Below are 135,092 nucleotides of genomic sequence, written 5' to 3' on the forward strand. Positions count from 1 at the left end.
TCTAAGGGAAACTTTTGGCCCTTCTAAGCAGCCTAACCCCGCCACAGGGCAGCGGGGAGCGGAAAGGGGTGTCTGAGGCCTCCGCAGCCCATGTCCTGGGGAGGCTGTGCATGGCGAGGGCCGGCAGTGACCCAGCCCGACTTCCAGCGAGAGCCCATAGCGCCCCCAGCGATATTTTTCCTTTGTGGAAAGGGAAAAAATAATAATAATTAAAAAAAATTTAAAGGAGGGGGGAAAAAAAGCCCCAAACCTCGCCCGCCCGTCTCCATGGTAACGGGGGCGCCGCAGCGCCTCGCTGTTGCCGCGGCAACGGTCCAGGCCTTCCGGCGGCGGCCGGAAGCGGGGCGGCGCGCGGCAGCATGGCGGCGGGGTGGGGGCGGCCGCCGGCCGCCGCCGCCCTCACGCTGCTGCTGTCGCTCGGCGCCTCCGCGCCGGGGCTGCTGCGGGGAGCGCCCGCCGCCCGCTCCGCCGCCTCGCTGCGGCCCGCCGCCCTGCGTGGGGGGGAAGGTGAGCGGGGGCCGCCGGGCGGAGCAGCCGCTGCCTCCTCGGGCCTCCCTGGCCCCGCTGCGGTGCCCCGTTGCAGGCCTTCCCCAACCCCTCCTTTGCTTCCCTCCTCTCCGAGCCTTCCCCGTGCCCTGCCCTGAACCTCTTGGTTCCCCCCTCCTCAGCCTCCGTTTCTGGGCACTTACTCAGGCCCCTCACCGAGCCTGCTGCTCCCTGCGTGACCTCCTCTCTGGGCCTTCCCCCGGGCCCGCACTGCGGCCCTTGCTCCCCCTTCCAGGCACTTCCCCTGACGCGCACCGAGCCCGCTGGACATCCATCTCAGCCTCGCTATATCAGACTACTTCCCCCCTCGGCCCCCATCTCTGGCCCTTGATGCTGTGCAGAGCAGCGGCACACTGCTAGGAGCTTGAGGGATTTGCTTTCCTCATCCCTGTGGCTTTCCCAGGACGATTTTGATCACACTTTTAATTCCCCAGTCCCTGTTCGCCCCCTGGCAGTGATTTCTTTTAGCAGCCCAGTGCTCTGAGCTGATGGGTGAATTCTGCCATCTCCTTGCGTCTCTCCAGGGGGGCAGTCAGGCTGTACCAGGTTATGCTCCCAACTGCTGTTTTTGTGGCTATGGGACTGAGGTTGATGGGAGGTAGGTGGAGAACTCTGCCTCAGTCCTCTCTGAGTGCCCAGGAGAACAGCTAACCCAGGGGCCTGGAGCACTTCTGAGGTCTCCAGGCATTTCTTGTGAGAAAAATCAACTGTTTAAGAAGTGTTCATCTTTTGAGCAAAAAATGTAGTTACCTTAATAGTTATTTTTATGTCTTCTCTTTTAATGAGACTGAATTTACTACAGATACTGTTGCTTTTTTCCAGGCAGCTTCCCAGGAAGCAGCGAGTCAGTCCATATGTCTGCAATACCCAAGATAGCACTTGTTTTAATTCCTATTTGGTTATTTACACCCAGTTTTAAAGGCCTCAAGCTCCTTCTGTTCTACCCTGGGATAGAAATGAAAGCTATTAATTAATCCTGTAGGCCCACAGTCCCTTTGCTCAAGCCTGTCATCGTAGTGGTTTAAAACCAACTGCCTGTGCCTTTTTAATGTGCTGGTGTGTCCAGTTCACAGGTTAATTACCTACATCTTTGTCTACGAAGACCTGCTGTCCTTGGCCTGCGGTGCCGTTATCATCTGGTATTTTGCCGGCAGCTTTGAGAAGAACGTTGGCACCGTGAAGCACTGCTTCCTCACCCTCGCCTTCGCCGTTCTCACCGCCCTCCTGTACCTCTTCCTTGAGACCGTTGTCTCGAGGGTGTCAGCGGTGGAAGATGCCAAAGGATTCATGCCGGTAGCTTTCGCTATGCTGGGGGTGTCCGCCACCCGCTCGCGGATGAAGAGGACTCTGGTTTTCGGGGTTAGAGTTCCAGTGGTGCTGGTGCCGTGGTTTATGCTCTGCATAGCGTGGTTTATCCCCTGCTCTTCCCTCTTGTGCAACGTCTGTGGGCTCCTCGCTGGGGAAGCCTGTATCCTTCCCAAGTGCAAAGCCCTGACCCGGAGTGGGACCGCTGGCTCCCGAGGGGAGGACGTGCTGCGGTTCTCGTTGCTGCGACGTTGCTGCGGGCTTTGTGGTGGTTCCTGGGCTCTTGCTCCGTGTGAAACTCTCGCTGGCTTTGCCACTCCTCTGCGTTTGGTTTTCACCGTGTGCTTCCACTGCCCCTGTGGCCTTGGTGCACGCTGAGAAGGGTGACGGATGGTCTGTGAGGGTGGCACTGGGTAGAACTGGGAGAAGTCTCCAGGGAAAGCGGTTTGTGGCCAGAGGGGGATTGTGTGTGGCTGCGTTAGAAATGAGTGTGTTTTGCCTGCAGTCCTCCTTAACGTGCTGCTGACTTCAGATGGCCTCGGCTACTGTTTCTGCTTGGATTTTCCAGAGTCAGTGGGCTCTAAGCTGGACCGGATGTTCCCTTTCAGCCTGCTCAAGAGGATACCGGGGCTGAAATACATCCCAGGGTCCTTAGCGGAGAGAAGAGCCTTCGAAAGCAGCAAGTAAGTACAGCAGTTCCTGTGAAAGATCTTATGATACAGGGGAATTCTGAGGCATAAGTGGAGGAATTAAATTGCCTTTGAAAGCTGTATTGGTCTTGTCGTGTTCATAGCCTGGATGTTAGGAACACACTGACCCATCACTGGTGACATCACTGACTAATGTGTTATCACACCTTAACTCAACCAGTTCTTTCAGTGAAAGCTAAGTGGAGGTGAAAGACCTCTCATTTGCTGCAGGGGCAGTGCACACCCACCGAAGGTGTTGCAGCTCCCCTGACTTGACAGTTAAGCTGCGTCGTTCTGCCCTAACTTTAGGATTTAACTGCATTTGGGCATTTGTTCCTGGCTGTGTGGCTCCTTGGGGCGTGGTCTTTATCTTTCTGTGCCCCCCTCACCTCCCAGGAATGCTGTGAAGTGAGTTGTGTCTGAATTTGTGTCGGAGCAGAGCATTATAAATCAAAGATGTCACTTACAAAGTTCGATGCATGTTTTCAGCGTCAAGGCAAGTTTGCTTTACCGAAAAGAAACCTCGGGGCCTGATGTTCAGGAACGGTTTTAAGTTTGTGTATATCACAAGCCATGACAATTCACTTGTATTCGAAAAAGCTTGGAAATGTCAGTCAAATTTTTCCCTACTCTAAGGTGTCTTTTCAGCTTCACGGAGGAAGGACAGTTTTCTGTTAAGGGTTAAATTTCTATGTATTGTTTAACCCACCGGCTCACTGTAAAGCATTCTTTGAAGTGGAAGCATTCCCAAGTGTTTGCATCTGCCCTGGCCCCTGGGGAAACCATAAAGCAACCCTGGCCTGCAGCAGAGGACCCCAGATCAGTCAGGGCACTCGAGGTGTGACGGGGAAGGCCAGGCAGACCCAGCAGCCTGGGGGTTTTTACCCTCCCAAGTGCTGCTTTTGGGAGGAGGGACTGTCGCTGCGTGCCGAGCCTGTGCATCAGTCTAATGCTTCTGCTAATAACTCTGCTCAGCACCTCAGCTCTGTGTCTGAACCTGCTTGCTGTAGGGGAGATGACATACATAGACGGTTCTGGCTCAAAGGTATTTACATAAACATTTGACTAGCAAGCAGGGCATGGGAAGGTGTTCTAGGATGTTTCCATTTCTGCAGCTAAATTTGCATGTCTCTGTGTCTTAGGCACAAGTTCTGTATGTGCTTCTGGGGCTTAATTTTTATTATTTGGATTCTTATTCCCAAGCAAGAGCTCTTGATGGTTTGGGTTTTGGTTTTTAAAAATTTGTCATAAGACTTCAGGCATCAACTTGCCACTGGACAGGAGACATTTCTAGGAAGTCCAGGCTTTGCCATCATGTTTGTATCCATAAGTTAAAAAAAACCCCAAAAACCAAACAAAAAAACACAAACAAAAACCCAAAAACCAACCAAACAAAAACCAAACCCACACCCCCCCCAAAAAAAAAAAAATCCAAGCTCCAAATCCCAGCATGAACCAGTCTCTTATTCTGGCTGGGAATCTGGCAGTCATGGTCCTCCTGAATATTGCCTCCTTGTGCGTGGGCTGAGCACTACTCCTGAAGTCCCAGAGGCTTTGGCTTGGAGGCAGATTGCTTCTCTCTTGATGGTTTCAGTGGGATGAGTCATGCCTTCTGTTGGCAAAGGCTGTTCCTAGACCTTGCTTCTGAATGATTCATTTTATTTGTAACTCTCGCCTTCCCTTTTCGCTCTGTACCCTGGGCTCTTCCTCGCACCCAGAAGGCCTTTATGGCTCCTTGACAAACCACAGTTGGCAGCTGTGACTTCTCCTGCTGAGTAACTCAGCAGATGTGCCGCGCGGCGGCGGCGGCGGCAGGGCGGGTGCGCGCGGACATCGTGAAGCACATCCAGTTTGGCGTGCGTGGTCCTTGCCCAAAGAGGCTCGGGGCCAAAAACCGCGCTCGTTCAGTGGGCGTGGAACTGGTGTGGGTTGGGAGTGGGAACATCTGGCCTGGGAGGCCGGTAAACCTACTTTTACTCAAGTGCTGCTTATAATGAGAGCTTCCCTCGTAGTGATCTCTGAGGGATTGCAGGGAGCTCTCCGAGCGCTGGTCAGGAGGAAACCTACCCCCAGGGCACTCTGAGCGCTAATTAGGCAATGCGGGTTCTGAGCACAGTGTCACTTTCTGTTTTCTTCCTGCCCAGGATTAACCCTGTGCCAGGCGTCTACCCCACCCAAAGCTACTCCTGCTCTTCTCCTCCGGCTCTCCCTGCTCTCCAGATGCAGCACCCCAGTGCCCAGAGCCGGGGGTTTGGACACGGCCACGCTCCGGGACACGAGGGATCCCTGCACAGCCACGCTGCAGGACTCGGCCTTACTTCTCCCCCCGCCCCCGCCAGCGGTGCCTTCGGAGGGTGTTACGGAGGGTGTTACGTGCAGGCCCCCGCTGGAGCCTCGCCTGGACAGTGCTGCCAGCTGGGCAGGTTCTCTCCCCCGCAGTGTACGTGCCCGACCGATCCACGCGCACCTGCGGGCGTGGGCGCCCTGGCTGGGCTTCAGCAAGCGTCAGGGTATCCAGCAGCCCCGGGGGCTTCTGTCTCAGCTGAATTTTCCAGAGTCCAGGTGTACTGATCCTCCAGAAAGCAGCAGGACTCTCGCGCTGTGGCAGGACCGTTGTGCGATTGCTCACAGCTTTGCCGTAGCTGGGGTGACTCGTGGAAGGGGTTGTTAGCTCCAGTGTACGCCATCCCCCTGCTCCTTGGCACTGGCTACTTTAATTAGTTTCTTTATAATTTTTTGTTTACTTTTTGATATTGCTGGGAGGTAGGGACTGTATCGCCTCTGTGGGCTTCTCATCCTTTTGGAGTCTTTTTTTCGTTACTGTATGTAGCAGCTGCCTTTTTCCACACTGCCGCTGGAGTCACAGTGCATCAGCTCCCCACCTCAAGCTAGGAACTTAATTGTCAAAACCCTGGACTAATCTGGGGTTTAACTAGACTGGAGGAATAAGGCCATGCCCCATCTATGCTGAGGCTCTTAGCCTCCTGTCTTCTTTACGGGTCTGATGTAGCAGGGACCCAAAAGAGGCTGAAATCATGCAAGCCTTAGTTTATAACTTCCTACTTGAGTAGAGGAGGATGGATGTCTGTAGTAGTGACTTCTCCAAGTGTGCCTTGAAGGGGACTTGTTGAACCAGGGGTGGGGCAAGAGGACAGAATACAGAAGACTCTTTTCTGCCTCCAAAAACACAGGTCTAAAATGCCGAAGGTCCTTCTTAGCTGCCGTCTGTGCATGCAGCAACATGTTGCCTTCATTTTCGGGTAGCACTGCACTAGCTCAGCCTGTGTTGCCAGCGCCTGTCGATAAGGCAGCCTCAGATGCATGCAAAGGAGTGAAAGACTCTTCGATTTTGGCCATTTGTGGAGCAAATGTGTATAAATCCAAGGAGCTGGGAGGGACCTTAACAGTGGGTTGGAAGAATTAACTGGAATGTGGCAATGCCACGGGGAGTGTTCGCACTGCTTCGCTTTAGATGTCTTGCCCACCGATATTAGCACAATCTCTCTCTGTTTTCTTCAGAGCTGGTGGAAAGCTGTGTGGGAGAGCGGAGTTTTCAGCAAGGGATTCAGAGCAGGGTGCACTGTTTGGTGCCTGTGGCAGTAACAAAGGGGTTTGGTCGCGTTGGTGGGACTTGAGCTTTGTTTCCAGCTGTGTAGCTGCTTTACTGTGCCATGCCCAGGAGGAATCTGCTCGCTCTGTGTCTGTAAATCAGCCAGGATCTCAACTATTGCCCTTGACTCTCTGTTCGGAGTTTTGTTGTGCTCCAAAGAGTGGTACATGAAGCACAAAGTGCCATTACTGCTCTTGGAGGTGTTTTTGCAGGGCCTAACCTGGCCCCCAGAAGCTGCAGTGGCCTCGGGGCTCTTCCAGGCGGGCAGTGAGGCAGGGTCACAGGCAGCACTGACCGCTGCGTGCTCCAGAGCACACGCGTGCCTCTCTCCCTCCCCCTCCCCTCTGCAGCATCCAAAGGAGCCCCGTCTTGCCGTGCAGCCGCTCCCTTCTCCAGCAGCCCTTCTGGGATGGCTGCCGTGCTTCCCTCGCTTTGGGGGAAGACCGAGGTGAACGCTGAGGCCTCAGACCTCGGATGCACATTAGTAAGAAGCTCACAGAGCTGGGCAGGGACTTTCTGCAGGAGGGTGCAGCAATTCGGGAACCAGCCTGGAGCTGGTGGGAGGGCTGGAGTTGGTGGCCTGTTCCATCTCATCCCTGACTGTTTCACTCCTCCATGGGATCACAAATGGACACGGCTTCACGATCCTGTTTTTCCTGAACTGACATTGCTGACAGCAATTGCATTGTTATGTGTTTAGTGTAGAGCAAGAACAGGATAAGGTGCTTGTTTGGAACTTAAAACCATGTTTCTAATAGCAGGAAAGAAATGCTAGAGATAACATTGAAATGTTGATCCTCCACTCTCATTAGTGCCTTGATCTTCCTCCTTGTGAGATCCTCATCTGTAAACTTAGGAACTTGATCACTGTTTTTTCCAGAAACGTGCAGCAGGGTGATGAGGTCTGGTAGCAAGCACAAATGGGTACCTCCAAACTGTAAGCTTGAAACACAACCTGCAAGACAAACTACCACGTCTCCTGGTTTGCTTTGAAGTGGGGAGCTGGAGCGTGCCCCTCCGGGTGGTGGCTGGGTGCGATGGGGGCTGCGGGTGCCTGAGGGGGCCGGCTGCCCGCCAGGCTGGTGACAAAGGACGCGTGCTGGGGATGAGTGGTGCATTGGAAATTGGGCTCGTGGGGCTGGGAACTGGTTCTTTTTCCTTTCTGACTCTTGGGTGAGAGACTGACTGTCCCTGCAGAGCTGTCAAAGGGATGGCGTGTTTCCAGTGGGTGGCTGTACAGCGGTGAAGGAAGCCCTGGCCTGTACGCGTCACCGTGGTGTCACTGCCAGCGGTGAGAACAGCCCCAAGCCTGGCTGGTGTGGGGAACAGGCAGCAAACCTCCTTCCAGGAGGTCAGGTGGGCGCCTTGGCCCTGGCAGGGGGACGTGCCCGTGTGCGAGGCAGCGGGTACCAGCCATGGACCTCTCCGTGCTGGGACGAGGCAACTGCCACAGCCTCGCGGGTGAGCCCTGGGGATGGGACGTGGCAGGATGGCACAAAACCACAGTTTGGGATTTTTTCCTTCTGCTCCCAGCTCTGTCGTGAGCTTCTTGGTGACCTTGGCAGATTACTTGGTCTCTGTGATCTCTACGATTTCCACCATGTCCCTGGGGCTGTCCAGCTGCATGACTGCCCCAGTGACACTTGTCACTTGGAATGCATTGTTCCTGTGTTCAGTGGCCTTCGGGTGGATGTTTGCCAAGATAAAGATGATTTCTAGCAAGGTCTGTTCCCTGCCTTTCCTGAGGCAGCCGTTTCGCAGTGAAGTGCTGTCGTATAAATCAGCCAAGGACCTTCTGCTTCTCCAGCAGTGGGGTCCTACCAAGTCCCAGATCACCAGGGCTGGTGGCAAACTCAGAACTCCTCGCCCAGGGAAGGGAAGTTGCTGGGAGGGAGCAATGTAGGGTTGAGACATTTGGCAACATGTCTAAGGCTGAAAAGAGGAATTAAATTTGTAAGAGAGGGAGCTAAAAATCATCATCTCGTCGGGCTTTGGCATTTGCCTAAGCTGACGGCAATGTTACTGATCGCACATTGTAATACCGGGTCATTTCCTTGGAGGGGAGACAGAGAATTAAAGTTTCTAAACCCATCAATAAACCCCCAGTTCAGCCTGAGATGGCTGCCCCGGCAAACATGCTGTCCCTGAGGGTTTGTTACTTTGCACTTCTGGTGCGTTCCCAGTAAAGCTGCTGCTTCTTTGAAGGCCAGGATTGGTTCTGCCCTGCAGGCAGGGTGCACAGTGACTCCAGAAAGACCCTTGGGTTGTCCCTTTTTTTCCTGGAGGATGTCACTGCAGAATGACGAGATTCTGGGGACAAGCACTGGGAGCTGAGCTGGCCGTTCCCCTGCACTCAGGGCAGTGGTCCTGCAGCCCGGTCCTGCTGCGGTGTGGACGGTCCAGGAGAGCCCAGCTCCTTCCCCTCCCCTCTTCCACATCCACCATGGTGTGAGATAAAAGGAGTTGGGGGTATGTGGGGGAGCAGAACCAACTCTGAGCTACATCACCACCCCAGCTGGGAGCAAGGGGGGTCCCACAGCATGGAGAGGCCCAGCAGCAGGCACTGATGTCAGAAGAAAAAGGAGTCTGTGTGCACGTTCCTGTTATTCCTTTGCGGCAAAGCACACGTGGGCAGGCGGTTATCCTGCACCGGGGACAGCTTAGTTGTGCCAGGGCCAGGACGCTGCCAAGCGCCACCTCCATGGCTTGTTTGCTGGCACCGTGGAGGCTCCGTGGCCAAAAGTTCAGCCCCAGCCTGGGCTGGAGGAAAGCTGGAGAGGTGGGAGCTCGCACATGCCCTGCGGCAGGTGGAAGAAATGCGTGTGGAGACAAAGCACTGCCCGAGCAGGTCCCCGTGGGCTGGCGAGGCCGGGATTCCTTGTCCTCTTGAGGGTTTGGGGCTGGGTGCGGTGGAGCCCAGCCCCTTCCCTGCCCCAAACTGAAAGGGACAGCCTGTGCCGTAGTGCCTGTCCCCGCTCCAGGCACACGATGGCCCTGATGACCGCAGACCATGAACCAGCTCTGTCCTGCCGTCCCCTCGGGCCAGGGAAGGTGTGTCCCGGCCACCATCATCTTTGACCCTTGGCCGTTCACCCCATGGGGAATGGTCACGGACTGGAGTCACGCCAGGGAGCTTCCACAGGGTCGATTCCAGAGCCCATGTGGGTGGCAGCAGGGCACAGGGTGGCCTCACGCCCCGGAGCCCTCTGCTCGGATGCTGTCATGAAAGGGGGTGTCCCTGCAGCCCCGGGCATCGCTGCCCCAGCGCTGCTGCTTTCCGGGTCGGTCACCTCTCCTTGCGTCCCTCCTGGCCCCTTGGTGCCTGCTGGCCTGGCTTGGCCTGTGCAGACTTTGCACCTTCCCCAAGGGTTTTATTGACTCTGGAGTGAGCGTCACACAGCGATAGTGGCAGGACCATGACCTCAGACGTGCCAGGGCATGCCTGGCCAAGGGAGGGGAACCAGCCCCAGGGTGAACCTGCGCGCGGTGCCAGGGGCCGGGGCCTGGCTGTGGGGCTGCTCGGTGGCAGTGGGGCCAAGCCGTGTTCCTGGCGTCGGCCAGGCTGGGCTTGACAGCTTTCTGACCCCAGCTTCACAAAAAAAAGGAGAGAGGAGAGCACCGGTCTGTCCGTGCCCAGGGGAGCTGGGGTCTGGGGGGCCAGGTTGCAAAACCTCTCCTGCTGGGACTGCTGGTAATGTTTCCAGAGCTGCTTGAGCAACTCACGGATGGCGGCAGCGCGAGCGTTATGGGAAAGGCCTCCCCAATACACCTGAATCATCTGGTTTGTGGTTCAATGAGGAGCGTTAGTGTTCTCTGGCTGTGAGCTGGCAGGTAGAGCAGCCCATTGTTTCCCAGGGAGGTGGGGTAGTGACCCGCCACTGGGTGCCAGGCTCCATCCCGGGGCCCCCTGGCCCCCCGTGGGCCCTGCTCTGGGCAGCAGCCTGGGGGAGGCTGGGGGGTCCCACACCACCACCACCATGCGCACCCAGGCACTGCGCACAGCCACGGCTGGGGGTCCTGGGCCTGCGGGTCCTGGCTCAGAGGGGGCCTGTGTCCAAAGCTGCTCCGCACCCAGCCCTGACCCCAAACCTGACCCCACTGTGACTCCAGCCCTGACCCCAAACCTTGACCCCACTGTGACCAACCCTCACCCCAAACCCTGACCCCACCTTGACTCCAGTGCTTGTCCCAATCCTTACTGCCCCCAGCTACAATGTTGGCCCCGACCCTGACGCCCCCCTTGATCCAACCCGGGCCCCCAGTTTGATCTCTGACCCCCCCCTTACACCCCACTGTGACCTCTGACCCCTAGCCCTCTGCACCCTGACCCCCACCCTTCACCACTCCACACCCTCATCCTAACCCCTCTCCTGCACCCCCACCCTCCCCTGACCTCTGACCCCTGGCACCCCCCCACCGCTCCTTGAGCCGCACCCCTGACCCTTACCTTGACCTCTGACCCTAGCGCCCCGCCCTGCCCCAATCCCGACGCCGCACCCTCCCCAGCGCTCCCTGTCCCTTTAAGACCCCCCCTAAGCCGGGCGCGGTGGGGCCGTACCAACCGCGTCGCCTCAGAGGGGGGAATAATCTCCACAGGCGGGCGCGTTCGCAGCCCATTGGCGGGTGGCGGGGGGCGGAGCGTGTCGCGTGTCCCCCCTCGCGTGTGTGCCCGAGTGGTGCGATCCGCCCTACGTGCCGGCCGCGCCGGAGCTGCGGGGCGCCGCCGCCAGCGTTGGACGGGCCGGGCCGGGCCGGGGCGGTGGGTGCCGCGGGCGGCGCCGGGGGAGCCGGGGCCTTGGGGCGGTCGCCTGTGGCTGGGGGGAGGCCGGGCCCGGGGATCCCGTGTGACTGGGGGCGGGGGCCGGGCCCGGGGGTCCCGTGTGACAGGGGTCGTCGGGCTTGGCCGCCTGGATGCTCTGTGATGGAGGGGGGAGGGCTGGCATCCCCTGATGGGGCGGGGGGCTGTGATGAGTGGGCCCCCTGTTGTATGGGGGGGACTGGTGGGACTGGCCCCTTGTTATTGGGAGGACTGGGGTGACTAGGTTCCCCTGTATGGGGAGACTGACATGAGTGGCCCCCTGTTATGTGGGGGTACGTTGATGTGAGTGGACCCCCTGTTATTTGGGGGGATGTTGAGGTGACTAGAGCCCCCTGTTATGTGGGGGTACGTTGATGTGAGTGGACCCCTGTTATTTGGGGGGATGTTGAGGTGACTAGAGCCCCCTGTTATGTGGGGGTACGTTGATGTGAGTGGACCCCTGTTATTTGGGGAGATGTTGAGGTGACTAGAGCCCCCTGTTATGTGGGGGTACGTTGATGTGAGTGGACCCCTGTTATTTGGGGGGATGTTGAGGTGACTAGAGCCCCCTGTTATGTGGGGGTATGTTGATGTGAGTGGCCCCCTGTTATTTGGGGGGATGTTGAGGTGACTAGAGCCCCTTGTTATTTGGGGGACACTGAGGTGACGAGAGCCCCCTGTTATTTGGGGGGTCTGGTGTGACTGGGCCCCTGGTACTGGGGGGACTGGCGTGGCTGGGGTCCCCTGTATGGGGAGACTGACATGAGTGGCCCCCTATTTTTGGGGGGGGGTGGTGGGTGGGTGGGATGCTCGTATCATGACTGGCTCCCCAGGTGCTGTGGGGCAGGGGGCTAGCCAGCACCCCACCATGGGGCTGAGGAGGGGGTGCAAGGGAAGGTGGGCAGCCTGGAAGGGGGGTGCTCCAGGGTGATGCCTGCCCTGACTCGCTTCCACAGCGCTGAAGGATTGATTATACTTACCCCATCCCACGCTGTTACTGGTTAAAAGCCTTCAATGAACTTATTTTTCTGGCACTTCTCTGCAGAATGTTGTTCCTGGCATCTGACTGACACCTTTGCTGCATGCTGGGCTGGTTTGCTGCTTTTCCACCTATTTCTCTTTATAAACTTCTGGGGTGTTGGAAGACTGTCTCTTTTCCTGAAGGAACCGCTTTGGAGCGTAAAGTTATTCCCTTAGGGAATGTGCTTGTTGAAGGAAATAATGGAAATCCCCCTGTCTGGGAATATGAAAGCTGGCAGGGGTGGAGACACCAGGATCACAGTGTTGGGAGTTAGTCATCAGTGTGCAATTGATTCTTTGGACGTCGTCTTACTCGCAGGAGTAACCACAGCTGGTGTAGCTTGGAGTGTGCTTTGGTTTGCCGGTGTTTAGACCATGGGTTAGCTTTCAGAGTGTGAAAAGGAATAGTACTGCTGAGTGGGATGCATATAGAGAAAAGGGATCACTGAGGTTTTCTGCCTGCTCTGAGTGAGTCTGGGAGACTGAAAGGGGTTTGTACTTTTGCAGCTCTTTTTAAAAAGCAGAAGCTGGAAAAGCACAAGGAAGGATCAGGTCTCTGTTTCTAAATTCTGAAAGTGAAACAGTGCTAGAGTTGGTGGGGGCATCCCTTCTTCCATAGCGCTTTATGCTTGGTGTGGACTGTAGCGAGGAGCTGCGCGATTTGATGTGGGGTTTTTTGTTAGCCAGCAGAGCTGTGCATCTTCTGCTGGATAGAAGGGAATGTGCTTTCTTCCAGAACGTCTGTAGTTCGCTGAGAAATCCTCATGAGCTGTTGTGCACATGCGAAGCGAACTTGTAGATTAATCTGCTGCAGATGAGGAAACGGGTGTTTTGTCGGGGAAGGGCTGGTGAGCTGGACCCCCTCCTGGGCAACCTGACGTCGTCCCAGTACAGCTCTCGGTTTTCCTTCAGATGCATCTTTTGCTGGTTGATTGCACTGAAACAGGGTGTGCACAGCACAAGAGTGTCTGCATTTGGAGAGTCCTCTGTGTTGCACGTGGATGTGATGGTGCATGAGAACTATACCTGCAGAACTCTTTTTTTATAAAGCAGGGAAGAAACGGAGGATACTGGTGCTACAGGGAAAAAAACCTGACACAACTGAGCACTTTTTTTGAATCTTGGTGTGTGAATGTCTTGGAGAGTAAGGTGAGGTGGGCAGGAAGGAGAACACAGTGGGCTTAACACTGTTAATTAGTTGTGCTCTAATTGTGAGAGTAAAACCTCTTGCTTTGTCATCACTTTGCAGTTGCCTCCTGTTCCATCTCTGGGGTGGTGCCTTCTGGGTAGCCAGGGTTGAGCAAGTAAGTGCCTCTGCAACTTTTATTTTGTTTATTCCAAAGCAGCTGGAGGAGCTCGGCGGGGCCGTACGACCGAAACTCCTTGTCTTGTCTCAAGGGAGGCTTTCCCCGCTGCACGCCGCCCTTCGTGTGGGAGCTCACCGGCCCCATCAGCGCCTGCTTGCTGAACCGTAGGTGCAAGGTAACCCCTTTCTTTTGGGCGCTGCAGGTTGTGGAGCATCTGTGGGCACAGTTGGGTTTGGGGAGGGCGGCTGGCAGCAAGAGCTGACAGGGTGGGAGCTGGGAGCAATGGTTTCTGTACCTAGTTCACCCAAAGCAAAAGTGGTCTGTGAAACTGCGTATGGACTGAAATCTCCTTTGATCTTTACTCTCTCCTTTGGCTGTTTCGACATAACCAAGATAACGTGTTTGCTTAGTCCTGAAGGACTAGGGAACAGGCTTCCCTGCTCAGCGCTGCTCCTGCCATCTCTCCATCCCTTTCCTCTGCTACAAAAGAAAGCCACCTGGCAGTTTCCTGTGCTGACACTGGACTTTGTTCTGTTGCCTGACGTGGGCTCTCCTACCTCTAAAAACACAGTTCGTAGAACTTGCATAGGTTGTTTTCCCAATGTGATCGTTTGATCTGAGTGGTGGGGTTACTTTATACACGCTGTTGTAGAGAGGGGGTCATGAGCCCTGCAGTGACAGGTGCACCTCTGCCAAGACTGGTTTTTTTATAGAGTTTGAAGTTTCATGTATCAGAACAAATAATTACAGGCTGCTACGATCTCTTGCTGCTTCTCCCCAAGTAAATGTGCAAGTCAATTCTGTGCTGCTGATCGCTCACGGGATCCAGAAAGAGGGGAAGAGGAGCGCTTGTATCTCTGGTGGCTTCTCTAGGGCCATGAGTCCAAAGAGTGGCTGAGTTTGACCTATGGTGGCAGATTATTGCGTAGTTATCAGCCACTTCTGGGCCTCCAGTTATTCCTTCACAAGAAATAATGTAGAATTATTGACTAATTTTCCTCTTCATTCTCACTGTAAGGAGTAGGAGCTGGGCAGGTTTGGAGTTAAAGATGGGGTTGGATTTTTCTCCTTGGAAAATGTTGGCTCTGGCAGTGCACGTGCAAGTCTACTGGAAGGTTTAGTAACCAGCTTAGGGAGCTGGTAAGTCTGTCTGTGTGGCGCTGGCAAGTACACTGGATCTTGCTGCATGGTTGCTTGTGAAATGCATCTATTGACTTGCTTTCACGGGTCATTGCTGGTGTGTCTTGGTTCTAGCTAACTCCAGGCTTCAGAGGAGCAAGCAGATAAAATGCTGGCAAGGATTGTGCAAGACCCGGTTGTATAACAGGGACGTGTGCGTAACCGCTGGAGGTAAGAGGAGCAGCTCGTGTTAGGAAGGGGAAAAAAAATCCTGTGCCAAGTGTCTTTTGTTTATGTTGACCATACTGGAGCGTGGGGTTGGAGAGCCACAGTTTTTGCAGCTCAGGATCAGCCTTTCAGCCTGTGACTCTGCTTATTCCCTGCCTGACTTGTCTGTTGTGCTGTGGCCTCGTGTCCCTTTTCGGCATAGGGATATCTGCTTTGGGTACTGGATTGGTGTTCTAGGGTCTGCTGGTGCACATGGTTGTGGGGGACTGGGCTGGGGAGTTGTCTGTATTTCATGAGTGTTCAAAAAGTAAAGTACAGCTCGGCCTGCCGTCCCCAGAGCAGGCGGAGAGGTTCATAGGGTGACTGTGCACGTCTAATAGGGCAGCCAGGTGTGATGCCTGGGTCTGGGACCAGGAGGACAGCTCTCTGGCTGAGTTGCCATGTGACGGGAGGATTGTGCAGTGACACCTCCTTCCCTTACAGCAACGTAGGAGGCGGGCACGGAATGTCTGAAAAGCTCTTGCCTCCTCAGCGGAGAGCTACCTTATAAATACAAAACGTCCCAGTTCCGTACAAACAGTGCTTGGTTTTCTTTAAATGAATCCCCAAAACACACTGTTCGCTTGGAGGTCTTTACAGTTCTTAAACCTTTGCAGGATCTGTTTTAACCATGTGCCTCTGGTGCTCTTCCAGCTGTGAGTTTCAAAGGAAACTTCCCAAAGAAGACCAGCATTAGAAAGTTTTGCTGTCCAGTCTTGCCAGTGGAAGAGGTCAAAGCCTGTAGCTACCAACCCTGTCTGTAGTACTCCCCTCCCTGTAGTGGCTGTGGGCAAAATCACAGCTTGTCACAGGAACCCTCAACAAAGGCAGGCAGGGGGTAAGCAAACGGTGTCTTTGGAGGAGGGTGATTTTCACTGAACTTCCACTGATGACGGCATTGGGTACAAGACTTGCAGAAGAGGCTGCTGAAAAAAATACCGTATTCCCCTCTTGATCTTAAAAAAACATCTCCAGCAGGACCTGAACCGTGCAAAGTACAGGCCTGAATGGGTTGTTCCTGAGGTTTTGCTGCATGGCCCTCTCAGCAGTTGGTTTGACTGGGTGGTGCCCACAGTAGTTAGCAAATGGGTGGTCTCAAACTCCTGCAGTCTTGTCCCAGCTCCCCAGTGTAGGTGGTGTGGAGACCCCTACTCCACTTTCAAATGATGCCTGAAGCACAATGCACTGATTTTGTCCTTCCCTGGGCGGGGAGGCTGGGGAACAGTATTAGTTAGCAGGGGGTTCAGTTTACCTGCTGTTCTCAGGATTTGTTTATCCCGTAATCCCAAACACTTGTTTTTCTGCACTGGCTCGTGATAATCTGCATGAAGGAAGGTGTTCAGGTGCCTAAGCTGGTGAGATGCCCCCCAGCCTTGTTTAAAGGTTGAGAGACGGGCTTTTGTCTGGTGAAAGGAAGTGTGCAAATTCAGTAATTCTGGGTTGCTTGCTTTTAAAGCAGCTTGGCAAGTTTGAATTAATTTTTGTGTTAGATAATGCTTTAAGTCCTTTGGTTCAGTGTACTGGGCTTACTGCAGAGCCCCACCTTTGTATACTCATAGGGTAGAATTGCTTTGTGCCTCAGTAAAACCATTCCTCTTGTTCTTGTTCTCTTCCTTGCTTTTATAGCTGCTCTGCTGTCCTTGAATAAGACCTGTTGGACAGAAAAAAAATCCAGGTGTGACAGTGAAAGCTCAAATATGCAGTATTTCAAGCCCCAGACTGACTGATGCGTGTTCCACATCTGTTTCGTGCCTAAAATAGAAGTTCTGCCGACGTCTGAGCCGGTGTGTCAAGGTCTGGCTAGAACAGACCTTGCACAGCAAGACTCATTTGTTCTGTTTCACCAGAGAAACAGTTCCAAGTTGGGTGTGTGTGTTTCTTGCCCCTGCTCGAGGTGCTCCCGCAGCCAAGTTCTCTGTTTAGGTTGGGGTTTCCGAGCTGCTGGAAGTGCCAAGGGGCCCATCGGGAGTCAGTTTCCCATAATTGTGTGAAAAAGAGACTCTGCTGCTTTCCCTCCTTCGTTATTGAGCTGCTGCTGGTTAATGGGAAGTTGTGGGATGTGCTGGGGTTTTTTTTAAATACATGGGAAGAAAGTGATACAGAAGTGCTAGGCGCCGGGAGCCTTCGTGTGCAGTGGAAGCCAAACCTCATTGTTGCAGGCAGTGGTGGAAGTCGGCCCTGGATGACCGCTCGTTACCGCTGGGGTGAGGGGAGCACGCCTTTGGCTCGCCGCGGGCAGCAGCCACCCTGTTCCACAGTGAGCACCAGCGCGGGTGCTCCACCTGAGGCTGAGGGAGCGAGGGAGCTGTGAGGTTTCCCACTATCCCTTCTTTCCCCAGTGTAGCCTCCTGGAGCCCAGGGACTTGCCTGTAGGGTGAGCCCCCGCAAAGCAGGGAGCCTGTGCAGACCAGACCAAGCACGGCTGCTCATCTGGCCAGGCCAAAGGGCTCTTATTCAGGGGAAACGCGATCTCCGCGTGGCAGAGCGACAGAGAAAAGGCTAATCCAAGGGCTCCTGAAGGCAATGTTAAGGAACCTGGATCTGAGCACCAGCTTCAGTGGTCTGCTTTTGTTGTGGAAAGGAGCACTCTTCTTGCCAAGTCTTCTTTTACTAAAAAGGAAGGGGAAAAGAGCTAATTTGAGACTTGCCGAGGCCAGTAACTGGTACAGGCTGATGTAAACAGACTTTCTGGTTCTAATCGGTTGCGTTTGTACCTGAAGAGGAAAGAGACAAGATCTGGTTTTGCCCCAAGGGTCTCCTGGCCTAATACCACACACTAGCAAGCCTCTTCCTTCTCCACTGCTGCGTGGAGTGGCAGGGGCTCACTGCAGCTCCCTTCTGGTGCTGCTGCCTGCGTGAGCTCTCGACGGGCTTTGCAGATGCTGTGGGACTAGGGACCTGTGAGGAGGCTGCCGAGTGGTTTTCTTTTTTTCCTCCCAGGTGTTTTAGTTGGTTTATAAATTAGTTTTGATTTATTTTGCTGCTGTTTCTAAAGCTTGGGCTGCAGGTCAGTGCTGTACAAAGAGAAGGAGTTTCCATTTGCTTTGGCTGCTCGTTTCCTCGGTGTGTCTTCCTTCTGTCCTGAAGCTGTCTTTCAGGGCTGTCCCACGATGCCAGTGGAAATAACTGATCTCTGGTTTGAAACTCTGCGGGATTTTTTTAAAGCTTCTTCTCGAGGCTGATAAAGTCCCTGGTCTGTGGCTGTGACATGGTCCCGTGCAAGGATGGTCAGTGCTAGAGAAAGGGTCAGCAGGCCAGGCACGTGGTGGGCAGGAGGGTCTGATCCTGGACACTCACCTGCACTTAGGGAATTCAGGTTGGTCCCTCTCGATCGGAGAGGGCTGTGGCAGATCTTGTGGTCACGCTGACTTCCCCAGCCGTGCGGAGCCTCCAGCGCCAGGAATCGTGACAGCTGCGTTTCCGCTCTGTTTGCTATCACAGTGCATGTGCTGAGTCAGTGACACAAGGGCCATCGTCATGTGGCTGCAGAGAGCAAGAAGAGCGCTCTGCCAGGGTGGCCCTGCCAGCAGTGCCCCTTTGTCCCCTTCCCTGGTGCGGCTGTGCAGGGCTTTTACTGGGAGTCTGAACTGGAGAAAGCCGGTCGGAAAGAACCCACGGCTCTTTTGAGTGTGTGCTGCTGTTAGACGTGGCGGTGACTCGCATGGATTCCTGTTTACAAGAAACCAGAAAGCAGTCCTTGGTGAGTGTCCTTGCTGGATGTGAACGGGGCGGCTAGTGTGGAGGAACTGGGGCCTCCAGGGCTCGTGTCGGCGGGGCGATGGTATCACCGAGAGATGTGCGGCGAGCTCGTTCCTGCAGGCGTGCTTGGACTTCAGCCCGGCTACCTGGCGTCCCTGCGAGCGTTTACCTGAGACAGCCCGGACCTTGCTGCGGGCTGGGGAAGGCCTGTGCCCTGCTGAGCTCCCTCTGAGCGGTGCCTGGCGCTGGCGCGAGAGCCGGGTGGGCAGTGACTGATGGCGTTGTGTGCATTTATGTCCCTCGATTCCTCCTTTGACTCGGTCATCGTGGATTTTTGCGTGCACGTCTTGCAAAATCGAGCTGCTGCCTGCAGCTCCCCTGTTTGTCTGCAGCTGTCCAAAGGGCGCTGCTGCCGCTTGGTTCCCGTTGGCAAAACTGGCTGTTTGGATGAGCTCAGGGGCACGGGAGGTGGGGGTGCAGCCTCTGCGCTGCCCCGTGCCAGGGCAGGCAGAGTCCGTAGGGTGCAGCGGGACTCGTGCCTGTCGCTGTGTGGGTGTGCAGGGATCGTGGGGAGCCCTCTGGGCTGTGCTGAGCTGAGCTCGGCAGCTGTGATCAGCTGGAGCCCGGGGGTGGTTATCAAAGTGGGAGCAGCGAGCAGCCCGGGGCTGTGCATGGTCAGCAATCTTCCTTCTCCTTTCCCCCTCATGTGAGCGGGGCTGGTGCCACAGGTCACGGTGTGCTTCTGGTGACGCAGGGCTTGGTGACACATTTTTGGAGCAAGAGTCGCAGGCTGCAGCCCTCAGCTGGGACCAGGAAGCCAAATTGTCCTGAGATACTTGAAATTCACCACAAGCGTTATAAAAATAAAAGGTTACTTCAACTCAAAAAGCCAAATTCCTTCCCAAATAGCCAACGTTGCTTCAGAGACAAGGCTTTTTGGTCACTAGAAGACACTACAGTGTGACTTGCGGAAACATCCTTGTATTTGGCGGACAAGGAGACCTCCCAGCCATGTTTCACGAGCATGATGCTGTGCCTGCCAGGCGCAGCTAAGGGCTCCAGCATGCTTTTGGGGGTATTTGCTGCACCATCTCCGGCTGTGTGCAAGAGAGGGGAAAGAATAGATCTCTTTGGGTTGCTGACACGTGGCTTTTAGGGCACTCCCCATCCCGTCTTGTTTGTTGTAGTGCTATTTTTATTTATATTAATGTTTTTGATGCTGTGATGTGATAGCACCTTTAGTCCACGTGGAAATCGTGGGGAATTTGAGGATGACTGGCACTGACAGTGCTTCCAGGCCTTTGCTTGAGATGTGCATGAGAAGCAGGAATACGATTTTTAATGTGAGAACTAAGTGCCTCTGGCAGCATGGAGATGTGCAGAGAGGGTCCCCGCTGATTTGAATGGTTGCAAGCTGCTGTGTATCCAGTAAATTCTCAGGTTTAGAAACTGCATTCAGAGGCTGTGCTAAAATACAGCATCACTTGATTGCAGTCTTTCAAAATGTGACTTTTCTGTGTGGTGTAGATGCCTCACATCTCGACTGAGACTGATTGCTTTACAGCAGCTACTGTGAGTGTAAATAAGGATCCAGGAACTGGAGCTACAATTCAAAAAAAAAAAAAAAAAAAAGGAGAGAGAGAAAAAAGGGGAAATGGAAGTTTGTCTTATCTTGATTGAAGAGATAATACTTGATTGAAGATATAATAAACACTGGGGATAAAATAACTACCTCTGAAACTGGTGTCAGGGGAACTTTTACTTCTGCATCATAGACTACTTTTCTGTACCCCTTTAAAAACCTGATCTGATTCTATCACGGTCCTTCCAGAGACTGCAGGATTTCCAGGATAGCTAAATTCCAAGTAAGAGTCAGGTTTCTTTTCACTAGAATTTAGAAAAGGACATGTGTTTGAAAATGAGTTGCTGTGAACTTCTGCAAAACATTTGTTACAGCCAACTAGGTAAGACTGAGATAAATTGAGGAATAATCTTCCTGTGCTAGGTGAAGGGAGTTAAATAAATAGTTCCTGAGTTATGACAACCCTTTAAAAAAAAAAAAAAGTGTGAGGTCTAATTCCACATTCCCTGCCTTTCTCTCGACACATCTAAGGAAACCTTTTCCTAAGGATGGGGAGCAAAAAGGAAAACCCGTAGCTAAGATATAGGACTTGAATAACTGAATGTCCAGGACCAGATGGAGCCCGTCATCAAAATTAAAGTGGTTCTTGTGTCTGTGGTTCCATCACTGGAGAATGACTGCGTCTCTTTCCAGCGTTAGAGGTTGGTATGTAACCCTTATGCTATGGAGGCTTGTGAATGAAGAGAGGAGACTGAACCTAGACTCTGATCCAGGCGCCAGACCCGTAAGCCTCCAGAAATGGTGCTCTTCCCTCTGGCATTGGTGTGGGGAGCGAGCGGGTGGTCTGGCTGCTGCTGCAGCTGTAGGGTTTCCCTTTGAAGCGCTGGAGAGCTGCAGCGTGGTGAAGGCCAGGAGATAGTGCAGCTTCCTCCCCCGTGTCGTCCATGCTGCATTCCTGGGAGCTTCTGTCCTGAGGCTGCCTCTTTCCAAGGCATTGCTGCCTGGGAGAGCAGGCCACCTCCAGAGGCTTGAAAAGGCAAAACCCCTCACGGCTGCTGCTTGTCCCCTCGGCTCTGGGAGGCCAGAAGCTCTGCTGTTCTGGGCACAGCGATGAAGTGCTGCTGGAGACGCAGCTCTTGCCTTGCTCGTGAACCCACGAACTCACTCTCTTGCCCTATATGAGGAGAGCTGGCGAATGTCCATGGCTGGAAGTCTGGAGCTGGGAGGGGAATCGCTGCGGGGCCAGGCGTATGCAGCCTGTAATTGTTCCGCCCTGGGCTGGCTGCTGCTCACCGAAGACGTGTCTAGCTTGAAACTCTCCTTCACGTGCAGTCCGTTACAAGGGATGCTGCAGCTCTCTGAAGAAGGCTTTCCTAGGGCTCGGCTGCTGTGAGTGCTGGATTCAGTGCTCGGAAAGGAAGGGGCGCAGCTCCTGCCCAAAACCAGCTTAGCGTGGTCTCCATCAACCTTATTTTGTTGGGTTTTTTCACGGCTGCCTCTGAGCAAAGGTTTGTCGTTGTCTGATGTGCCATGGGAAAGGGCTTGTCAAGGAAAGTGGGTGAAAGACAGACCATTGCTGAGGATAAACTTACCGAGATGGTCATTGCTGCCCTGTGTGAGTGGAACTGGCCACCCTCCTGTAATCTGGCACTGAAAAAAATGCACCTTGCAGTGTTGGAGATGTTTATCCAGGCAGCCTCCTGTGTTTGGGCACTGCTTATGTTTGGGCACTGCTTCCTCCGTCTCTTTACAGAAGAGTTGGGGCTACGCTGAGTGTGAGCAGCAGCTGAGGCTCCCCAGGGAAGCATTGACCAGCAGCTCTCAGGCGCTCTTTGCCCTGAGACATAACGAGTAATTCAAGTGATGAGCGAGATGGCAAGAACCAAAGCCACGTGTGAGAGGATGACTTGCCTGGCAGTTTTTGGCCGAGATCTTCCTACAGAGGAGGTGGGGTGGCAGTGAGGAGGAGGAGAAGAGCTTGCAATTAAAACTTCTGGGGTTTCATCAGGGGAAGGCAATAAACCAGCAACATTTTTTCCCCCCACCAGTGCATTCCTTTGGTGTCAGTTGCCAGATCGACTCCTCAGTGATTTACTGGAACTGAATAAGGAGGAGGAGAGGGACCCTGCTGGGAGCTGTGCCTTGTTGGCAGCTAAGCTCCAGTTGTGGAGGCTTTAACTAACAGTTTAGTCTACAGTTGTGCAGAAATAACTCCCAGCTCTTGCTTGGCTCTGAGATCCAGCAATGGAAAGCCTGTCTGCAAGGAGGGAGGACAGGGTGACCTGCCTGATGGAGAGGAATGGGCAGTTTGCTTGTTTGCGGTCAGATCACTTGCATTTCTCTTCCATTCCCCATCATCTCTGGGAACCTGATGGGAAGCTTTGCAGTGGTGTTTTAGTGCCCTTGATAGTACAGTCATTTGCCGAGTTCTCCACGGAATTAAACTTATGGTGGGGTTGAGAACTAGTGGGGTTGCAAAAGTACCCGGGAGTCCACCCATGGTCACTGCCAGGTGGCTCTGGACATCTCCCTACACTCCACAGAGCTGCCTTTTATAGCTGGTGACTTGTGGTGGGGTACTCCATGTTCTCCAGGGCTGGCCTTTTTCTTTGTAGGGGTAACAATAAGGGGTTCTTCTTTGCTGAAGACCTTACCCAGTCTCCCTCTTTAGTCCTCTTAAGCCTCACCTTCCCTTTTCTTCCCAGCTCCTGAATGCATTGGCATAACCTTAAACTTCAGTCAGTTTTATTTCTCAGCCTGGGCATAGCTTGGAGTTTGCTGCTTCTCTTTCAAGCCCCCCAGGAAAGCTGTCTGGGAGCGTTCCCTGGCAGGCACAGGTTTGCTGAACAGGTTGACTCAGCCGTGGGACGTGCCCTTTCTCTCTGGTGGCACTCCCACAGCTCTGAGTCACTTTTCTGTGTGCAAGTTCAAATGTCCATGGTGTCCTGGGTTGGCAGGCTGCCCAGGTACTAGAAGAGAGTCACTTTGTCCTTACAAATCAAGTTTTGAGTTAATTATCTGTTTCTTGGACAGAGTGCATCCTTGTGCATTGGGAAAATAATCTGGTGACCCTGACTAGGGTCAGAGGAGTTCAGAGCTTTGGCAGAGCAGTGGGAGGAAAGGAGGGAGTGGTGGGTGTCTCCCCAGGTGAAGGACAAGGGCCAAAGGGCTTGTCGAGGACTTGAAGGCTGGGTGCTCATTCTTGCACTCCTGAGGACTCTGGGTATGGCCATGAGCAAGTCACAAGTCACTTAGACTCTGCCTTGGCAGGTGGAAAGGAGTAATTCAAGGAGAAGGAAGTTAAACTGGGAAAACCAAAAAAACAGGTGGAGAGTAAATCCAATCTGCATGTGGAGGTGGATAGTAAATCAGAAGCATTCATCAATTGTGTCATGCTAATGCAGGGGTGCTCACGGAAGTACCACGCCACAGTCCCACTCTGCAGTTTAGAAGCACAGCAGTAGGTCTGGGGCATTGTATCACCTTGTGGAAAGGAGAGAGAAAGCCCCGGATCTGTGGGGTGACTCGAAGAGTGGGTCTTCCCCCCCTAACACCCCGTGGGCTCTGTGGTAAGGGCTTTAGTAAAGGCTGGCCGTGAGTCCCTGTCGAGTTTTGCTGGGGTGTTAGTAGGAGCCAGGTTGGGCTCCCTGGCCGGAGCGAGGGGCTGACGGATCGGCACGGGTGCAGCGGGAGCAGAAAACTCGGTGGGACAGTGAGACGCCCTGGGACACAACAGGACCTCGCAGTGTTGTGGTGCAAAGCCTCTCTCCAAAGAGTCGTTGGGCTGCCTTGTGCTCTAAGGGCTAAACGTGGAGTGAAGAAGCACGCTCCGAGTGGCCGTTAATGCTCTTCTGCTCTTCTGTGGCACTGTGTGACTGCTGGTGCTCATTGGTTTTTCCTTGCTTGCAGTGCCTCTGACCGTCATGGGGGATGCTGGCATGGAACCGGACGTCTCCTCTCCTGACAACGCCACGCAGCAAGACGCTCTAGTCAGCATGACGGACGTGTTTCTCGTCTCGCTCATCATCGGGCTTTTTACTTACTGGTTCTTCTTCCGGAAGAAAAAGGAGGAAGTCCCAGACCTCCCCAAAATGCAATCAGTGTAAGTAACAACTCTCAGGCAGCGTGGGGTGAGCGTAGCTTTCTGTCTGTCTTGGTTATGGTGGGTTCTTGGAGGCTGTGCAGGAGGCTGAGCTGGATTATAGGAGGTCCCCAGGTGAGAGAACTTGGTCCCAAAGCGTGTTTCTCACCCCTCTTTCTTACAAGCTGTGTGTTCACCTCACAGTGCAGAAATCCCCGTGGAGGAGGCAGGCTGCAGTTCTGCCTTACCCCACCGTGTGGCCCAAATCGGGAATTTGCCTTTCCCAAGCAAGGCAAGAAAAGGCAAGGCAGAAAAGCCTCTGGCTGTACTTCAAAACTCTTAAGGATTGCTTTGGCTATTCTCTGCGTTTTCTGATAAGAATAATATTTAGATAAATCTGGAGAAAGGTGGACTTGCTCTGAAGCCAGTTTCCTATTGGAAGTCTTATCTACCCTTAGCTAGGAAGAGAAGAAATAGTCCTGGGGAGCTGGGAGATACTTCCTGATCATGAGCTTCTTGGCAGCTCTTGTGAAACTTGCTTGGCTTTGATGCCAGGTTACTGCAGGAGCAGGAGGCTGGATTTGGGGAGGGAGAAGTCCTTTTTCCACTCTGTCTTCTGCAAAGGGCTTAGGGCCAGGAGCGAGCCATGTTGGTGGAGATCTTGGTGTATTTAGTTGTTATCTCAGTCACATATGAATGAAACTTAACGTCCGTTTTCTGCTAGACTTGTTAGCTCATTCCTTCTGTTTCCTTCTGGAGTGTTGGTAAGAGCACTAAGAGAGGTTTGAAACCTACCGCAGCAGAGGCCGTAGGAGCTGGTGTTGTGCAATACCTTTCGCTTCCGTCTCCTGGAATCTGTTCCCTGTGTGGGTGCAGTTTGCCCCGGAGAGAAAGCCACCCTCCGCCTTAGCCCAGCTCCGTGCTTTCCAGCGTTAGGCCTTTGCAGAAGGTAACAAAGATCAGTCCTCGGGGTCTGCAATGCCAGCTGCAAATTCACTGTCAGCCCCGCCAAGTCCCGAGCGGTTGGTGGTGAGGCCGTGCCATGAGGAGAGGGAAAGTTACGTCTGGCTGCTTGCAGTAGGTTCAAGGTTTAGGGCATGCGGTTGCACCAGCAAGGTGTCCTGTGTGAAGTGGGTCTCTGTGTGTGGCGCTTAGTGGGTGCTTCTCTGGCAAGGAATACTTCCGTCCTTCCTTTGGAAGCGTTACAGCCCAGTGTGGGAAGAAGCCATGGCAGGACCTGTCCGTAGGCTGCTCAGGTGAGGCTGTTTGGTGATAAGCTGAGGCATATCAGTGGGGGGTTAATGCCCCTGTTTAGCTGTAAAAGCTAAATCAAACACAGCGAGTGGTTATGGGTCTGTTACCTCAGACCTGTACGTCTGCCTTAGTGGGTTGCCAGGGTTTGTGTTGTAATTCAGGTCATCATTGAAAAGGAGCAGGTTTGGTCTCATCGCTTCTGCTTCGGTGAGATCATGACTCCTCTGGTGGCAGAGCCCTCTGCTTGAAGGCCGGGCTGGGATGCCAGGTGTGCTGTGCAGTCGCTGGGCAACGGGAGGGGTAGCACACAGCTCGGCAAACTGGCAGGCAGGCTGCATGCACTGGTGTCACAGGAGGGCGGAAAGTTTGTTTTCTGGCTGGGGAGGTTTTAAAACGAAGGAATGTTCCTGGTGTGCCATCAGGTGCACGCGAGGCTGGTAGCAGCCCAGCTATCTGTGCCTTCTCAGCCTTACCTCGGGAATTTGTTTTGTTGGATTGGTCAGATCCTTTCCCTCTTGTGCCTGCAAGAGCGGGTTGTGCATGTCAGTGCACGCGGTTGCCTCTGGAGGTGGTGACGAGAATGGCTGCGCTGCGAGGAGAGCTAAGCCGGCTGGAGAAGTGACACTATCAGTCTGAAATTAGATCCCCACATGGCACAGATTGACTCGGAGAGCTCCTGTGCTTACTGTCCTTAGGGCTGTTTCCACCCACCACCCATCACGTGCAGCTCTTCAGAGGCTGTTGTGACCTTGCAGAGATGTCGCCCTGCAGAGAAGCTTTCTGAGTCCCCCTGGGTGGGAGTTACCACCTTGTCCTGCTGCAGGACCTCAGCACGTGGGCTTCCATCCGAGACTGGTGTTGAGCTGACTCACACGTATTTTGCCTGCACTGCCTCGGTGGGGTCTGTGTTGTGTTCTCTGTCTGCGTGGGCGATGGCTGGCGGGGAACACGGTGCAACTGCCCCTTGCGAGAGCTGTGGAAGAGCAGCACCTCCCGTCACCGATAACCAGCGTGGAGAGACGAGGTTGCTCTGGACCTTGTCTGACACGGTTGCATTTTGGAAAAGTGACAGCCAGGCAGAGGAAGAGGGAGAGGAGGCTTTGGAGTAGTTTTTTCCTGTACGTTAAGCCTGACCCTGCTGCAGCCCTGCTGTGGCCATTGTAGCAAGCTGGTCTGAGGGCAGCACGGACCCGTGCTGGTGGCACATCCATCCTCTGGGACAGAGACAGTGATTTCCTGCAGCTTCTGCAGTGTTATTTTAGGGATCACTTGGAACCGAGAGGGAAATGAGTGGGGAAAACAAGCTAGTGCAGCCTTGGGTTTCCTTCCCTCCTTGAGACAGAGGTGGAGTTTCCTTTCTGATGAACAAGCAAATCGGCAAGATGCAGGATCACACGGTCAGCTGCTGCCCGTGGCTGCGTGGGTATAGCAAGCTGGTCCATGGGCAGGCCCGTCTGCAGGCAGGGAAGCTGTCCCAGACCCATGAAGGCAGAGAGCCCTCAGCGAGGCTGTCTCTGGCTGAAGGGGAGAGCCTTGACCTTAAGAGGTGCTGCTTTTCTTCAGCATGTTCTCTGCAGCTCTGCCTTGACTCGCCAAACTGTCCTGAACTGCTTTACCTGATAGTATTGGGTGATGGTTTCTGTGTGTCACTTTGGCCCCCAACTTCAGCTTGAGCCTTGGAAGACTGGAGTTCGGAAGGACTGAACAGCAATTCAGATGCATCCCAGTGGCTGCTGCTTTGATGGGTTTGCTTACAACGTGGGAAAGCGCAAGCAGAGCCTCCGCCCTGAACACCATGTCCAGCACCTTGGTGCCCTCCTGGGGTTTTTGGGAGCTGCCGCTGAGCAGCACGCCTTGATCAAGCCACGTCAGCTCAGCAGGGTCTGCAAAGGAAAGGCCTCTGTTGCAACTGCCCTTGATTGTGGAAGAACAGATGTAGGGTCAAAATACCCTGTTCTGGATGGCACCCGGGCTGGGTTAGCTCTGCAGGGCTCCACCAGCCTGCATGGCCCAGGAGCGGTCATGATCCTGCCCTGATGATGCGTCTTTGGGTTCAGCCACAGCTCAGGTGCTGATCCCTCACCCTTACAGCCCAGTGGAGCTGTTTTCCTGCCTGCAGTCCCCAGAGAAGGGGCAGAGTCCGGCATATGCAGAGGTTTCCCACATACAGGACGCCCTGTACCCGCGTTGTCCCACGCGTGTGCGTGGGGCAGGCCGGGGTACCGCCGTCTGAGCGTTACTTGCATTTTGACTGTTTTCAGACTTAATTGAAACCACTGGAGCAGCCTTCCCCGCAGCCTGCTCTGCAGATGTCATTAGGGAGAGCGGCTCTCGATCCCCACACGACTGTGGCCACTGCGCTTCCTCACGGGGGCATTGCTGGGGAGTGCACTAATTTATTTTTAGTCTTTGGCTGCACCTCCTCTGCGTGTTTCTCAATTGCAGATTTCTTTCCTTTCTCACATGCCTCTTCGGGAGTAGTGCGGACTGTCACCCTGGGGAGATGCAGATGAGACAGTGATTGGTGTGCTGGGTGTTACCCCCTCCCTTCTCCCCCTGTCTTTAACATTGTTTGGGGCAGAAATTGGCTTATCTCTATTCTGCAGCTACAGAGAAATCCATTCCCTGGTGCTTGTAGGCTTCCTGTGGCAGGAATTACTCCAGCCTCTTAGCCTGATTAGCTCTCTTTGCTGCCTGCATGTGTGTTAGAGAGAGAGACCATCTCTAATTTAATTTAATAGGATCCTGAAGAGAACAAACTCCTTTGAGCTGCCTCCGTAATGGCACTGCCATAGTTGCCCGTAGCATTGCTCACGCAGTGTCTGGAATCATTTCATTCAGCTACAGCGTCAACTTTTTTTTTTGTAAGAATACATATAAAAGCAGCTGTGATATAAACAGTTTCCAAGGTAACAAGGCTGGGGGAGGGTTTTGTGTCCCGTCCCCCTGCTCCACACGGATGGAAGAGGGACGTGTGCTGCGGAGGATCCTGGGAGGTTTCATTCTCCACTCCTAATTCCTTTCTGCCACTGCTGCCAGATGTTGCAGTTTCTCAGGGCTGCGCAGATCCACTCGGCAACTTCCAAAGCCCCGCCACGAGGATCCGAGCGGACAGGACCACTCCTGCTATGACCCGTGCCGGGACCTTTTGTGCCGGCTCTCTTCTCCTTAACAAAAGGCTGACGCTGGGCTTTAATGCCCAGGAGGAGCAGAATGGAAAGGCCTGTGTGTGTGTTGCTCCAGAGCTAAGTTAGATCCAGCCCCCCACACCTCCCTCACAGACAGGCACGGCTGCCCCGCCGCTCTTTGTCTGCCTCTTCCCTGCCCCGACCATGGGCTGTGTTTACTCGGCGCCGGGAGAAGAGGTGGCCGTGGTGAGGTGAGTTGATCTGCCCGATGGGCAGCGGGGATCGCTCTGACTCGGAGGGTTGCTCCTGCCGCCCCTAAGCTGGGTGGAGTGGGGTGCACGTCCCTGCTGGGGCAGGAGGAGAAGGAAGGAGAGCAGCTCTGCTCGGAGGCAGGCTGCTCCAGAGGAGACCCTGCTGTTGGTGCTTGGATTCTCCGCAATGTCCAGGCTGTGTTCTCGCTTCTGGATGTACGTGTGCTTTTGGGATTAAAGCCATGGGCTTGGGGGCTTTCTGAAGGAGAGGTGTTCGGCTGAGATGGAGACTTTGATGTTGTTGCTGAGCTGTCGGAAACTTCCTCCCTCGTCCTTTCTTTCTCCTGAAATCAAAGTGACAGAGAGCCCTGGGAGTTGCTTGTGCTGTGGGCTCTCACCAAGGGTGGGCAATCTGTACAAGCTAAAGACTCGCTCCCACAATGGAGTTAATCCCATTTCCTTCACCCGTCACTTCTTCTAACTCTCTTAGTCGCTACCCTGAGGTATCTAAGCTGTAAGAGCAGTTGTTGCTGAAAACACGTTTTCTCTTCTAAGTTTTCCTGGCTGAGCGGTGAAAACGAGTGTCATTTCTGTCTCTGGTGTCTGTGCATTTTTGCAGCTCAGATTTTCAAGCCACCCTGATGAAGCAATTTCAGGGAGTTGTGTAGCCTTTTTTCAAAAGCCAGACTCATTATTTCTTCTGTCTCTGAGCCACAGACTGTTCTCCACCACAACAGTTCAGTGCAGGGTTGCCTCCTTTGAAAACGGACGAGCTCCATGTGCTCCCTTTTCTCTTCCAAAGGGAGCTTGCTGAAAGGATCTCAAACTTTTTTCTTCCTCCCTTAAAAGCATTTTGTTTAGCAGTTGACCCAACAGCTATTTTAATTGGATCTCATTTGCAGAGGGCAGTAAACCAAAGAGGTTCACAAGGGAGCCAAAAGCGAAGTGAGAGCTGAGTCTTGTGCATGGGCTGGGGGGCAGCTCTCCCGAGCCCCCGTCCCGGTGGTAGCGTGGGCAGGGTTGTAGCTGCTCTCTTAATGTGCTTGTGATATCCCTGTTCCCAACGGGGGACAAATGACAACATGGGGAGCCTGTTAACTGCTCAGAGCGCAAAGTGGGGGTGTGAAGCAGCTCCCTCCTGGGAGTGCGGCTGCCTCGGGTAGCTTTTTTGGGTAGGATTTGCTCGTCTTCCATGCGTGCTGTATGTGTTAGTGCTCAGAGCTGTCGGGCCTGCTTATGGAGCTCCTTGGTACCTTTGGGTAGAAAGGGGTGCTTGAAGGCAGGCTTTGCTGAATGGCCCCCACCCTGTCGCTCTGGGGGCGGGGGGTGTGCGCTCTGCAAATGTCTCGGCACATCCGCAGAGATCCCTCCCTCTGGGCTGCAGAGTTTAGGAAACTGTTAGTGAGCTCTGCACATTCTCGTATGGGCTGGAGCCAAAGCCATTTGTTTTTTTGCGTGGAGGCTTCTCCCTTCCCACAGGAGACCTGGCCTTGCATTCTTCCATTGTGAAAGAGAAACGGGAATGGGTCCCACGTTCCTCCTCCCCGCTACCAAAGCTTCAGCAGGGAAAGACAGCAAGTGAGCTCCTGGTGCTTGTCCTCCTGCCTTGAAAAGACCCCAGTGCCTAAGCTGACTGTGGCTGGAGCCACCTTTCCTTGTGAGGCTCCCAGGGTCCCCAGGGCTGGGACGCTTTCACCCTGTGACACTGAAAACCCATGGATGTGCTTAGGATAGCAAAGCTCTTCTGGCTCCCTCCCCCACAGGGTAGCAGCAGTGGTGTGAATCTCTGCCTCGACGTTTCTGACGCTGCTGTGGTTTGTCCCTCTTGCGAGCAAGAGCGAGCTGCCTCCGTGCAGTGATGCAAGCGCTCTCTGTGCCGGAGACCCGCGCTGGGGACGGAAAGGCCAGCGTGGGAATGGGCCCTGCAGGACCTCGGCAGGCAGCGGTCACCTTGCTGGAGGCTCTGCGGGTCTGATCAGCTGGGTCTGTGCTCCATGGGGCTCTCCAGCCCTGGGACTCGTGTCTGGCGTGCTGGTTTGAGGTTGGAACAGCTGGGTTTTAGCCCTGTCTGACTTCGGGCTTGGGGACTCCACCCTGGGGAGCATGGCTTAGGGCCGATCCCCTGCCTGTGCTGCGGTGGGGGAAGCAGGGAGCTCTTGGCTTGCGAAATTTATCTGGAGACTGCTCTTGCATCATAGCTCTGCGAGGTCCTCTGAAACCTCTCAGAGCAGCTGATAGAGTCAGGGTTTCCTGGGACCCCAAGCTGGGTGCCTGGGCTTTGCCCGTGGGAGGATTTACCAATGGAGGTGAGGCAGGGGGCAGCTTTTCCCCTCTGCTCTTGGAGTCCCTGCTCCATGGTTGTGTGCAGAGAAGCCCTGAAGCCGAGCGACGGGCATCCCTGGGACAGGGTAAATAAGAGTGGTCGATGGGGACTCTCACCCTTTTGGGCAGCCTCCCTGAAATCTGAGGGCCGCTTTTTCCCTGCTTGCTTTTTCCTGACCTTAAAGAGTGAACGTGCTCATCTGAAAGAAATTCATTCATTCTTCCTGTCTTTCAGAGCAGCTCCGGTGAGAGACAGCAGCTTCATCGAGAAGATGAAGAAGACTGTAAGCGCCTTGCTCTGGCTATGTGGGGTGCAGGGAAGGTGGGAGAGCCTGTGTGCTTCCCAGTTTCCTCTGGAGACTGGCTGTCAGCAGGGGTACTGGTTTGGATACAGACACGTCTGCTGCAAAGAGCATCCAGAGGAAGGCTGTGTGGGCAGGCAGGAATAGCTCTTTCAGTCTATGCCTGAGAGTTGATTTTAGAGAAAAAAATCGAAGTGAAAATTTGGTGGGAAAAAAAAAAAGTGTAATACAAGATCAAAGTCAGGAGGGAAATGGCAGAGACTTTAAAGTCATTGGCTGGCAGTTGTTTATCGGTGTGGTTGGTTCCCAAACTGGCTCATCCTGGAGTGGGAATTATTATACACAGAGCTGGTGGCCTTTGAGTCCGCTGGACTGAACACAAGAGGAAGCAGAGGAAGAAGCAAGGCTGGATATATTTTCTGTTTGACTCCCAAGTAGCTGGCTGTGGCAGAGCAGGAGCTCCAGTGCTTAGGCACTCCCAAAGCTTAGGCAAGTCTGCTTTCTCATCCAGGGAGTTCCCCGTTTCCAGGAGTCATGCTGCAGCACCGAGGCTGAAAAGAAACCTTGAGGGTTTGTTCTTTGCTTTGGGTTTTAGTCTGACCTGAGTCACCCTTCTGAGATTGACAGGTCAGGTTCTCATTGACAGCTTAGCCTTGAGTTTTCTGCTGCAAACCTGGCATGGAGTCCCATGGAAGCGCAGACTCTAGTTGCCTTTAGGTTGCAGTCCAGGGCTCCTGATCCTACGCGTTTCCTTTGTCTCTGAGCAGATGTGCTTCATCCGTGCATTTGCCAAATGAGTAATCCCCACTTAGCAGTGATTTCTTTTTCTCTGCAGGGGCGAAACATAGTGGTTTTCTACGGTTCCCAGACGGGTACAGCAGAGGAGTTTGCCAATCGTCTCTCCAAAGATGCTCATCGTTACGGCCTCCGGGGCATGGCAGCAGATCCAGAGGAGTATGACTTGGTAATTTAGCCATGAGCAGCCTCAGGATAGGTAACATCCTTTTAGTGTCCCCTCAAAAAAACCCAGAAAGAGCCTGGCCAAGGTTGCCCTTTCAGTAATGTCATTGAGTGAAGAAAAGATCAGCCTGAGAGATGCAGAGATGGGCTTGGCCCTTGCCATTCTACAGATTGGAGTGAATGCTGCAACATGACTGAAAGAGGAAGGCAGCCTGGAGAGTTGGGGAGTTGCGAGTCACCCATTGGCAGCAGGAAACTTGCTCCATATTCCTTCTGTAGTTGGGATTGGTCCCGTGCTGCTGCCGTCTGGGACAGAGGCATTGACACTGTGGTGTTCTCCAGAGTGAGCCACAGTCCTGGGTCCCTTAAAGCCTTGTACGGAAAATCCCAGTGCTTTTCTGATGGGGTAGAAGTATTGCCTTGCAGTCCGGGGAGGGTGGTTAGCTTTATTTCCTCTGCCATTTTGGGTGGGTTTGGCCTTTCCCAACCCCTTTTGGAATCAGCTGTTTCACGTGGTGCAGTTCTGCACACCTGTGTGGTAGGAATAGGCTTGCCCAGTAACCACATTGTGGGTTTATCCTTGCCTTTGGTTGCAGGCAGACCTGAGTCGCCTCTCTGAGATCGACAAGTCCTTAGCTGTGTTCTGCATGGCCACTTACGGGGAGGGGGATCCCACGGACAATGCCCAGGACTTCTACGACTGGCTGCAGGAGGCTGATGCTGACTTGTCGGGTCTCCGGTTTGCCGTAAGTGGCTCAGTTCCAGTTTGAGCTGCATTTGGGCAGGAAAGTCAAAAGCCCCCCCCGTGCCTGCGCGTGGCTTGGGTAACGGCACAACGTGACGTCTGCGCCTTGGGCGCCTGTGTCAGCTGCGGTGCCCATTGTCTTCCTCCCCGAGCTTCATGGACATTGCAAACATAGATGTGGGGGCTTTAAAGGCAGATGTCAGACTACTCTCTCCACTCCCTAAATCACAGGGGCTTGCTGGTAATGTCTTGCCACAAACAGCCCAGCAGGCATTGACTGCGAGGTCTGTAAATGAGTTACAGGCGGCGGCGGCGGCGGCTGTTCAGAAGCTAATTGAGCAGCCCTGGGCCAGATCCTCTCCCGCAAATTAAATCACTTGGGAGAGTGTGTAGCTCTTTTCCTGTGCTGAGCTGAAAAATTGGCTGAGGTACAGCCACCTCACCTAAACTCCGGCCAGATTCCTTAATAATTGCAAATGAGGAGAAAATCCTCTTCTGGAAAGGTGAAGCTGCTCTGTGTAAAGCAGTGAGCAAACATTTCCTGAGCGGTTTATGGGAGGCAAGGGACAGCAATGGGTCTCCTGGCAGTTTTACTGGTCCCTTGAGGAGATGGTGCAGGCAGCTCCTGTGTGTGCATCCTCTTGACGTGCCTGCAGCCTGGCTCGGGGGAGGTGGGAGCACCTACTGACCAGACACTCTCCAGTGGCAGGTTCTTACTCAAGGTCCACAAATAGCTGATGAGGAGCTGGGAGAGGTCTTGCTGTCTGTCTTCAGCATCCTTTGCTGGGTGATACTGGCCAACTGGATAGGAAAAGTCCAGCCCCTGCTTCTCCATACTCATCAGCGTTCCCTTCCAGGTCTTTGGGCTGGGCAACAAGACTTACGAGCACTTCAATGCCATGGGAAAGTACGTGGACAAGAGACTGGAGGAGCTTGGAGCCCAACGCATCTTTGAACTTGGGCTGGGAGATGACGATGGCAAGTGAGTAGCTTGGCTTGAAGGGCTGATCGGAGTTGGCCAAAGCATCATGGAAGGGACCTTGGCAGGGAGTTGGCTCTACTGCTAAGACAGAAATAAACTCTGTAGGGCTAGTTGTAGGAGCTGACTGTCTGCTCTCTCTCACAGTCAGATCCTTGTATGCTTAGAGTATCCTAGGTGTGGGAAATTCCACATCAGCTTTAGATCACTATGGTTATATTCTTGAGGAGCCTTTGCGCTCTCCTCTGCCTTTGGCCTGCTGCAGCTCCATTGCCGACCTAGTCTGTCTGGATAAACTCACCCATCCCTGTGGAGGAGGCAAACTGCATCTCCCAGTGAACTGGTTGTTTTATGGTGGAAGGCAGCAATTTTCCAACTTGGACAATGTTTTCTTTTTTTTTTTTTTTGAGGGGGCAGGGGAGGAGCTTCTGTGTGCTCACCCGAGCCCCTGTGGATGGCAGCTTAACCTGGGAAATTGGGAAATTACATCAACCTGTGGTTTTTACCTCTAAGGGCTGCAAGTTCTGATGAGAGGGATGAGCTGGGTGTGGGAGGCTCTGAGCCCCCAGGAAAATAACCATTGCCGTGGTGGAATCTGCCTTTTACGAAGGTGACCTAGTGCCAGGAGTGAGCAGTGGGGGGGCTGAGCTGGTTAAAGACCAAGTGTGAGTAGCAAAGCCTTCCTCGGCAGACCTGGTGAAGGGAGGGGTGGCTGGTATAGCAACAGTTTCCTCCCACCCACTAAGTGATCTGAAGATGCTCTTCTGGTGATCTGGGCATGCAGACATATCAAAACTGCGTGGATCCAAGGGCAAATGCAGTTTCCCATGGTAGAGGAGGACTCCCTTGGGCAGGGTTATTGAATCTCTCCCTCTTGGGCAGGGTTATTGAATCTTTCTTTTTTTGCCCTGGCTAGCTTGGAAGAAGACTTCATCACCTGGAGAGAGCAGTTCTGGCCAGCAGTGTGTGAGCACTTTGGGGTGGAGGCTACAGGAGAAGAGTCCAGGTGGGTATGGGAGCAGGTTCTTCTGGGCACCAGCGAGATTGGCCACCTCTGACTGGTGGCTGTGCTATCAGCCCTGAGCTGCTGTCCCTTTTCCTGGGCACTGCCTCCCTTTCCCGATTTGAGAGGGCACTTGTGAAGCAGAGCAGTGAGAGGAGCTGTCTGGACTGAGCCTGTCCTGGTGCGAGTTTGAACCCAGCTCAGGATTTCTGCTCTGAATGGGGATGTGATGGATCTGGTTCCTTTGTGGAGGGCTTTGCTGGGTTGTGATGCTCCCAGTGAAGCTGAGGTTTCCTCTTAGTTTGGGCTTTCTGCATGATCTGCCTCATCCCTCATGTCTGGAGAAGGGCGAAGGGGTGGAAGTTCCATTTGTTTTTGAACTGCAGAAAATCCAGCAAAGCAGGTGATGGTTCCAACTTGACCTTATGGTTTCCAGTTTGACTTTTTTCTCTCCCCCTTCCTCCTCTAGCATCCGCCAGTATGAGCTGGTGGTGCACACAGATGTGAACATGAACAAAGTCTACACCGGTGAGATGGGCCGCCTCAAGAGCTACGAGAACCAGAAGCCGTAAGTGCCAGACCACCCTGGGCAGGGTATCGGTGGGCCAGGCTTTGGCTGATGGCTCCTTGATGTTTCTGACGACAGCTGCCGTGCAGGCAGTGTCATTTCTGCAGCGTAGCCACGTGGCAGGTCTCTGCCCAAGAGAAATGGGCTCAGATCTCCACTGGAGCTCTCGGGGATTCCCCAGTTAATGACTCATCAGTGGTGAGAAGATGGCTGTGTTCACATGTGCTGTTTGGCTGGTGTCTGTCTTGAGGTCACTCAGCCTTCCCCCGCCCGGGGTAGCTAATGATTGCTGTGGGGACATTAGCTGTGTAAATTAATTCCAACCTGAAATATTTTTTTGATATGGGACAGTCCCTCCACTCCACTTTTGTATCACTTAATGGCACAGAAGCTGTTGGCTGCTGGGCTGTGCTTAGCAGGAAGACGATCTGTTTTCTGTGCCAGCGTGGGTAGCAGCAGGATCATAGTTTGGTCTGTGCTGTGGTGTGCTTTGAAACATGAACCAGGACAGCCTGTGCTCGGATCATGGGAGCCTGCTCTGGGTGGCAGAGAGAACGTGCCTGGATACAGGTAGCACTGTGACCCTGCAGGAGAGTGACTCGGAGGGTCCTTGTCTTTCCTTCCAGACCGTTTGATGCCAAGAACCCGTTCCTGGCCCAGGTTACAGAGAACCGCAAGCTGAATGAGGGTGGAGAGCGACACCTTATGCACCTGGAGCTGGACATCTCCAATTCCAAAATCAGGTAGTTTCCCACGGGAGACTGCTCCTCTGCTGTGGCAGGAGCAGTCTGCATCAGGAGCAAAGAACAAGGCTGCGACGCTGGCCTCGCCCAGCACTTCAGAAGGGGACCTTGTTCTCATAATTGCCTAACACTGCCCCTCTGGGCTTCTGTACCACGTATCAGGTACCCTGTGTCAGAGCTTTTTGCCAGCTCCTGGGCTGTGCCTGGCCATGCCAGCTGGCTGCTGTGAGTCCCTCCAGAGCTGGCTGCAGATACCTGTCCTACCCGAGCAGTCCCAGCTGTAAGAATTCTCTAGGAGTCATTCAAAAAATGAAGGGGCAGATGGGCTACGAGAGAAGGGAGAGCTGGGGGTGGCTTATGTCTGGGCTTGCTTGGCTAAAATGTACCAGCATAGGGGGAATAAAGCCCTGTTCTTAAAAACCCTCTTGCTGGCTTAAATTCCTCTGTGTGTGCTTGTGAGAGCCAGGAATCCAGGTGGCTTAACATAACAAAATAGTGCAGAGGTTTTGAGCAGTTTTGCTCCTTGCCTGTTGAGGAGCGGGCCTGTCCTTGCTGGAAGCCTGGCCTCCTTGAAGTCTCTGGCAAAACTGCTGTTTTCTTGGACCTCCCCTTGTAAAAGTCCTGGTTCTTAAAGCCCTTACTCCACAGTGGTCCTTTCTGCTGTGACTGCCTCTTCTTCGGGATCCCTGGTTGTGCAGGGCCTGTGCAGCAGCTCAGATCTTAGCGCTGTCCGACTGCCCCTTGCACCAGCCCACGTGTCTTCTAGCTGAGCAGCTCGGGCTGGGGTGGGTGAGAAGTGGTGCTGGTGTTTCATCATCTGCTCACTTCCTGCTCTCGTGCCAGGTACGAGTCTGGGGACCACGTGGCAGTGTACCCAGCCAACGACTCTTCTCTGGTGAACCAGATTGGTGAGATTCTGGGCACGGATCTGGACACGATCATGTCCCTAAACAATTTGGACGGTGAGTATGGATCACCCCTGAGCCTCAGCAGTTCTCCTTTGGCTGTGGCCTCTGTCCTTCCCACCAGAGCAGGAGCCAGATCACCTTCAGGTCCCGCAGGGCACCTCCAGGTGAACAGGTGTCCCATGGCCGCTCCGAATGCCGTGCTGTTTTAGCGGTGGCACGGAGCCTGTTTGCTGAGAGCCAGCTGAAGTGGGTCAGCTGTGAAATGTGCTCAGCGTGCCCACTCGGCACCAAGTGACCTTACAGCCCACCCCTCATGACAGAGCATCAGCCCACCAGAGCGTCCCTCTGCCACAGCAGCCCCGGAGCTCAACAGGAGCCTTCGTGTCCGAGATGCTGTTGTTCGGCCCTTGGAGAGGCACAGGCTTGGGGGCCGAACTGCCAGGAGGGAGCCCTCGTGCTGATAGAAAGGGCTCTCCTTGGGCAGTGTTCCCAGCAGAGCTGGCCTCTGGCAGGGGGGAGATGGCAGCTGCTGCCCCTGTTACTCCTGAAGCAGCACAGCCTGACCCGAGACATCAGCTGTGCTGGCCCAGCAGCCTAAGAGAGTTCCTGGTTTGAAGAGAGCAAGTGGCTTTAATCTGCTGCCGGAGCCTTCTGTCCCCTGTGCAGTGTCCTGTGTTGTCTGGCCTCACACTCATCCCTGTCCCTTACAAACCTCTGGATTTGCTGAACTGAATGGCTCCAGCCTTGACTGCTGGTGCTGACCTTTCCCAGGGCGGGTCTGAGCACAACTGTCCATGGCTGAAGCAGACCAAGGACACTGCTGAGGCCAGATCTGAAGGAGGTGTCAGTGTGTGAGGCCAAATTAGCTGTGGAGAACAGCCCTCCAGCTTGGTCTGGGAGTTTGTTGGGTGCCTCTGTGCGTGGATATCTTGGGGCAGAGAACCCTAATGGGGAGCATGCAGGTTTGGGGTTGGGTTTTTTTTGCTGATAAGCTGTCAGGCAGCATCTGTGAAACACAAAATGGGCTACTGGGAGATGTAGCGGCCTGGAGAGGGAGCTGCCCTGTGCTGGAGCTGCTTCAGCCTGGGATCGGGGCTTTGGCCAACAGGCTGATTCCATCCTAGGGCTGCTCTCTCTTCCCTGAAGCCTGTTCCCCTTCTCTGTCTCCAGCTGTCATACACTGCACGGCCTGAAATCTCAACGTAACAGCATGTCGTTGCTGATGTTTAATTTTTTTTTTTCCTCTGCCTCTTCTCCAGAGGAATCCAATAAGAAACATCCCTTCCCCTGCCCCACGTCCTACCGCACAGCCCTCACCTACTACCTGGACATCACCAACCCGCCCCGCACCAACGTTCTCTACGAGCTGGCCCAGTACGCCTCGGACACCGGCGAGCAGGAGCACCTCCGCAAAATGGCATCGTCTGCTGCCGAGGGGAAGGTGGGAGCTGTTGCCTTCCCAGCAAAACTGCTGGGTTGAACTGGGTGCTGGGGGATCCCCAGAAGGGGTCCAGGACTGTTGGGCACTGGGCACGGAGAGCTGAGGGAGTGTTTGCCAGCTGTGTAGGGAAGTGGTCATGTGTGTGCCCTCCTTGCCCGCAGGCTCTCTACCTCAGCTGGGTGGTGGAGGCCCGGAGGAACATCCTGGCCATCCTGCAGGACATGCCCTCGCTGCGCCCCCCCATCGACCACTTGTGCGAGCTCCTGCCCCGCCTGCAGGCCCGCTACTACTCCATCGCCTCCTCCTCCAAGGTGAGCGGCTTCCAGCAGGGACGGCGGCTGCTGAGGGAGCGCTTCAGCTGCGGCTCCGCCGTGCCGCGGTCCCCCTCTTAGCAGGGGACAGGGCATGGGGAATCTGTCCTAGTGACCCTTGCTGTGAGGGGGGCAGCTTTAGTTATCTCCAGGGGGTCATCCCCATTTCCACGGGGTCTGCAGAGGGTCCCACGCTGCAGCCAGCTGCGCCCTGATGCCACCACTCTCCCTGCAGCCCTGCTCCCCTTTGCCCAAAGGCCTTGCTTTCAGGGCTTGGAAGCAAGGTGGCATTTTAGGGGTTGGGATTCACTCTTTACTGAAACCCTGAGGTTGTTGGCAGTACCAAGGGAAGCTCAGTGGTCCTGTGGTGATCTGGGTGCCATGTGGGGCACACTGGGAGTTCTGATCTGCCAGGGCATGAATAGCTGTCCCAAGGTGAATGTTGGGTTAAACTTCTCCCCATCTCTGAGCCCAAGGGACTGAGCTGTGGGGTTGCTGGTGCTCCCTCTCTGCCTGGTGCTGACATCCCTTCCCTGCAGGTTCACCCCAACACCATCCACATCTGTGCCGTGACAGTGGAGTACGAGACCAAGACAGGACGCCTGAACAAAGGGGTGGCCACCAACTGGCTCAAGAGCAAGGTGCCTGACAAGAATGGGAGCAACAACCTGGTGCCCATGTACGTCAGGAAGTCGCAGTTTCGCCTGCCCTTCAAACCCAGCACACCCGTCATCATGATCGGACCGGGGACAGGCATAGCCCCCTTCATCGGCTTCATTCAGGAGCGGGCCTGGCTGAAGCAACAAGGTGAGGGCCCAGAAACTTCCCTGGTGACTGGAGCTGCTGCAGCTGGTGCTCTGTGGGTCCAGTTGGTGCCTCCAAGGTGCAGCATGTGCTGCTCCCATCGCTGGTGCCTCTAGTAAAAAGCAGAGGCGGTGGAGCAGGGTGAACAGCACTATGTGGTTTTGCCCAGCACGAGGATGCTTTCCTGGCCACAGAGGATGTTTGGGGGGGCAGAGAGACCTGAGTGGGTTCTCAGACCTCTGCCACCGTGTTGCCAAATAACCCCAGTCAAGCCACCTAAACTTATTTTTAAGTTTCAGGGTACTTCTAGGAGTCAGTCTTGAGCTTCCCCTTATAGACAGAAGCAGTGGCGCAGCGCTGCCTCCCCTGGGTGGGCAGGATGAGGGGAGGGGGGGAGGGCAGGGTCGGGGGCTGCAGGGGGCAAACTGACGGGGGCTGTGTGACCCTGCAGACAAAGAGGTGGGCGAGACGGTGCTTTACTACGGCTGCCGCCATGAGCGGGAGGACTACCTGTACCGCGAGGAGCTGGCCCGCTTCCGCCAGGAGGGCGTCCTCACCCAGCTCAACGTCGCCTTCTCCAGGGACCAGGCTGAGAAGGTACCGCTCTCGTCCCCTGGCCACTTGGGTGTGCTGTCCTTCCCTGGGGCAGCAGGGGAAGAAAAGGCCCGGAGGGCTGGAGCCTCGCTGCTCGGGAAGGCCCATGGCAGTCACAGCACCACCCAGCGCCTTCGCTGTCTTGTGGAGCCGTGAGCTCCGGCTTGGCTTCCCCTCCCTCGCCACGGCCTGCGGCGTGGGGGCTCTGCTCCTCTCGCCTCACTCCCGCCCTGTTTCCTGCCAGGTTTATGTTCAGCACTTGCTGAAGAAGAACAAGGAAAATGTCTGGAAGCTGGTTCATGAGGGGAACGCTCATATCTACGTGTGCGGGTAGGTCCGGGGCCAGGGAAGGGACTTTGGGGAAACGTTCCTGTTCTCAGGAAGACGAGTGTGGCTCCGTTACCCCCTTGTACGTTACAAGCCTCAGGAGGGTTACGCTGTCCTTGTTCCGAGGGGAGGGCAGGCGGCCAGGGTGGGCGAACCATCCGTGTTCGGGTGTTGAGAGGTGACCGGGGCTCTGTGGCTCTGGGGTAACTGCCTCGCTCATGGTCCCCTTGTTTCCAGCGACGCTCGCAACATGGCCCGGGACGTGCAGAACACCTTCTACGAGATCGTGGCTGAGTTCGGGCACATGAGCCAGCCCGAGGCCGTGGACTATGTAAAGAAACTGATGACGAAGGGCCGGTACTCGCTGGACGTCTGGAGCTAAGAGTGGGGCTGGTGGGGCCGGGGAGAGACCAGGCAGGGGCCTGGGGGAGGTGGAAAGTGCCTGCTTGCCCACTGCTGCTGGGGGTGACAGTGTTGTCCCTAGCCCACAGCTACCCTAGTGTCACTCCAAACCCCTCCTGGGCCACAGCAATGCCCCCGACACCCCAGGGAGCACCTCATGGCACTAGGGTTTGCCTTGAGGTCAGGGACATGGCTGATGCGGAGCAGGAGGGATGGACGGTGCCACGGGAGCTCTGGGGTCCTTCCCGGAACAGGAGGTGTTGCCTTATCCCCTGGGGCTGGAGACCACCCTGCGGACAGCAGAGGGGTGGAGGAGCCAAGAGCCCCCTGCGCCGCAGGCTTGGTGTGAGGGCATGGCCGGGGGCAGGGATCTGTCCTCGCCTCCCTCCCACCCCATTTGGCTGTCTCAGGTGTGGGGCTGGCAGGTGGCTCTGGGCACAGAGCTGCCCCGTGCCACCAGGACCCCCCAGGCACCCCTGCTCCTTTCCCCCGCTGCCCACCTTTGCTCCAGCACACAGTGGGGAGGAGATTGCTCCTCTCCCCTCTGGAAGAGACCTGGTCTGGGGGTGTCTCAATCTGCAGGGGCCCTGCTTGCTCCCTGGGGTCCTGCAGCGCCCAGCCCCTCCCCCATGCTGTGTACGGTCATTTTTTAAATACTGTTTTTATTTTAACATCTTTGTGATTTAATAATGGAAAAAAAAAAAACCAACAAAACAACTTTCTGGCTGTCCAATGACTGTAAATTATTTAAATACATTTGCCCTTGGAATAAAAATACTGTTTCTGTCGTCTCCTTCCTGCCCTCCCCTCTGCTCAGCCAGAGGGAAGAGGGAGGCTTCCAAGGAATGGGGCAAGACACCGGAGTCCAGACAGCATCGAGGAGGTGGGAATGGGAGATGGAGCCGGTGGGGAGAAACAGTCCTGGCCCCCACCCTGCCCCCCTTCAATTCCGCTTCGTGTCTTTGTTCTTGTTCTGAAACTTCTGGTGGACGACTCGGAGGGTGGTGAAGAAGTTCCCCAGGAAGAGGATGAGGAAGGAGAGGCCGCACATGAGGACCTGTGGGAGCCGCAGAGGCACAAGTCACAAGAAGGACCTGCCTGGGGCATCCCCCTCCCCAGGGCAGCTGCCTGGGAGCCCCCTTACCTGCCATTCCTTGCATTCCGGGTGCTGGATCATGCGGAAGAGGGTGATGGCGTTGCAGAGCTGCCAGAACTGCAGGAGAGAGGAGAGTTAGGGGAATTTCTGCTTTCCGAGGGTCAGCCCCATGCTGACGCTCATCCAGCTGCACCCTCTGGATTGAAACCCTGTCCGGGCTCAGGGCGAGGCCTCATGCCAGAGGACCCCCGCTGGGACATGTCTCCCTTTCTTTCCACCTCCTGGTGCCCAACAGTCAGGAGGAAGCCTCAGACCTGCCTGCTGCTTTTGGCCATGGGCCTAAAGGATCTGACCAAGGCAGAACTGGACCTTCAGGAGCTGAGGTTCAGGAAAGGTTCTCAGAGCCAGCATCTCTGCTGTATTTTGCACATCACTTGAGTGCTTGGCAGAACTACCCCCAGCCCCCCCAGCTCCTCGCTAACCGAGTCATCGAGGTGGTGGGTGCTTTGGAGGGAGAGAAAAGGCTCAGCGTGTGTTGAATGCATTTCCCTGCCCCTGGCACCCATATCGCACGGCTGCAGCCGCCTGCAGGGACCTGTGTGAGGTCCAGGCTGCCCAGCGCAGCTGGGAATGGGGCACGATCCACTCCCCCCTGAGGCTCTAGCAAGTCCCCGCAAGGATCTGTGCACACTCACCTGCCCGAAGAAGAGGAAGGGAAGCAGGAACGTGAGGCCTCTCCACATCCAGGACTGGAAGCCCTCTGCAAAGGATGAAGGGCTGCATGGGGACCCGAGCACACGCTCGCTGGGGGAGCGGAGGTCTGCCTGGTTAACGCAGCCTCGCCGGGGGCACTTGTACTCGCAGGGAGGACTGGGGCAGGGAGTCCTAGTGCTCATCTGCCGTGCGCCTCTGGAGGAAGCTGCTCTGGTAGAGCTGCCCTCGTCCCCAGCTGCTGTCCCTCAGCCTGAGCACTTGGTGTTGCAGGGGCTGGGGAGGTAGGTGGGGTGTTGGAGGGACGTTCCTTGTCTGAAGGAGCTTCCTGGGGGAAGCAGGGATGCCAGGAGCCACATCCACTGCTCCTTTGAATCCTGAGGGAGCCATCTGTGGGCCGGTGACCCCAGGAGAGCAGGAGGAGGGGGGGCATCCAGCCTAGGGGATGCTGGCACCTCACAGGGGATGCTGCTCTCAGAGCTTTGGCTTGTAGCTTTTACCGTTTCTGCCACTAATAAACCACAGTCAAACCTTGAAACAAAAGTAACTGTCACGGTTGTCTTGAACAGAAACCACAGGTCACCGTTAGCTGAGCAGCAGGCTAGTGCTGGAGGGAGGCTGCTAGCTGCCCCGGGCCCTGCAGCAAGGGCAGGTCCCAGCTTACCCACAGTCAGATCCATGTTGTGCCTCTCGCCCAGCGCTCGCAGCCGGTACAAGCACCCGCTCTGATAGTAGTACTGGAGGAACTGCACGAAGCCTGCAGGGAGAGCACGGAGGTGGTCAGCAAACGCCCAGGCATCGTCCCCTGGCGCCAGCATCAGCTCTGAGAGGGCTCTGCACGCAGCCCATGCCCGGGCCAGGGCAGGACAGAGGCCAAGGCAAAACCCTGCTGAGCCGAGAGCTGCAGCCAGGTCCCCACGTGTCTCAGAGCTGGGCAGGCACGCTCGGTACCCGAGGCCAGCCGTGGTCCCAGCCCCCTGTCCCAGCACAGGCAGCAGCACTTACTCTGGTACATGGAGAAGGAGAGGAACTGGTTCCTGAACATCTGGTACATGAGCCCATCCGGCCTGCGGAGAGATGGTGCTGGCTGGGGGACGTGGGGCTGAGAGGGGACGCAGCCAGCCCTGCCTGCCCCGCAGCCAGGGTAAGGGCACTGCTGCCTCGCCCCAGCGCCCACCAAAACAGGGGTTTGAGATGGCCCTTCCACAAGAACTGTGATGCAGGGGATCGCGTTTCCCAGCCCAGGGACCCTGCCTGGGCGGGGGCTGCTTTTGTTTCGGGGGCTTGAGCCTGGAGGGGAACGTGTGGAGGTGACTGTTAGACCACACCATCCACAGAGCAGGACTACCGCCCACCATGGCCACGGCGAGACGGCAGCAGCCACAAGCCACCTGGGTTAGGGCAGCGAAGGCCCCTCCGTCTAAGCTGGCGGCAGCCCAAGCAGGCCGGGGTCTCTACAGCCAAGAGGGGGGCTGCAGACTTACCATGTCAGCATGACACCAGAGAGGAAGGTGGAGACGTAGTGATGGAAAACCCACCAGCCTTTGATTCTGGAAGGCAGACACAGAGAAGGGGCATCGCGTCTTGAACGTGAATCAAGACCCCAACACGCACCAGGAGAGCAGAGCCGGCCCAGCACCAGCCACCCCCCAGGGCAAGGCGAGGAGCGGGGCTGGTTACGAAACGGCCGTGGGGTGGCACGACCCAGTGCCTCCGGTTCAGGTGGCACCCAGGGGCTGGGGCCCTTCCAACCGCTGCTCCACCTTCCCGCACCGCCTCTGCACGGGGAGTTCCTCCTGCCCCGCTCGTACAGCTCATTACCGGCGTCTGCTACACACCCTGAGTAGGAGTGAGCTGCTCCCGTGGGAAGCGTGGAGCTACGTGGTGGGTCCCAATTCCCTGGCCTTGCAGAGAAGGACCAACTGGCTACATGTTCCCCTCCCCAAGCCCAGGGGACTCACTTGGATCCGTTGTTGATCAAGATGCTCTCTCGGATGGTGAGGGTGCAGTAGTACCACACCAGGACGAAGTTAAAGACGGCATCTGTCACCCTGGTGGGAAATAGCAGGATGTAAAGGTGGCAGCAGAGCCACTGCCCGTGCGTTGGGGCCACAGGGAGAGACAGCCATCGCTGCAGGATGGCCACCCGCCCGGGCAGGGGGGCTGGCTGCTTCGCCATCCACCGTGGCCACAGCAGCCACAAAAGCCACCCCCACCTCCAGGGTAGTGGCCAGATCCTTTGTCAGGATCTCCTGTTCACCTCTGGACATTTTGGGATGGGAGAGGAGGACACAGGGGCCCTGGGAGGAGATCTCTGTCCGGCATCCAAGCCAGGCTCACCTGGAGTTAAGAAGGAACCGACAGGAGAAGGAGAGGATGAGTAAGATGATGGTGAGGTAGAGCTTGAACTTCTCATACTCATCTTTATACGCAAACCTGCAGGGAAGCACAAGGACGGGCTTGGAGCAAGGCGGCTGCTGGAGGTCTGTGTCCTCCTGTCCCACCCAGCTGGACAAAAGGGACATCCCATTGGGAACCTCCAGGGCATGCTTGGGAAAACCCTTGTCCCCTGGGTATTTCTGAGAGGGAGGCACACCAGGCTGCTTTCACACAGGGGAGACAGCTTCAAGACACCCCAAACCGTGCCAACCTGGCGGGTGGCCCCGAGGGCTCTGGGGAGCAGCTGGGCGGGTTGGCATCTGCTCAGCTCTTCAAGGGGAGGCCTGGGAACCTGGGAGGGGGACATGGGCTCCTGGCTGGGCACCTCTGGCATCAGTGTCCCAGCACATGGGGGGTTCTTGGAGGCCAAAACCAGCTGTTGGTGTGTCCCAAGGGAGGAGGAGGGGGCTCGCCAGTGGCTGCACAAGCCTGTCCCTCCTGGAAGTCCCTAACCCAGGGGAAACCGGAACACAGTGGAGGATCGCGTTTAGCTTGTCAGAGCTAACAGTCCATCCCAGCCCAGTGGCAGGAGCATAGGGGGGAGTCGAGGACGCTGCTGAGTCTGGGAAAGGAAGCAGGGGACAGCCTGGGAAGGGAACCTGCACCGGGCAGGTCGAGCCAGCCACGTGGCTGCATGTGCAGCAGCTCAGCCCGGGAAGAGCCATCATTTCCGAGGGACATGGGGATCCCGAGCCAGGCAAAGCGCAGGGCAGCAGCGACGAGAGGGCCGTACTTGGCCTGCTTGCTGAGCAGCGTGACGTTCACATTCCCGAGCACCAGACTCAGGTACAACCTGGGGAGAGAGCAGAGGCATCAGGACAGGCACCCGCCCAGGAGCTGGCAGCGCCGCAGCGGTGGCGAGGCAGAGCTGTCCCCGCTCGTGCCGCAGGGCCGGGAAGGAGCCCCCGGGCCGGGAAGGAGCCCCCGGGCCGGGAAGGAGCCCCCGGGCCGGGAAGGAGCCCCCGGCTGTTTTCCACTTGGAGCTGCCAGGCGGCGTGACTGGCCCAAAGCTCTGGCGTCTCCTCCCAAGGGCAGGGGGGCGGCAGCCGAGCACAGAGCCCACCTCCTGCGGGCACCAGGGTGTTCGCCGGGGCTCTGCCCCACGCACGGCTGCCGCCCAAGGGTGGGTGAAGGCCACGAGCGGGCAGAGCAAGGGGGACGAGGGCAGCGCGGCAGAGGCTCAGCCTGGCTCCTGCCCAGGCATCCTCCCAGGAGTGGAGCAGGGCAGCTGTGACACTGCCAGGAGCAGGGTGACAGCAGGTTTGTGCCTCACAGTGTTACCGCCGCAGGGAGGTGGAAGAAGGACTTGGTGTTTCACCCAGAGACGAGGCACCTCTTACCCGTTCTTCTTTGGCAGATAAGCCTCCATCTCAAAGAAAACGTTCTGCCTCTCTTTTATTAGGCTCTGGATCTCTCGGACGGATTCCTCCTGCTCGGGGCTCACGTGGGCTCTGCATCTGGGGAGGCAACACAGGCGCTGGCATCAGGATAGCCCCTGTGACACGATCGGCACGTGCTGGCACTCGATACAGGACTGTCTCAGACAAGGACACCCCAAGGACAGGGAAGACAGACTAGAGGCAAGTCCAGGACTCCATCTGCAGGGCAAGCTCCTCTGTCAAGCCGGGATGTTGCTTGAGAAAAGGAAGCAGGAATGAGACCGAGGTGAGGTCAGGCGGGTCTTCTTGCCCTCGAGGGAGGACGGAGAGAGCTTTGTGCAGGAGGGGAATGGGTCAAAGTTACCTGCAGAGCCCTCGAGAGCCCTGAACTGTGAACAAGGCACAAATCGGGGCAGAGGAAAGGGAAGCTGAGGAAGATCTGCCTGGGTGAGCCCAGACCTCCACAGACAGCCCTTTGCTATCCATGAAGCTGCAGGAAGGTCTGTATTGGAGACAGAGCCACGAGACGAGCTCAACGGCCCCATCCTTGCTGCTTCTCCCCTCCCATCCCACCCCATTGCAGGACACCAGCTTACTTTTTGAGGGACAACGACAGCTCCTTCAGCCGCTTCTTCTGCCATGCGATGGAGCTGGAGATCCCGTCCTGCAGCTTGGTTAGCTCCTCGAGTTTCTGCTTGTACAGCTTGTGATTATCCTGGGGAAGAGAGACCAGCACAGGTTACAGCTGCCTGCCCCGCCACCCCTGTCCTTGGGCCCTCTGCGGGGGCATCTGTTGACGCATCTGCTAAAACCTGCCTTCAACTTCACCTGCACAGCAGCTGGGTAAGACAAGAGGTGGTTGCAGAGGGCCAGGCGTGTTTGGGGACAGCCTGCAGCCACCCCTGCTGCCGCGGGGGCAGAAGCAGCCGCTGGGGACGCCCAGCCCCAATCCCAAGGAAGGTACCGACACCCGCATGGCACAGCCTGGTCCTGCCCTCGCACGTGGCTCCTGTCCAGCCCCCCTAGTTGCGGGCTGTGGAAGTCCAGCCAGCAACGCCGTCCCACTGGGGATGCTCCCGTGGCTGGGAAACCATTGAGTGCGGTGCAGGGGACAGGAAAGACTCAAAAAAACCCTGCTGCTGGGGCCAAGGCTACGACTGAGGGTCACAGCCACCTCGGAGCAATGGCTTCAAGTGCTGGGACGGGACAAGCGGCTCTCTGCCCGGAGGTTTGTGCAGCACCTGCCGCTGCCCTGACTCGTGGCTCTGGGGCTCTGTCCCGAGCACCCCAGGAAGAGGAAAGAGCCCGTCAACGAGCAGGACAAAGAGGACGGACTTGCAGCAGGGCTGCAGCCAAGTGCCCGGCTCCTCGTAACCCAACCGCACCTGGGTAAGGCAAGATGCCATTCTTCCGCTATATTTAGAAAGGAAAGGAGAGCATGTGCTGGATCAATGCTCCTTCTGGTCCAGGTCAGCTGGGAAACGGCCTCACCTCGACCACGGGCAGCCTGAACGCCACCTCCACCAGAGAATTAAATGCTGCTTGCAACAACCCTTGGACTAGACCTTGGCGCACACACATTTGGGCCTCCGTGGCTCTTATCGAGCACTTTATCAGCAGATCTCAAAGCTGTTCCCAAAGGAGAAAGGTGAAACTGAGACGCAGAGGAGGGAAACAACGCATTCTCCCTCCGGTGGCAAGCAGCGCAGGGTGGGAACAGATCCCAGCTAGCCCCAGCTCCCCCAGCAGTGATTTATGGCCCCAGTCCTCTCATGGGACATTCCCTGCTCAACCACCAAGCTTCCCCGTTACCATCTGGAGTCACCCCTTCCTCTTGCTCGGCAGTTAACCGAGAGCAAGTGGCTTTTGTGACAGCTCCTTGAGCCGTGCCAGCACCCGAGCATGGTGCTCGGAGAGAGCCTGGATCAGGAGCCACCTCCAGAGACGGTTTCCGAAGGAAAGGGCCGGCGCTGCATGGCTGCACGCCAGGTTCAACGTGGGCGACCCAGGACGTCCACGCAACCCTTGTGGAGCAAGAGGAGGTTTCTCAAAGCCTCCCCTTGCCCCAGATCCGGGCACAGCTGCGACGCGTCCGCCGCAGCATCCGCTTCACCCCGCTCCCGGCGGGGAAAGAGGGGGGAAAGGGAACTGGTGCGGCAGGAGGGGGTGAGCCGGCCTTCTCCCGGGGTGACCCTACCTTGAGCTGAACCTGCCCACTCCTGCCCCCCGCAGCGAGCGCCCTGGGGATTACACAGAGCGGGTGGGAACACCGCCGGTACCGGCCCCCTTCCAGCCCAGGGCCCCGGCGACAGCGGGGCACCGGAGGCAGGGTGCCCGGCGTCGAGGCGGGGGAGCAGGCTCCGGGGGACTCGGTGCCCGCCCGCGGCGGGACTCCCGGCTGGCGGCGGGCTGGCCCGGGAGGAGCGGCGGAGAGGGCGAAGGAGCGGCTGCCGCCCCGCTCCGGGCCTGCCCCGCCGGGCAGCGCCGCTCGCCGCTCCCCGCTCCCGGCCTCTGAGAACCCGGAGGTCCGGCGGCTCCGGGCCGCGTCCGCCGCAGGCCGGGCAATTCCACCGGCCGGGCCTGGGCAGCCCCGGCTCCCGCCGAAGCCCCGTGTCCCGGCGCGGCTCCCCGGGGGGTTCCGGCACCCCCCGCCCCGCTCTCCCCGGACCCACAAGGGCTCGTCAATGAGCCGTGACCGACGGCAGGGGCACACGGGGAAAAGCCACCGGCATCCCAGGAGGGAGACCCCGGCCGTCCGCGGTCCCCGTCCCCCGGCAGGGATGCTGCCGGCCCACCCGCCGCCGCCTCGGAGCCTCCCCCCCGCCCGGTGACAGCAACCCCGGGGTGCCCCGGCTCGGCGGGAGCGGTCCCTCTCCCGAGCGCTGCCCCGGCAGACCTGAACGACGGCCCGCCCCCATGCAACCGCGGACCCGTCCCTCCGCCCCTCGGTCCCGGCGGTGGCTGCCCAACGGCGGCGGAGGTCACCGACCCCCCTCGGGCTCCGCCGGGGTGCGCGGCGGCCGGCGGTACCTGGATGCGCTGATACCCGCCCTGCAGCTCCCCCCACTCCCGCAGGCCCTCGGCGGCGGCGGCGGCGGCGGCGGCGGCAGCGGGGGGGGAGCGGCCCCCGCGCGCGGCCATGGCGGCGGGAGCGGCCCCGGCGCGCGGCGCTGGGCTGCGCTGGGGCGGCCGCGGCTCCCGCCCGCTTCCGCGCACGCCCCGCGGGGGGCGGGGCCGAGGGGGGCGGGGCCGGTGCTTGGGGTGTTCCCTGTAGGAGCGGCCCGGGGCGAGGAGGGGGCGGGGCGGGGGCGGGGCCGGCCCTCGGGGCAGAAGAGGCGGGGGGGGGGGGGGGGGCGGGGGGGGAGGCTCAGCGCGGGCATCAGGGACTATTTCCTCACGGAGGGAGCGGGCGAGCGTCGGGACAGGCTGCGCAGGGAGGTGGTGAGCCACCGCCCCCGGGGGCGTTGGAAACCCGCTTCTAGACAGGGTTTAGTGGGCGTGGGGGTGTTGGGCTGGCGGTTGGACGCGGTGAGCTTGGAGGCCTTTTCCAACCTCAGTGGTTCGGTGGTTCTGTGGCCTGGGGGTGCTGGTCGGCAGCCGGCTGGACATGAGCCGGCAGTGTGCCCAGGTGGCCAAGAGGGCCAATGGCATCCTGGCCTGTGTCAGCCATGGTGTGGCCAGCAGGAGCAGGGAGGTGATGGTGCCCCTGTACGCGGCACTGGTGAGGCCGCCCCTCGAATGCTGGGTCCAGTTTTGGGCCCCTCGCTGCAATAAGGACATGGAGGTGCTGGAGCGTGTCCAGGGAAGGGCAGCGAAGCTGGTGAAGGGTCTGGAGAACAGGTCTGATGGGGAGTGGCTGAAGGAACTGGGGGTGTTTAGTCTGGGTGGCTGAGGGGAGACCTTATCGCTCTCTACAACTGCCTGAAAGGAGGGTGTGGTGAGGGGGGGGTCGGTCTCTTCTAGTAACAAGTGGTAGGACAAGAGGAAATGGCCTCAGGTTGTGACAGGGGAGGTTTAGATTGGACATGAGGAAAAATTTCTTCACTGAAAGAGCAGCCAAGCACTGGACCAGGCTGACCAGGGAAGTGCTGGAGTCACCGTCCCTGGAGGTGTCCAAAAAACACGTGTAGAGGTGGCACTTTGGGACATGGTTTAGTGGATGTGGGGGTGTTGGGCTGACGGTTGGACTGGATGATCTTAGAGGTATTTTCCAGCCTTAATGATTCTGTGGTGCTATGGCCAGAGAGCTTCGGTGGGCGCACAGGGTGCTCTGGGGCTCAGCGGGCCGGTCCACCATCAGCCCCAGCGGCGCGTGGCATGAACTCACCAGCATGGGGCTGGCTCGCTCCGTCCCTGGCTGCATGTACCGGAATTACAAACTGGAGGGGATGATCTAAACTGAAAACCCCCAGGAAATTCTTACGACAGAGTGCAAGGAAAGCCCAGGAGCGTTTATCCATAATGTGTTATCTTGTGATGTCAATGTGAAGAACATACAAGGCCACGCGAGAGGGAACAGCACTGAGTTTAGGTTTCACACTGAGTTTTGGTGTTTCAGAGTTCCAACCACGCCAAGAGGTTTGGTTCTCATGTTGGAAGGTGGCGAGGGAGAAACGGGGTCTTGCCAGACAATCCAAGCAGCGAGTCCATGAGAGGCCCATGTCTGGGGGCAGCTGAGGGGGTGCACGCAGCGTGGAGGGACTTTGGAAATGGGGAAATTCCGTCATCACCTCTCCGGGCTGGACGTGGGCACAGCCAAACTCTAAATTTACCATCCCAGGCTGCGGATTGATGAACTGTTTCAGAGCTAACCCTGCTGGCCCCCCACCCCTGGGGTAAGGAGCAGGCCTGACAACGGGCTTACAGCGCCCGTCGCTTACCCCAGAGATGAGCAGCGTGTAACGGGCTGCCTCCTGTGGGACTCGCTTTCCCCAAACTGCCCCCTTCTACAGCTCATCTGAGTTCCCCTAATGCTCCAAAACTTGACCCAAAAACCCACGGAGCTAAAAATGAAAGCCTTTCCCTCACGTTAAGATCTTGTTTTCAAACAGAGTTCAAGGAATTTCTACCGACGCGGCGGTACGGACAGGGAAGCGCCCTTGCCCGCTAGGTGGTCTCTTCGCTACCTGTCAGTAATTCGGTTCAGAGATGTCGGTGATTCTGGTCCCATAGATTCGTGCCTCCCAGTCCGAGAGCTGTTTCACAAAGCCCCGGTGTGGTCTCATGTTCGTGTTGCATTTCAGAACATAGTCCCAAGCTCTCTGTGAACAGAAGGAAAGCAGAGAAGCGTTAGGAATTTGAACCGAAAGTGAATCTCGGGTATGGAGACGAAGCAGCTGCGCTTGTATCTTTGCATTTGCTCCCTGTGCTGGACAGCAAGAACCTGCAGATGAGACTTCGGCTACCAAAGCAGGGCCAGACAGGATCCAGCTGTGAACTCCAGAGAAGCCTGTCACCTCCATCCCCTGCTCTCCCGGGTACAAGGATGGCTCAGGCCAGTATCATCTTGCGTTATTTCACACCAATGCAGCAACGCCGTCCTGGATTTTCACCCTAAAACACTGTTTCTTCCACGGACAGTAAGTGAAGCAGTGAAGTGTCAGCTATTCCCAGGTGAGTAACAACGGCTACCATGTTTCTGGATTGGCGTGACCTGATGTGGCAGAGCAGCAACGACACCCCAGTTATCCCACTGCATTAATTACAGCCGCCTTAATCATTTGTTAGTTCGAAGTAATCAGCTCCGCACTCGGGGCAGATCCACCAGCACTACTTTGCTTTACTCCAGCTGCATTCTTGGGTTTGCCCCGTAGTGCCCATCTCCCTGCTTTTAAAACAGCCTGCCCCAGCGCTCGGAGGATTGCCTCGGCGCAACAAGACCAAAGGTTAGAAGACAGCGCTCCTTTGGTTTGTTTTTCTAATCCCAGCCATCCTGCAGGCTCCGAGGCAGATCTTCCAGTGTTCACTCCTCTGGGCCCACAGCGTGGATGTCTCCAGTTTCCCTGAACTCAACAGATCTACTCCCCTATCGGTTACTAACAGGATAAGGGGTCGCACATCCCAAATCTGCCTTCCTTTTGCAATACCGGTGTCTCCAGAAGCTTTCAAAGATCTCTGCCTAGATGGCTTGAACGGTCTCAAGGGAATCTGTTGTGCTGCTTTCGTCGGCAAGAAACAGCCTTGTCTGCCAGCGCAAAGCCCCAGGAGAGATTTGCCCGGCCAACAGCGGGCAAGCGCCGCCCAGGCGAGCTGCAGCACACCCCTGCCGTGTCAACTGCTGCTGCTGCTGCTTTTTGGGCCCTAGGAAAATGCTGAGAGCGACCTCTTGGCACCAACGGAAAGACACTGCAAGGATCAGCCTTTGACTTTTGCACTGCCGTTGCGAGCACCTCCAGTAACTTAGCGTGCAAGGGAAGGGATATCGGCGTGCAGGAGCAATCCCACCTAGCGTCCGCAGCAGAGGCGAGACGCTGTCTGCAGCCCTGCTGGCACGCCCAACCTGAAATTCCCCGTTGGCACATGGCGATGGCAAAAGATTTCCTCCTACATTGCCAGCGTTTGCACAAAATCAATTAAATGATTAGGTACAGCCCCAGCTTCACTGGAGCTTGGACCAATCCTTTCCAGCTCCCACAGGAGGAAACGCTTTCCAAACAAGGACAAGACTTTTAAGGAGACGCCTCTGAGTTCCCTTGGGAACTAGCCTGCCCTGTGCGGAGCGGGCACCGCCAGGAGATGGTGCCTACAGCCGCCCGATGCCCGTGCGCTGTACGCCAAGGGGAAAAGGACCCAGTACTGGGGAGAGGCCACGGGGCTGTTGCACAGCCAGGTCACGCTCAGCCATCGTTCGTTATTTCTCTTACGTTATTCAGAGCCGTGGAACAGCACGTTCTGGCCACCAAACCCGTACATCCCTCCCGGGGTAGTATTACCCCATGCCAGATTTCTCTCCAGTAGTGTCTGTGGGATGGGATTGCTTCTGGATTTGGGAAGAAATCACTGCTGATGCTGAAATCGTCAGAGCCCGGCAAGCCCTGGGTTCTGAACTGCCCTGTAACCCCACGGTATTAAGAGATGGGCTTAACTCCAGTAGCTTCCACATACTTTCACTCTCAGGTCCTGGAGAGCAGGAGTACTAAGCTCTGTAACAACAGCTTTATTTTTGTAGCCTCATGGTTAGGTGGGGAAATGCGAGAATACCACAGGTGCCAGGGTAAGGACTCTCAGACCCAAAATCACACCTAAGCCACCTCCTTAACGGCATAAAGAAGATGAAATCTCATATCATAGAGCTGTTACATTATCGGGTGGATGGTCTGCATGAAAGCACATTTCTCATTACTACAGTAAGGAGGCTTCAGAAACAGAGATAAACTGCAGACCCAGCCGGTGTCTGTGGGAAATGAGTGATGTACCTTCAGGGAAAACTGGCAGGAATGCATCAGGTAGGCCATGGTCACTGTGCTGCTCCGGCTTATCCCCAGGCTGGAGAACACCAGCACTGCTCCGCCAGCCAGCTGAGCATCTGCGTAAGGAAATGCCAATCACAAATTAGCGATCTGGGAAATGGAGCTTCCAGTCGCACAGCCAAGCTCTGACCCAGGGGCAGCTGACAGGCCAGCAGCCTGAGCGACAGGAGCCCTCACGAACGCTGGCAGCAGCAGATGGGCACTGACAGCTCCCACTTCCGTAAGCGTTTGCCTTTCTTAAAAAGCCACTGGGTTAAAACGTGGCTTTGAAGAGCAGAACCAAACACCAGTGGCCAGTCAGTGCTTCGTTACAGATCACTGTCACCTTTCCATCAGGTCACAGGAGTGGTCTGGCATGACCGACCTGCTGTGGGCAGCATCACCTACTCACACTCTTCCCAGAAAGGCTCAAAGGTTTCTGATGAACGCAAGCCTCACTGTCCTCCACTCAAGCTGGATGCTGTGACTCTGTGGAGGAATTGCCTCCCAAACTGGAGGGGACTTAGACTTCAAATCCCCCACCCCTCCGTGGGCATCACCAGCAGGAAGCATGTACATGCCAGCTAGGGTGCTGGTTTTAGGATATTTTTACGGTGGACACTTTGCAGTGAATATTGCCAAGATCAGCAAACTCATTTTCTACTAAGGCTGAGCCCGGGGATACTGTCAGTCGCTCCTAACCACGTTAACTCTGCTCTGTGCCTAGAAGGCTGCATATTTTGTTCATGACCTTTTGAATTCTTTCCCTCACTCTCCAGAGCAGACAGCGTGACGTGTTTTTAGAATATCAGCAACTGAACTCTCGAATCCATAGGGCAAAGGCTCTTCTTTCACTGCTGTCGAGAGGCTGTGGGGCTTTGATTTTTTTTTTCAAGCACTAAACCAGCATTTCCATCATGATATACTAGTTCTGTTCGAAGACCTGAGTAGAAATGGCCTCGCTCCAACACACACCTGGCATGAGGACATCCACACTCCTCTCGCAGTATGTGGACAGCTTCAGCCTCGTGTTCCCCACAACCATTTCAGTTTCAGTATTCTACTCTAGACTGGCAGGTGAACAGTTTGACTATCAAGTGAACTGTACACACTTCCCCAAGAGCTACAGCTAATAAACTCTTACAGTCTGTTTTGGAAACTTCCACAAACTGATGTGAGAAAGAAACTTTCTTCTGAAACTCTACTGGGAAAAACCTGGGGCAAAATGAAAGCCAAGTAAGTGGATTTCAATATTTGGGTTTCAAGGCTTGCAAATCACGAAATTCAGTTCAGGACTACAAAATGCTATCCTCAAATATTGTTTCCTTGTTTCTTTGTTTGTGTCCAGTTGTCATTTCTTACATTGTCCCTGGATTATAAGGTCTGCGGGGACAGGGTGCTCTTTTGCTTATGGGTCTGTGCACCACTCGGCTCAGCAGGGCCTTGCTCTGTGCCAGGTGTTATTTCATAAGTGTGATGAAAGATAATGACACGGTTGGATGCCACCACAGAACAGAGCTGCGGGAGTGACCGCTGCTGTGCTGCTGCAGGCACCGAGCTGGGTTTTTTCCTGCTCTCTCTGACATAATCGGCTGCAGGGAGGTTTATGCCATCCAGGCTGAAAGTCTTCCTCGGCCCTACCGTGGGCCTGCACTGCAAATCACAAAGGTTAGCAGCATCTCGGGGGAAGTTCTCTAACGTGTGTCCCACTCTTGTTCAGATAAAGCCCTGGTGGTTGCAGATCTGGGCTGTTAAGAGCCAAAGGGTTGTATTTATTTAAGGATGGAGGAATAGGAGGGAATCCTGTGAAGCCCTGGCAGGCATCCTGCAGCAGAGCCTTTTCTGATCAGGTGGAAAGCTCACTGTTACCAGAGAGTGAGGTATTCGGAGAGTGAGTAGGACCAGCAGAGCCAGGTGCTCCGTAGAACCTCCTCTCTGTCCATCAGGCTGGTTAGTAAGGCAGCTCTGGCATCCATTAGGGTGTGGGCTTGCTTGGGAGTGCACTGATCTCAAAAGATTACGACCCTCCTGCCTGAGCTTCCTGTCCCAGTGAATTGCAGTCACTCCCATCTAATATCCCAGAGTGAGCAAGGTCTCAGGAATTCCCCATCAGGAACAACTCACCGATGAAATGACAAACGGTGGCAAAGGAAGAAAAAAGGTCTGCTTCGAGCGAATCTGGAACAGATATGTGGAGGTATTTGCCACCTTCTGCAAACCTGGAAAAAGAGCACACAGCGTGACACGGACCAGAGAAGCAGCTTTGAAAAAACGTGTTTGTTGGAGGCGAGGTGATAATTTTGTTTGCTGTTACATGTATGAGTTTTTCATCACCGTCATCATTAACATTATGATAAGGGATTTGTTATGGTAAGACACCGAGATGCTTGTAATACAGAACTGGTTTAATTGTTGATTTTCCATTCCACGTGGTATCAGCACTGATGTCTTAACCTAAACCTACAGTTTCCTTTACCCAAGAGCTGAATGAAAGCAGATGAACTGAAAGCAAGAGCGCCTCCACAGCGTGCACGGTGGCAGCTGTGTGGACATAGCCCCCCAGTTCACTTCACGTGGTTTGCTATGACAGCATCCTCTTTCTTCCACAGCTCAGGGAACTATGGAGCAAAACACTGGTGAAACGTGAAAGCACGTCATGCAGAGGGCACGGGAAGATCACCCACAGTGCAGAGACCTTTGATGTTTTCCTCTGGAGCCAAAGGCATGAGGAATGTCTGCTGGTGCACATGCACTGGGGTAGGTAACTGGGTTTGTTACTTACATTGTTTTGGTCACCACCTCCAGAAATGCTGCTGGGTTTTTCACTGTGTGAATTGGCCTTTCCAGCACAGCCTTTCCAGCCTGAGCTGCGTGGTCATGGACAGGTGTAGGTAAGGGAGGAAGACCAACAACGTGAAACACTGGTCATTCAGCTTTTACACTGAGGGGTTTGTAAGATTTTGCTCTGAAAGCTCTTCAGAGATATAGGTTCTTCCCAAAGGCTGGGGGTACGCGATAGACTCGAAATGCCAAGGGCCTCATAGTCTTCCTCTCACCCAACCCACCTGTGCCAGGGTGAGGGCCGCAGGACTGCACTGCTGCTGTGCCAGCTCTGGAGTAGAGAGCGGCCACACGGGCATGAAACAGCACTCGCATCTGCGGAGAACCACGGAGCTTTCCTCGGCGGTTCACAGGCACCGACCCCTGCGCACGGGCTCTGGTGCTGCGCCACCTCACCTTCTTCACAGGCACTGGTGAGGACAGACCTTGAACTATTTAACTTACTGTGTTACAGGCTGTTCAGAGATGTTGACTTGTGCTTTGATCTTCAGATCTTTCTGAATTTGTTGGTCACAGGCCTGCTTGAAGTTGCCCATATATAACTTTGCAGGCAGTATTTCTACAGGGTATGGCTGCAAGTTATCTAGTTCCTGCCGGAGAGAAACCATAGGCTCAGTTTAGAGGGTGTGCTTGCTCCTATCAGCATGGCAAGTTCTTAAACAGAAGTCATGTGAAGAACTGAACGCACATTTAGCCAACGGCCCATGACACATTCTAGTGTAACAATTCATTCAATCACCTGGACCTTCTGTATATTTGAAGTTTTTGCTAATTTGCTGAGAATAATGAACAGCATTGCTGTCATTGTGGCACTACTTGAAACAAATCCTAACAGAACAGGAGGCAGCGTCTGTTCTTTACGTTGTCTGGAGGGACTGCAGCATTGGATGTTCTCCCCAGCTGCTGTTTGCAAGGTTCAACGAAACCACCTGCCACCTGCGGAGCTGCAGGTGCAGCAGTGGCTCAGTGCGAGGCCGCAGCTGCTTCCCGTGTCTGCAACGTGCAGGCTGAACAAAAATACACAAGGAGCCAACAGTGCCTCTCCTTCTGTCCCTAAGGGGGCCTTGGCTCACGCTAGAGCAGAACAAGGCAGCAGCCCAACAATCTGAAGCGACAGGGACCAGCGGCTCAAACCGAGAGGCCAGGAGGGACGCGGTGTCCGATGGACACTGGTGGGGAAGCTCAGCATTTCGCTGCCTTTCCCAAAGGAGCACAAAGTGAATTGGTTTTCTCTCCTGTCCCCCAGGTTAGCACCGTGCCGCGGGTATTTCATGTGAACCAGAAGTGAACAGGAGCAACGGAGACAAAAGGCACGTGGCAATGAGATGCTCTCTGCTGCTCAGCACCCTCTGAACCTGCCCTGCCTCAGGTCCTGCCCTAGCTGTGAAAAAAGGGTAATTCTCAGAAGCCAAATAGATCAACATTTGTAGGTGAAACCAGACCATTAGGATACCAGTGCTCCAGTGGACGGCTGTTTTCTTTCTGGGCCTGTTCAATCAACGCGCCAGCATTTGCTTTGTGATCCTTACAGACACGGAACACGGCGCTTGGTAGTAACTGTACTTCTGTCTGGAAACATTTCCCGTGTACCATCCCAGATAACAACGTGCAGAGAGGGGAAGCTGCTGCTTTTCATCATCTGCTACTGTTTGTTCAGTTATCTGTGCTCTCCAGCAGGCCACTTTCGGGGTTATCAGAGGAACATTCCCAGGTTGTTTTTGAGAGCTTTCTTTCACGCAATAGAAGAGGAAAAAAAGGCAAAGTGTGGTTGTAAAAGAATTAGTGGTGAGACTCAGGGCAAGCACAGCAAGTCAAATTACATTTAATTTCTCTGTTTGAAATTTCTCTGGTGTCCGGCTCACAACTCTATTTAACTTGAATTCATCAGCCATCGTCAGTCAAATATGAATGTGAATGTCTTCTGCTTCTGAATCAGTCTCATCTCACCTGAGGCATCCACAGTATCTTCTGAGTCCTCAGAAAATGGTAGCAAGCCGAAAAACGCTTGTATCCTCCCTTCAGGACGAGCACGGGATGGCGGGTGAACCACCCCAACCTTCTGGCATGTCGGACAGCAGTTCCTTCCTCAGCATCTAACGAGATCAAAACGCCACTTGCCAGGGCAGGGTTAGTGCCTCCATTGGCACCGGGGGCTACACCTGTCCCACCGACACCCAATTCCTTTTCACTTCACCCAAGGGGCTGTAGAAAGCCCTGTTAAAAGCTAGCCTTACCCTCTGACTGTGGCTGCAGGTCAGTAACAGGGCATGCTGCTTGTCACTTGTCCTGATCTTTTATTCCTCTCCTGGCTCCTTTTGTAGGTCTAGATAAAGGGGTTTTTTTCCCCTCCCCAGTATTCTTTGGGAAATGCTTGTAGTAAGTTCCTATCATAGGCAATTATTATTAAGGCTAATAACCTTAGTTTTGTGGAGGCCCTTCTCTTTCGTCTGCCTCAGGCAAAGGCAGACAGAAGGAGGTATCTTGAATAAATCCTTCACAAGTGTCTTCAACACTCCCCTCAGTGAAGTAAATTATGGGAGATGGCTGCTCCCCGTCCTTCTCCCAAGGGATCATCCTGCTTGCCTCCAGCTAGGCCCGCTTCAGAAACGGGTCAGCACAATGGAAACCCACTCCTGATTCTTCACCCCTTCCCTTGCTACTGTCTCACCACTGAGCATTTATGAACATGCTTGCTTTGTTCATTCCCCTTACACTCCCAGACTTTTTCCTTAAAAAAATGATGTAAATCTTTGCTAGAATGCTGGTAGCCTTTATAAAGCTAACCAACAACCCTACGGAGGCGGTTCTGCACACAGCAGAGCTCCTTGCCAAAGGATGCGTGAAAGGGAAACATTTCCGTGGTTCAAGGAAGACTGAACAATTAGATGGAAAAGTTTCCAGCTGTTCACATTTCTCAGGGAACTGCATGAAATCACCACCCCCATTAAAGCTAAGTCCTTTCAAATATGATACTGTGAAAGACTTTCATAACCCTCAAAGAAGGAAGTACTCACTCTGCGGACACACAGAACTTGAGCCGATGTTTTCAGCCTCTGAAGAAGCACTGCTCCCTAAAAGACAATCATTGGACAAGCCCAATCTCAGTGAAATGTGGGGGAAAAAAAAAAAAAGAACCCATTCCTCACGTGTGACAAGGAGCTTCAGAGGGATCAGTCCACAGACAGGAAACCAGGCCTGCCAGGATGATTTGAAATAAAATCGGGACTTTTGAAGCCTAAGAACATGCAACACAGTGAAAAACCAGAGATGTAGCACAGATGTGCGTTTTTCGAATAGAACTGGGTAAATTTGAATCTCTTCCAAAAAGCTCATCAAATTAAATGAGGGAGGAATATCTCTCTGGCAGTGAGGTCTTCACTAACAGGGGTCACACGCACCTTTTTCTTTCTCCTCTTCCTCAGAGTCACAGCAATCCAAAGAGCTGGTCTCGCAGTCATATACCACACAGTATCGGGCACACCTCAGCTCCTCGGAATCCGGTACCAGATACTTCTTCCCCGTAGGACTCTACCAGAATCACAGAGGAATTCTACCAGGAGCACAGCTCCACTCTTTTCTTGTGGCATTAACGCCACCGACACCTTGCAAGTTACTACTCTACAGCTACGGGGTGGGTTTGGGGCTATGCCTGTGCTTGACGCTGAAAGACACGTTCAGAACTCAGCAACCGCGCAAACTACGCCGGTGAGCTTCATCAGCCACAGCGCTGAAGGTGCCGCCACTACCCTTTGTGAGACAAGCTACACTATGTTAGCTCTTGTGCAATGGTTTTCCTGATGTACAGCTCCTCTGTGCCAATCCCTTGGGCCACTGAAGCCACCTTCGCTTTGTGACAGAACGCACCCCCCAGTGGCAGAAACGGAACGTGGCTGAAACAGGCAGGGGAGAGGCTGGGACAATTCCCGTGGGTGTTAAGCCAGTTTTGCCTTACTGCTAAGTGCTAAATCCAGGGGTGGTTTACACGAACGGTAATCCCCTCACCTGTGCAATCCTGCGTGCTGTAATAATATGGCTCTCATCGTATTCACGCTGAGAACGGGCATCTGAAAAAAAACAACCAAGACAGAGCAATTGGCTTACTTGTTGCTTTAAAGGTGGACTCCTGTGCATTATCCAGTCAGTGGGAATTCAGGTGCTGACATCAACCAGAGGAAAGAGATCCATGTTTTGAGAAACGGAGACTTTCTGATGTGGATGTAACACCTGGTGTAACATGGAGCGATGCTGGCAGCTTTAGCCCTGACCCTCCGCAGCGTTCGCAGCACCAGTCCCCCGCTCCCTTCTGCTCTGCCCTGTGGTGCAGCCTGGTCCCCACTCGCCGGGCCTGCTCTGACCTCCTGGTGTCCAGCACCTCTGCCCCTGTGCTGCCCCAGAGATGGAGAGAGGGGCACCGGAGAGACCCCCGACGCCACTCCCAAACTGGCCGACTCCCTCGCCAACACATATAATAATATCCTGGTATCAGGCACCCATTTTTGGGACGACGCAAGAGGCAAACACTTGTCAGCAATCTCTGTGGACAAGGAACCTTATCTACCCCTAAAGCCGCCGGGAGCAGCGGGGCAGAGCGTGTGTCCCTGGACGGCTCAGAGCACGCCGGAGCGGCACCGAGTCATGGCACCTGACAGGAGAGACACCCCGACTGCACGGCCCGGTCGGTACAAGAGCGATGTGGCCCTTCCCCGCAGGCCGGAGCCCCCAGCCCCCGTTCCCCCGGTAGGCCGGCGCTCAGTGCCCGGCTGCGGCGGGGCCGGGCCGCAGGCCGCTGCCCGCCCCTCACCCAGCAGGCACAGGGCGCCGGACCCCGCCAGCCGCGGGCCTGGCGGCGGCTGGTTGAGGAGGTTGTAGAGGCGGCGGGGCTCGCAGAGAGCGACCCCCGCCATCCCGGGCGGCGGGCGCCGACCGGCGTACAGGCCGCGGCGGGGCGGTTGCTAGGGCGGTTGCTGGGGGGCGGGACGACACGACTCCCGGCGGTCCCGCTCTCGCGAGGTTTCCCGCGGTAGGAAGTATCGCGAGAGGGGCGGGCGGTCCCGCGCAGGCGCCGCGCCGTGGAGGTCGTTGGAGTCATTGGAGCCGCCGCGCCATGCTGTCCCGCCTCGCCCGCCCCGCCGCCGGCCTCCGCCGCGGCCTCGCCACCACCGCCCAGGTACGCCCCGCTGCCCGCCGGGCACGCCCGGGGCCGGGGCGGAGGCCGGGCCCTCCGCTGTGAGGGGGCACCGGGGCGGGCTCGGCCCCCGCGGTGCGCGGCGGAGAGGCGCCGGGGGCGGGTGTCGGGGGCTGAGGGGGCGGGAGGGGGCGCGGGGCGGTGCTGAGGGCGCTCAGCGAGGGGGGCGCTGGGTGCCGGGCCGCTGCCGTGTCCGTGTCCGGCGGCGCCTGGCGGCCGGGGGCTCCCGCCTGGCTGCGGGCGGGCCTGGGGGCTCTGGGCGAGCTCCTCTTTCGGGGGGTGCGCGGCGAGCTTGCTTGGGGCTCCCTCCGCTGGCAGTATGGCCCTGCCTTCAGGGTGCATTAGGCACTGGAGCTGCGGCGGAGCGTTCAGCAGCAATCCTCCACAGGCCGGCGTCCGGCGGGTGTGACCCTCGGTGCCAGAAGAGGACTGCTGCTGCGGGGCGGGGGATGGAGGCAGACTCAGGTTGTTCCTGGTGGCCTACGACAGAACGGTTGTCGTACCCTGAAGGTGGGCTTTACAAGAGGGGTTTATTAGCAGCCAGGTCTTGCCTTCACGGTATCAGTCATGAATACGGGGCAGAGCGGTGACTAATGCAAGACTTTGCTTCACCTTGGAGAGTTTTCTGTGAGATTGCGTTTGTTGCAGTACCAAGAAAACTGAGCTGAGGTTAGGCTGAGCTGGCTCCTGGGCTGATTATGTCTTGTCATAGCATTATAATTAAGCTGTTAATGCGGGGACCGGGAGCTGTTACGGCTTTATCTGGTAAGACAGTGCGATAGAGACCGTCCTTATCAGCGGTAATTGTGTTACATCTCTGCAGTAGCCTCTGGTTCTTTATTGCTTTGTCAGGGTATTACGTTTTAAGATTGTTCTGGACTTTTAAAGTAGCTTTCCTCTCACCTACCGACCCTTTGCCTACAAACAGGAGCACAGGCATTTTCAAGAGAAATAACTTTCTTCCAGTCAGCACATTAGAGTAGAGTTGGTTCACCGGGGCAACACAGCAGAGTTGATTTTACTTGCTTCTCAGCCACACTTCATCAAAGCTGGAAATTATAGTCACTTGGTGTTCTCAGGCCTCAATCTGGAGGCAGCTGCAGGTGCTGTTTTGAATTTCTCTCAGGCACATGTATAATCTTCACGTATATCCAGTGGTTGTTGTGGTCCGTTAAATGAATAGATTTGCCAAATGGAAAGGCAAACCAGATTTTGCCCTAATGCAGACCTGGGTCGCCAGGGTGGCAGGTCTTAGTCTCAGGCAGACATTTCCAGCTGGGGAAAGATGGTCCTTTTGCTTACTTTGCCTTGCCTTGCTTCCCTTTGGAGCTTCAGATCGCAAAAGAACATTTTCCTCTAACTTGTCCTACCAAGAAACCTCAAGGCTCTTCGGGAGGCTGTCATGATGGTCGCTTTCTGTGGGCTTAGACAGTCAAGTTTGTGTAGAGCTTGATAAAATAAAATACATTGAGAAGTAAAACTAAAAGTAAAGAAACTGTGGCGAAATCCCCGAGGTCACTGCTGCAGTCGCTACCGGAACATCTCTACAGTGTGTTTGTTGTCTCTTCTTCCCCAGAGCAATGCCAAGGTAGCGGTGCTGGGCGCCTCGGGAGGCATCGGCCAGCCCCTCTCCCTGCTCCTGAAGAACAGCCCGCTGGTGAGCAGGCTCAGCCTTTATGATATCGCTCACACTCCCGGCGTTGCAGCTGACCTCAGCCACATCGAGACAAGAGCGAATGTTAAAGGTACTGCGAGCCGCTGGGAGCAGTCTGTGTTCTGAGGGGGCCCTCCTGTTGCTGTGCTTGTGAAGGGGAGCTGTCGCACGGTCCCGAAGCCTGGTATCAATTTAAGTAGCTTGTTCTCAAGGACTGCATGGCTAATTACGGTTTAGCTGACTAGATCGGCATGTACGGAGATGAAAATGGCCCATGTTTGCGCTGTTGAAGGGGAATTCGTAATAACTGGCAGGAAATACTCAGTAAAACTGTCTTGGAAAAGAGCCTGAGCGTTGGATGTAGAAGTGTGACTACAGCTAGACTTAACGCTCCCTGGCTGCCTGGGTGAATTCTGCGTGCGGCTTGTCTGAAGGGACAGCTGGCGGGTTCTGGTGGAATCAGAACTTCCTCTGCTGATCTCCGGGTTATTTGATGGTTACCAAGAGGTTACATCTCACCTGAACGTGCCTCTCTGCAGTCCTTGGGGGGCACCGGCTGTAGCGCCAAGGTGGGGTTTTTGGAGGGTAAATACCTGTGATGGGAGGAACTGAGGGTTTCTGAAATGGGTGAGCTGAGGTTTCTGCCACTCTCATTCTGCAAGTTTTGGAACGGGGATAAAACACCAAACGGGATCCATCCGTAACTGTATTGTGTAGTGTAAGTCTGAACTGGAGGTTAAATTAAAGAAGGAATTGGGTGCCTTGGGGCATAGTTTTGTACTTCAAAGCGTCCGGTGTTTAATCGCTGGCAAACCCATCGTGCCTGGATGTCTTCCGTTTCAGGCTTCCTGGGACCTGAGCAGTTGCCAGAATGCCTGAAGGGCTGCGATGTTGTAGTTATTCCTGCAGGAGTCCCTAGAAAACCAGGTATGTTCCTTTTGTGAAGAAGCCCCGGGCCCATGTTGAGGTGTCTCTCTGCAGTGCTGTTACTCACACGGAGCTGGGTCTGGCACTTGGGATGTCAGCGGGCTGTTAATGGCGCTGACCCAGAGCTTGCTGTGGTGCCAGGCGCCTCGATTGTCCCTCCTGAAATGGACCCTGTGTAGGGGTGAGGTGCAAAGACTTCCCATGCAAGAGATGCTGGATCTCCCTCGGTGTTTCTTGCCCAGAGCAATGCTCTAGTAAAAAACCTGGTTCTTTGTTTCGTTTCTCAGCAGAATAGAAAGAGTCATTTTGTTCCGTGTTAATTGTGCAGTAACTTCTTAGGGTGTCTCTGAGTGAAGTGAAGGCTGTGAAGCCTTCCTGGAATGTCTCTGACCTGCTCCATTTCGACTGTGGTTTTCAGTATCCTGTCAGGAATGTAACAAAGTTCTAGACTTCAGTGCCTAGCTCTTCCTAATTCCTCGTTTTTCATGGTCAAAGTAGTTGTTGAGCAGAAATGAGAGGTGACGCTTGCGCCACTTGTGCACAGAGCAGTTGGCATTCAGGCTGTAGCTGTGGAGGTGACTTCAGAGGGGAAGGAGAGCTCGCCGTGGGAGCAGCTGGGCTGCTCTGAGCACCACTGATGCCCTGGTGGGGGTCAGGGTGGTCGCGCTGTACGCCAGGCCGCCCGGGTGAGCCGCGTTCTGAGGGCTGGAGCTGGGCTGGCTGCTCTGAGAAGGGCTGATCTGCTGGAAAGGGCAGACCTGGTTCACGTGCCTTTGGAGCCCAGTCCTTGCTGCAGCTGCCAAGCTTTCTCTTCACGTATGAACCCAGCAGCTGCCGTGTCTCTGCCCAGAGCGGGATGTTGGGTTTTGGTGGGGCCGCTTGCCCCTTTGTGAGCAGACTGGGGGTAACTTCATGTACCGGGTGCATTTTAGGTATGACCCGGGACGACCTGTTCAACACCAATGCTAGCATCGTTGCTACTTTGACATCTGCCTGTGCAAAGCACTGTCCAGAAGCCATGATCTGTATTATCTCTAACCCGGTAAGTGTTTTCTGGAAATCTTTAAAATGTAGAGGAGAAAAAAAATCCGGACTGAGAATACTAGAGTGATCTGAGTTCCTGTTAGTTTTGACCAGCATCTTTAAGGTCTGCAGTGTATTTTCTAGAGAAGAACTAGAAGCCTGGTTCTACTAACCCGTTTTTCTTGGCTGTATTGAAGTACAGCTTGGATATCGAAGTGCTTAATATCTTAACCCCTGTATGACCGTGGTTGTAGCACGTGCCGGTGCGTTAGCTGGAACACAAGTTGTGGCTCGCTGAGGGAGGAGCCTTTGTAGTGTGAATGAACAAATCTATTGTCTTAATATGTCTTAATCATCCATTATTTAAAATGTATGATTTTTATTCCAGCCTGACTGTGAATTGCTCTTCAATTTAGGAATTAAAGTACTTGGCTGCAGTTGACTTAAAGTTGGAAGTACGCTTTGGGTTGTTTACTGGCCTCTTTGGTTCATGCAGCAGCTTTGTTGTTATACTGGTTTTAATCAATGCCCTCCTGTTCTTGCTTATAGGTGAACTCAACCATCCCAATAACTTCAGAAGTCTTCAAGAAGCATGGGGTGTATAATCCTAACAGAATCTTTGGTGTTACAACGCTGGACATTGTCAGAGCGAATACTTTTGTGGCCGAACTGAAGGTAGGTCATAGTAACAGATGCTGGGGGAGGGACACTGCCTGCTTTGGTCAGCAGATCTGTCAAAAATGCTTTTAACATCACCGCGGAGAGCCAAAGGAGCTCAAGATTTCTGCGCAGCTAGAGGCAAAGGTGGCGATTCCCTGTTTCCATTCTCTAGGGGAGCTTGGGGATTCTTGCAAAATGTGGTTCAAGAGACTCTGACCTTTCCTCTTTACAGCTGTCCCCTACAAGCGAGCTGCATGTTCCCCTTAATTCTGTTGGCATTTTCAACCCTGCTGGTGCAGCCGGAGGAGAGGGTTGACTTGTAGCCTGTATTTGCAAGTCAGGCTGTCTGTGCTGCGCTGCAGCACGTTCTGCAAAGTGTCAGGAGGTGTAACAGGTTCTTAACAGCCCTGGTGGAGTTTGTACTTGTGCTGCTGTTCAGCTGAACTGGCTTTAATAATACCCTGTAACTGCCTGAAGTTACCAGGGCAGCCTGGAGTTTGACTCTGTAGATGTGGCTTTGTCCCTGGGGCGTAGCTGCCTCAGACTCCTGCCCCGTGTAGCACGGGGTCAGAGGTGTGTCCCAGTGCCCAGGGCAGCAAAGGAAGCACAGTGGTTTGAAATGTTCTGCTCGCCCCTGTGCCCCAGAAGCTGGAACGTTTCATGTTTCCCTTAGGGCTTAGATCCAGCTCGAGTCAGTGTTCCGGTGATCGGTGGCCATGCTGGGAAGACTATCATCCCTCTGATCTCTCAGGTAAGGCGGGGTTGGTGCTGTGTGTGGTGCCACGCTCATCAGTACGTTAGAGCTGATGTGAAGTGCCCTCGTGATGGTGTGTGACATGCTAAGGTACAGCAGGGACAGTCGTCCTTGCTCGTGTGGCTGCTTTTGTTCTGAGGTGAGGTACAGGGTACTGGAAGGCGATGAACTAAATCTAAACTCCTCTGGGTAGTTTAAATAGTTCCGGTCTTTCACCTTTAGAGGAGTTTGGGATAGGAACTGAGGTGTAGTGTGCGTGTTCAGCTGTCTTGGCACTGTTTGTTTTGGGTTTTATTTTTTGTGACGGGTATTTCATGATACAAGTACCTTACGTCAGCAGGAAAATGACATTGGGTTTGCTGTGGTGGACTAGAAATGCCACTTGAACACGCAGCATTGAGACGAGGAGGCATAGCTCAGGCTGCGTGGGGAGGCCTGCTTCAGGAACGACTGCAGTCGGGGAGAGGCTCCCTTCCTGCATCTAAGCCAGAGCAAAATGCAGTTCCAAAGCAGGCTGCAGCTTCGTGAGGAGGTGGCTAGGGTATGGCCAAAGAGCAGCCCGCAAGAAAGGGGGGGAAAAAACTTTGCTTTGAGTGGGGAATGAAGTGTCCTGCACAGAAGGACATTCTTAGGGGGTAAGAGCAGCTGAGTGCTGAGAGGGTGCGTTTGTTAGAACTGGGACAGACATGGCTGCGCTTAACAGACTTGTGTAGCGGTGTCTGGAGGTTCAGGAGCTCCCTAAATACTGCTGGCAGGCTGGATCCTTCATAAGGCTCTTGCCTCCGATAGTGCCATAGTGACCCAAATATTTACAAGGCAGCTTTTTGGAGTTCCAAAGGCCTGGTACATGCTTGGAGGGCAATCTGTTCAGTGCAAAGGACATCACAGTAGCGAGGAACTGTGGCCAGCCCTGGTTTTGCTGTCAGGCTGCGGTTTGTCCTTGAGCAAGCTGGGCATGGCTGGGTTCCTCTCCCAGTCCAGGCAGGAACCAGCAGCCTTGGTGAACGCTTGCGGCTGGGCAGCGTCACACCATCTGTGAGCTGGGGTAACTGATTTTCCTAGCGGACAACTGTTGGTAACAGCTGTAATGGTCCAAAAAGCATCGTGTGGGTGGCCTTGTGCTGCCTCTGGAGGGGTCTTGGGGTTTGATAGTAACTTCTTTTTTCCAATCTAGTGCACACCAAAAGTGGACTTTCCTCAGGATCAGCTGGAAAAGCTTACAGGGAGGATTCAAGAAGCTGGCACTGAAGTTGTCAAAGCTAAAGCAGGAGCAGGTTGGTTCTTGATTACATCTTCCAAGTCACTCTTGTTGGCCAGCTGAATGGATGCCGTGCTCTTCAGTTCGCCCTTATGAACTGCTGGTTGCAAATCTCGCAGCTCTGCTGTGTCGGCAGCTGCCTGAACTGTGGTGCTAGAAGCAGCTCGGTATGTAGGTAAGACTAAACGTCAACTGGTCCCATGCCATCTATGGCTTTAAAAAGAATCTTCTCTATCAAATTAATCTGTTTGTTCCTATAAGTCTGGTCAGCTACATAGCGTGTAGCTGGCCAAAAGCTGCGGTTTTATCCAACTGGCTTTGAGCTTGAAGTCAGCGACACTGCAGCTCTGTAAACATAGTGGTGAGGGAGCCCTCAGTGCTGAAGACAGTATGGAATTTCACTGGAATCTGTTCTAAAAGTGATTTAACTTCTACAGGATCTGCCACCCTGTCTATGGCCTATGCTGGCGCTCGGTTCGTCTTCTCGCTGGTGGATGCCATGAACGGCAAGGAAGGGGTTGTCGAATGTGCCTTTGTTCGGTCGGAAGAGACGGAGAGCCCGTACTTCTCCACACCTCTGCTGCTGGGAGTATGTACATTAAATGATGGGGCTTATAAACAACAGCTACTCATTTGGTCTTGTGGGTTTTGCTCTGATTTCAGTTTAGTCTCGTGCTCGATACCGCTGGAGTTAACAGCTGAGCGTACCTCTACAAGTTGTGGAATACTTGGGTGTTGTCCTTAGGCACGTACCTCGTGCTTGACAGGGGTGCTGCTGCTTTTATCCGCCCCTAGACTGCGAGGCTGCTGAGTAACCAGAGATCCAGACTTGTCCTAAGAGGTCGTGCTTGCCTCAAGTCAGTGCCTGTTCACGAAGGGCTTTTGTATGATTAGCCAGGGTCAGCAATCCTGTCGCCTCCATTTGATCTGCTGCAGGCAGATCCCTCAGAAATTGAGGCACGGGGGGAACTACAGCTTGGGTTAGGGTTAATAGATTGTTTTCAGGACCTCTGCTGAACTCTGAAAGAGGTGTTCTTTTGTCGCCCTTACCCTGCGGGTGGGTGCTGCAGCCCTGTCGTGGCTGCTGGGGCGTGAAGGATGGCGTGTGCTGGCTGGTGAGGGGATGGCAGTAGAGGGGTGTTGGGGGGAAGGGTTTGGATGTAGGCAGGAGATCTTGGAAACTGCTCCGAAGCAGTTTCGGGTTGCAAGCCATTGGCAAGCCACAGGCCTACAGCAGAGGAGAGAGGTTCTCTTGCCAAGCGGTGGGGTTGAAGATAGGAAGAGGCAGTTGGTATCAGTCTCCTCTTGAAGGAGCTGATGGGCTGTCTTTGGGTTTCACACTTGTGGATGGTGAATGAGAGGTTTGTGAAGGCTGTAGGAAGTGGCTACAGATACTAAGAGGCTTCCGAGCCTTGCTGGGAGGCACAGGGTTGGCAGACTGGAGGTGACAGAGGTCCCAGGCTGGGTCTCCATCTCAGCTGGATAATACCTAATCAGAGCTGTTAAGTTACTCTCTAGGTCATTTGATGAATGGTTAATCCTTAAATCCTCTTTCCCTCAGAAAAATGGAATTGAGAAGAACCTAGGTATTGGCAAGATCTCCCCCTTTGAAGAGAAGATGGTTGCTGAGGCCATGTCTGAGCTGAAGGCTTCTATTAAGAAAGGAGAGGAGTTTGCAAAGAACTTCAAGTGAAGAGTTGATGATGGAGAGGAATGAACAACTTCCTTAATTTATTAAGGCATCATGTCACTTTATGACTTCTGGTTCAAAGCTCGTGCTTTGATTGAAGTCCGTCTGTATTAGCTTAATGATTGTTGCCGGTGCAGAGTCTAATCATCAATAAAACAGCCTCATTTTTTCAGCGTACCATCTGGAGTTGTCCTGATGTGCTGGGCTTCTGAAGGAAGAAGCGGTGGGTCTCCTGAAAGGTTACCAGTTTAAGTAGGAATGGAGGAGTCTTTTAAAGTGGGGGAGCTGGTTACTCTCAACTCCGTGGCTGCTTGGGGTTTGGTTTGTGCTACTTGTTCGGCGCAGCAGCTGGGAAACCAGGCGTGGCCAGATAAGTTCAGGATGGGGTGAAGAGGCTGGCGAAGGGGTGACCAAGTGAAGTGATCCAGGGGGTGGTTTTTTCAGGAGGTGGTGTTACCTCTGTGTGTTACCTTGTGTTGCCTTAACCTCATACGGAATTTGATTTTAAAAGAGTCAGGAACAGCACAGCGGTTGAACCGTCAGTCCTGCTCTAAGGAAATAATTAAAATGCTGAGAGTGACTTCTTTCTAGTTAGGAATAAAAGCCTTGATTTAGCATCTACATAAATTTCTTTTACGTTCGTCCTCTTGTGAATATAAAAATAAATGTCTGCAGGAAAATGGTGATGACTAGTTCTGTTGCTGACTTCTTTGAAGGTAAGTGTTAATAAAGGAAGCTATTAATTTGCTCTTCCTCCGTGCTCTGTGGGCTGCTTACCCTGTTGCGTTGAATCGCTCTAATCCATGTAGGTTGAATTCCGAGTTGAACAGACTTGGTGTTGAGTAGGTGAAGGAAACGCCAAAGCCTGTTGCCTCTGGAGGAACTGAGGGGACAGTTGGTTTGAGCGAGGGAACCTGGTGGGGAAGTTTCTCATCAGGAAGGTACCTAAAGGCAGTAGGTGCTGCTTGGTTGCTGCCCTTTTAGTTCCTCTCACTTGATAGGATGCAATTCTTGCATTCTAACTCTCTCCTGAGCTATCTGAGCTGGGTTTTGGGTTCTTTAAATTTTAATTAGTTCATCATGCTGGACCAGATCACACAGTGGTGCCACTGGTGGTGATGCGTTGAGAATAAAGTGCCTGGCTCTTTCCCTGCCCCATGGAACGTGTAGGCAGAGAGAGGATGGCAAGCATGGTTCTTGTCCCTCCTCTCTGCAGAAATTCGGTGTATTAAAGCTTGGTTTCCTTACTGGAATAGTAACGAGATGGAAGCGTTGGCAGTCATTACTCAGCAGCCTTGGAACAAAGTGATTATTAGGTGGTATTAATAGAATTAAAGATTCAAGGATTAAAGATGGTGTTGGAGGGGACAGGGGAGGGTGTCAGAACTGGAGGACGCTGAGGGAGGAGTGACTGGCCAGACCTAGTGAATGCGGCACGGGCTCTGGTCAGTACAAGGAGCGGGAAGTGCGTGGCAGCCTGCTGGAAAGGCTGTCATTGAGGAGCTGCCCGAGCTGGTGGTCTGCTTCCCCGGCGTGGGTGCCCCGGTGGTCCAGGGGAGCTGCGACACGAAGCTGCGGAGCTAAGGGCCGCAGGGAAAGCCTTGCCTTGCACCCAGGGGGAAACAACATACGCTTGTCCTGGTCCTGCTGGTTTTGATGCATCAGATAGAGCAGATTTCTGAGGGTCAGAGATTCTTGGAGCTTGAGGTTCATAGTGTGGTTTAGGTTATTCTGTCTCTTGGGTCAGCAGTCCAAACCCAGTGCAGTCTGGGGGAATTGGCATGGACCAGTGGAAAGCTTCGCTTGTACCAGAAGGGACTTGGGGACACCATGGAGCTGAGGTGAAAGAGGATTATTTCCCAGCACCTGCTGACTCTTAGATTCTTCAGGGTCTCCTTCAAATCCTTGTAATGTTGCCAAAAGTCCCTTCCCTTTCTGCGCTGTTTGGTTTTGGGTTGTTTCCCCCCCTGCCCCAATCCCATGGCTCATACTTGATGCTGCAGCTGTCCCCTGTGCCTGGAAATCTGCTCTCCTTTTGGGAAGGGAAATGAGACGCCCTTCTTGTGGCCTTCTGCAGTGAAGGCAGAGACCAGGAGGACACTGGATGAAGGTGAGAAATGAGCTCGTGTAGGTGTTCTCCACGTGGTCAAACGTGCTGCCCCCTGGCCAAGCTGCCGTGGTGGATAACTTCATCGCTACGAAGACTGAAACTGTGGTTCGCAGAGGTGAGCGTGGGACATCCCACCCCTTCTCCCTGAACAGATTCCCCAGAGGAGGAGAGGACATACCCCTCCTGAGGAGAGGTAGGAATTAGCTGGGTGTACCTAGATAAGCCGACACTTTGCCCTGGAAGTTGTTTCCTGGTACTGTCTCTCCAACAAGAGATACGACCTTCATCCTCCATCCTGTCGGCTGCTGCAGCGTGGCTGCCTTGCTGAGTCACAGCGCCGGCTCCGGTGAGCAGCCTTGGGTTTGTATCTCCTGTGGAGGTGAGTAACCAGGCTGCTCTGGCCGGGTCTGAGGGGAGGTGAAAAACCCGCCCTGCTCAGAGCTCTTGGGTCTCATCCCGTTCCCCGAGCAGACTTCTGTGCCGATGGTCGTTAAGCGTCCGACATCTCCCGTTGCAGCATCGTTTGTGTGCGCGGAGCTGCCCCCTCCTCAGGCAGCTCAGCTCCGCGCTGGAGCCTGGATGTCAAGACACAGAGGAAATGCGTATGGAGAGTAATAAATAAAGATACTCCAGATGGCCAGATGTCAGGTCACTTGATCCCACCTGCCACTCCTGTGCTGCTGGAGCAGCCCAATAAAGTGCAGGAGAGGAGAAAATGAGGAGAAAAGCAAATGATGAACATCATGGTTCGGGTCTTTTATCGTGATCGAGCTTGGTGTCCCAGGGGGGCTTCGGGTGGGATGACCTCTGGAGCAGGGTGCAGGCTGGCACCCCTGTGTCCCTCATTCCTGGGAAAACTCTTTGCTCTTGCTGGCTCTGTTTAAGGCTGGTACAGACCTGCCACCCCTGAGCCCCATCTTGCCCTGGGAGGGCTCTGGGTGGTGGAAACTGGGAGGTGGCAGCAGCAGCTTGCCTTTGGGTAGGGCTGATGCCCCTGCAGCCTGGGGACAAGCGCTGGCATTTTGGTGATATTTAGGAGAAGAAGAGGCAGGGGAAACAGCAACAGGAAGACAGTTGGGTGCAGTCTCTGCCTTGCCAAAGCTGGCTGCCTTCCCGGCTCCAGGAAAGGAGCAAAACTGGAGCTACCTCGCAAAGGAGCTGCCGTGTCCCCCCCCCAGTTACTGGGGCTGGTGGTTCACGTCAGGCTCTGTGTGACTGATCTCCTGGCGGAGGCTTCACGCTTTGTTCAGCAGGCGTAGCGAGTTCCTGGCTGGCTGGCAGAGCCAGCTCTTGCTTGTGTGGCCACACAGGGTCCCTGCAGGTGCCCCAGGCAGGGTCAGCCCCGGCAGGGGTCTAAAACCTCCCTGTGCTTGAGCAGCCTGGGCTGGGCTCTGTGCTTTATGCAGAGCATCCTCTGCCCAGGGAGGTGGTGGGTGAATGGGGAAAGGAGAGGGGGACACGTACCCCGAGGTGGGTTGGGCACAGCTGGGGGTGTGGGCAGAACTCCCCTGCAGCCAGCTCAGCATCCCCCTTCCCTTGCAGGGTGATGACGAGAGGCTTTAATCTGAGCAGGAGGATCAGAAACCATCTGATCTGCGGTTTTGGCTTTGCAGAGGCCTCTCCTTTTCCCCCTCCCCTGGCTCTCCCGCCTGGCCCCGGGCGCTGTGAAATCACCACCTTTGCATTCGCTGTGCTTGATTTACTCAAATGCCCACGAGCTCTCGCTTCCCTCCCGGGTGCCTCAAAGCAGATCTGGAGTGTGGAGGGTTTGTTTGCATTTATAGGGAAACCTGTTAATGAAGGAGACCAAAGGGACTGCTCTTTTCCTGGCTGCGGGAACAGATGGCTGGATAACGCAGTGCGATTAATATGCAGGGACTCCTGCTGGGGTGGGGATTTGATTGCCTGTTAGGAGAGGTTAGCACGCCTGAGCTGAGCTCTGCCACCGCTCTGCCTGGCCCTGGCACCTGCTGCCTGCACGGGGATCCCTGGGGACGCTGGGACGGAGCGGATGGCGTCACCAGGGAGGTTGTGGGAGCTGGTCATGGGGAAAGATCCAGCGGGGGACTCGTGTCTGGCAGGAGGTCGCTGCTTCTCCTGTGCTGGGCCATGCTCTGCAAGGGCAGCCCTTCGGGTCTGTAAAAGCAAAGGCTGGCTCTGGTGATGAACAGCTGCTCAGAGGTCCTTCCAGGCTGGAAGAGGAGCGGTGGCTGGTTCTTTCCTCCCGTACTTGTTTTTCCTCTGAGTCAGGAGGTGTCACAGGAAAGCAGCAAGTGGGAGGTGGGTGCTGGGACGGGACACGGGGGTCTCCTCCCTGCAGCACAGCGCAGGTGCAGAATGTTCCCCAGGGCTTTAAAGAGTGGATGGACAAATCCAAGCGGAAGAAAAATTCCTGCCTGAGAGCTAGGAGGCTTAGGGAGCAGGTGGAGACGCAGCAAACCCACCCCAGCACCGAGCAGGGCTGTGTGGCCATGGGGTTGAGCCCGAATCGATGGGAGCCTCCAGCCGCTGGGCCACGATCGAATGGCCCAAGGTCACCCTGGGCGCACCCAGGGTTGTTCAGATGCCCGGTCCCCATCACACCCTGGGCCTTTGCAGCGTAACGGTGTTCCCCCAGCCCCTTCCCCTTCGTGCCTTTGCTTTGCTCCCCCCGTTTGCTGGCGTCTCCTTCCTCCCCGCTCCCTCGCCGGCTCAGGCGGGGTTGCTGAGCATCAAGAAAGTCAGCGCCAGGCTTTGATCAAGGGCTATTGCCTGTGCCGCGCCGACAGCACGCTCCCCGCCTGGCAGAGCTGCTCCCGGCCACCCTTTCTTCTGCATCGGGAGGTGGCTGGTGGAGATGTCGAACCTCAGTACGAATCCTTGCAATTAGGCCTGTTCTGTTGCCTGCCTCGTTTGATCTCCTTTAATTATTTATCACCCTTCTTTTTTTTTTTTTTCTTTTTTTTTTCTTTTTTTTTTTTTTTTTTCCCTTCCCGAATCCTCGGTTTCTTTCAAGTGATTATTTTCTTCCTCTCCCCCCAGCCGCGGCTGGCTCTGCCTGTTTGCTTGCAATTACCATCCCTTCTCCCTGCTCCTTCCATCTCTCCTCTTTTGTTCTCCACCAGATCATCCCTTCGTGCCACTCTCCCGGCGGCACCCCCCAGCTCTCTGTCTGCCTGGCAGCTTTATTTTTGCTGCTTTTCTCCATTTTTCTCACCCAGGTGGCTCTTGCCTGTCTCCATCCCCTTCCAGGCATGGTTTTGGCTGTGTTTACCACCGGTGCCAGCTGCGGTCCTGCACCCTGGCCTGGGCATGTACTAGGTTTCCTATTGCTCTTCTCCCAGGCTATTGCCCAAAGCCCGACATGGCCCTGCTGCAAAGCCCCGGCTCCCAGCAGTGCCCAGCCAAGCCTGGGGAGCCCCGTGGGGCTGCTGCCCCCCCATACCAGGGTCTCTTTGCTGCTGCAGGGGGGCCAGACCACATCCCCCCGCCCGTCCTCTTTGTTTCCCAGGGCCTGATGCATTATTCAGCACTGCGGACCCTGCGGGTGTTGGGAAGATAACGGTGGTGCAAAAGGCATGGGCTTGCCCTGGGGATGCTGGATTTGCCCCGTCACAGGCTACTTTCCTCCTCCAGCATTAAACCAGGAGAGGCCCCAACCACACAGGAGGCTTCTCCTGGGAGGTGGCATCTGCCCTGGGAGGAACAAAGGCAGGAGAAGCTGGTCCAACACATGGCCAAGCTGCTTGTTGACACAGTCCCTACAATAACACCCTGGAGACTCCGCAGCTTGCGCTCAGCCCCTCTCCCACCCCAAACCACCCTCTCCCAGCTCCTGCGGCTGGTTTAGGCAGGAACAGGCTGCCCTGGAGCTGGAGGGGAGCAGCATGGGGGATGCTGTGTGAGTGTGTGCATGCGGGGGGGGGGTGTGCACAGGCATCTTGCACTCCCTGGGTGGCTGCAGGCGGTGCAGGGCTGGCGCTGGCATGGAGCAGCTCCCTGGGATATCTCCATGTCCCCAGGACACCAGCCACTGGTGGGTGTCCCCAGCTCACCCAACACTGCTGTGGCTGCAGAACCGTTCCCCCTGCCCTTGGCTTCCCTCCCCTTGCTCTCCCCAGGGCAGGCTGCTTGGTTCAGGGCTGGTGATGGGGCTTTGGGCATCTAGGGTGAGCTGTACCCCAATCCCACCCACACCCTGTGTTTAGGGGGGGTCTGGCCCAGCTCCTCCTCATGGAGCAGACGGGGAATGTCACTCTGGCCTTGTCACGCCACTGAGTCTATCTACAGGAGAGGGTGATGGATAATGAACATGGGATGTGGATTTTGCAGAGCAGCAGGTGGGAAACACCACCAAATGTTTAATCCTTGTGGAAAGATGATGCTCGCACCCTCCACCCTGTCCACAGCTGGGCACTGTCCCCCTGCCAGCTGGAGCTGTCCCCGTGGTCTGCTGCCACCTTGACCCACAGGGACCCCCGTTGCTGTGCACAGGGTTGGGGAGGAAGGTGAGGGACGGCAGCTCCCACTGTGGGCAGTGATTCGGGGCTGTGCTGGTGAGCGATGCTGCTGGGAGTGGTTTGGTCCCTGGTCTGGGGGATCTCGGGGAGCAGAGCATTGCCCAGCTGCCACCCACTGCGGGGACATCCCCACCCAGACAGGTTCTCCAGCCTGGGCTGTCCCCAAAAGCCCCCCTTAGACCCCAGCTCTGGCTCCCCATCCCTGTCCCTGCAGCAGCTCCCTCCCCAAAACCCACCTCTGAGGCCAAACCCACTGTGGAACAACAGGTGGGGGCCTTTGTTAGCTGGAAACGAGCAGCCAAACTAAGGATGGAGCTGTAGCCACAGGAGCTGCACTGTGCAGTGCAGGGGAAACTGAGGCACAGGGTGGGGGGACACTGGGAGGACCAGGTGTCCCCAGCTGGGTGCATACGGTGTCGCTGGCTGGGCCCCTGGCAGAGCAGCCGAGGTGGTTTCAGAGTGATTTGGGCAGCTAAGTGCTCACTGTGACCACACCGGGCAGTTTTGGGGTGGTTTGGGGTGGTTTGGGTACACCATCCCTTGCCCTAAGCACGGTGTGGGGTTTTGGGGAGGTTGGGGTACTCTGTCCCCCAGAAGGATGGCATGGTACAGGGAGATTTGGAGGGGCTAGAGGGTAGCCCCAAACATCACAAGGCCGATTCAGAGCTGCCACAGGGGCTTTCTCTCTCTTTGGTCCTTTTGGGGATTTTTCCTTCTCTTTTCACAGCTGCCCCATGCCCTCCTTGCTGCATCCCGGTTGTGCTCTCCGCCTCAGGCCAGATCCTGCCACCCTGCCGCTCACCGCCAGGCTAAACGGGACCAGTGGCACCAGTTGTACTGGGAGCTTTGCCCCCTCAGTTTCACCACTTCCTGACCCGCAAGAAGGGCAAGTGCTCAGCTTCGGTGGAAGAAATGAGAATTAATTACGGGCTCATTAACACCGAGTGCTGCAGCCCTGGGCAACATCCCAGTGGGGATCTGGCATATCCCGCATCATGCCAGTCCCCTGGCCAGCCCGAGTCCCCCTGCACCCACTGGGATGAGGGTGGCCCAGGTGGTCCCAGGCAGCACTGGTAAATCAGCTGGGAACTGGGAAGAGGGTGGTCAGGGCTGCGCTGGCACTGGGGACAAGGTGGGGCATCATGGCGAGGAGGTAAGGGTGAGGCGTGGGGTGGGATGTGGGGTGGGATGGGACATGGGATGGGATACAGGGTGGGGTACATGATGGGATGGGGTACAGGGTGGGCTATGGGATGGGATGAGATGGGATGGGATAGAATGGGGTACAGGATGAGATGGGGTACAGGGTGGGGCACGGGATGGGATGGGGTATAGGGTGGGTGATTTTCTGGCGATTGCATCCCCCAGGTGTGAGCAGCTTGGCCGGGGCAGGAGCCTTGGTGCTAGTGTTTGATGCTGTACCCCAGAGTGAACCTTTGGAGAGGAGGGGGGTGTCGGCTGCTGGGGGGATTTGGGGGCTCGGAGGCGCAGATAAATGTTGAGATGGGGGGAGGAAGGTTGGAGGGGCGCTGGGACTCACGGGGCGCTGGGGGATGGGTGGCGAAGGGCTGCACGATAAGCTGGGGGTGTAGGTGGCTACCTCGGGTGCCCGGGGAGGATGCGGGGGGGGCCGGGCCGCTCGGGGGGTGCCGTCGCGCCCTCCGCCCGGCAGGCGGCGCTGTGCGGTCCCGGCGGCGCGCTGGCGCGGCGGGCGGCTCTGTGGCGCGGAGCTGTCCAGCACTTCAGGAGGGGCCGCGCTCGCCGCGCCGGGAGCCGCGCCGGGAGGGGCCGGGCCGGGCCGGGCCGGGCCGGGCCGAGCGGGGCCGAGCGGGGCCGATCGGGACCGGGCCCAGCGGGGCCCAGCGGGGCCCAGCGGGGCGGCGCAGGCAGCGGCCGGTGGCGGCGACGGCGGCTCCGGGCCGGGCCGGGCCCGGTGGGGCGAGGTGAGGCGCGGCGCTGCCGGGCCCGGGCCTGGCTGGCGGGCCGGCACCGGGCGGGGGGCGGGCAGAGGCCGGGGGGTGGGGGGGGCAGTGGGACCCCAGTGGACGCGGGGGGGGGGGGCGGGGCAGAGAAGTGCAGGGGGCTGGGGACCCCCCGAGGGACAGGAGGGACGGGGCGGGGGGGGGCTGTGATACTCCTTGGGGGAAAGGGGGGCTGAGGACCCCAAAAGGTCTGGGGATGGCGGGGGGGCTACGCTGCTCCTCTCAGGGGCAGGAAATTGGTGTCCCCAAAGGGATGTGGACGGCAGGGCTGAGCAAGGGGCGCAGCACTTTGTGGGTGCTGGGGGCAGTTGGGGACGAGGTGGTGGGTGGTGGGGGCTTCCCCTGGGTTTGATGCTCCTGGGAGTGCGGATGGGGTGAGGAGCCTGGCATGAGAGGCTTTTTGGGGCGCAGGGGGTCCCTCCGGGGATGTGGATGCATGAGGTGCTCACCGGTGCAGAGGGGGCTGGCTGGGGGGCGCCCCACGTCCCTCTCCCCCATGCTGTGGGGACACAGGCCGGGATGGGGACAGTGAGCCACCCCTTTTTGGCTCCCACCGTGGGGCTGAAAAGGATGGGACAGCCATGAGCTCCCAGCAGATGCTGGTGCCTTGTGGGGTGGGAGACAAGGCTGAGATAACAGCCCTGAAGACCCTCTCTCTGCTGCGCTGACCCCCAAGCTGTGCTGGGGAGGGGGGCTCTGCGGCTCTGGGTTTGGCTGATGAGATTTCAAACCCTGCGGGTGTTGTGCGGGGGAAGGAGAGGGGCAAGGCTTGGCAGCCAAGGGAGCCTGAGTGGCGGCTCAATGGCTTGTCTTTCGGGAGTGTTTTGAGCTTCTCCTTCCCAGGTTTGGGAGTTTTGTCCCCAGGAACAGCTGGACTGTGTCATGCGGGGGGCTGGTGGCAAGGTGTTGGGCCACAGCTTGTGGGGAGCAGGCAGTTTTCAGGGGACACAGCGTTCATTCATCCCCTTGGAGCACTCTGCTGTGCTGTGGATGTTTCTTGGCTTGCCTGCACTCCTGCTGCTGCAGGGGGGGGTCACTTGGGGACTGCCAGCATTTGAGGGTGTCTTGGGTTGATGGGAAACGCCAAGGACTGTCTCATCGGGTGCAGGTGCTCATGCCCTGGCTGGTCTCCCTGCCCTGGCATGTGGGTTTGTCTCTGGCAGGAACAGCCCCAACGGGGAGAATTTTGGGGACAGGAGCGCATGGTGCTGGTGTCCGAACGCACAACACCCTTGCTCCGTTCCCCTCTGCCAGCGCGGCCTTGCGTGACGCCATCCCCTGCCCCCCATCTGCCTCCCCTGGCCCCAGGGACTCATCCTGGCAACATGTGCAGGGAGAGGTGGGGGCTTTCGGAGCCAAAAGTTGGGCAGATTTTAGGGGAGCCTTTGGTCCTTGGTTGCCGCTGGGGATGGCGAGCGGGGGCTTTGCCAGACAGGCGGATGGGTGCACGGCTCTTGGTTGGTTTTGTCCCTGGTGCCAAGAAAATGGTGCTTTACCCCCAGGCAAAGGGTGTCCTGCCCTGGGGGCTGGATCTGGCTGCGGGTGGACACATGGCAGCAGGTCCCAGGGGCTGCTGCAGGGGGGAGCAGAGGGTGCCCACCCCACATCTCTGGGAAGGGGGTCCAGGTCACCCTATGGGTTTAGTCCCAGCTGCTGGGGGTCTGCCGGCTGTGGGGGTCCCCAATCCCAAAAGCCCTTCCCTCCTCGTCCTCCTCCCTGTCTCCCAGCTCCCGTTTTCCCCGGCCAGGTGGCCCGTGGCTTATATAATGTGCTCAAACCCCAGAATAGCTCCTCCCGTTACACAACCGCCCAGCCAGCCACGGGGGGGGGGGGGGGGGGCAGGGGGATCCCCGGCTGGACGCTCCCCCTACACTGGCCATGACACCCCCCCCACCCCCACCCCCCCATCCGCAGTGCTCTGCCCTGGGGGTCATTCACTGGGATGGTGGCCCTGTCAGGGAAGGTGACCCCATTGTGACAGTCATTCCCCCCTGCTCCTCTGCATGCTTAATAATTGCTTTTATTGTTGTTATCCCTCCCCTCCTCAGGAGTGGTGATGGGCCACAGGGCTGCCTGTGCCTCCTCCTGACTCCTCGCCCAGCAAAGCAAGTGGCCCCAAGGCTTCAAAACCTGGGGGGTTGGCTCTTCCCCTACCTCCATCCTCTCCATTAATTAAGCACCTCCTGGTTGGGGAAGGTCTGCCAGGACAGCAAGTGCCCGAGCCTTGCCTGCTGGGGCTGCCTGTGGGTCCCTTGGCCACCAGCAAGCACCTGCTGGTGGCTGTGGTGGCCCCAAGGGGTTGATGAGAGCGTGGCCGGGGGGGATGAGGCTGGGGAGTCCCACAGGGATACCCGTCATCTGGACCCGCTGCCTCTGTGCTCACCGGGGGGGGGGGTTGCTGCCATTGCTTGGATGTGGTTTTCCTCCTTTCCCTCATCCCTGGCTCAGGAATGGGATCATTGCGCGGGTCCCCTGGGGCTGGTCCCCATCATGGTGTGACCCCCTTCCTGTCGACTCCCCTCCATCCGGAGCTGGGAACGGGGCTTGCTCGGCCTCCCCTGGCAGCCCAACGGCTTCAGGCTGAAGGGGCTTCGGCCACGGCATTTTGGGGACAGGAGTAAAGCCCAGCTCCTCGCCCTCCATCGGGCCCTTTTCTGCGGAGCATCTTCCAGGGGAGCGGATGGATCTCCACTGCCCACACCCCTGTGCGGTGCCTGTCCACTGGGGGGGACCAGTCCCCACCCTTGGCTCCCCCATCCCTGCATCCCCAAGCCGGGAAGGAGCCCTGTTGCTTAGCAACTGTTTAGCTTCTCTACCAGCCTCCTCATCTATTTAAAATATATATCTATACATCTATATATCTATATATGCACAGACGTAGGTATGCACGAGCAGCAGCGAGCCCTCGCCCAGCTTGTGACCCCCCCCCAGCCAGTATCTGTATGTTCTTTATTAATTGCTTTAAAGTCTGCAAGGAGACAAATTTTGGTCGGGCAGCTAGAGGAAAAGGTGCTGTGGGCTCAGGGAAATCGGGGTGGAGGGGCTGGGATGGGTGTAACCAACCCCTTCCTGCTGCCCCTTCCCACGGACAGGATCCCTGCCCGGCTTGGGGCTGGGAGGCAGCACTAACGAGCCCCAGACTGGCTATGCTTTTAAAGCCAATTTTGCCTTTTTTTTTCCTCCTTCTTGGAGGTCTGACTCATGGTTTTTGGCACTCGGGGGGTGGTGAAAGGCAGCTCCGGAGAAGGTCGGCCCAATTAACGGCAGCAACCCTGGACTTTTCCTCCCTGTAATTCTGGCCAGGTGTTTGGAGGAGGCCAGCTGCCTTGCTGTGGCGCCCTGGCGTTTTCTGTGTCACAAAGAAAAGCCCTTCTCCCAGCTCTCCCCATGGCACGGGCAGGGAGCAGCCTGGGATGGGGCTGTCAATGCTTCGGGGACAAGGTTATGGTTTCAGTAGGTGGTGGTGTGCTCTGATGTGGGCTCCTCTCTCTGCTGGGGTTGGAGGGTCCTCGCCTCAGTCCCCTGCTTGTTGGGACTGAGCCCTGGCACGCTCGGTACACGAGTGCTCCAGGGAGCTGCCATCCCGGGCTCACCGCCTGCACCCCGTGCCTGCATCCCCCCTACACGGGCGCTTGCCGTCGCCCTGGCTGGTGCAGCTGGATGTGGCGAGAATTAATTGAGCACCGGCCGGAGGCGGCTTTAATTAGTGCCGAGGTGGGGCGGGGGGAGGATGCTCAGGCACCGCTGCCGCCTTTCCCCGCCAAGGAGGAGATGCTGGGAGAGCATCCAGGCCCCGCCAGCCCCCCGCTGCCATCCCCGCTCCCGCCGGGAAAGCGGTTTCATCCGCATTACGGTGCGGCAGGGCCCTGCAGCGACAGCGGGCAGGAGGGATGGGCAGCTGCCTCCGGCACAGCCCCGTGCCTGGGGTGCTGCGGGCACAGCCGGGGAGCTGAGCGGCGCCCGCGGGGGGATTTGAGCAGAGTCAGCTGGGAAGGAGGTTGTTTCTGGGCTGGGAAATAACAGGACAAAAGCAGTTTGGTGAAATAACCCTTTTTCTGCTCGCTTTCCTTGTTTTCTTCTGTCCCTTTGGGTTGGAGCTCCCGAACCCCTGAGCTTCCCTTCAAAGCCCGGGCTGGGCTGGGACATGGGGATGGCTGTGTCCTGGGACCACACCACCAGGCCCCCGGGGGGTCCCGGCCCACAGGGAGGGAGCTCGGTTCAAAGCTTGGCTGGAAACCAGCAGCCCCAAAGTCTGGCACGATGGCGAGCCTGGTCCTTGCACTCCGAGCTGGTGGGGCCTGTCCTGGCTGTGTGTCAGGCACAGAGTGATGTGTCTGTCCTGGCCTCCACCGGGCTGGCAATGCTGGTGCCAGTGTCCTCCGCACCCTGGAGGCAGCTCAGCACGACTGGGAAGGGAGGGAGAGACCCGACGTGCCGGGCTGGTCCTTGTGCTTGGGGTGAGGCATGGGATGGGGATAGAGGGTGGAGGGTGGGGATGACAATGGAGGATGGGGATGAGGAGGAGGATGGGGATGAGGATGGAGGTTGGAGATAGAGGATGGGTATCCATATGAAGGATGGATATGGAGATGAGAATGACGATGGGGATGGAGGGTGAGGATGGAAGATGGGGCAGCTCTGAACATTTCCAAAAGCTCTAATCCAGGCAGCAGAAAGCACCTGCAAGATGAGAAGCTGTTTTGATTTCCCCATGCCCAAGGTGGCATGTGGAGCACCAGCGGGGACAATCAGGATCCCAAAACACGTGGGTGAAGGCTTGGCGAAACGGGGAGAGGTTTGCTCAGGAGTTTCCCCAGCAGCTCCAGCCTGTGGTGCCGGGGGGGCTGAGGCCTCCTGGGTGGCACCAGGGGGATTTGGGTGGTGGGGACGAATGCCAGTGACTGTCCCTGGCCACATCCCGCTGCCTTGAGGAGCCCGTGGGGACAGAGCGCAGCGCTCGCTCGCCCCAAGACGCCTCCTTTCCCTCTTGGCGAGGCAGCCGGGCAGCGGGCTGCCAGTGTTTGATGATTTGTGGGTAATTACTGCAGATAATGAAATATTTAACCATCATCTTCATTATCGGGGGTAGCGCTGAGCCAGGCAGGAAGCCGCTGCTGTTCGGGCAGGGCTGTGCTGCCTTTGCTGATGGGTTTGGTGCCGGGTTTGGTGCTGGCGCGAGCTGGCAGAGCCGAGCAGTCCTCCCGTGGTGGCCAATAGGTGGAGGTCATGGTGGTGACGGCCACCCTGTGTCCCCAAGCTGTCCCTTGCAGGTGTAGGGCTGCCCCTGTGCCCCTGGAGGTCTCCTTTGGGGACAGGGAGGGCACAGACCCAGACTAGGGGACATGGGGTCCTTCTGCCTCAGTGCCTTGTTCCCATTGTCACCAAAGGTGTAGGACTCGGTTTTCCACCCAGGGCTTTTGCCTGTGGCTCGGCTTTGCTCTCGGTGGCTGGAAGGGGTCTGCTGGTGGTTTTACTCTTCCTTTGTCTTCCTGCCCGTGCCGTGGCTGAGGCAGGGAGGCTGGTATCAGTTCTCACGGTCGATATTGCTCATGGCTGAGGGGACACGGGGACGCAGTGCAGTGTCCATCCCTGAGCTGATTCCACCTGCCTGGCCCCAGGTGCAAGGGGGATGTCTCCAACCGCATCCTTTTTACGGAGATGGGGAGTGTTTCCCTGCGGGATCTGCGTGCCTGCCCCCCCATGCGGCCCTTATCCGACGGTTCCCATCCAGCTGCCGGTTTCTCTCCCACGCTCCAGCTACCTGCCCAGCTCTGTATCCCACATGCTCTCAAGGTTTCGCAGCAATGAATTTACCCACTGCCAGACTCAGGATAAAATTAATTCCTGCTGGGGAAAAGCAAGCAGAGGCTGCTGTGGAAAGCATCCTCTCCTTCCCCCTCTCCTTCCCCAAGCCCTCAGTGGGTGACGATTTCCCAGTGGGGAGCTTCCCCCAGTCCCAATTTGCCTTCCTGGTTTTTGGCTTCGTGCCCTGAAAGAGGAAGAGGAGCCCCTAAGCCAGGTTTCTCTGCAGCATCCCTCCCTAAGCCAGTTTTTTCTGCAGCATCTCTCCCACCCTGGAGGGCTGGACTCAGGGGTCCCCTCCTGGGCAGGGAGGGCTGAGCGGGGCAGCTTCTTGCTATGGGGTGTCATGGGGCTCAAAATGTGGATGCTGCCCTGCCTGCTGCAGTCAGGGGGGGACCGAGGGACCCTCCAGTTGCTCTAACAGGGCCAAGCATCCAGGGGGTGCAGAGCCCCAGCTGGCTTTTGCTCTGCTGGCAGCATCTCCTACTGCCCGCTCCTTCATGCCTCTGGGGAAATAAAGGCTGCTGGCTCCTCTCTGCACGGTAATAATGGGGGAAAAAGAAGGAAGAAAAAAAGCCTTGTAATTAAGCAGTCAGCTGCTGTCCTCCCTGGGCAGGCTCGTCAGGAGATAAGTGAGAGTGTGGGGCAGCCGGTGGCAGCGGGAAAGCCGGGGATGTCCCTTGGGGATGCCACAGGGTGGGAGATGCTGGGCTGCGACCCCCGCCACCCTGGGGAGGGCTCTGAGGCTTTTTCTCTCCTCAAACAGCAGAGGAACATCCTCAAAGCCTCTTGTGGGCGATCTTTCCACCCCGGCTCTGTCCCACCTGACATGGGCACGGAAAACTCTAAACTGCCACGGATCAGTCCGTGGTTTGTCTGTCCTGCCTTCATGCCCGCACTCAGATGAGGGACCCCTCCTTCCCCAGGCCAATGTTCACCCCTGTCCTCCTCGGGCAGCGTGTGTCAGACACCATGGGCATCGCAGGCATGGGGTGGCTGCTTCCCACGTAGGACATGATGCGCAGGCAGCACCCATCCTTGGAAAGGCCTCTCTGGCAAGATACCTGGCATGGAAACACCCCAGAGAAGTGACTGCTGACAAAAGCTGCATCTCCGAGCCCAAAGCCAGCTAGGAGAGTGAGGGAGGGTGCTCTGCCTTCGCCCTTGATCGTGTCTCTTTGTGAAAGACTTCGCAGGAGAACCGTTTGTGGGAGCCCCCGGTAAAGCCCAGGCGATGCCTCTGCTGCCAGGCTGCCGCTGGTAATTAAGGCAGTGGATCTCCAGTGGGAGCATCCCGTGCTGGGTAGAGGGCCGGTGATTTGGGGAGGTGAGCTGGGGCATCGCAGGACGGGGAAACCGAGGAACGGGTGCTCAGCCGTGCGCCGATGGCCTGAGGCCGCTGAGACAGTGTCTGCCTGCTTGATCCAGGAGATTTGGGAGCATCTCCTCCCCCAGGCTTGGGGAGCATCAGCCAGAGCCTCAGCGTGGCAGTGCTGCTTGGGAACAGTTGTCCTCTTCCAAGGGGTTATTTTTGGAGCCAAGTGAGGACACAGTGACTGTAGTGGCGGAAGGAGGAGGCAGGGACACGTGAAGGTGAAAGAGCAGGGAGAAGGCAGGCGGGCCGCAGCCGGTGGGGAGCCTCGCCTCTCCTTGCAGCCAGCACCGGGCCATTGCCGGAGGGTGCCAGGCCATTGCCAGAGGGCATCGGCAGGCATTTGCTGGCTGGGCCAGAGATCAGGGTGTCCCACGGCTGCATCCTCACTGGCCAGTGCAGCTGGGGGATGCATGGGGATATCTGAGGTCTTTGGGTCCATCCCCTTGCTGGATGGGGTCAGTGCCCGGGGGTGTCCCCAGAGGGCTGTGAGGATGGATGCCCGTCCCTTCTCCAAACCTGCACCGGCTGACAGCGGGATCCGTGGGGCTCGGAGACCCCTGCCTGCCTGTCCCACTGCTACCGTACGGCTCCGGGTGCCGCAGACCCACACTTTGCCAGGCTTTCCCGGGCGCGAGGCTGGCGCAGAGCATCCTTCTCTGTTTCCCATGAGCCAGCCCTCACGCCACGGTGGTGGGAATAGCCCCAGCCTTGCTTTGTGGATGCGGAAACTGAGGCAAGGAGCAGGAAGGGGGCTGACAGAAGATCCAGATGTCTCAGTCGCCATCCCCATCAACCCGCTGTGCCAGCACCTCTTTTGAGACAAAATTTGCCTTCAGGTCCTGGCAGGGTCAGCTTGCCATCGTGGGGTGAGAGGGAAACTGGGGCAGGGACTGACTCCCGACTCTTTCCCTCCAGGCGAGGCTGCCCGCACCAACATGGCTCTCTACAACAACGGGGCCGACGTGCCTTCACCCCAGGAAGCCTCCAATGGCTTCTCACAGCCTGGTGCCTCGGGTACCTGGCACAAGGGCGAGGAGGAGGTGCGTCTGGTGGAGCCCAGCCTGGTGAAGAAGGCTCACCGGGAAATCCTGGACCACGAGCGCAAGCGGCGGGTGGAGCTGAAGTGCATGGAGCTGCAGGAGATGATGGAGGAGCAGGGGTGAGTGGCAGGGGATCAGGGCTGGGCTGGAGATGGAACCCATGGCTTGGGATCCTTTTGACCCACTTGCATCTTGTTCTCCCCCTTTTTTCCTCTCTAAAAATACACTTTAATGCGGCAAATGTCCCCTGTTGGAAGGAAATTCACTTTTGGGTGAATCATGGCTTTGGGGAGACTGGTGGGTTGGTTTGTGAAGCTAAATGCCTCCAAGAAACGCAGACCGAGGAGTGCATCCACACACACTTTGGAGGCCTGCTCTGGCCGCTCCACTTGGAAATCTGGGCTCCCAGCTTGTTGTGCTGGGAAAGCTGAGGCAGGAAGGAGGAACAGTCGCTCACGGTCATGCAAGCCATCAGTGCCACCCAACCTGTGCCCATGGGGAGATGGTCTGTCTCTCTCATGTTGGGGAGATAAAGGAGAGCTGGTGTTTGGTCCCAGGTGAGGCTGTTTTGGTGCTTCGGTTTGTCCTGCCTTTCTTCTCTCCCCCCAGTTTGGGGGTAAGAGGATCTCCCCGCCATCCTGCCGTGCCCCTGGCCAGGCACCACGAGCTGCTCCCCAGACTTTCCTCTCCCCTGGGGAAGCGAAGAGCGTGGGGAAAATCCAAGGGGCCAGAGACCATCCCTACCTGTGTGGGCAGGAGGGGCTGGGGGCCAGTGAGGAGACCTCCATCCCCATCGGACCCACGGCCGTGCTGTTGGCTGCCCCATAGCTCTGGCACCAGCCAAACGGCCTGATCCCCCTGACAGCTCACTAAAACCTGATGGATGGAGCAAATTCTTCAGCGCACGCGGGTAGACGGGGACCGGTATCAGCTGGGGAGAAGGAAAATGGATTGAGGGAAGGCTTCGCCAAGGCTTTCATTAAGAGCGCAAGCGTGACCTAGAATTAAATTGTCTCACACAGACTGGAATAATGATTGTGCCTAATTTGTCGTTATGGAAATAAATAAGGCTGACCTGGCGCCTTGGGGAGCCCAGAGCTTCCTATCGAGTTCCCGCGCCCTACTAGGGATCTTACTACTAGTAGTATCATTACTGCGATGGGTAATAGCAATATTGCAACCAGTATTGTTGTTACTGCTGTAATTGCCTTTGCTATTATTAAGGCTATTAATAACGATGATGACGGTGATACACCGAAATGATAATATAATTACAGTAATAATCTTGGTCAACCTGGTTAATCCTCCGCCTGCTCTTCCCCTCCGCACAAGGGCTCTCGGGGGGGGGGGTTACACGAGAAGCGCTTTGCACCCCTGGGGTTTCTGCCTGGGCCAGGGGCTGTGTCCTGGCCACAGCCTCAGGGCAGTTATTGGCAAGGGCGAGGTCCCCGGGACGAGAGGGTGTGAGAGCCGAGGGGGTTTGGCGGGGATTTAAGCACTCCCTTATCTGCTTAAACGCGGCCGGCTCCTCCTGCCTGCGCTGTATCTGGCTGCTGCTCGCTCCGGGCTGCCTGCGCCGTTATCCCTGCCTGCAGGCTGGATTTCTCATCCAGAAATGAAGCATCAGCATTTTTTCTTTCTTTCCCAAACCCGTTCTATGCGTTAAACGCAAAACCAAAATCCCTCCAACGGGGTTAGAAGCAGCGCTGAGGGCGGGGGGGTGCCTCCGCCTCCGTCACAGGACCACTGGGTGCAGGGCGGGGGGGGTTCCTTGCCTTGGCCTTGTCCCCCGCAGATTTGCTAACGGCCCAGCCGCGGTGGCCCATCTGTCACCTCCTGTTTGGCCTCACGTCCCCTCTCCGAGAGCATCAGCCACGTTCGCAATACGCCACAGCAAATGCTCGTCGTCTTGGGCAGACATCTTCCTGCTGCCGCGGCCCGGCTGATGGCCGCGGGGTGGCCAGGGCTGGCGGCTCTGGCCTTGCAGGATGGCCACGCTCTGCCCGCCTGGCTGCACTGTCAGCGAGCGTCCGGTGCAGAGCAGCATTTGGGGGTACTGCCTGGTTTTTGGGGCCCGCTGTGCCCAGGCAGGGTGCAAGGCGAGGGGAGGCAGCCAGGCTGCTTCTGTGTAGAGTTAGCATGTGCGGGAGTCCTGGCTGGGGAATTAATGAGAGTCTTTCGGTGCGAATGAGCTCATTAATATTAATTCGCCTCTCCTCGCCGTTCCCGTTCATGGGCACCGCAGGGGGGGTGCGTGCTGCCACGTGTCCCTCTGCACCCAGGGCACCCAGAGGCACCCAGGGGCACCCACTGCGCTGCAAGGGCCATCACCGTCCCCCAGTATGGGCTCTGCAAGGCGCCAGCCTCGGGGACCACAGGGCTTGGCCAGCCTGTGACACCCAGTTTTCTGGGCTCGTTAGCAGCGATGCTGATGGCGTGTGACAGTGACCGCAAGGACTGGCTGTGAGCAGCCCCTGTAGACAGTGTGGGTGAGGACAGGGATGCACATAGACCCCTTCCCTCCCAGCAGCGTGGTGGTGACATGGAGTCCCTCTCCTTTTGCCCTGTCCCCAGGGATGATGCCAAGAGCACTGCGGGTCCCTCCCCTGCATCCCTGTGTTTGGATGGGTTTGGTCAAGGGGGATGCTTGGGTGCCCTTGTGCAGCCACGGGATGCGGCGCAGGACTGCCTGCCCAGGGCTGTCACCTGTCCTTCCCTGGGGACACCTCGGGGATGGCTGGAGCACCGTGGTTTGCCGCGGCTTGTTCTCAGATGCCAGGGACAAAGTGATTAGTGTCTCTCGTTAATAACCCTGCAGCGGCCTGAGTCAGCGTTCGGCGTTAGCGCAGAGCTGGCTCGGCTGCTGGGGCCCCGGCAGCGCGGGGACGAGCGAGGGAGGCTCGTGATGGGACGGAGGTGCTGGGCGCAAACTGGCTGCGATGCTGGCACTGCCGGGGGGTTTGGTGGGGATGTGCCCCAAAACCTGGAGCAGTGGGGCAAATGGCAACCTCATGGTCGTCCTCTTCTTTTACCCCTTCCTGATGTCCCTTCCTCTGCCAGGCACTGCTGGGAGGGGCAGGCAGGAGAGAGGAGGGCATGGAGGGTGGTAGCAGGGGCCCAAGCAGAGCAACCTGCTCTCCTCCAGGCCCTGGTGGCTGTCGCCATGCTACCTCTCCTTTTGACCAGCCCTTTGGGCCACGTGTTGCTCCCAAAGGTATGGGGGTCCTCAGCAGGTCCCTGGGGAGCCCACGCTCAGGCCACGGCAGCCCTGACCGTGTCTTTGCCCATCCAGGTACTCTGAAGAGGAGATCCGGCAGAAAGTGGGGACCTTTCGGCAAATGCTGATGGAGAAGGAAGGCGTGCTCACCAGGGAGGACCAGCATGGGCGACAAATGTAAGTGAGGCAGCTCCGAGGCGGCCTGTCTGTGCGGCCTGTCTCTCTTTCAGGCCAGAGAGGCACGTCCCAGATTGCCTCTGAGCATTGGTGGGTGGATGGGTGGGTGTACTGGTACAGGGAGGGTATATATAGGGGTGGTTGGGTTGATGGATGGACATAGAGAGGGTATATAGGGTTGGATGGATGGATGATTGGTTGGTTGGTTGGATGGTTGGTTGAAAGGTTGAGTGGGTGGTTGGTTGATTTGATGGTTGGTTGGCTGGTTGGTTGGGCAGTCAGTCGGTTAGTTGGAAGCAGGGTTTGCCTCTCTGAGCGTTTGCCTCTCTGAGGTAGTATCCTGCCTCTGGAGAAGTTAGAGGTTATCCTGCACTGGTCTTTTGGAGACCTCAGGGTGCTGTACAGAGAAGCCAGCGTTGCAATGCTCCTATCCCAGATGATGAAACTAAAGTGCAGAAGGTCTCGATGCTTGGCTCACCCTGCAGCCTGTGGCAGAGACCAAGCTGCAGGTCTGCTGAGCCTCACCTCTGCCTGCTCCTGCCTCTTTGGGTCACCTCCCCTGCTCTCCCCGGGGCTGAAATCGCAGCTTCTGCCTCCAGCCAGGCGAGGGCACTGGTTTCCAGTCCTTGCACTTAACTCCGTAATGCAGAATAGTCCTTCTGTCTCCGGGTGTGAAGCTGCGGTAACTCAGCTCGGCTGGCAATGGTTAGGCAGGCTGGCTGCTGTTCTGTAACCCTAGAAATATTAGTGTTAGCAATAATAATCGTTAATAATAGTAATAATAATTTCTGTTGCAAGGCACCCAGACTGGATAGGGAGGACTCGAGCCTGCTTCTCACCTGGGTAGACCCAGAGCCTGTGTCTCCATCAGGCTGGTGTGACCCCAAGGAGCCCCAAGGAAGAAGCTTCTCCCACAAGCTCCTGCTCTGTGCCTCGGTCTCCTAATTGCTCCTCATGCTGCCCAGTCCCTGGGGGCTGCTTCTGCCCCAGGGGGACTTGGGGCTCACTATAGGTGTCCAAAGCAGACCAGCTCCTGCTGGAGATGTGCCACTTGCTCCTCCTACCCCACGCGGGACTGTCCCCAGCCTCGGAAGGGTCCATCCTGGCTCGATGATGATTTATCTGTGCAATGCTTAATGGCCCAGGCAGCGTTGCTGGCCCGGCACGCACCATCCATCAGCCTGGAAACCAGGTCACTTGGGACAGGAATAGATGCTGCAGGTTCACTGAATATTAATGCTTCATTAGGGTCAGGAAATCAGGGCGAGGGGGGGAGGCAGGGAAGCCGTGGCAAAGGGGAAAGCCTTCCTCCCCACTGCTCTACCAGCATGCCAGGCAGGGAGGGACACAGCTTGGCTGTTCCCAGTCTGGGATGGGGCACGTGGTCCTGGGGCAGCACAAAGCACTCAGGGGCCTCCTCCAGGCAGGAAAAACCAAGGCATGGGGAAAACCAGCCTGCCCAGGTCAAGGAGCATCCAGCCCAAGGTGTTAACAAGTGGCCTTTGCCCGTGGGGGCATGAGGCATCTCCAGGGCATCTTCCCGGGCAGGCTTGTTAGGGCTGGAGCCGTAACGAGCATGTAGGGAAGCCAAAGGTGTGATAAGGTTACCCAGGCAGCCCTACCTGTCACCTTTGTGGGCTTGCTTTAGCAAAACGGAGGGTAATCATTAAAGATTAGCCCAGGGGCTATAAATAATAGTGCTGAGCTGGAAGAAGCAGTCTCAAAGCAAAGGATTGCTCGGAGGAGAGCAAAGCCGGAGGTGCTTGCAGCAGGCTGGTAGGATCCGGGTCGAAAGGAGGTGGTTCTGCGAGCAGTGGGGATCTGAGCTGCCGAAGTCCCTGCCAAAGGACATCCTGGGTTCAAAAGGTCTGTGCTGGTTGAAGAGGCTGGACAACGGAGTTAAATAAACTTTAAATAAAGAGCCCCAGGCCTTGAAGGGGCTGGGAGAGTCCTCAGCAAAACAACTTATGGGTTGGTCCTGCTCCAGCACCTCTCCGGACTTTTACAGCTCGGTCGTTGACTGCAGGGACCATGAGTCTGAACCAGCTGGTCTTGTTTCACAGCAGATGCAAAAGCTCAGCCTCATCTGCAAAACTCCCCAGGGGAAACTGAGGCACTGAGCAGAGCCGTGACCACCTGAGTCCCTGGCTTGCTTTCTGCGCTCTTCCAGCTCCCATCTCTGTGCGTGCACAGCCTGGTGATACAGCCCGGTCCCCAGGGGGTAACTGCTTGATGGACAGACTGGTGGGACTGGAAACAAATGCGAGCGTGCGCTGGGCGGGGAGGGATAATTGGGGCAGCACAAGCCTGTCTTGAGCTGCCGAACACAGCTAATGAGTGAGATGCTGGCAGCAGGCTCTGGCGTGGAGCACTGCCCGCTCGCAGAGCAGAGTCCAACAGGGAATTATCCCTGCTCGCTCTTCCCTTTTCCTCTTTTCTCCCCCTTCCCACGGTTGGGTGGGTGGTTGAAAGGCCATTCCTGCCGCTGAGGCATGGCCAAAGCAGGACACACTTGGAGAGGACCCAGAAAGCCATGGCTGCGGCACAGAAGGGAGCCTGAGACCCGCTTGAGCGATCGTCTGCGGTCAGGAGGAGGATGCCTCGCTTGTAGTTTTGGTCCAAACTGTTTTTAATTGGGTTAACCAGCTCAGGACCTGCCTGTGGCCAGGGATGCCAGCACGTGCCTCTCGCGGATCTGCCATCTGGGGCTGGGAGCATCAGCTGGAGGTGCTGGCTGGGCTGCCGAGGGACCGGTGCCGTGGGGGCTGTGCCTCCCTGGCCACACGCCTCCGGGCTGGGAAGGGCGGAGGAGCCCACATCAGGTTTACAAGGGCAAATCTCCCTTGGGAAGCGAGTGCCCAGGCTGGTGTGATGCCAGGCACCCCCCTGGCACAGCCCCGTCCGTTATGGTCCCCTCCAGAGCACCTGAATAGCGCGTCCCTCCCGGGGTGAGACGTCCCACAGCCCCCAAGAACAAACGAGAGGCTCCCAGTGGGGTTTGATGCTGCTCCTGGAGCTGGTGGCAGAGGAGGACTGGGGAGGTGGGAAGTGGCAGGGAGAGGCTGGGCAGGGACTCCTGGGTCTCTCCTGCCTGCCCCGTCCAGCTGCCAGGCCTCTGCCAAGGCCTGCCCGCAGCCTGGTAGTCAATGGCAACCTCCTGCTGGTTTCCATGGCAGCAGGAAAAATTAATGCTGGTGAAGTCACTGGGGAGGGAGAGGAGACCCTGATGGCTCCAGGCCTGATGTGCCCCCCACCCCATCTCACCTGCCCCAGGGGGGACATCACCCATCACCTGCCTGAAGCTCTGGTGCTGAGCCGGCGGCACCCTGGGGTGCTGGCCTCAGAGCCTGGATCAGCCTGGGCAGCTCCCGCCAGCGGGCGGGCAATCGCCCAAATCCCCTGAGTCTCCTGCTGGCTCCTCTCACCCTAATCTGGCCCCACCACCTACCGGGGCTGACCCCAGCCTCCTGCTCAGCCCTGGCATTCGGGCAACACTAAAAGGGGCTCCGAATGATGCCAAGGCCAGCCCCTGTGGGGAGGTGGTGGCCCAAGCCCCAGCCCAGCAGGGATTTCTGCAGGGATGGGAGCCCCAGGAAGACAGTGAGAAGACCCTCACCACGGGGCTCTGCTGTGTATGGACCTCAAGTGACGTGCCCAAGGTCCTCTGGGGATGCTGTGGCAGAAGGGACGTTCCCCAGGTCCTGTAGCTGCCCTGGGCCTGCCCCAGGCTTTCCACGAGCTGCTCCGGTGGGAGATGAGGAGCAGGGAGCCCCAAATTAATCCTGTGCCTCCTCCTTTGGCAGTGTGATAGAAAACCACCACGGGGTGGATGGGGAGGAGTATGCGGTGGAGTACGCCGACTACGGCGAGGGCTGCCTGCTGCAGTGCGACTGCTCGGCTGAGTGCTACCGGGAGGACAGCGGCCACCGCGAGTACAGGTATGGCCGGACCCTCTGCGGGGATTCTGGGGAGCGGGTGTGCACTGGGTCCCCGTCAGGGGACACAGAGGCCAGGGGGCTATCCCTTCTTCCCCCAACCCTGCCTGCTTTCTCCTGCAGGCTGAAAAGACGCTCGAGCAGCTCCACTTCTCCTCCACCCAAGAAGAAAAAGAAAAAGAAATCTGGTCACCGCCGGAGCCGGTGAGTCCCCAGCTGTCCTTGCGCTGTCCCCTCTCCTGGGAGGACAGCTCTCCTCCCAGCTCAGCCCTTCCCCAGGCTCCAGTGGGGCAAATCCCCTCACTTTGGGGAGGCAGTGCACCCCCAAATGTGCACCCTCAAGAGGTGCAACGCATCTGCATGCACCGATGGTGCACCACACACATGCACAGTGCTGTGGGATGCACCGCCAGCCCACCCAGCTGCATGCACCGGTGGCATCTTGTCTGGTCCATGCTGGGAAGGAGCCGGCTGCCGCAGGGCACAGCACCGGGCAGAATTTGGCTCCCTGAAGGGTCTGGCTCTGTCTACCCGCTGGTCCCCTCCCTGGTTAGCACTGGCTGCCCGGGCAGGATGCTGTCCCTAATGTCCCTTTCTTCTCTGCCTTCCCCACGGCAGCAAAAAGAGGAAACCCGGCTCAGAGCGCAGGTGAGTGTCCGCCGGGCTGGGTGGGCTGTGGAGTCCCCTCCGGGCATGCAAGGCCAGTGGGCACGGGCTGACCTCCACCACCCACTGCCCCCCTCTGAAATCCCAGTGGGAACTGGCCAGCCCATCTCCTGCTGGAGGCTGCAGAGCCCAAGAGGTAGCAACGGGACACAGAGGGATTCAGGTGCTCCAGCACCAAAGGCAGCCAGACCCCTTCTGCCAAAAGCCCCTTTCTATCTTCCAGCCCAAATTCCCCCCAGGAAATATCTTCCATGTCCATGTATCCCGTGGGTGATCCAGGGGAAGTGGGGTGCTGGGGAGGTGGCAGGATGGGACTCCCCTGGGGCCACAGGGATGGAGCTGGGGAGTCCCTTGCTCCCCCCTCAAGGGCACCCACTTTCCCCTGCCCCAGCTGCGACAGCTCTTCACCCATCCGCAAAGAAAAGAAAAAGAAGACTGGAAAGAAACACAGACGCGACAGGTAGGGTGAATACCATGTCGGGTCGGGGACAGGGGGGCTGGTTGGTGGCTGCCCAGGCCCTCGAGCAGGATGGAGGCATGGACGAGGATGGATAATGATGGCTCTTCATGGGGCCATCACCTCCTCACAGCAGCTGTCGCCTGCCCCATCCAGCAGCCCATCTCAGGGCCACCCCCTGCCCTTGTCCCCATCGCCTGGGGCTGCCTGGCCTTCACTCCCTGCTGGCCAGCTCAGTGTGTCTCCTTCATCACTGTCTCCTCTTCATCCCTCAGGTCTGAGTCGGGGTCACGGAAGAAGAGAAGACACAGGTGAGAGTGATGGCTGCCGGGAGCCACCCCCCTGCCACCAGCGCTGGCTGCCAGCTTCCCCCGTTGGGGACCGCCTGTCCCCTGCCCTCCTGCAGTCCCCATCCCCTCTGCCCATGGGGATGGACCCACTGGGCACAGTGGGTGTGACCGTGGGCTGCCATCACCCGCTGCCTGTCCAACTGTCCCTCGCCCGGGGAGCGTCCCCCTCACCCCATGGCCAGGCACCGCTGGGCATCCCCCACCCTTGGAGGTGGCACAGGGCCACTCCGGGTGACTGCGGGGTCCCACATGGCCCTGAATGTCCCCCAGGGGAGAAGGGGGTGACACGGGGCAGCTGTGGCCAGGGCAAACCCTGGCTGTTGCCCTGCTCTGCAGATGTCCTCTGCTGGCACTGCTATTTTTGGGTGAAAGGAGTAAAAACCAAGCAAAAGGTACCTGGGCAGGCAGAGGGGCTCACAGGGGGCTGAAGCAGCACAAGGCAAATGGGGAGGGTGACAACGAACCTGAGCCCTGTGGATGCTGAGCAGAGCTGGTCTCCCCCCTTCCCACCCAGCCTCACCAACCAGCGAGTGGCCCCCATGGTCCCCCCAAAGCCAGCTGGGATCTCCACTGTGGTTTGAGGCTTGGTGGAGCCCAGCTCCAGGCAGGTCCTCCCCATCGCTCCTCCCGCAGCCTCAGTGGCGCTGGGGTGGCCGGGGAAGCCCCTCTGGGTGCTGCCCCGGCTCCCGTCTCTGCAGCTTTTGGCTCTTCCTGCAGGTCCCGAAGCCCCAAGAACAAACGGAAAGAGAAGAACAAAGAGCGCAAGAGGTGAGAGGCCGGGATGGCGGGGGGGAGCGGGGTGGTGTGCCCCCTTGCGCGCCCCCCCCGCGGCAGCTCAGCCTGCCCCTTGGCCCCCCGGCCGCCCTCTCCGCAGGTCTCGCAGCGAGTCCCCAGCCTGGTGCTCGCACCGGCGCAGCTCCTGCAGCTCCCACAGCGCCTCGCTCTCCTCCGACGACAGCGGCTCCAAATCCCCCGGCAGGTAGGGGCAGCCCGGGACCCCCACCACCAGCGGCCCTCCATAATGGGGACCCTTGCAGGGTAGAGGGCAGGGAGGCAGGTGGCAGAGATGTTCTTGGGATGGGGACCCTTATGTGATGGAAGGCAGGGAGGTGGGTGGCAGAGGTGTCCCCATGATGAGGACCCTTGGGGATGGAGGGCAAGGAGGTGGTGGCAGAGATGTCCCCATGATGAGGACCGTTGGGGATGGAGGGCAGGGAGGTGGTGGCAGAGGTGTTCTTGGGATGGGGACCCTCATGTGATGGAAGGCAGGGAGGTGAGTGGCAGAGGTGTCCCCATGATGAGGACCCTTGGGGATGGAGGGCAGGGAGTTGATGGCAGAAGTGTCCCCATGATGAGGACTGTTGGGGATGGAGGGCAGGGATGTGGGTGGCAGAGGTGTCCTCATGATGAGGACCATTGGGGATGGAGGGCAGGGAGGTGGTGGCAGAGGTGTCCCTGCGATGGGGACCCTTGCGGGGGACGGAGGGGAGTGTGAAGGTGCTGCGGGACCCTGGGGGGGTGGTTGGGAACACAGTGCCCAGACGGGGTTTCCATTTTGAACTAGACAAAGCACATAACGCCAGTTTTCATCCCGCTTCTTGCTTCGGCAAAGCCCGTCCTGCCATCTCAGCCCGGGCTTGCGGCCGGCAGCTCCGCTGGAGCTGGGCAAAGGGCGCCGCCGTGCTGGGCTCGGGGTAGGGGGGTGCCGGTGGCTCACGGCGCGGTGCCCCGCAGGCTCAGCCCCAAGCGCCGGCAGGATGGCCCCAAGGGCAGCAGCGCCCGCTCCAGCCGCAGCCTGTCCTCCCCCTCGCCCCGCCGCTCGGCCTCGCCGCACCAGAACGGGCACAAGGGCAGCGCCCAGAACGGTCGCCACAGCCACGGCGCCCCGCTCCCGGAGCCCTCGGATGTACGTAGGCTTTTCTTGGATCACCGTTCGCTTCCCTCCCCTCCTCCCTCCGCAGGACCCCCCCTCACCCTGGCTCTCCTCTCCCCTTCTTCCCCGCTCACTCGGCTCCCCCCTTGCCCAGCCAGGGGACACGGGGGATCTGTGGGGTGCAGGCTGCCCACCCCCTCTGCCCCCCAGCACCCATCGGCCTTCCGCTGGGTGCACGGTCTCCCTGGGGGAGCCAGCCCATCACCTCGGGGCAGGTGTCGGGGCAGCCAACAGGTCATCCCTCCCCCAAAGCCACACATCATTCCATGGATGTCACCCCCCGGGGCATGATGGCTTGGCAGGCTGGTGTCACCTGCCAGGATCAGCACCCTCCCGGGAGTAGACTGAGCCCAGACAGCCGAGAAACGGGTAAAGCTGGAAAATTCTCATTTCCCTGCCAGCCCCAACCCTTCCCAGTGCTAAGGTGCCAGCACCAGCAAGGACCCCAGCACCCAGTCTGGGGACTGGTGTTAGGCCAGGATAGGGCTTGGAGGGGGTTTGGTGCTGGGTGCTCAGATTTTAGGAACTCAGGGTCCCTGTGGCAGGTGACATTGGGGCTAAGTGTCCCCGGCTCTGCCTCAGTGTGCCGGGGGTCCTGGTTGCTCCCACACTGAGTAGGGCAAAGCACCAACCCAGTGGGCCAGCCCCAGTTTAACCAGTGCCGGGGTGGTGAGGAGTCTGCTTCAGCTGGCGGGGGGTTGGAGGCAGGACTGAGGAAAGGCAGCATGCTGGGGGACCCCACTAATGGGGGGCACACTGGTCCCCACTCACCCCAAGGGACTTTATTCCGATAGTGAGGTACGGCAGGCATGCTCCCAGCCTGGCAGCACCCCGCTGACACGCCATGGGGATGGGGGCACCCTGGAAAACGGGGCCAGGAGCCCCCCCTCCCCCATATTCACATCCCCAGCGCCCTCCCCAGGTTGCCATCCCCAGCCCAGCACCCAGCACCCCCCAGCAGCACCCAGCACCCTGCCCACCTCTCGGGGCACCTCTCTGCTTTCTTCTTTCCTATGGTTTCGGCTGGGGCGTGGGGGGGTTCGGGTGCTGAGGAGCCGCCCGCCGCCCACCCAGGCGACCGGCTCGCCCCGCTCTCCCCCTGCCCACCACCCCCAGCACCCAGCATCGCCCAGGCCGCCGAGCTACCTTGGCTCCCCGGCACCAGCGGGACTTTTCTCCAACAACTTTCTCTCTCTTTCTCTCTCTCTTCTTTCTCTCTCTGGTTTCTATTTTTTATTTATTTTTTTCTTTTTAATCCCATCTGTGTTTTTCTTTAGCCTCCCATTTGAAAAAAACCCAAACGGTAATATACACTTCCATTTCTTCCTCAGCAGAAGCAGGGACGAGGGGGAGGGAAGGGCAATGAAACGTGCTTTTTTTTTTCCTCCCCTTGTTTTAGTTTCCTTTCTCATGATTTCTTTTCCCTTGTGATGTACAGAAATGCAAACGATATATATCTCTCTTATTTCCCCCCACCCCTGTCGTCGTCGTGTTGTTCTAGAATTTTTTGCTTTTGTGTGTGTTAATGTGGAGAAGAAAAAAGAAAAAAGCAGATGTGTTTTCTAAATATTGACGATCGCTGAACATTGTATTTCCATTTTCTATATTCTGAGCGAGGAATTTAAAAGGGAAGAGAACCGAGCAGCTCCACACCACAAAGGTAGCAGGCTCGCTTCGGTGTCGCCGAGCGAATGGCCCTTTGCCTCCTTGAATTGGCTACTGCCCCGCTGCCTCGGCTGGCGGCCGGATCCTGCCGCCGTGGGGGTGGTACTCCTCCGCGGTGGCAGGATGAGGCCGTTGGGTGCTGGGGTACCCGCTGCCCCCCTCAAGCCGAGCACCCTGCGGCCGTCCTGTGCCCAGGCGCCCGCGTCCTGCATCCCGGCGGGATGGGTGCTGAGCATCCTCGGCCTCCAGCCCCCCCCGGCTCCTCCAGAAACCCCCCCCAAAAGCTCCGGACTCAGCCGATCGCCCGGGTGAGCCCTGCCCCTTGCCTCCAGCACCCCCAGAGTCACCAGGAGGAAGGGGTGCCCCGGGGCGCTGCGTGGTGTTGCCTTCCCTTTTAAATACCCGGTCCCGTCTCCATCCATCCCTGCTGCCTTCCCCAGCCTTCCTCCCGGGTCTCTCCTTCTCCTCCTCCTTGCCCACACGCACCCACCGGCCTCTGTTTTTCTCCGGTTTTCTTTGGGCCGACACAACCCAACAACCCTCGCCGTGTCCCACCTCCATCCATCGCCTTCCCTGCATGTTCTCCGGGACTTTGCCATGTCATACAGCAACTTTTTAAGACCGAAACGCAGCCGGGTTACAGCCACCAGCCAGCAAACCCTCCCCATGGCCACCCCGCTCGGTGACCGGCCACAGCCTTTCCACTTCAAAAAAAGAAAAAAAAAAAAAAAAAAAAAAAAAGCAAAAGCTAACGAGACCAATTTTTAAAATAATTTTAAAAAATTCGAAGCAAAGCAAACGGGATTAGCCGAGGGGTCTGGATCGCCGTACTAAAGAGTCCTTGTCTTTTTCCCATTCTGCCCTCCAAATGTGGAGATTATTGTTTTCTTTTTTTATTATCGCATTCCTGTCACTGCCAATTGCGAAGGTAGGTATTTCGTCCACCTCTGCACGTTCACTTCTGCAGATGAGCCTGTTGAAAAGCACCGTAGCTTGATTTAATGTTATTTTCTCTTTCTTTCTGACTTTCTCTTTCTTTCTCGCTCTCCTTCTCTGTCTCTCTTTCATTTTGTCTCTTTTTGGTGGCTAAATATAATTTTTTTGGATTTGTATGGTTTTCCCCAGTTAGCTGCAAAGCCATGCTCTTCTCTTATGTTCTTTATTTTTATTTTTTGCCCTGTCCACGTAATATTTTTTTCTTTCTTCCCCCCTTTTCTCTTCCCCGTCTCCTCGTGCTGTCGGTAGAATGCATTTCTGTGTCTTTCAGCCCTCTGAATTTGTGTTCGTTTCCATCCAGGGGCCGACTCTGGCTGCTCCCTTTGAGTCCCCCTTAGGGGCCGGGTAACGAAGGCGAACAGAATTAGCAAGAAGTAGGGGCAGTGGCCAGAGCACACGGGTGGGAGCGACAGCGCATCCTGAGCACAGGGGGTTTCGGGGTGGATGGATGGGGTGAGAAATGAGAAATCTGGGGAGATGCGTGGGTTGAGCCCCTCCTCAGGCCGTGGTGGACAAAAAAACACCCAAACCCCAACCCAGGGAAAATACCGGGGGGCTGCAACGGGGAAAGACTGAAATCTTGCTCCGTGGAGAGAGGCAGGTCAGGGGCATCACAGTCCCCGAGGGGCAGGGGACAGCGTCCCAGCCGCGGCCGTCCCAGCCCCCAAGTCCCCAGAGTGTTTCCAGGCCTTTTGCCAATTCGTATTTCTTTGGGATGCTTTTCCTTTCGGTGCCTTCCCGTGCGCCGTGGCAGGAGGCCCCCCTGCCCCAGGGCCTGGGTGGGAACCCCGCAGCCCGAGCCCATGGCGTGGCCATCCAGCACCGAAATGCCGCCCTGGGAAAGAGGAAAGCCCTCTCTTTCTCTCTTCTTCTTCCTCTTCTTCTTCTTCTTCGTCTTTGCTTTTATTTTTCCCTGCCCGGCTGCTGGCTCGGCTGAACCCCCTTTCCAGGGCCGCTGCATCCCCTTGGAGGGGGTCCGTGCCCCCCAGCGCTTGCAAGGCAGCTTGGGCTGGAGCTGGAGCGATTGCCACGGAAACGGATTGTTAAATAAAAAACCCCAAATCCCCCCCATTTTGGCTCCAGCTTGCTGGTCTGCGGCTGGAGGGGTTGGCTTCCCCCTGGGGAGAAGGAGGTGATGGGGGACATGGCACAGATGGGGTGCAGGGCGACCTGTGCGACCCCCCAGCCTCGGGATGCTCGTGGACGTGCTGGTCCCTTTTGCAGCCTCTTCGTGGTGGTCCTGAGGCTCCCACCTCATCACCTCACCTGCTTCTCTTTTGGGGGAGAAAAGCAGTGTTTAGGACATGGCGGGGCTGGTGGAGAAAACCTCATCCTCGAGGATTAACCGACCAGCCACGTTTGGGGCAAGGGGCCGGTGGGGAATAGGGGTCACCGGCCCCCAGCTTAGCCCCAGGCACGGTGACACAATCCCGGCACCACCCCAACCCCCTGAACCCTCTTAGATCCCCTCGGCCGAGCTCAGCACCACCCCAGGCAGGATTTACCCCCCCAGGGATGCTCAGGGACCTGGCACCGGGCTGCGGCTGGGGGAAGGAGACACCCAAAGCCCCCTGAGCCGGGGTTTGCCGGCTCGGTTGGGGCTGGCGGTCCAGGAGCTGCTTCCGCCCCATATTTTTGGTCTAGCGGTGGTTGGAAAGACAGGGAAAAAAAGCCAGACAGTGGCTGTGGCTCAGAGGAGCTCAGATATTTGGGAGCTGCTGCGTGCTGGATCCCGGGGCTGGGCAAAACCCCCGCCAGCTCTCGTCGAGAGCCCGGCACGGGGCCTTGGCCACGGCGGTGGCCCAGGGTTTCCCCTCCATGTAGGAGAAGTGAGTTGGTTTGTTTTATTTCTCCTCTCTCTGGCTCTGTCTCTGTCTCTCCTCCTTCTCTCGCTCTTTCTTTCTCTCTTGCATTTTTGTGAATCTAATGATGCACTTATATTGCCCCGCTTTTCCCTTCTCTTCATACCTTACCTACTAAAGGAGGAAATGCCACTTTTTTGGTAAGTGGATGTTAACCAAGAGGGACTTAAAAAAAAAAAAAAAAGCATATAATGGAAAAAAAAAAAAAAAAGGAAGCAGAAAGCAAAGTCTGTGTTGAGTGCTGATGAGGACTTAGCAGTTCCCTGCAGAGTCACAGCTAAACAGCTCAATGCGTGTCCCAGGAAGAGCTCAGAGACATTCGTTTATCTCAGTAACGAGGACATTTGTGAAGTTTTGCTTTGGTTTTGTTTGTTGTTTTTTAATTTTTTTTTTTTTTTTTTTTTTTAGTTGGTTGGTTTTTTTTTAATTTGATTTGATTTGATTTGATTTGGATGGTTTTTCTTCTTTCTGTTTTGGTTTCTTTTTGCCTTCTCGCCCCTGGCCCCCCCCCCCCCTGCCCTGCCCTCCATTGTCGCTCTGTGCCGTCCTCCTCGTTTCTTGATTTGTTTTAAGCCAAAAGCCGTACTATCTATAAAAACTACACATACCTGAACATATATCTCTCTATATATGTGCATGCCTCTGTGTGGCCAGACCCTTCCCCATCACCTCCAGCCCTCTTTGGTTCGACTCCTTCCCCTCGGCTCAGTCTGATTTACTTTCCTCCACCTCTCCACCCGCCCTCCACTCACCTTTTCTTTTTTCCCTCCATTTTCCTCCCTTCATTTGGGTTTTACCCTCCTTTTCCCTTTCCCTTTCTTGGTCGGGGTGGGTGGGTGCTGGGGTTTGCTTTATCCCCGCTCCAGGTGTTTTCGGGGGCGGGGGGGTGTGTGTTTCTTTCCCTTCTAGCTCTCCCTCCCTGACGACTTGGGGGTTTCTTGGATTTATTTATTTATTTATTTATTTTGCTCCCATCCCACCCCTTCCTTTGGTTTTTTTTTTTTTAAATTTGATTTTCGTTATTTTTTTTTGGCGTTTTGCATGCGGAGGTTTGCATGACCCACGTTGTTGAGGGCGAGAGGAAGGTGCAGAGTAGCGTCTGTGTAGCCTGCCTTACGCGATGTGCGTTGACGTTGTGAACCGTGCCCCCGGCCCGGCGCCCCCCGTTAAAATCCCCTTTCTCCTTCTTTCTTCTCTTCTTCCCCCCCCCGCTCCGCCTTTCCCCCCTTCTCTCTCTCTCTCTCTCTCTTTCTCCCCCCTTGCCAGAGGCCGGCCTCGGCGTCCCCCTCTCCGCGGGCTCACGGCAGGACGGACCCGCCGTCCCCCCGCGCCCGGGGGGGCCGACACGGTGCCCGTAGCCCCCGGTCGCCCACGCCGGAGCGGGCCAAGCATGGCCACCGGCATCGCTCCCGCAGCGCCTCGCCGCCGCCCCGCCACCGCGGCCAGAGCAAGGGACGGCCGCCGGCCCCCCGGGAGCCCCCGCCACCGCCGCTCAGCCCCGCCGGCTACAGCAGCGACTCGGAGGGCTCGGCGGGCTCCCACCCCTACCACCCTCCGCTCGGCCCCGACAGGAACCATGGCGCCCATGCCAAGAAGTAAGGGGGTCCCCGGGACGGGGCCGTGCTGTCCCTGTGGGATGTGGGAGCTGGTCTCTGATATTTTGGGTGTAGCCCCGTGTGGGCACCCTTGTTCCATCCGGGCAAGGGGTCTGGGGGCCAAGCTGGGGACCCGGGCAGGGTTGGGATGCTCAAGGAATGGGGATGGAAATGGGGCTGGGGTTGGGCATTGGGACAGGGATGCGGATGGGGAGGGGGATGGGGATGGAAATGGGGAAAGGGACAGGGACAGGGACAGGGACAGGGACGGGGACAGGGACGGGGACGGGGACGGGGTTGGGGATGGGGATGGGGACAAAGACAGGGATGGGGACAGGGATGGGATGGGGATTGGGATGGGGACAGGGATGAGGATGGGGATGGGGATGGGGACAGGGAAGTGCTGCAGAGGATCAATGCCTGCACACTGCAGGAAGGGTTGTCCCCACAAGGGGTTGTCCCCACAAGGGATTGTCCCAGTGTGAAGGGCGGTGCCTGGCTGGCTGCATGGGATGACAGTATCCCGCAAGGTGCAGGCTCCCAAGCGGGTGAGCACCCCCTGCTTTATAATCAGGGATGCAGCCCAGCCAAAAGTTGGGGTCATGTAGGTGCGCCAGCTGCTCCCCCGTGGGGACCTGGGGTCCCTGGCTCCTGTGAGGCCACCCTGCCACCCATGGCGGGCGAGAGGTGAGGAGGATGCTGGGATCTGTCTTCGTAGGGTGAAGGAGAGGCACCACCGGGGCCGGCCCAACAGCAGCTCGGAGTCGTCGGCCAAGCACTCCCGGCACACCTCGGAGCGGAGGAAGAGCCCGTCGCCCAGCCCCGGCCAGCGCAGCAGCTCCTGGAGCTCCAGCGGCTCCCTCTCCAAGTCCCGCTCCCGCTCCCGGGAGAAGAGGGCAGGACGCAGTCGCTCCCGCTCACCCTCGCCGAAAAAACCCGCCAGCAGGTCAGCGCCGGGGGCGGGGGGGAACGCTTTGGCATGGGGAGGCCCAGGTACTAGCAGTGGGCTCAGAGAGCAGCTGCGGCTCAGGGTTGTCCCAGCTCCTCCGGGGCTTGGGGAGGGGGTTACAGGTCATTGCTGGCCCTGGTGGCACTGGAAGTGCCAGCCCCAGGTGGGGATGTCACCCCCTGTGGGGAGCTGCTGTGCACGGGCTGTCCCTTCATCCCACCCGGGACGCCAGCCCACCCCCTGACACTCCTCCTCCTCCTCGTGGTGTAGAGAGAAGGACAACGAGCCCCGAACACGCCACGGTGACCCCGATCCCACCCGCGCCCGGCGCCGCTCCAGGAGCTACTCCCCCATCAGGAAGCGGAGACGTGACTCCCCCAGCTTCATGGAGCCCAGGAGGATCACGAGGTGGGTCCCGGGATGGGGTGAAGCCTCTGCCGCAGCCACTGACACGGCCCGGGGCTGCGCTCTGCCACCTGCCAGCCCCGAAGGGTGCGTGGGTGGGTGGGAGATGGATGGGTGGGTGGTGGATGGAGGGACAGACGTGCAGATGGATGGATGGACGGATGAATGGACGGACAAATGGATGAGCAGCTCTGTGGACGGATAGAGAACCCTGCGGATGACCAGCTGGGTGAATCAGCTGGCCCAGACAGATGGATAACCAGACTGCCTCCAATATTACAGCCTCTGATCTCGTCCCGTTTTGAGGCACGAAAATAGGAACTCGTTTTAATCCGCTTGTGCATATTCCAGCGAGACGTACGGCCGCAAGCACGTCTCTCCCCTGCCCTCCAAAAGCCGGTTTCTCCTCCTTGAGATCCTATTGACTCAGGATCCCGGGCTGTAAGACAGGCAATATTTAGTGCCAGACGAAACGCTGTGTGCATATATAGCACCTCGTTAGCATGCAGCGCTGGCGGCGGTGCTGGTGGCGAGCCGAGATTACCTCGTTCCTGACCTATTTGTCTCTCCTGCTATCAGCTGGGAGATCAGGGCCGTGGGGCAGAGGGGCTGGATGTTCAGAAATCAGCTCTGGCTCGCTGTGGGAGGGTTTTTCTTTTGCCTCGGCTGGACTGAAGTGGTAAGGAGGGAGGGCAGGAGAAACGCTGCTCAGCTGGTGGGTTAGAGCTCCCCACAGCCCTCCTCACTGGGCGCCCAGTAAAGAACATGGGCTGGGAAAGCTGCTCCCAGCCCAGATACCACCAGCTGGTTTTGCATCTCCTCCTGCTCCATCCTGGGTTCCTGTTCCCAAGGAGGTGGCAGGGCTCAGCTGGAGGACACAGCCCGTGTCCCCTGCGGGGACTGGCCCCCCCTGTCACCCATTCCCGGGATGGATGGGGGTGGCAGACCCAGCTCTGCTCAGGGTTCGGGAGGAGCAGAGCGGTTTCTGCAAGGCATGGAGGACGCTGTGGGGAGGGGGCAGCCAGGGGAACATTCCCAGCCCCCCCTCACCTGCCCCATAGCCCAGCCAGAAGCCCCAGGGTTTGTCCTTACCCTCCTGCCTGGTCCCTGGTCCCCATCACCCCTCACCATCCCGGGGTCCATCACCGTGTGGTCCTGCCTCAGTGATACCAACTTCTCCTTTTCCATTTCATCCCAAGGTCCCTCTTGGAGAGCATCGCCGCCAGCCTGGCTCCCAGGGTAACCTCCCCCCTTCCTCCTCCTTCTCCTCTTCCTTCTCCTCTTCCTCCCGGACCCCTCTGTGTCTCCTCACACCCTAGGATGCCCTCGGCACCCAGCCGCCTCGGGGCCGTGTCTCTCTTCGGTCCCACTAACACTGGGTCGGGAGAAGGGGGCAAGGTCTTGGCTCCTGCACCAGCTCCAGGTGTCGCTGCTCCCCGTGTCCCCCCGTCCCCTGTGCTCCCCACGTCCCTCCTCATCCTCAGGCGCCGGCGGGCTGCAGCTCGACTCCCGCTAATCCCAAATGTCTCTTTTTCAGCAGCTTTCAATCTTTGGTGTCTGGGAAACACAAAAGCCACATTAACCTGCTCACTTTCTGCCCTCGCCGCTGCCTAATCCAGGACTAACACCCCGGGGGGGGGGGGGGGGGGCGGGGGGGAGGGTTCGGGAGGAGGAAAGAGATGGAGGGGGGGTTGATGTTGGGTGGCTTCATCCTGACACCCCGCAGCCAGTCTGAGCCCGGCTGCCCTGTGGGGATGCTGGGCCGCACTGCGGGGGTGCTCAGCCGTGCTGGGGAGCCAGTGCCGGACTCCCCCCTTCCCCGAGCTGTCGCCGGGGGCCTGACTCAGTTTCCCTTTTCCATTCGCAGCGCTCGCAAGCGTCCCATCCCCTACTACCGCCCCAGCCCCTCGTCCTCCAGCTCGCTGAGCACCTACTCCTACAGCCGCAGCCGCAGCCGCAGCTACGACAGCTACAGCACCAGCCGCAGCCGCAGCCGGACTCGCAGCCCCCCCAGCCGCTCTCGCAGCCCCAGCCGCAGCCCCAGCTACAACAGCCGCAGCAGCTCAGAAAGCGCCGGCTTCTGAGCACCCCCCCCACCCCCACCGGCAGCCCCCCACCATCCAGGCTGTGCTCCCCCATCTCGCCCCGATGCCACCCGCACCCCCAGGAGGGACGGGGACCACCGTGGAGGTGGAAAAGAGCCGGGGGATGCTGAGGATGGACCTGGCGGCGGGGAAAAGCGGGGGCCGAAAACTCAAATGGGTCCTTGCCTCACCCTGGGAGGGGGGGATCTCCACCCACACCCCCTGCCTCGGGGCGTTTTGGGGGTCGGGATGGGGTAGGGGCAGGATATCTTCTTATTTCTGTGAGTGCCGGGATGGGGTGGGATGGGGTGGGTGAGCACAGAGCGAGGGAACAAATTACTCATCAGAGACCTTGGGTTGAGCGGGCAGGGGTGGCTGGGGACCCCCCGGGAGCCCGCCAGGCTTTTTTGGGGTTGGTTTGACTTTTTTAGCACAAGCGTATCCTTGGGGGGTGGGGAGGGGAAGGCAGGAGGGGGCTTCTTCAGCCCAGGCTCAGCTGAAGGTGTGATTGCAGCCAGAGCTGAGCCCCGGCTTTCCCCCGGCAGAGGAGTCACCATGTCCCCACGGTGTCCCGGGGGACAGGGACACCGTGAACCATTTGGGGCCCCCCCGGACCCAAGCACATGCCGAGCCGTGGATGAACAAAAGCTGGTGGCACCTGCACGTCTCTTCTTCGCAAGTGGGGGCGCCCGGGGGACACCCCCCCCCCCACCCCTGCGAGTTCACGCTGCTCGTCCCGGCTCAGCAGCTGGCCCTGGCACCCCCCCATCTCACCTGGTTTGGGGACACACACCAAGCTGTGACCCCCAGGAAGAGGGAGCTGCGGGGCTGAGGATTTTCCACCCCTGGGGCCGCATCCAGCCATCCTTTGGCTTCGGCACGTCGTACCCCAACTTTGGGCTTGCAGCCCCCAGCCACCTCCTGCTCCGGGGCTGAGCGGCAGCTTTTTAAAATTAATTACAGAAAGAGAGAAGTGGGAGGGTCCTGGCCTTTGCTGGCAGCTTTTGCAGGACTTTTTGCTGATTTTCCAAAAAAAAAAAAAAAGCCCCCCCCAGGCACCGAGGACGGTCCTGGCCCCCCGGGCTGCTGGTGTTTAATCCTCGCGTTTTCCGGCCGGCTGGAGCAGGACGATGGGGGTGAGCCGCCCTGGGTGGGAGAGCAGCTGCCCGGATTAACCCGCTGACCCCGGATGAAAAACTGGGCTTTGGCAGTCCCGCTCGATACTGGTTTCCAGCCAGCCAGGACTGGGAGGGGGGGATCCTTTGGACTGCAGCTCGGCTGGTAACGCAGTGGCCTCGTTAGCCAGCGGCCTGATGAACCGGAGGTCCCAGGAGGGTAGAGATACGAATGGAGGGACACGCCAGGGTCGTTTCCCAAACCTGGCCCATCGAGGAACGAAGCTCAGCCGCGGGCTGAGGATTCACCAGCCCTTGGAGAAACATCTCCAGGAGCTGGGCCGTGCTGGGCGCCGGCCGCTGGGTATCCCACCCGCCCCCTGCTCCACTGGCAAAGCTGACAGTCACCCTCTGCGGCGCCCAGACAAGCAGAGCCCTTAGAAATGGGGTGAACAGGTAAGGAGGGGACATGCTTGTGGCTCTCCGTGGCTCAGCTTGTCCCCACGTGCCAGCCCCGGGCAGGGCGACAGCTCTGGATGTGACTGTGACAGGAGACAAAAGGTCCTGCTCCCCTCGAGCCTGGGGAGATGAAGGACACGAGTGTCCCCAGCATCCCTACAAACCCCTGAGCCACGCGCTCCAAAAACTATCCCACCCCTCTCCGGCCGCTGCCGCAGCAGCCCCCGGGCACCCCACAGCCCCTGTCCCCCGCATCGCCCTACAGGAAAGCTCAGACTGGCTGCAGGAGCCCCTCCTGGGAGGGGAGGGGGGTCCACTGAAAACATCTGAACTCAAGCCACCGGCGGGAAGTTATTTTGCCAGTGGCCACAGCCCCCAGCCCTGCAGCCCCCCGGGGCCGCGGCTCCCCGAAGCCCAAGACCCAGCTGCAGCGCCGGCGCGGACAAGCCAGCACATCAGGGAAAATTTCCAGTCTTCCTCTTTTACAGTCTCTGTCTCCTGCCGCGGAGGGAGCTAACTGGAACAAATACTCTGTAGAAATACTTCAGTATTTTCCTCTCGCGCGTGCGCTCTCTCTTTTTTTTCTGGGTTGTGAGTACAGCTGTAGATTCAGTGAGCTGGTTCGATTATAATAAAATATACAGTATATATTGTAAATGACTCCGCAGGGCACGGAGCAGTTTCTTCACGGGGAGACGGCACATCGGCGTTATCCTGCTCCCTCCGTGCAGGCTTGGTCTTGTCCGGCTCCCCACTGACCCACCCTCCTCTCGCCCCCCTCGCCCTCTGTCTCCAGCCACCCACGGCTCCCTCTGCCCCGGTGCGTCGGGCTCTGGCTCCGTGCAGAGAGCGCTGGGCACCAGTGGTGTGACTGAGCCCCCAGAGCATCCTGCCGCTGGGCGGGGGGGAACCCTCTGGGGAGACCCTGCTGCTGAGGCAGAGGTTTCCCCTCGCATCCTTCCCATCCCCCTGCAGCCCTTTCTGTGTCTTTCCCTGCATCCCTTCTGTTTGCCTGCATCCCTCCTGTCCCTCCCGTTTCCCTGCATCCCTCCCTGCATCCCTCCCGTCCCTCCCATTTCCCTGCATCCCTCCCTGCATCTCTCCACTCCCTCCCCGCATCCCTCCCATCCCCTCACCTCCTCAGTCCCTGCAGTCACCTCGGCCACCCCCCTCCTCCCCCAGGCTCCCCTCCAGCCCCCGCAGGATGCGGCTCCACAGCTTCCAGCCCTTTCCCCGTGCCTTGTCAGAGACAGTGCCAGGCTCTGCCCCAGACCTAGGGGTTTGGCAGGGGCCAGCAGGGTGCTGGCACCCACCACAGGCACGGGTGGGGGTACAACCCCCCCCAAATCGCCTCTGCTGTGGCATCCCTCCCTTCCCCTTTACTGTGTTCCCATCTGTGCCCCGTGCCCCATGGGGGGGGGCTCCCTGGGGCCACACATCCCTGCACTGAGTGTGTCAGGTCTCAGCTACCGCCTTCTCCTGGCGCAAAGCAGCCAGAGCTCAGCCCTGGCAGGCACACCTCGCCATGGTGCCTCTGTACCCCCCAAAACTGGCCGGTCCCACTCTGCAGGGCTGGGGAGCAGAGGGGGATGGGGCAGAGGTGATGGGGTCCCAGGGGCCGCCAGGCTTGCTGGGCTGGGAGAACGCCCTGGGATTGGAGGCCTGGAGTGTGGCCCCAAAGGAGAATCCCCTCCCGGGTTGCCAGGAGGGTGTTGCTGGAGACACATGTTCGGGTGTGATGGCAAAGGACTAAGGGAAGGAGCCACCCTCTCCCAAACTGAGAGGGTACTGCCCCCTCCAGCCCCCCCAGTCCTCTCCAGCACCCCGAGCCCATCAGCTCCATCACCCCCCTGTCTCCCACCAGCCCCCATGAAGTCCCATCAGTCTCCATTGCCCCACTGGCCCCCATCAGGTGTCCCATAAGCCCCCACCAACCCCTACTGGTCCCATTGTCCCCCATCAGGTGTCCCATAAGCCCCCACCAAGCCATACTGGTCCCATTGGCCCCCATCAGGTGTCCCATAAGCCCCCACCAAGCCATACTGGTCCCATTGGCCCCCATCAGGTCCCATAAGCCCCCGCCAACCCCTACTGGTCCCATTGGCCCTCATCAGGTCCCGTAAGCCCTGTGGTCTCCAGGGACCCCCACCCCCAGGGGCTGGAGCAGCCTCACCCCAACTTGATGCTGGGGGGTCCCCACAGCGATGTCAAGCCCTGGGGCCACAGGGGTGCCGGCAGGGCTAGGGGGCTCCAGAAACTTCTGGCTGGTGGGTGACGCAGCGGGCGCGGGGCCGCATACGGGCTCCTCCACTGACTCATCCCCGCATCCCTGGGATGGTTTCACGGGCGAGAACTGCAGGCGGGGGCGGAGGGGGGTGAGGCTGGGAGCAGCTCCAAGGGCCATCCATCACTCCCAACCAGCCCAACCTCCCGCGGCGAGAGGCAGATGGACATTTCCCTGGCGGCGGGACGCGGGGCGGGGGGGCTGCCAGCCCCATCCCCGTGCTGCCCACCCAATGCGGCTGCGTGCGGCCGCCCCGACCCCGGGAAAGTTTCTCGTCCCTTCCGCGGGCCCTGCCGCCATTTCCATTAATAGCCAGCTGAGCCGCCGGGCTAAAAATAACCCCCGGCCCTCTTCATAAGGGGCCAGCAGCCACCCCCCCCGGCAGCCCTACGCACCATGGCCGAACGCCGCGTCCCCTTCACCTTCCTGCGCAGCCCCAGCTGGGACCCCTTCCGCGACTGGTACCATGGCAGCCGCCTCTTCGACCAGTCCTTCGGGATGCCCCATATCCCCGAGGATTGGTACAAGTGGCCGAGCGGCAGCGCCTGGCCGGGATATTTCCGCCTGCTGCCCCGGGAGAGCGCGCTGGTGCCCGGCTCGCCCTACGGGCAGGCGCTGAGCCGCCAGCTCAGCAGCGGCATCTCCGAGATCCGCCAGACCGCCGACAGCTGGAAGGTCACCTTGGACGTCAACCACTTTGCACCCGAGGAGCTGGTGGTCAAGACCAAGGATAATATCGTGGAGATAACCGGTGGGTGCAGGGGGTGGGGGTCCGTGTCATAGCAGACCCGGGTGCTAGGCTGGAGCAGCCTCCCTGGTGCTTGCTGGAGGAAAAAAGGGTGGAAAGGCAAAGGAGGGTGGTGTCAGTGATGGGAAGGAAAAGGAAAAGGAGGAGATGGAGGGGACGAGAGGAGAGGGAAAGGAGAGGAGAAGAGAGGGAGAGGAGGAGAGGAGAGGGAGAGGAGAGGAGAGGAGAGGAGAGGAGAGGAGAGGAGAGGAGAGGAGAGGAGAGGAGAGGAGAGGAGAGGAGAGGAGAGGAGAGGAGAGGAGAGGAGAGGAGAGGAGAGGAGAGGAGAGGAGAGGAGAGGAGAGGAGAGGAGAGGAGAGGAGAGGAAGAAGGGAAGGGGAAAATCAAGGCAAAGAGGGGGGGCCCAGCATCACAAGCTCAGTCTCGGGGTGCTCTCACACTGCAGGTGTCGCACAGGGTGCAGGGACCCCTCCCAGCCCCATATATTGACCCCTCGCTGCTGTCCCAGCCAGGCCACGGGGAGGGACTCCCTGGCTTTGAGCCACAGAGGGACCCGGGGGGTGACAGTGGGGTGTGACGAGCCCCGCAGCCCCCGCCGTGCCCCCCCGCTGCGCCCTGGGCAGCTCGGCCAAGGGCGCCATGACAAAGCCCAGGCCCCGCGGCGCGAGGCCAGCAGCGTGCTTCGTGTCCAGCGAGGCGGGGGGTCCGCACGGGGTGGGAGCAATTCCCCAGCCGGTGGGATTTGGGAGTGCAGCCCCAGGGAAAGGCTCAGCCTTCAGCCCCACTGGGCTGGGGAGCCAAAATGAGGGGCTGCGGGGCCAGCCAGCAGCAGTTGGATCTGCTTGGCCATCACCAGCCCCTGGCACTGCACTTTGCTCCCCTTGAATTTGGGGGATGCTCCCAGAGGGGCCCCGCTCCCCCAGGTCGTGTTGTGTCCCCTCGCCCCCAGTTGCTCCAGGCTGATATTAAGGCAAAGAAAACCAGGATAGGCAGGATCAGCCCCTCCCCGGCATCGGACAACGCTGGGATCTGGTGGGCCGGGGCAGGGAAGGGTGCACCCCGGGCACAGAGACCTCCCCAGCCCCCCGCCCCCCCGCCGGCCCCTTCCAACCCTCCCGGGTGGTTTTCTCCTTCCAGGCAAACACGAGGAGAAGCAGGATGAACATGGCTTCATCTCCAGGTGCTTCACCCGAAAATACACGTAAGTACCAGGGAGGAGGGGAGACGGGCTCCTGGCAGCACCCCAATGTCTTTGGGGACTTCTGCCCGCCCACCCATTGCCTCCAGTGCCCACTGGCCAAACTGGGGATGCCACTCACTCAAACTGGGAGCGAGGAAAGGCAGGAATTTGGGGCTGAGCACCAGTCACCGGTCACAGCAAGGTGGGGCAGTGGGTGCTGGGGCCGTGGGTGCTTCAGCCCTGACCCCTCCTCTCCCCCCCGCAGCCTCCCCCCCGGCGTCGAAGCCACGGCCGTGAGGTCCTCGCTCTCCCCCGACGGCATGCTGACGGTGGAGGCCCCCCTGCCCAAGCCGGCCATCCAATCTGCCGAAATCACCATCCCCGTCACCGTCGAGAGCCAAGCCAAGGAGCCGGCCAAGAAGTAGGTGGCGGCGAGGAGGAGGAGAAGCCACTGCCACCCCCCTCCCCCGCACAAGCTGCATCCTCACCCCCGCCCCCACGCGCAGATCCCTTTTTATCGTCTGTTTTGTACTCGCCCGGTCACCGAGTGCCTTGAATAAATGTGAAGGAACCAATCGAATAAAAAGTGGTGAAAGAAACCCGTCCCCGTGCCCCGTGTCTGACCCCCGGCACCCCCGGCAGCACCGGGGCACCACGGCTGGGCTGTGCCGGGTGGGAACGGCACCACGGGCACTGGCTCTGTGCCCCAGCAGGGCTGGACCAGGGCATCGGGATGGGGCTGCCTGGGGCCAGCGCGGCCAGCGGGAGGGCCACCGAGCCCTGCTCAACAGCCTGGGGTAAACATCCTGGATCTTCGCATCCCAAGTCTCCCTATGCTGGATATCCCACATCCCAGGTCTCCTACATCTCAGCTCTCCCCATCCCAGCCTCTCTCATGCTGTGTCTTTACATCCCGGGTCTCCAAAATCTCTGGTCTCCACATCCCAGCTCTCCAACATCCTGTGCTCAGCAGCCTAGTTTTCCACCTCCCGCGTCTCTGACATCCCAGAAGTCTCCAAAATTCTGAGTCTCGACATCCCAGGTCTCCTACATCTCAGGTCTCAACACCCCAGGTCCCCAACATCCCGTGTGTCTGACATCTCAGGTCTCTGCCATGCCTGGTCTCCAAAATTCTGTGTCTCCTGCATGCCGGGTCTCAGCATCCTGGGTCTCCTACATCCCAGGCCTCTAAAATCACAGACCTCAGCTCCCTTGTCTCCAAAACTCTGGGTCTCAACATCCTGGAGCGGAACCTTTTAGGTCTCAACACCCCATCCTGGGTCTCTACATCCCTTAAAGCACACAGACACCCCCCGGGGCGCAGGAGAGCCCGAGGGCAAACAGGGGGTCTCATGGGCAGAAGCTCTGGCTGGGAAACTCCCCGGTCCCCGGCCGTGTGGCCCCTCCAGCCGCAACCCTGCTGCCCCAGCGTGCCCCCTGCTTCACCCCACGGCGATGGCTGGGGCAGGCCGGGGGTTCAGCTGGGGGCTGCAGCCATGTGGGGGGCTGGATGTGGCTGGGGGGGGTGTCACAATTTCGACACCTTTCGGCCCCAGCTGGCCCTGTGCCCCCGTGCCTGCGGCAGGACCAGCCCTACATGGCCGAGGCCGGGCCCAGGGCTGCCATGTTCCCGCTCCGACAAATCCCCCTAATCCGCCCTGAGTCATCCCGGAGGCAGACGGTGACCTGGGAGGAATCCTGCAGCTGCGAGGCCCCTCTCCAAGCCTGGGGGGCTCTGTGTTCCCCCCCAGCCCCGCCCCCAAGTCCCTGAGCCCCGAGCCCCAAGCCCCAACCCCTCTGCCCCAGCAGTTGCAGGTGCAACAAGTTTGGCAGGTCTCATGCCTGCCAGGAGGGCACCCAGTGCTGGGGACAGGTCAGGCAGGAGGTCCCTGCAGCCCCCCCTGCCAGGCAGGGGCTGTCCCCCCTCCCAGCCCCTCACTGTGCTGCAACACCCAACCCCGGGCACACCTCACACCCCATTTTAGGGCTAAATCCTGCCCGGCAAGCGGTGAGGAGGGTCTGCCTGCTGGGTCACACATGTTCGGGTGCATCTCTGGCGGCACCACACACCCACCCACACCGGCACTGCCGGGATCCATTTCCCCCTCCGGGTGGGGAAACTGAGGCCCCGCCAGCGAGGGGAGGATGGGGTCACCATGGGGCTAATCTGGGCCGGGCTCAGCCGGGCAGGCTCAGGTCCTGCTTCCACAATCAACCCCGGGCAGCCCAGTGGCCATCGGCTGGATTTGTCAGCCCAAGCCTGTCCCCAAGGGAACAAGCCCCCCAAGGGGCACTCCCAGCCCCCTGCCCTCTCCCGGGGCCATGCCAGAGGGGGGGGGCAGGGGTGCCCCTTGCCTCCCCAAAGCACGGAGGCTCTCAGCGTGCACCAGCGCCGGGATGGGTGGTGCCTGCGGGGTGCCCTGCCCTGCACGGGGGGTGCTTGGCGAGCCCCTGGCCCCTCTTGGCCATCACCCAGCCCCTTCCCCGGGGTGTCTGTCCTGCACCCCCACGGCTCCACGTGAGCCAGGCTGCGTGCTCAGCTCATGGTTTCCAAGGGAGGGGAGTATTTTTACAGCGTGAGTCACCGCACGTGGCTTCGAGTGGAAAAACCATCAGGGAGGAAGGGAGGCAGGCAGGGAGGCACCCACCCACTCACCCACCCCTATTCCCACGGGAGCACCCAGGGACCATCCCCTTGGCTCCCCCAGCCCAGGAGGGCGTTCGCCTCTGCCCCGGGCAGGCCGGGAGCCTGGGGAACCACTGACCCGCAGGGATGCGGCTGTGGCACCTTGGCCTCCCTCTGCGCTGGCGGGAGGGAGATGGGAGATGCCGCCGGGAGCGCGAACGAGGCCGTTTACCCTCAGCCTCCGCCGCCTGCCCCGGCTCCTGAGCCCTGATGGCGAGGGGGAGCCCCCCAGCCCACGGAGCCCCCCCAAGAAACTCGACACAGGCGATAACCATTAAGCAGCGCTGATGTCAGATCTGTAAGTTTATTTGCTCAATGTACGACGGCTACATAATGACTCACATTCATGATATTCCATCACTGAGGAAAAACTGCTAAGAATGGTCCGTGTGTGAAATAATTCCTTACAGAAACACGGAGTTGGAAAAATAATCACTGATTAGACCTTAAAAATAGTTCACTGCATAACATGACAAAAAGCACAAACAAAGGCTCATTCAAAGAACACAGTCATTGTTCTCCTACACTGTAATAGTTATAATTTCACCATGACGAACACCAGACATTAAGATTAAGCTAACACTGGTGTTTTCTTTTGCTTTTTTTTCCTTTTTAAAAACAAAATCATATATAATTGCATGTCACTATAGCAACATCCATAACAGATCAGTTTGTTACGATCACTATTTGGTAGAGCAAACTTTACCCCCAAAAGAAAAAAATAAATTAAAAAACTTTAAAAAATTTTTGAAGACTATTTTGTCATAGGAATACATAACATCTACAGTATAAGTTAATAAATTTCAAGCTACTGTATAGAAATACGACACTAGCATGCACAATATTGTATCAATAGAGTAATGGAGCAGTAATCATTTCACTGGAGAGACAGTATCATAGGCAAGTGCATCTCTTAGAAAACAAAAGAAACCATTCAAGCTGCTTAAAAATCAAGTCCCTGACCCCCACTCTGGTTTTAGCCCTCTTGTGCCATCTCTCCTGCATATATTTCCTAAAGCAGCCAGAGCAAAAGCTGAAAAGAAAAAGAAAAAGAACAACAACAACAAAAAAAAAAGATCGGTTTTGTAATTCCAGTAAACCACTTCCAAATTATACAGCTGGGACAACACTGCTCACGGGACACGAGGGTCAATCGAAGGAAGAAGCGAGAAGCCTAAAGCGATCTTCCAGCCCGCGGCACGCACCGGCGCCGCGAGCCTCCCGCCGCGGGACGCCGCGCACCGAACGCCGGCGGACGCGCTGGCTCGCTGGCCGTGGGTGAGGCCGGGCAAGGCTCCGCGGCGAAGGCATCCCGGGCGGCCAAAAAAAAAGCTTTGCCAGCATCGGCGGGGTGAAGCCCCGGAGGCCGAGCCCCGGCCCCGCTTGCTCCCCCCGAGGGGCAGCGGCTTCGTTTGACTGCGGGGAGGGAGCCGGAGCGACGCCTCCCCGTGCGACCCGACGGCAGGAGCGGCTGTACCGTGTGTGCGACACCACGACGCGCTGTTGGCGGGCTGACTCTCGCAAGGGACGAGGAAAGCCTGTTTCCAAAAAAAACCAAGGAAATCAAATTGAAAAGCAACGAGTGCGATTTTTCCTCACTGCACGGCTTGAGGTGAAAAGCTCCGTGGCACAGCGCTCCGCGAGCCAGAGAACAGCAGTGAACTTCCAACAACGATGTGAAAATAAAAACTGAAACCGAATTTACTCAAAATGGGGTAAGTATGACCTGCGAAGCAACTCAGATGCCCCGTCTCCCACCCCCAGCCGGATCAGACAGACTTGGAAAAGATTTGGCTAAGAAGAGAACTAAGTTCCTGGGCTCCCGATGGTTGATAGAAATGTCTATGATTGTAGCTCTTCCCTTGAGGATTTCTCTACCAAATTAGTTTCTAAGCTCCTGAAGTTCACTCATTACACCACAAGCTTCCCCAGGAGAAAGGAAAACGCACCCGGCTTCCCTGGTGACAAACAAGGGAGCCTGGGCGCCCGAGATCTGCTGACAAACCTCATGGTACAGTGGGAGAAAGTCAGGCAGAGTGAAATGGCAGTGCAATCCCTGAGGAAGCAGCTGTGGCACCTTAAATCAGGATGGTCTTTTGAAATACCAAACACAGTACATGACATACAGACCTGAATGCTCTTTTTTTTTTTAATTTTTATTTTTTTTATTATTTTTTATTTAAGTGGCGGTTTTAAGTTGAAACACTTCCCCCTTGTCTAATTAAGTTCTTAAACCTTTTGCTGTGGACTTAAAATAGTTGAAACAGCCGCTAGCCAAGCACCTGTTAAGCTGTTGACCAAAAAACTAGAGCAGCTTTGATGTTCCTCGGGCGGGCGGTCTTCTTGCCTTGGGTGACACAGAATAGCTAAAGCCAGTCCACAGGCGAGGACTGATCAGGAAGGCAAGCCAAAAGAACTAGCAAAAGAAAAAACAGACAATCAAAGGCTTGATGTCATATGGCTGTAATGTAGAAATACTGTAAACTGCAATTTAGTGTTAATACTGTAAGCTACCCTAATAAATATCTTAACAAGAAAAAGAAATAAATTGGATGGCCTAAATCCCAGGGCTTTGCAAGCCCCGAATTCTTTAGTTGTTTGTCTTTTTTTAATTCCTTCTCAATTTGGGGATTTTAAGCTGCGCCCTGCCAGGCAGAGCGCTGCATGAGACGCCCCGCGACGTGGTACGGACACACGGCACTTGGACTGAAGAAACAAACGCACGAAGCCTTACTGGAACCACAGAACTCCCCTTTTTTTTTTTTTTTTTTTTTGCGTTGCTTTCCTTAAAAACGAGGGCCATTCCATCCACGCGAATTCGTCTCAAAACCCTTTTATTTCTAGCGATAAAGTTAAATTAAAGACAGCTCCACTTGTATTAATAATCTACAGAACAGTCCATATGCCAGTGAGGCTGCTATTCCATACCAGCACAGCCAGCCTGACTTCCACTAGTGGTGTTTTGGCAAAAATGTCAACGAGGCAATCAAAGACAGGTTGTGGGGGGCCTCCCTGGGAAGGTGTCCCCTCCCTTTCCCTCCCCCACCCCTGCCCCCCCCCCCACTCGTGGGAAAAAAATAAAGACTGCAGTAGTTAGCATCAGCGTGCGGCTGCCAGTCCATCGGGGGGGTCTAGTTGTTGCCTTCTCCGCCGTCGTCGTCTTGCTGATCGCTCGTCCAGAGCGTTAGGTTGTCGCGGAGGAGCTGCATGATGAGCGTTGAGTCCTTGTAGGAGTCCTCGTTGAGGGTGTCCAGCTCGGCAATGGCGTCGTCGAAGGCCGTCTTGGCCAGGTGGCAGGCCTGCTCCGGCGCGTTCTGGATCTCGTAGTAGAAAACCGAGTAGTTAAGCGCCAGACCGAGCCGGATGGGGTGGGTCGGCTGCATGTGCTCCTTGCTGATCTCATGGGCTTCGCTATAAGCTTTCTCCGAAGACTCCACCACAGTTGCCCTCTTCTCACCGGTGGCCACTTCAGCCAGGTAGCGGTAATAGTCCCCTTTCATCTTCAGGTAGAAGACTTTGCTCTCATACTGCGTCTCGCTGCAGTTCTTGATCAGGTAGTTGTCCAGCAGGCTCAGCACATCCTGGCACACCGCTTCCAACTCCTTCTCGATCTTCTCACGGTAGGCCCGCACCATTTCTATCTTCTTCTCGTTCCCATCGGCAGAGGTCTTCTGCTCGATGCTGCTAATTACTCGCCAAGAGGAACGCCGTGCCCCCACCACGTTTTTGTAGGCGACGGACAGCAGGTTCCTCTCTTCGTTGGACAGAGGCTCATTCAGCTCCGTCACCTGCATCAAGAGAGGGAGAGAGGAGAGACACACTCGGGTTAAGCCCTAGCCACTTGGCGTTCCCATCACACGTTCGGGTGTTCCCGTGCATCTCTAGCGAGAGGCAGGAGATGGCAGCCGGCTCGCAAAGCCCTGCTCTGCCACCCAGCATCTGCCCCTATCCCAGAGGGAGCCAGCTGGAAGTCACACCGTGGTCCAGTCCCCCAGTCAAAGGAGTGGGCTGGGGTTTATTCGAAATATTCTCCATCTCTGAAAAGATCAGCCTTTTCCAGAATGAGGAAATTCTTCTAGGAAAGAGACACCTTCCACCTGCCAGATGAGAGTCGGACTTCACGATGCAGGCGAGAGGGACAATCAAAGCACGAGCGTGGAGATGGTCTGGGGTTACGAGCCAGTCGCAGGGATTAACCATCCCATAGCTACGGGGTGTTCATCCTCTCCGTTTCCCGTAGCACAGGGCGTGCTTCCGAGCCGCCTCAAGAACACCTCGGACGCTACAGTTACCACTGCCCAAGGCACCCGCACAGCTAAGGACGCGAAGCCCCCACGGTAAGAGCGCGTTCCTCCCACACAGGGTGTCCTCCACTGAGGAGAGCAGCGTTAGCGCGCAGCAGCGCTGCCACCGCCTCCCCCGCGCAGCACCGGAGGGATCAGGCAGCCGCCAGAGCAGAGCCATCGCAGGAGCTGCTGAACGCCACCCGGGCTGCCTGAGTCACCGGGAAGCATCACCCTTGACACTGCAATCGTCTCACTCCAGCTCCGCCAGCCCAGCGCTGGCTGGAGCCGCCCGGGCAGCACCTCCGGCAAGGGCGGGGCAGGCGGCCAAGGCCCCACGGGCAGCTTGGGCAGGGCTCGCAGCCCCCGACGCCACCCCGTGCCCCGTACACGGGTCTCTGCACCCTCGGAGGGGGCGCAGCCGCCCAGGAGGCGGTGGCAGCCAGGCTGCTCCGCACAGCCACTCAGCTGGGGGAGTTACAGCCGGCAAGTGGCACGTTGAGCCCTTCCCCGGGGGCACGCTGCCCCACCACACAGCCCCGGGGTACGCCCCGCGGGAAGCGGGCCAGCAGAGCAGGAACCTGTGAGCCTCCTCTCGGCAGTCTCTGCTCACGAGGATCAGGCAATGGCGTGGAGGCGAAGGGCTTCCGCAAATACTGAGTCATCTTCACAAGCGTTTGTAAGGACAAGGTCTGTTCTGGGCTGAGATAACCGCCTTTATGGCGGTGAGCAGAAGCCAAGGGCTCATGCGGGAAGGTGTAGGATGGTCCAGCCCAGGTTTGACTGGCCTGGCATGCTGCATGCTTGCTTCTAGCATACTGACCTGTTCATTCCAGCAACATCCATTCCCGCCCGCAGCCCCCCTCGCAGCCGCTCGGCCATGGTCTGGCTAATGTCTTCTCCCAAAACCAAGCTACAGCGAAGCCTCAGTTTCCCCACACAGCAAGCAGGGTACTCTGGTCTGACCAAGACCCCCTCTACTCCTTCCTCAAGGCAGGGGCGGCAAGAAGAGCCTCCAATCCCACTTCGTGCTATTGTGCAGACCTGTGCTGCTCCACGAGATGCTCTGCAGCCTGGCAGGGGAACTGGCAAACAGCCCGTCTCCAGCCAGAGGAGGGTCTTACTGTGCAAACCAGGCACAACTGCCTTCTGTGTCAAGGGTAAAGGCTGGCCGAGGGACCAGGGAAATGGGTGTCACGAAGAGGGCACAATCTCCTGTGACTCTCAGCAGCCGCCACTGATACAGGGCGAGGTGCACGGGGCAGCATGCCAAGGCAGCTCCCAGCTGTCACACCCCGAGGTAAGCAGGGTGAGCAATGCCCGGGCTATCTGGCAGCTCCCGGTGCCAGCAGACTAACCCCGGTCCCACCTCTCCCAGCCAGACTAACGGTGGCTGTTTAACCACACAGCCCTGGCTTTTGTGTGATATGCTGCTTCCCGCAGAGGAGCCGGGGCAGAGGCTCAGCCCTGCACACAGCCCGACTGCAGCGTGCTAAAATCCCCTGGCAAGTCATTTATACGCTGCTTCCAGCCTGCCTTGCACCCTAGGTTCAGAAGTCTCTAGTTGTCTGTATTTTTATAGGACTTCCAAAGGACTCCATTCATTCTTCCCTCTGAGTGACACCGGCACAAACATAAATTAAAGATACCGTGAGGTTAAAGCCATCTTTGAAAGACACTGGAGCACAACGAAGGTGCCCCCCTGCCCTAGAGCTTATGGATTGTCTGTCCTTGGAGATATTCAAAACTCAATCAGGTGACTCAGGGTCTTGTCCCACCTAAGTTGCCCTGCTTTGAGTAAAGGAATTGGGACTAGAAATACCCAGAAATCCCAGCCTGACCCTTTCTCTCACCTTCCAGCTGCAAATGGAGCATCCAGCATGGACCGCCACACCACAAGGGACCCGCCAACTCCAGCAGTTTTCTGTCCCAACACTGGTTATGCGGGCTGATAACCACAGGGGGTCTTGCTTTGAGCGAGACACTCTGAGCAGAGATACCAGTTTTAAGTGTGGACCAAGTAGGTGATTTTAAAGCTGCCCCAACAACTGAGTCTGCAGATATTTATCACTGCAGGAAGAAGTAGATTTACCTCCTCTCACCAGAAGAGTCTTGCTGGAGAACAGGTTTATTAAAACTACAGGGAGTTTTGTAGAATTAACTTTGCCATAAACATTTTAAATTCAAAGCTACTAAGGATTACGGAAGAAATTTGCCTGTCAAAATCCTTTCAACAAACTTGCTGACAGATGGAAGGTACACCTGTGGGGAAAGGAGATTCCTCCAGGGAGCTCACAGGGGACTTAAAGCAGCAAGGGAGCCTGGCTAACCATGCAACTGCTTTCTAGCAGCACCCAGGCTCCCAGCAAGGTAGAGCAGAGAAATGGCAAAGGTGTAACACAGCCGGAGACAGGGACAGCATCCCTCAGCACTAGGAGAGGGAAAAGAAGAGGCTGCAGTGCTGCACGTATTGCAGCCTGCAACCGAGGCGAGGGAAAGGAAAACCCCCTGGCACTTGCGTTCCCAGCAGGAAGAAAATGCAAGATGCCCAGGACATCAGATACCGGACAGCAAGGGTACACTGAGCTGATTTAATCAGAGAGCCACAGGAAGGTGGAAAAGATTAAGCTGCCTTTGAGAACAGCCATCCCCGAACAGCCACCATCCCCACCTCCTGCTCTGCCCCAAACAGCCACCATCCCCACCTCCTGCTCTGCCCCAAACAGCCACCATCCCCACCTCCTGCTCTGTCCCAAACAGCCACCATCCCCACCTCCTGCTCTGCCCCAAACAGCCACCATCCCCACCTCCTGCTCTGCCCCAAACAGCCACCATCCCCACCTCCTGCTCTGCCCAGAACCCACCTGACACGTCTCAGTGCTACAGCCCAGAGGCTGCTGCCCGCCTGCCTGCCCCGCCGCAGCCACGACACGCTCTGCGCTCCAGCACGGGATCACACGGTCACTGTGGCGCCGCTTCTGCCAACAGCACCGTGCGGGTGACCCTCTCCAGCAAAGACCATCCAGAAACCACCAACTTGGATGGGGGTCTGTGCCTTCACCCTAAGCCTGTGCTGGCCAGCCAAATGCTCATTTTTCCTCACGCTGCAGGATCCCAACACAAAGTGAGGTCCATCAAGCCAGCGGCTAAACAGCAAGCTCCAATATCCTTAGTTTATACCACTGAATGCCTCTGACGTAACATCAATAAGGCAATATCCTGCATCCAGCCTGGATTAGATTGCAGAGGTCCTGTTACAAGCCCTTTTGGAGAATTTTTGCTAATGTTTGTTTCCAGCGTCCAGATTAATATTAGCAGAACCTCCCCCATTCTTAACTCAGACCCTGGAGGGGTCTCACCTCCCTTCAGAAGCGCAGCACCCTCATGTACAGACCAACCCTATGAGCATTAGGTCACCTAACACCGTTCCCAGCACTGTTACATGGAGTCAGAGACTGCAAATATCCAAAGAAAAATCTCAATTTGGCATCAAGAGGGCTTGGCAGGAACACAAAGCCACCAGCCTCTGGCTGGAAGTCTACCTGCTCTCTAGGAAGCTCACTCATTTTGGAGTTTTACTGCCATGGTTGACAGCAGAGGAAAGCAGAACGTGCACCACAAATCTCAGGAACTGTCAAGCCTCGTTTCGCCCTTGTGCCCCTGCAGATCACAGCAGGGCGGGGGGCAGGAGATGCACACAGCTGGAGTGGAGTCAAGCCTTGCGTGTGGCATAAGCAGCCAAGTACAAAGAGCTAGTCCACATGCTCCCTCACACAGCTGGAAATCTGACAGATGCCAGTCTTTTAGCTATTCTGGAAAACAAAAAAAAGAAAAAAGACCTTTTTCACCTTCCTTTCCACTTCTTCCCCCCAAAGCAGCCCAGCCTGCAAGCCCAGCCGCAAGACTGGCTCTTTATTGCTGCAGAGCAGCAGGAGACCTCAGCCGTGGTGCCTCTCGTTCCCCTGCTGGTCTGCAGGCAATGGTCCTACCTGCAAGAGCTTCCCCCCTGCCCTGTGACAGCACGTGAGACACGTGCCAGGAGCCAGACCCGCCGCGTGCTGCGGGCAGCCCCGTGCTTGGCAGAAGCCCTGGCTAAGGGCAGAAGCGGAGGAGAAGACCTGCACTCCCCGGCTAAGTGTCTACACTGGGCATGGAGAAGCCTACACTGACAGGCTTCGGCTTGAAGGCACGCTCCATCGCCAAGCTGAAGGACACCACCAAGTTCCAGTCTTACCAGTTCCTGCAGCCTTTGAGGGTGCAGCATCTGCATCACCAAGACTTAAGTGCCCTAAAGCCACAGGGATAGTCCAACAGCTCCCGTTGGACAAAGACTACTGGAAGTTTAGGGTTTCTACTGCTTGAGAGTCCAGAGGTTTGTACAAATCAAAGCTCCCTGATTTGCAACAAAGCTCTTCAGAGGCACCACGATCTCAGAGAAGGTTCTCCCCATTTCCCTACTCCAGCGGCGAGCTCTGACTCGGCACTCTGCCCAAAACCTGTCAGGCTCCCGGCATGCTCACGTGTCGCACTGCAGCCAGGGGAAGGTTCAGCCTCATGGGGAGAAGCCATGGAGCATGCAAAACTTCGCCTGCCCCTGAAGACAAGGTCCGCACTCTTCAAAAGCACAAGGGATGGTCCGGCTGCACCTTCTTTCCAGAAGCACCCTAATTAGCAGGCTTTTTTGAGATCTACAGGGCAGGTTTGATCCCAGCCAGTGGCAGGTTAGTTTGCTCACGGGGATTATTCCAGGACGCTTATCCTTCGCTTCTCATCTTGCATCAGTAGGTCTGAAGCAATCGTTTCTGAGTACATCATGAAATAATCATTTCTGAGGACCCTTCAGAAGCTGCAACGGAGATCTACCAAAGGATTTAGTTGTACCTGTTTATCCTTATACACACAGATTTTCACTTAGCTTTATAACCAAGTGCCCACCCATTTATGGCTCCTACCTAGCTTTGATGTCTTATCTTAAAGCACAGAGCAGAGCAAGCTGCGCAGACCCAGAGATTCTTCTCTGGGGAATACCATCAGCATTTGACAGTTTAATCCATGTTGTAAGCCTCAAAACTTTTGCTTTTCTGATTGCCTAGAAGAGATCCCGAGTCCCTGAAGACATTAGACATCTACAAAGGAGCCAAGCTTTCCTGGAGATAGAACCATGAAAATCTCAGACTGCCCACTGAGAACAGCTTTTGAACATCACCAGAGCTCCTCTTCCTCCAGGATACACAACAGCCATCTCCTCCTCAGCACTTGTCTTTCCTCTGTTCTATCTGTGGCTTCTGCACCACATAATTATGTTATCTCTCAACAGAAACCCTAGCAATTGCCTTGTTTTCCTTCACATGCAGCTTGTTAGTCATCCCGAGGTCTGGCCTGAAGGTCCCCTTTTCTGTTTCATTTTTAAAAGGCAAATGTGCTTTGCTTTAGAAACAACATTCTGGCCAGAAGTCCCACCACTGAAATGCTTACTTGGTCTGAAGCCACCAGCAAGGGGAGCACCCAACACGCAGCCACTTCAGGCTCCAGCAGCTGATAAATGTTCATGACTGCCTGCAGCCATGCCACCTTCCCCACCCCCACCTCTAGCCGCTGGCTTGTGGTGGGACCCCATCACCCATCTGCGAGCACCAAACCACCCTCAGCAGCCGAAGTGCTGCTGCTTTGGAAGTGACACGCCAGAGAGACGGCCCGGTTCTTCTGTCCCCGTCTCACTCTACATCTAGCCTCTGACGGAACAGCTGCCCTCAAGCACACTAAATCATCACCCCGACCCGGTGGCTTGATTACAGTCCCAATTAGATGTTGCACAACCCAGTCAAGAACAGCTTCTCCTTGCGCACTTCAGAGCGAGCTGTCCTATGACACCATCGCAGCAGTCGGAAAGATGCTTTTCTTAAGCACTGACCTACTTCGACACAAAGTAGGCACGTGTTCAACTAGACCCAAATCTAAAAATGTTACCAGATCTCACTGGTTTGGCTCTTCCTCCCACCTCCCCGTACTCCAGCCTCCTCCCCCATGCCGTACTTCCAAAGTGGAAGTCACACCATAAGTACTTCTCTCCTTGCTGACCCGTCCGCTGTCCTCCCTGCTCGTGTTTTATCTCAGCGTGGCCAGGGGGACTTTTGGTGGCAGGTCAATCCCTTCCTCTCATCTCAGACAAGACCAGGAAAGCACAAGCAGGCTGCGTGCAGAAGTTAGTTCCCCACTGCTGGCTCCTTTGACTGTTTCAGTATGAATAATCACAAGCTAGTTCCCATTTTTGAGGCCGGTGGGGCTGGCTCTCATCGCGGCACCGCGGCTGAAGGCACATGGGGTGGTTCTGCCATTACGTTTCAAATGGCTCCCAGCGCATCAGGGACCAGTGTCTGCAAAGTAAGGCTGTTCATTGCCTGTGGCATAACTGGATCTCAGAGGCTACTTAGGCGCTCCAGACACCGATTAGGATTTCTGCATGCTCCTGCAGTTAACAGCAGCTTTCATCCCACTCTGCAGCCTTTGTTATTTAAGGCAACTTTGAACCACCCAAGACAAAGTCTTCGAATTGGGAGACATGAAAACCAAGAGCTCATTTATTTCATCGGCCTCTGTAGCTTAACAACTACTTAAGCCAAAGTGAATTTCATCACACTACGCACGTTTGATCAGTCCTTGGAGCCTGCAGATCTGCTCCAGTTTCAGTCTGACTCTGATGGATTTCAGCTAGAGAAAGTGCAAGAAAGCAAGAAAGATCCAAGTTTCAACTATTTGGGTCATTCCTGCACGTAAAAGGTCATAACGGGGCCAAGGCGAGAAAGCCAGTGACACAGCAGAGCTCTGAGCTGTTCCCACTCCGCGTTTGGGAGCAGCAGTTCCTGGACCACCCCTTATCTGCAGCGCTGCAGCCCCAGCATTTGGTCTAACGGCTCAAGTTTTTCCTGCTGCACAACACCTGGGTGCCATCGATTTGTCTCACCAGCTTCTGCAGCTTTTGAGATAAGGCAAGCACAAGGCAACATCCACCTGCCTCCCGTACGTGGCTTCCAGGCACGTTATTAGACCTTGCAGTCTGCCGCGGCTATCGAGTTGACAGAGGGAGACCCAGACACACTGCAATGCCCACCTGGAAGGAACAATCCCAGCGTCCCAGCACGGGCACAGTGTACGCTCTTCAAGTGCATCAGTGTGGAGCTACAAACCATTTCTGAACAGGCACTGCAGAGAGCTGCTCCTATAACTGGTATCTACTTTTTGAGCCATTACGAAATTTCACTGAAGTTGTTCTTGTCTTCTGTATTAACACCCTGATCCTTGCTAGCCTTACCGAAGGCTATTAAGCAAGATGAAAATCGCTTGTAGGACAACTTGTTTCACTGTCTTGCTGCCACTAGCTGCCTCATACCTGTGAAAAACTCTTGGGGAAAAAGAATCCATCTCTGTTGGCCTAGTGCCTTCCTGCCACCAGATGGAGAAAGCAGTGAGTTGAACCACAACAGTCCCACCACTGAAGAGGACTGTCACTCAGGGCTCATTGCACCGTCTCCAGCAGATGGGATACTGGCACCTTTGCCTGCTAACTACAAAGCAACAGAAGGGACGTCAAGCTCTTCCTTCCCCAGGACATGGCAGGCTGGCCAGCATCATCTGCCCACTTTGGCGTTTCTGCAGGCACCTTAGCAGCAGCCCAAGATCACACCCTGCTCCACCACCCAACAGCCTGGGGGGTTCTCCTGCGTTGGATTATCCAACCTGTTCCCTGCTGATATGCCTCTTCTCCAAGCTTTCTGCAAAGCCCGTGGAAGATCAGTGCCACAGCCACGGAGGCTCAGATGTGCTCCTGGAGCATGCTGAAAGTTTTAGGAGCTTAGAATAGATCCTTTTGAAAGGAGAATGACAATTCAGTGATTTCTATAGGCTCTTCTGGGCTGCATCAAACTTCTCCAGGGGCGAGTTGAAAAGCTCTTGAAGAACAACTGCAGCTCTTTCCTCAACAGCATTTCTGTACAAGTTTAAAGACTCCCTCCCCCCTATTCAAGCACTATCCTTCTTCAGAAAAGGCCATCCACTCACAGACTCCTTAGCTGAAGCAGCCATCCATCGGATGACCACTGGTCATTTCTAGAGTCTTAAGACTTGGTCAACATACGGGAAGGCTTTTTTTCCCCCCCCCGCAATTTATGGCAAAACAAAACCAAGCTAGACAGACTTCAGGGACTCCAGCACATCAGCAGGGACACACCAGATAAATGAACCAAGATTCATGTGGGGAGAGTGTTCAGTGCTGCTGGGAGCATTAGCTGCTTAAAGACTTACCTCACAGCTTCCAAGAGTACTAATCTAGCTCAGATATTAGTGCTTTCCCGCTCACCTCGAGCCCCAATGCCAGGCGGTAAGTACCCTGCCACCAGATCATCGACTCCTCCCTGGAGCTTCAAGTGCCAGACCAATATGAGACGCTTGTCCTTAATCGGGAGTTCAAAAAACGACAGCATTATGCTGTACCCACGGCTTCTGTTGAACCAAGCAGAGAGAGGAGAGACGATGTGCCATGGGCTGGGCACCCCGGGAAAGGCTGAGAGCGAGTTCTGGCTGCTGAGCGAGCCTGCTCCCAGGCCTGACGGAGCAGGATGAACTGGGCAATTCTTGGCTGCTTGCATGGCTTCCTCTGGCATGGCAGATCCATGGCTGCCACGGCAGCTGGCAAGCTGCTGCTCCAGCAGGATGAAATGGGAGAAGCTGCGACCATGCAAACAACTCCCTGCAGCCAGCACGTCAGTTTTTAACCACTTCGTGTCATTACCCCAAACACTTGGGGAAACTCACACATCAAGGCAAGGTTCGGAAAATATTAAAAAAAAAAAAACCACCAGCTTTTTTGCTCTAGGTCTTTCGGTCTGCAGAACCAGCAGTTCCTTGCAGTGTCTGAAAGGTGTTTTACCAGCTTAAGCAAGAGACTTTCCAGAACACCCAGGTGGACTCCAGCATGCCAGCTCCACCATAGGTTTAATTTCCGCATCAGCGAGTGAGGTGATTATCCCTCCAGATGTACTTTACCCTCCCACTGCTTTAGAGATTTTAGGCTTGATCTTACACACCTCTAGCAAGACAATTTTATTTAATTTCTTAAATGAACTTGCAGAACAGAAACTCAATTTTTTGCTCTGGCAGCTTTCTGGAGCACTGCAGCCAATTTAAACTACAAGGAGGGTCACTTTACTATTCTAGATCTGACTGTGGATTTTACCACCCCTGCCTGGCTCCAGCTATCTCCTCCCAGCCCTCTTTTGAAGCCCAAGGGACTACTACCACAGATTTGATCTCGCTTCATCACAGGTGACAGAGCCCCTCAGGCGCCGACATCTTGACACCACTAAATGCAAGCAGCCCAGATCCCAACTTCAAGGCAATGAAATATTCATCCCACATAACAGCAGCCCAACAGCATAAACAGGCAAAGCTCCAAGGCCTTCCTCAGCTGGGTGTAAATCAAAGGCTGTTAATCGTCCCCAAGTTCTCATTCACTGCTGAACACTAAGCATTAGTCTTTCACAAGTGCAGATCTCCTACAGCAGGTCTCGAGCATATCTGTTAGCACACAGCACAGCAACAGCTTCCCCAACGACTATTAATAAACTTCATGCTGCAGAGCACCACAACTGTCCAAACAACGTGTCCATCAGCAGCCTTGTTAATGCTGAAGCCGAGACTTTTCGCTGGTATTTTTCTAGAGCCTTGCTGAAACCACCTCAGAGAGGAATCAGAAGCACACTGACAAGCCAAGTAGCTTTGCCTGGTACGTAAGCAAAGATCCATCGCAAGCAAGCCAACCCGCCCAGTGAAATCGGAGGGAATTTGCAAACAATTAGAGAATGTTTTGTGCTTTGAGTCCCTGCAGGATTGCATTCGTCCAAGCGCAGCTGCCTCAAACACCCATAGACTGACTCAATTCTAACATCTCTGCTATAGAAGAAAAACATTAAGTACTTTAATCCCTAATCTGGGAATCACTTTAAGGGAATCTCATGCCATCACCAGTGGCATGTTCTCTAGTTACTCCCCTACTGCTATTAACTAATGCACTGCCCTTGGTCACCAGATCACTAGTTTTGGACCGAAAATCAGGTTTATTTAACACCCAATCGAGCATGTGCTGGGTCATTCCCAAGATGTGACTAAATCTGGGTTAGCACAGAAAAACCTGAGACTGGGGAAAGTTTGTACTGAAACAGGCAGACAAAGGCTTTTGTTTCACCAGCTACACGAAGGCATTGCTTCTGAGAGACAGTCTCATCGGTCTTTCCTGCAGCCTGAGGATTGCTGCCTCATCATTTCAGCTCCATTTTCCAGAATTCACCATTTCTGAGTGTTTCCAGACCCCACCAAGCAAACCAGCGCTGCAACCAGCGTTAGACTCCCGGGTGAACATCAAGCCCTGTGCTCCGCCAGCCCCAGCAGCTCCTGGGGCTCTGGCCCAGTGGAGGGGCTGGAGAGCTGCGGCAGCTCAGGCTCAGCGCCATTGTGCACTCAGCGAAGCTGGACAAAGCCATCCTGCTGCCGAGCTCCTCCCCGAGGCACGCTCCCCACCTAGAGCCACGGGTAGGAATCCGGCATCTTGACATCTGGACTCTGGAGAGAAGAGTCAGGCCTCTTATTTAAAAAAAAAATAATAAAAAATTAAAGAGCAGAATGAAAGTCTTTTTGTCACCGTTTTCCTTCATTTTACGATGGGAGGAGGGGCTTTGCTCATTAGATCAAGCAGCCAGGGGAACAACAAGAAAAAGACGGCTGTGACAGCACTGGCCGTGCCCGGCCGAGGAGATGACACACCACCAAGTTACACAAACCCACACAGCCAGCTGGTTGTGGGTCCGATCCTTCCTCTTTCCTGCTTGCTCTGGACCAAGTGCAGATGTGTGAGGTGCCCCACAGCTACTCAAAGCTTGCTCTGCTTTGGAGAGGTGGAAGGTGAGAGAACGCAGCAGCAGAGACCAGGAGGGACCTCAGCAACGCCGGTGCCCAGCCCGTATCCTGCACATGAGAGCTCAGCCACGATCCCTCACAGCCTCACTCATCTTGCAGGGTCCCCACCACTCACATGTAAATGTACAGTGCAAGCTGTGGGCTGGGATCCCACAAAGCCATTTTGTCTCCACAGGGGAAGGAGAGTTCCCCCATTTGCAAAGACCAAAAGCTGCACCGGCAGAAGCACCGGCAGAGGCTGGCAGCCAGCAGCCATGGCAGAGCATTTGATCTGCCACCAGCATGAAATCGGCCACGGCTACATCTGAACAGCATCCTGAAACCAAGCCAAAGGTTTCAGAGGTCAAAAGACAAAACCACCGTATCTTCACCAGTACAGCTACCTTCCCTTTGTTTCAGCTGGTGCCAAAATGGGTCTCCAAGCTATCACTTCCCAGTGGTGACCATCGCTTGCACAACCACACCAAGTAAATACTTGCCACTGTTTTAATAAAAATTTTGCTTTCCAGACATCAAGTTGCCATTTGTCTGCAGTCACGTGAACCTAATAGGAGGGAGGAAGACTTCAGACAAAGCCAAGTTAGATTAGTTACCTTTCCAGTAAGGAACAAAAGGTGGTTAAGGCTTTCAGCCTTCCAGAAAGAAATAACAAAGGCCTGGACAGCAAAGTAAAGAAGATCTAAGCTGCCTCCAAACCAGCTAGCATAAAACAGCATTAGCTTTGGGAAAAGCCATCTCAAGCTGCAGAGCACTGAAGCGTAGAAGAACGCCTGGAAGCATCAAGGGTGCATCAGCTATCCAGAGACAACCGAAGCCCTGCATCACAGATTCTGTGATTCACAGAATTGTGATACTTTGCCACAGTGAAGTGGGAGATGATGCCTGTATCCTATCAAGATTGTCAATGGAGAAATGCTCAGGAAGCCAGGCAAATCCTGTTTCACTGGGCTTTGTACTGCATTATTCCAGTATGCATTCACATTTCCCCCTCAGGAAGCAGAACTGGGCACAAAAGCAAGAGGCAGCTGCAGATCTGTAGAGCCCTAAATGCCCCAGACACCGAGCCTACTGAGGAAGACTGCAGGCATTTTCCAACCCACTCTTCCTCTGTACCTGTCTCTGAACTGCCTGGTGTCTGGCTGGGATGCACCAAGCAGCTAGCTCCAGTCTGAACCAGTCTCACAGTCCTTTTTGCTCTTCCGTGCCAGACTGGTATTGAGCTCCCAACACACTACTCACCTCTGCCACGGGAGAGAAGCGGCACCTACGAGTCCAGCAGCGCTCCGCATCCAACGACACGTCTGAGCTCAGACAAAGCCACCTCCTAAGCAGCAGCAGGCTACTCAAGCATTGGCAGCTGGACGCACAAAAGCTCAAATTGTTTATTTTTCCTAAATAGGTACCTTGCACACAACTTTCTACTCATTCGTTTGCACATGGTTTACTTGGCTTGAAGCTGCTCAAAACAGAAGCTGAAGAGTTCAGCTGTAGAGCCTGTGCGTTATATCCTGCCAGGCACATCACCATCCATGGAGGTTTCTCCAGAGGTAAAGCCATAGCTACCACCCTCCCCTCTCCCAGCTCCTTCTCCATCAGACATGTTTCTTCTTGTATCCTCAAGAGTCACAGCTAGTAGATCAACTCCTAACTACAGGCATGCATCAATCAAAATGGTAAGCGGGACAAGCACATCTTTTCTGATGCCTCGTGGTGTGAGGATTTACACGCTCAACGCCTCACCGTACCCAAATCCGCAGTTCCACAACACCCAGACAGGCTGGCTGGTGTGTGCTCACCCATGCTGTCCCAGGGTGTCTACTGAACCCAAGGGAGTACAAATTCTTTAGAGATTTAAGACCCAAGGCTGTATCCAGTGTTAAGTGATCGCTCACCAGCACAACGGTAGCAGAGGCCCCTGACCACACACACCGACAAAGCTCCCACCACGTGCCTCTTGCCCTTGCAGAGTCCTTTCATTGGCACAGCTTAAACCCACCCTGGATGGTACAAACCATCCCATCCCAGCCATTCAGTGGGAGGCAGAGGAGCAGCTTGCTGGTACAGCTGGAGCCCTTCGTCTACGCACCAGCTTGTGCACATCAAGATCTTTCTCCTCACTGGGCTTCTTCCAAGCATGTGACACCCCAGTATGCAGTGGTGCAGTGAAACATCAGGCTTTAAAAACCCTTGTACTTAGGACTGTGAAGGGGCCTGGGGTCACCCACCAGCCTGGGAGCAAAACCCTGGTCCAGCCCAGGCCTCCCCATGGGCTCCTGGGGACCATCAGGTTGCTCTTACTCCCCCTCTCTGATATAAAGCTCTGTGAGGCTGAAACTTCTTATTCCTACCCAGAAAGCCAAGCTGACCATGCTCCTGACCAGCTCTAGTGCTGTTGGCTCAGACACAAGAATGAAAACAGCTTCAAATGAAGTGGCCCAGTAACATACAGTGAAGAAGAGACGGGGAAGAGGAAAAAGATATGACGTGGATCCTCAAATTAGAGAAAACCTTCTACCAACAACAGAAGGCGAGGAAGAAGCACATTCCTCATCTCCCCTGATCACAATCCATATCCCAGAGAATGCCCATGGGCAGTGCCAGCCATCACCCAGCGGCAGGAAGCAGAGAGATCCAACACAACTATCTGAACAGCCCTCACTTCCCTCGCAAGCACCATCCAGCACACTCATGAGAACTGCCAAGAGGATGTCAAACGACATCATCCAGTTCAGAACAGAGTGCATATGCTCCAGAGGTGCAGGAGTTTTCAACACAGAAAACACTCTAGGAGCTGAAGTTCTGTGGTTGCCCTTAAATTGCTGTTCCTGTAGCTTCTAGCAAGCCCAAGTTCACACCACCAGCGCTCAAAGAGTCTATTCCAAAGAGCAACTTTGGGATCAGCTGGTGAACAAAGCTTGGGCAGATAGGGCGTGTCCATACATGAGGAAGCTTATTTGGTGTTTCAAAAAAAAAAAAAACCCCAAAAAAAACCCCAAAGAGAGAGTCTCCTGAGAGCCAGCCATCTTTAACCACAAGAAAGGAGGAAGGGGTGGTGGATCAAGACAACTCCCATTGACCTTTTCGCACTTTCAGGGCCAGCCACCATTCATAAGATCAGCTGGCTAAGCCCGAAACATCTAAGTGCTCTCAAAGAGCGCTCGCCCAAGAGCTTTACTGTTTCCATGTACCCCAGGTATCTGCAGAGGATTCAACAGCTATATTCTCCATCACAGTCTCAACTTTAGTTCGAAAAGAGCTATTTCTAATCAAATCCACACCTGGCTGTTACACTTGGCCAACTGAAACCCAGCATTGCCTCACAAGTCAGCAGCTTTTCCTAAAGCTCACAGATAAAGATTCACCAGGAGCTTAAAGGGAAATTTCTAAAAGTTTGAGCTGCTGAAGACTCACCAGTTAATACAGTTAATGTGTGTGGTGCCCACTGTACTCGTGTACAGGGCATGTTCCTACCTGTCCGTGGCTTAAGTGCAGATGTGCGACTCAGCCGACCGCTACGAGGTCCTGAGGCCAATTTGTGCAGAGATGACCCATGCAGTGAATCGCTACAAGGTTGGAAGCACAGCAGGACAGCAGCTCCTGACAGCAGCCATCCTGCCCTGCCCCTGCGGACCTCCAGGAAGGAAGCCGTGCTCTCTACTCACGAGTTACACTGTCCCAGACCTCCACCACCATCACTCAGGTCTGAGCAAAGGGCGAGAGGACTGCTCCTCTATGAGCAAGAGCAGGTTGGGAAGCTGGCAGCCACGCAGCCCCATGCTGCAGTGGTCCAGGAGGCACCACGAGGCTGAGCAGCATTCCAGACGCCTGCACAAAGCAGGGCGGCAGCAAGAGCATCGATGCAGTCATTAGATGCCAACATACCCTCTCCACCTCAGCACTGGAAATGGTTTCTTCAAAGCCTTCCCCAGCCCCCCTGGGAAGTGCTACTACAGCAGCTCACACTCCTTGCTCCCTTCCTACCATCACAGATGGCCTGCCCAGCACTCCTCCTGGAGAAGCCTTCCCACCTCACCCTTTTGTCTTGTCTACGCTGCAAAGCAGAAAGCAGCTCACCATCCCTGCTCCACTCCCCTGGGACTCTCCAGATAAGAGGGATTTGTGTTACTCCCCCTCTTGCCAAGG

At 56.6% G+C, this 135,092-nt stretch overlaps 8 protein-coding genes across 11 annotated transcripts in view; 5 read left to right on the plus strand and 3 right to left on the minus strand.

Moving 5' to 3' along the window:
* Positions 1–359: 359 nt before the first annotated feature.
* On the plus strand, positions 360–7,120 carry RHBDD2 (rhomboid domain containing 2). Its single transcript, XM_086475401.1, has 4 exons — positions 360–507; positions 1,613–2,014; positions 2,384–2,534; positions 4,685–7,120. The coding sequence occupies exons 1-4, from the start codon at positions 360–362 to the stop codon at positions 5,109–5,111; spliced, it is 1,128 nt and encodes a 375-aa protein (XP_086331527.1). The 3' UTR covers positions 5,112–7,120.
* A 6,214-nt stretch (positions 7,121–13,334) lies between these two features.
* POR (cytochrome p450 oxidoreductase) lies at positions 13,335–41,808 on the plus strand. Its single transcript, XM_086475406.1, has 16 exons — positions 13,335–13,450; positions 23,852–24,044; positions 31,214–31,262; positions 32,116–32,244; positions 32,837–32,986; positions 33,843–33,967; positions 34,881–34,970; positions 35,437–35,535; positions 36,162–36,278; positions 37,122–37,240; positions 38,446–38,627; positions 38,789–38,938; positions 39,478–39,745; positions 40,194–40,339; positions 40,581–40,666; positions 40,901–41,808. The coding sequence occupies exons 2-16, from the start codon at positions 23,866–23,868 to the stop codon at positions 41,043–41,045; spliced, it is 2,034 nt and encodes a 677-aa protein (XP_086331532.1). The 5' UTR covers positions 13,335–13,450; positions 23,852–23,865; the 3' UTR covers positions 41,046–41,808.
* Positions 41,809–41,962: 154 nt separating this feature from the next.
* Positions 41,963–49,831, minus strand: TMEM120A (transmembrane protein 120A). Its single transcript, XM_086475402.1, has 12 exons — positions 49,721–49,831; positions 47,287–47,405; positions 46,652–46,768; positions 46,045–46,104; positions 45,213–45,308; positions 44,834–44,923; positions 44,357–44,422; positions 43,878–43,939; positions 43,537–43,629; positions 42,857–42,921; positions 42,210–42,278; positions 41,963–42,122 (listed from the first exon to the last, which is right to left on the minus strand). Exons 1-12 carry the CDS (start codon positions 49,829–49,831, stop codon positions 42,009–42,011), a joined length of 1,062 nt encoding a protein of 353 aa, XP_086331528.1. The 3' UTR covers positions 41,963–42,008.
* A 1,458-nt stretch (positions 49,832–51,289) lies between these two features.
* Positions 51,290–61,883, minus strand: STYXL1 (serine/threonine/tyrosine interacting like 1). 3 transcript variants are annotated; one of them, XM_086475407.1, is made up of 9 exons: positions 61,781–61,883; positions 60,982–61,043; positions 60,378–60,507; positions 59,994–60,050; positions 58,927–59,072; positions 57,424–57,569; positions 56,263–56,357; positions 54,106–54,215; positions 51,290–51,951 (listed from the first exon to the last, which is right to left on the minus strand). In XM_086475407.1, the coding sequence occupies exons 1-9, from the start codon at positions 61,881–61,883 to the stop codon at positions 51,820–51,822; spliced, it is 981 nt and encodes a 326-aa protein (XP_086331533.1). In that variant the 3' UTR covers positions 51,290–51,819. The 3 variants fall into 3 exon arrangements, with proteins under 3 accessions (XP_086331533.1, XP_086331536.1, XP_086331535.1); XM_086475410.1 differs by lacking the exon at positions 59,994–60,050; XM_086475409.1 differs by lacking the exon at positions 59,994–60,050 and having other exon boundaries at positions 58,927–59,114; positions 60,372–60,507.
* Positions 61,884–62,083: 200 nt separating this feature from the next.
* Positions 62,084–70,307, plus strand: MDH2 (malate dehydrogenase 2). 2 transcript variants are annotated; one of them, XM_086475034.1, is made up of 9 exons: positions 62,084–62,146; positions 63,741–63,909; positions 64,662–64,745; positions 65,678–65,787; positions 66,318–66,443; positions 67,102–67,179; positions 68,357–68,456; positions 68,878–69,029; positions 70,002–70,307. In XM_086475034.1, the coding sequence occupies exons 1-9, from the start codon at positions 62,084–62,086 to the stop codon at positions 70,131–70,133; spliced, it is 1,014 nt and encodes a 337-aa protein (XP_086331160.1). In that variant the 3' UTR covers positions 70,134–70,307. The 2 variants fall into 2 exon arrangements, with proteins under 2 accessions (XP_086331160.1, XP_086331161.1); XM_086475035.1 differs by lacking the exon at positions 66,318–66,443.
* A 16,526-nt stretch (positions 70,308–86,833) lies between these two features.
* On the plus strand, positions 86,834–107,229 carry SRRM3 (serine/arginine repetitive matrix 3). The gene is made up of 14 exons (XM_086475336.1): positions 86,834–87,057; positions 90,231–90,332; positions 94,136–94,270; positions 94,391–94,471; positions 94,886–94,915; positions 95,325–95,393; positions 95,666–95,701; positions 96,458–96,508; positions 96,615–96,719; positions 97,475–97,646; positions 103,463–103,791; positions 104,510–104,737; positions 105,011–105,148; positions 107,013–107,229. Exons 1-14 carry the CDS (start codon positions 86,834–86,836, stop codon positions 107,227–107,229), a joined length of 1,917 nt encoding a protein of 638 aa, XP_086331462.1.
* Positions 107,230–111,483: 4,254 nt separating this feature from the next.
* On the plus strand, positions 111,484–113,440 carry HSPB1 (heat shock protein family B (small) member 1). Its single transcript, XM_086475362.1, has 3 exons — positions 111,484–111,838; positions 112,973–113,036; positions 113,281–113,440. The coding sequence occupies exons 1-3, from the start codon at positions 111,484–111,486 to the stop codon at positions 113,438–113,440; spliced, it is 579 nt and encodes a 192-aa protein (XP_086331488.1).
* Positions 113,441–118,770: 5,330 nt separating this feature from the next.
* Positions 118,771–135,092, minus strand: part of YWHAG (tyrosine 3-monooxygenase/tryptophan 5-monooxygenase activation protein gamma) — a 20,271-nt gene continuing 3,949 nt past the window's right edge. Inside the window, exon 2 of the mRNA XM_086475000.1 lies at positions 118,771–119,489. Within this exon, the coding sequence (XP_086331126.1) occupies positions 118,833–119,489 (657 nt within the window). The 3' untranslated portion in view covers positions 118,771–118,832. The remainder of the gene's footprint in view (positions 119,490–135,092) is intronic.

This window comes from Leptosomus discolor, chromosome 18, assembly GCF_034619465.1.
Source record: "Leptosomus discolor isolate bLepDis1 chromosome 18, bLepDis1.hap2, whole genome shotgun sequence".
Taxonomy (NCBI): domain Eukaryota; kingdom Metazoa; phylum Chordata; class Aves; order Leptosomiformes; family Leptosomidae; genus Leptosomus; species Leptosomus discolor.

Excerpts from the sequence above, each read along its gene's own strand:
- MDH2 (XM_086475034.1), top strand. The coding sequence starts at position 62,084 with ATGCTGTCCCGCCTCGCCCGCCCCGCCGCCGGCCTCCGCCGCGGCCTC. Across the intron at positions 62,147-63,740 it reads GCCTCGCCACCACCGCCCAG|AGCAATGCCAAGGTAGCGGT; the intron begins GTACGCCCCGCT and ends CTTCTTCCCCAG. Across the intron at positions 65,788-66,317 it reads TCTGTATTATCTCTAACCCG|GTGAACTCAACCATCCCAAT; the intron begins GTAAGTGTTTTC and ends TCTTGCTTATAG.
- HSPB1 (XM_086475362.1), top strand. The coding sequence starts at position 111,484 with ATGGCCGAACGCCGCGTCCCCTTCACCTTCCTGCGCAGCCCCAGCTGG. Across the intron at positions 111,839-112,972 it reads TAATATCGTGGAGATAACCG|GCAAACACGAGGAGAAGCAG; the intron begins GTGGGTGCAGGG and ends TTCTCCTTCCAG. Across the intron at positions 113,037-113,280 it reads TGCTTCACCCGAAAATACAC|CCTCCCCCCCGGCGTCGAAG; the intron begins GTAAGTACCAGG and ends TCCCCCCCGCAG.
- STYXL1 (XM_086475407.1), bottom strand. The coding sequence starts at position 61,883 with ATGGCGGGGGTCGCTCTCTGCGAGCCCCGCCGCCTCTACAACCTCCTC. Across the intron at positions 61,044-61,780 it reads CGGCGCCCTGTGCCTGCTGG|ATGCCCGTTCTCAGCGTGAA; the intron begins GTGAGGGGCGGG and ends GTTTTTTTTCAG. Across the intron at positions 54,216-56,262 it reads CACCGTTTGTCATTTCATCG|ATGCTCAGCTGGCTGGCGGA; the intron begins GTGAGTTGTTCC and ends TTCCTTACGCAG.
- SRRM3 (XM_086475336.1), top strand. The coding sequence starts at position 86,834 with ATGGCTCTCTACAACAACGGGGCCGACGTGCCTTCACCCCAGGAAGCC. Across the intron at positions 94,271-94,390 it reads AGCGGCCACCGCGAGTACAG|GCTGAAAAGACGCTCGAGCA; the intron begins GTATGGCCGGAC and ends TTTCTCCTGCAG. Across the intron at positions 94,472-94,885 it reads TCTGGTCACCGCCGGAGCCG|CAAAAAGAGGAAACCCGGCT; the intron begins GTGAGTCCCCAG and ends TCCCCACGGCAG.
- POR (XM_086475406.1), top strand. The coding sequence starts at position 23,866 with ATGGGGGATGCTGGCATGGAACCGGACGTCTCCTCTCCTGACAACGCC. Across the intron at positions 37,241-38,445 it reads GTCCCTAAACAATTTGGACG|AGGAATCCAATAAGAAACAT; the intron begins GTGAGTATGGAT and ends CCTCTTCTCCAG. Across the intron at positions 40,340-40,580 it reads CCAGGGACCAGGCTGAGAAG|GTTTATGTTCAGCACTTGCT; the intron begins GTACCGCTCTCG and ends GTTTCCTGCCAG.
- TMEM120A (XM_086475402.1), bottom strand. The coding sequence starts at position 49,831 with ATGGCCGCGCGCGGGGGCCGCTCCCCCCCCGCTGCCGCCGCCGCCGCC. Across the intron at positions 43,940-44,356 it reads TCTGGTGTCATGCTGACATG|GCCGGATGGGCTCATGTACC; the intron begins GTAAGTCTGCAG and ends ATCTCTCCGCAG. Across the intron at positions 42,922-43,536 it reads CAACATGGATCTGACTGTGG|AGGGCTTCCAGTCCTGGATG; the intron begins GTAAGCTGGGAC and ends CATCCTTTGCAG.
- RHBDD2 (XM_086475401.1), top strand. The coding sequence starts at position 360 with ATGGCGGCGGGGTGGGGGCGGCCGCCGGCCGCCGCCGCCCTCACGCTG. Across the intron at positions 508-1,612 it reads CGCCCTGCGTGGGGGGGAAG|TTCACAGGTTAATTACCTAC; the intron begins GTGAGCGGGGGC and ends TGGTGTGTCCAG. Across the intron at positions 2,015-2,383 it reads GCTCCTCGCTGGGGAAGCCT|ATGGCCTCGGCTACTGTTTC; the intron begins GTATCCTTCCCA and ends TGCTGACTTCAG.